Here is a 140,074-nt window from a genome sequence, read left to right as displayed (position 1 = left end):
CACCATTTTACACAGGCCTTCCAAACAGTACAGAGTATAATGATTGATTCCTTTGCTTGTATGAAAAATACTTCAGTGACGTACTCTTTGCAATTTGCTGCTATGTAGAAAATCCTGTTGCATTCTTATCTCTGAGTAGGATCACTCAGAAGAAACTCATCAACATTCAATCATCCATTAAAAATCAGATTTTATAATAGCAAAGGCAAGAGCCAAGGGTCAGAATACTTCTGAGGCAGAAGTTCAGGGTAGTCAGCAGAACTATGCCACAAAGCTCTCCCCTCTTTAGAAAAGTTACTTTATTCAGTAAGATGCTTCCCAGCATATCCAGTGGAAAAGTTGTTTTGATCATTTTCAACCAGTAGAGAAGTCATCTTTCTTGTGGCAGGCATTCAAGACTTTGGTCAGCCACAGTTCTGCAACCAAAATTATCCTATGGTTAGATGATATCAATACCAAGCTTTAAAAAAGAAAAGCAGAGACATGCTCTAGGAGCACAGCTTGCTTTCTCTATAAATATTCAGCTAAACACAGTGCAGTTATTTCTAATACACAGAAGACAGATTTCAACAAATATGTCTAGGAACTATCAGATTAGACCAAATGTTTTAAAAAATTGTTTTCTGGCAAAATTTTGTCTGTTGTTCCCTCTGGCTTTTAAAAAAATACCTCTACCTTCCCAGAGATAGTTTCTCTACCTCCTGACAGGTTCTTTCACAACACTGTTGACTTAGAGTACCACAGAAATGCCTATAAATACTCAGATGTGTTTAGCATGTATGGACAGGTTTTCATCTTTAGGGTTCAACATGCTCAGCAAAGGGAGGAAGAAACAGGTTTTCATCATCCATATGGGGAAGATTCTAATCACACAAAAGACTTCTATATCACGAAAACAGCTTTTACTGCATCTACCTCATATCTCCTCTGCTGAGCAGCACTGCTTATGACAGCAGTCCCATTTGTGTAGCAAGGCACTGTTTACCATGGGCAAGGGCACCACAGTCTAGCCAAGTGAAACTTGTCAAAGCCGACATAAGTCTGTAGCAAAGCCAAGAAGATAGATTCTGGCATCCATCTCTGGGTGGAGATTGGCAGCAAAAATGCCCAGAGTCTAAGAAACAAGAATGTGGTGAATATGCAATTGGCTGTTGAACTAAGACAGCAGTTAAATGGGATACTGAGTAGACTACAGTGAATATGAAAGGCAACTGTTTAAAAACTAAACTGAAATTATTTCCTCACATTTTTACTGCTTTTGCCTCTCTGCAGAGCCAGGTTTAATGAGTCTTTGCACCTAGTTAGATTCCTGTTGATGAGTCTTTGCACCTAGTTAGATTCCTGTTGAAGGAGTCAGGAACATAGATAAAGGCCTTTTTTAGTACAACTTCTTTACTTACAGAGGTCCTGTTTAAATGGGAAAGGAATAGTGAAAACTACCAGTATGTTTCTTCTAATAGAAATATCTTCTTAATGCCTCAGTTATTCACCCCAAGTGCACAGCTGTCTTTTGGTTTCCATCTCTGTTTAACATGTCTGTTTATTATATCATTTCCTTAGCTGCAGCAGCACCAGATTTTTCCCAGTACTGGGAAACTGTATAGGATAAAGTCCTTATCTTTAAGTCCAACCATTCTTTAGTGATTGACCTGGCTGAATTACAGCTAAGCTGGTACCAAAAAAAATACTTGGGTTATGATACAGAATTGTTCAGCCAGTGTACTTTGACAAGAAGCACGCAGTCTCTATACATCCCATTGGTTCTACTTCACATTCTTTCAGGCTTTCTTTTTCTCCTACCAATGGCAGCAACTATTACCATTTTAACTTCCCAAACTTGATATTCTTATCCATACTCCAGGAAGACACTGTCCTCCAAAGTCATCCAAAGTGAAAAAAGATAACTGCAAGAAGTATTTTTTAACTTCCATAGAATGCAAAGCATTGAGCTGCCCTAACATTGCTTTAGCTCAACAATTTGCTTATCACCAACAGGGCCCAATATTTTTTCATGGAGTATTTGGAATGCAGTTATCAAGCTCAGTCACTGCAAGATAAAGAGGGACTCTAAACAATAAGCTGTGGTGATGGAATGATTTGTTTTATTCCAATACTCTGCTAAAACAAAGTTCATTGGATAGTCTAGTTCTCAGACAGCCTGGTGCTTGCTTCCCAGTCAAAAGTCTTCAGTTGCAGATTTTTATAAGAGGAGCCTTCTTCAGATAAAGCACAATGTCCCTAATGTTTGAGAGCCACTAGCTCTGGTTAGAAGCTAGAATACAAGGCAACCACACTGTGAACTAACGCTTTAGCAACACAGAACAGAGGAGTTAGCTCAGCTCAGGCTGCAGAGCAGGCATGTGCCAAATGAGCCTGCTGGAATTAAAGTATGTCAGTTCACTATACAGACATGGGTAGGATTCAAGGCAGACCAAAGTAACGCTGAAGTGAAGGTGCCACACTAGCAACTGCTCTTTTTCTTCATTTGTAAAATCGATAGGACTAACACGCCAGTATCACCACGTCAGTGGGGTTTACCAGAATTAAAGCATTGATGTCTGTAAGGGCTCATCTGCTGCAGAAATTATGTCTGTTCTATGGCGAAATAATAGCACACAGTTAACTGCCCTGTACACTGACTAGCCAGCCAGTGCCAGATGCTGGAGAGGACAAGAGATTGGTGCTAGACAAGGAGGGGTTTTGTTTTCTTGTATAGTAATTTTTTCAGACCAATCACTTTCTGAGTCATGTCAGGCAAAGTTTAACCCAGTGATACATAGGGAGTTGAAAAGCTGTGGCCTTTGTCTCCATTTGTCTCAGGTTTGGCAGATTAATTTCACTAACCAACAGTACATATATTCATTGGCGTTGTCTGCTATTGACCATGGCAGTCAACCTGATTTCTTTATGCTCCTATTTTGGAAACTTTCAAACAGGGATGAGGAAAGGAAGTTGACTCTCAATAAGCATGTTAAAAATCATTCCCTCCACACCCCAAATAAACAGCACGAAAATTATAGTTTGCCTAAGTCCTCAAAGAGCTTTGATTTTGCTCCGATGTTATATGAAGGAACTTCGTCATAACAGAAGTAGAATTAGTTTACATTCTTTCCTTTTCTTTTTTTTTTCCTAAGCCACTGAAAATATTAACACTGGCTCTGCCTGAGTAGCATTTAATGCCAGTATTTCATCGTTTGAGCCAAGTGCAATGCTTACTTTAAAAACAGGCTACAGTCTAAAACATGGCTTAGTGAAAGTGATATTGGGGTACTTTATGTTCACTCTTGTTTACCCCTCACAGAAAAGATAACGGTAGAGGCAATTCATTCTTATTTTTTTAGCTGCTAGTGTTCTGGTATTAAAAATCCTGAAAATTCTAACAGAAGTCAACTAGAGAGATCAGCTAACAGCCTGATGAAGGCAACAAACAGGTACTAACTCATCTTCTTGTAGCAGGAGTGGCGGGATGTCACTCAGAGAAAAAAACTTCTCAGTAGCATAATTTTCTTCTCATCATATCAAAATCTGCAAACACACAAACCAAAAAATCAAATTCTCTCAGTGCTACCATCCCCAGTCATCTGATGTTTAAAAGGGTACCTTTCCATCAGCTTCAGAAGTGCTGCCTTCACTTTTACCTGTAATCTTTCTTTTCCTGACATAGGAAGTCAAGACAAGCAGCCATCATTCTGTGTGCTGTTTGTTTTGGTATGCAAAGTACCTTGATAGCCATGTTAGGATTTTATCTGACTCCACAGTTTTGCAGAGAAAAAGAGAATACGCAAGGCTTCAGATGACAGGACTGACCACTCACCGCCAAACTAAGGAGCAATTAAAAGATACGAGGCCTTTTCTCCTTTTACCACCACTACACTCCTCCCCTGCAGAAAGCACGCGAGACACAAACAGCCTCAGTGTAAGTGGGTTCAGGTAGAGGCTTTTTATGTCATTAGTTGATGAGATGAGGGCTACTTGCAAGTATTTGCAGATAGGCTGATCACCCTCAAAGATCATGGTAAAGAAGCAAAGAAAAAGGAAGTTAATCTAGAATGAAAATATTCGGTAGGGATGCTTCCTGAAATAACCTATTTACCTAAAAGAGCACTGATCGATATTTTTAAGCTAGCAGCAGCTAATTAAACAATTAAAGGCTGCAGATCTTGCCCTGAATATAGGGTCAGGTGCTGAAAGACTCTTTTGTAACTGAGGTAAACTCCTGTGGCTTAGACAGCAAGCAAACTACATGCATGATCACAAGCCCTCAAAAACCAGTCCCACGTAAAAGACTTTTAGAAAAGCAAAAATAACCTCGGGAGCCATTCAGTTTTCAAATCAAACGGGAACAAATTTTCTTGCTTTTGAACACTTTTTTCCCTGCCAATAGCAACAAGACGAAAACGAAAGGGCTCTTCAAACCAGTTATTTCAGATTTGCATAGTGCAGACCCACCATCCTAGGGGAGATCAAAAGCATGACTCCACATGATACTTCCTCCTCAAGGCAGCTGGAAAACAGAATGAGAAAAGCCAAGACCAAGTTACACAACTTGACAAAGAAAACTGAGATCTTTTAAAATGACAGTCAGAGGGAGCCTATTTTGTCACTTCGTTTGGATGCAAGAGGGAAGAGAAAGAGAAGTGAACAACACCTGAACTCCTAAATGAATCAGTGCAATTATCCATGCCTTAGCACTCTGCTTAAAATGAGGACCTTGTAGGCAGATGACAGGAAACATTCAACAAATACAAGTGTTGGGCTGGGATAACTGGGCACACTGCTGGTAAGAATGGAAAAGCAAGAAAAAGCAACTGTATTGGAAGGACTCGCCTATACACATTAGTGACAACTACAGATGCCTTAGCACCCCATGACAGCAGGAATTAAGACTGTATGGGAAGTGATATTCTTTTTGCATGAAAAGCTTCAAAGTATTTACAATCTGAATAAGGTGTCAAAGGACCAAACAGTATTCATACACTATAATTGTTACTACAACATTTTCTATCTGAATCACCAAAACATTTCATTTTGGAAGTCATTTAGTACTTTAATGAGATCTTGAGAGTGCAGTCTTAAAAAAATGGGTATCTTGCTTACCTTTTCAAAAACAAGTCATTTTGCATTTGAAAATAATATTTTTTTTAGCTTTTAAAATTGCATTTTGATTCAATTTTTCCTGTAAGTCAGGAACACTTGAAAGTGACTCTGAGTTCTTACAAAAACTTACGGGTTTTCCAGTGAGCCAGAACATTTAAACCAGGCTTGCTCTGAAGAGATGCTGTTCCCTCCCATCACCGTCATCCATACCACCCCTTTAACAAGACCATTCTCAGAGAAGAGGATATTCTCCTTTCTGTTTATGAAACATCCTACCAAAATAAGGGGTTCTAATACCAGCTGCTTCTAAAGAAGTACAGCTCTGACTATCTCCAATTTGCTTGTCTAAGCATGCTGTATGCTTTCTAGGACTATAACTAAGCCCCAGTAGGGTAGGTACAGGCCTTCCTTCTGTGCAGCTCACTGAACAGAGTTCTTTCTGCAGGGTCTTTTGTGCTGGACCTTGAAATCCTGTCCACTCTGCTCAAATGCTAATAACTCAGTGCTGCTCTTCAGAGTTATCAGGGCTGTCCTTAAACAAAATCTCACTTCATTTTCCCTTTTTAGGCAGAAAGCCCGGAGCTAATTGGATGCATTCTCTCTTTATTTCAGTGACTAAATGTAATGCTGATGTGTGCATATAATGTGGGAATCACGTTAATCACAGGCACACAGATTTCAAAGCCAAGAGTGCTGGTTGTGATGACCTAGTCTGATCCACAGTGCAACACCAGGCATAGAATTTCTGCCAGTGATTCCTGCCTCAAGCCCATGATTTTGCACCTCAGTTCCCATCTGTATAAACTGAGTTGCAGCTTCCAGACACAGGGTTTGTTATGCCTCTCTCTACTGCATGAAAGGGTTCTTTGTTCCCAGAAACCTTCTATCACACTAAAGTCTTGTGGGCTCTGAGCAATCCACCTCTTCACCTGCTCTTTGCTAAAATGAATAGATTAAGCCTCTTACATCTCTACCTCCAAGGTAAGGTTTACAGGCTTTGAATTAGTCCATAGAAAGGGCACACAGACTTACACTCAGTCTCTCACAAAAATCTTGAAGATAGGAGGCTCCTGCAGTACAGGCTCTTCAAAGGCCACACAGTTAATCATTCAGAAGTTAGTCATTCAAGCCCTCCAGTTGGACCTACAGCCTCTGACTATTCCTTGAGCATGTGTGTTTTTTCAGTTCTGTCATCACCTGATATTTCACAGTTTGTCCAATAGAATATCTCTGTGCACAAAGGAAGCTTTAAATGGATCTCAGCAGCTGCACATAAGCAGTGATGTGCTTCCATATTCAGAGCAAGAGCTCAGAAACTTCATACACTCATAACAAACAGGGTTTAAACCAAAAGCAGCAATCAGTTAAGAATGGTTTAAGCAATTAGGGTCATGTGATCTTGGCTGTTCTGGTTTATACTTGTAGTTTGGTTTGTTACTGCTGCTTGGTCCTCTAAAAAGCAAGTTCGGCTGAAAGAGCTGCTCCCAGTACTTCCTATAACCCTGCTTGACCTGCCATGCTTGTAGGCATATCAAATGCCAGCTTCCCAAATGTGCTGTTCCTGTAGTTACTAGCAGAACCACATGTACTGCATGTCAAGCTAGCCCTAATTTTCATGGCGAGATTCCCAGGTTGTGCAACGATCTGATGTTACAGAGATCTCAAGTAGTTCACAAATACTGAAAAGTACTAACACTGTCAATAGATTAATTACTGCAATTAATAAATAATGCAGAATCCCCTTTGCTCTAGTATCTTAGTATCTATCTTGAACAGATATATACAGATGTATGCACACACAACTTCACTTTTTAAAATCCTCACACATAATTACATTGTAGAAGTTACTGATTTTAAGAGAACAAGTGAGATTTGGAAAGTTTTACAGAGATGCTTAAGAGCCAAGACCTTTAACATGTCTAAGACACTAAGCAATCCACAAGAAGTGCATGATATTACAGGGAAAGCATCAACAAAACTGTTATCTAAATTGCTCTAAGAAAACTAATGAGCATAAATTACAAGCGGGTTTTTTTCAATGTTTTGGGGGTTTTTGTGTACCAATTTGAATCACGGTTTCCATATTTTTTTAATAAATTAAAAGGTTATTGATCCAAAACCTCTTTGCAATATGCAGCTGCTTTTATCTGTTTATATTTGCCATTTTTTATATATGTAAAAACAGGAGCAGGAGGCAGAGGGAAAAAGATTGACAAATGCGGCAAAAAAAGCAGTATGGAAATTTTTCACTAAAAAAATTTTTCACTAAAAAAAATTTTCAAAAATTATTTTTTCAACATTTAAAAATTGTTGTTCTTTTTTTCATTTTATCATTGAAAATCCATCAGGTATAAACACAGCAAAGCCATTCATTAAGTTGTTATTTTGAGCTATCTGCAGGCTCTGAAAATGTTTTAAGGTTATTTTCACAGACAGTAAGACTAGACATGTCTCTTTGTCTTTTATAAACCCTGGGAGTCTCAAGCCCTGTTCAGTGTTAATCAGTGGTCTAAATTTTTGACATATACTTGGCACCATTAATATTTACTCAAAGTGTAACATTACTTTTTCCTTGCAAAAGTCTGAGACACAGTCCATTGCCTGGCTCCACAGAGTGTGAGGTAATGCCTCTATCCATTGGTCAAGAAGAGACCTAGGAACCAGAGAGCTGTTTTTTCAGCAGAGTCGAGTCAGTGTTTTCATTTTCGACATGCTTTGCACTAAACATCACTAAAGCTCTTTACTAATTCTGATCTTGTGATTTCTGCCATTGACAAGTAGAAGCAGAACCCAGCAGAGCAAAGTGATGTAGCATTAGGGTATTGTTTCAAAAGCAACATCTAAATGTGACGGCTGCTCCATTGTCTGGCTCTTTAAACCCAGCCTAGGATTTTCCTTATGGGACAGTGCTCCAGCAAAATAAACAAATGGGCTGCAGTCTAAACTCCAAAGCCTTCTATAAGATGTTATTGTGTTCCAGGCTCAGCGATAATAGGAGAGACATCACTTTATGGCAAACATACACTTCTGCAGTTTTGGAAAGATCAAAGCTTGCCTTGTCTGCGATAACTTTGCAGAGATGCAAGATGGCTTGAGACAGCATGGTCTATAATAGAGCAGGGAAAAATGTCATTAACATCCCACAGGCTAATTTAAATCCCAGTTTCTGCTTATTGCCTTACTGACTGCAACGAATGAAAACAACATACTTGCATGACAGCTGGTAAGTACTTCAGTGGTGGGGAAAACTCTTAAGTGGAGGAGGAAGCATCATAGAAGGGCTTATACCTCTAGGGGACTCTGGAAAACAAAGAAAACAGAATTCGTATGTCCAGGATGAAATGTGTTAAAAAGGACTTAACTACCAAAAGCACCTTCCCCACATTTTCTACACATCAGTCTCAAAACCAAACAGTCCACCAAATCCTGACCATTGTACTTACAAAATGGCATAACTTGGGCAGAAGCAGTTCAAGCGAAGAGAAACAGCCATCACTAAGTGCCAGATGATCCCCCATGAAAATCTCTGTGTAGGTCACTGGTCCAGACCCTCCATGACCTCCGTATAATACCTACATACATTGAGGTATGGGGGCTGACATTTCTCTCATCTTCTTTACATCTTCTACCACTACCTCTGGCAGAAGTTGAACGAGATGAAGGCTTATACTAACTTTATCCTGTCCTGGAGATGAAGGTGGTGCCTGGAGGTTCTTCTCCTTACAGCAGGGAGGGCAGTGTGGTGGCAAGCAGTCAGGGATAGACCTGAGCTGCTGCATTTGCCCACAGCCTCCCAGGGATGGCACAATGTGGTTGTAACAGGATGGACACAACACTGGAGCATGCACTGTCTGAGTCTCTGTGCTGTCTAATCTGCCACAACTCAACTCTCAGAAATGTCCCTTAACTTCTGAATTGCCTCAGCTTGAGGATACTGGTTTTTTGAACATGGAGGTTTTCCCAGAACTCAGCACACACCTCCCAGCTAGGCACTGCTTCCTTGAAGGGACAATCCCTGTGCCTGCTGGGGTAGAGCTCTCCCACAGGAGCTGCAAGCCCAGGACAGCCAGTGCCCAGGACACTGGGAGGGTCATGGCCCCAGTCCAAGGAGTGGGGAGCTGCCAGTGGGCCATGGGCTGGCTGCAGGCAGAGAGCAAGGAGGTCCTGGAGGGGGTTCCTGAGGGCTGCCAACTTGCCCACAGGAAACTTTGGCTGCATTTTCTGCTGTGTTGCATGATGATGTGTGGGCTATAAATCTGGATGTCAGTGCTGGAGCAGCATGTGCTCCTCCCATACAGAGAATGGACTCAGCCCTTCTTCCTCATTAGGCACAGTAATGCCTCTGGAAAGTCAAGTGCAGGATGATCATGGCTTGCTCAAAGACAGAGTAGTAAAACAGGACACATGATATAAACTTCATTTCTGCTCCTTTTGACTCCAGCCTGTTTCAGGGTTGGGAGCTGATCTCATGCAGTCTTACAGAATGCTGGTCCTGTCTCACTGGGCAGCTAATGTAGGTTAGCTGACACACGAGGTCTGGTTGCATTATGTGTCTTTGGTCAATTCCTTTCAAAACAGCCTACACTAGTTCAAAGACACAAAACTTAAAATGTGGCAAAGTGTATTCTTCCAAACTATGAGACCTTTATGGTGACTTGATGATTTCTGGTGAATACTTATAAAATATCAGATGCGTGCCTTTGTGTAGCCTTAGATAACCAGCACGGCCACTTCAACTGAAACACACTGTATCTTCCACATTGAGGTCCTTCCCTATCTTCCTTAGATTAAAGGTAATATTTCATCCAGCTCAATGTGCCAAACATCCCAGTCTTGCTTTAATGCTTAACTGCAGCCACAGATAGAGCTGAATTATTTGTGGAAGAGCAACTATTATTATTATTATTATTATTATTATTATTATTATTATTATTATTGTGTGTACTATTTCCCCTGTAGCATCCTTTGGGGTTCTAGTGACAGAAAATAACCCTGCTATGATGGTTGCCATACAAAACCAGAGATAAATGGTGAGCTTTCCTCCTCTAGAAAAAAAAACCCAGAACAAAAAAATGTTAAAATTTGCTGTAACATAAACAGTCATATAAAACAGGATCATTTGGGTCTACAATCATCAAATGTTTTGATCTGAATGTCTCAATACGAAATGGCTCAAGAGGATGATACAGTAAAACACCCAAATTTGGGGGAGGGATAGGTGGGAGTTGGAGAAAATGAAAAGACAGATGCTTGCAAGCAGCAGAAACCAAAATTTGTATTGGTGATGATACACAGAAGTGACTGTGGAAATGCAATGAAATATTGGGATCCTGTTCCTCCAGTTTTCAGCAATCCAGCCCTCTCATGAACTCCTAAGAGCAATAATTCTACAAGTCCCTAGGCAGCCATTGCTCAACTACCCTTAAAGCCGGAAAGGGTTTTGGATTCTTATCTTCCTTTATTACAGATCTAGCAGAAGTCTTTGCTGCTGAACATAGGCTAATATCTTCTTGCCTTACCCCATCTTGACCTGTAGAACTGATCGTTGTCGTATCTGTAACACCCTTAGAAGTGCCTGAAGACTATCATATTTCCCACCTCTGCTCCTGCCATGTTCTCTTTCCTAGACTAAACAAAACCAATTCTCTCAGCCTTTATTCACAGTTCAAATTTTCTAAGCCTCTTTATCACTCTTGTGCTTCAACAGTGCCTCTTTCATGTTCATCTACATCTTACTGACAGTGCAATACATCCAATAGAGAGGTTGTGTAATAGACTTACAAAGAAGGGAGAAAACTTGTACTGTAAGAAGTACTATAAATAGCAGCAATAGAGTACTAGGAGTTATTTCATACTGCCAAAGGTTGATTAGGTGAGACTAAACAATTTTTTTTCTACCTTTGTTTTCTTCTGGAATGGAAGTAGATGGAAGAGGCTGCAGCAGTGACGGTTTCATTGACTCATGCTTTCACAAAGAAATCATTAGTGAGACAGCTCTCCCTGTCTCTGGAAAGCAGTCAGTGACCTGTCAGTGGACAAGCTGGAGTGAAGGAACCTGTGGCTTATAAGCTTTAGTGGCACTTAAATGATTTTGTCTGATGCTGCTGATGAAGCAGCATGATGATACCAGATCACTGGCACACCTGCTCCTTGTAAAGCAAAGTGCATATCAAAAAAGCATGTCCATCCTGTGCAAAGGAACATGGTGGAGAAGCTCTCCAAGCTGGTATCTGCTATGCCGACTCTGGGGCAGGAGGCAGTACTGTTGTACCGCACAACTTTGTAAGAGAAAAACAAACAGAAACCCCTCCTCTGTCTTGCCATCTTTTAGGTGCACAGAGGATGCTCCTTGTGCAGCTTTTCAGCCACATCTGGTCTAAGCCTGGTTTATGTTTACTTGCAGCTGATGGGTTTGGAGAGCAGGGTGAATCAGAAAGGCTTCTTGCAGAACAGAGCCCCTGTGGCACGTTTATCAGCCTATCATAGAATCATAGAATAGTTAGGGTTGGAAAGGACCTTAAGATCATCAAGTTCCAACCCCCCTGCCATGGGCAGGGACACCTCGCTCTAAACCATATTACCCAAGGCCTCGTCCAACCTGGCCTTGAACACTGCCAGGGATGAAGCATTCACAACCTCCCTGGGCAACCTATTCCAGTGCCTCACCACCCTAACAGGAAAGAATTTCCTCCTTATATCCAATCTAAACTTCCCCTCTTTAAGTTTTAACCCATTACCCCTTGTCCTATCACTACAGTCCCTAATGAACAGTCCATCCCCAGCATCCCTATAGGCCCCCTTCAGATACTGGAAGGCTGCTATGAGGTCTCCACGCAGCCTTCTCTTCTCCAGGCTGAACAGCCCCAACTTTCTCAGCCTATCTTCATACGGGAGGTGCTCCAGTCCCCTGATCATCCTCGTGGCCCTCCTCTGGACTTGTTCCAACAGTTCCATGTCCTTTTTATGTTGAGGACACCAGAACTGCACACAATACTCCAAGTGAGGTCTCACAAGAGCAGAGTAGAGGGGCAGGATCACCTCCTTCGACCTGCTGGTCACACTCCTTTTGATGCAGCCCAGGATACTGTTGGCTTTCTGGGCTGCAAGCACACACTGAAGCCGGCTCATGTTCATTTTCTCATTGACCAGCACCCTCAAGTCCTTCTTCGCAGGGCTGCTCTGAATCTCTTCTCTGCCCAGCCTGTGGCTGTGCCTGGGATTGCTCCGACCCAGATGTAGGGCCTTGCACTTGGCATGGTTACATTCCATAAGGCTGGCATCAGCCCACCTCACAAGCGTGTCAAGGTCCCTCTGGATGGCATTCCTTCCCTCCAGTGTATCAACCGAACCACACAGCTTGGTGTCATAGGCAAACTTGCTGAGGGTGCACTCAATCCCACTGTCCATGTCAGTGATGAAGATGTTAAACAAGACCGGTCCCAACACCAATCCCTGAGGGACACCACTCGTTACTGGTCTCCAGCTGGACATTGAGCCATTGACCACAACTCTTTGTGTGCGGCCATCCAGCCAGTCCTTTATCCACCGAGTGGTCCATTCATCAAATTGATGTCTCTCCAATTTAGAGACAAGGATGTCGTGTGGGACAGTGTCAAACGCTTTACACAAATCCAGGTAGATGACATCAACTGCTCTACTGCTGTCCATCAGTTCTGTAGCCCCATCATAGAAGGCCACCAAATTGGTCAGGCAGGATTTCCCCTTAGTGAAGCCAGGCTGGCTGTCACCAAGCACCTTGTTGATTTTCATGTGCCTTAGCATGCCTTCCAGGAGAATCTGCTCCAAGATTTTGCCAGGCACAGAGGTGAGACTGACTGGTCTGTAATTCCCCGGGTCAATCCAAAGCCCATCAAAATCCCTTTTTTTCTTCAGGGCTCCAAGCTGAGTGTTTTGTTTAGCAGTCTCAGTGGTGGACCTCAGCTACAGAATTAGCCCACTCCTCTCCCTGATATTCCCCTTCCAGAAAAATCACAGGAATGCACCCAGCTCTTCCCCATTCTCCCATGGGAATTCACTGGGTCCCTTGCTGTGTGAATATCAGCATCAGTTTCCAGGAGCAAAGCCTCGTTAGGGTTGGGGCTCTTTCACAGAAAGAATTCTTTCACAGAACAAGGTGGAAAAGCCCTGTAAACTGGGGAAGGAGGAGGGGAGAAAGGAAACAGCGTTTTTCCTCTAAGCCCTAAAGCAAAGCTTGAGACAGTCTGTTTATTACTTGATTTTATTCAGCTTTTACTGTGAGAAATAAGGAAGGGGAAAGCTAGGATTGTCTGGAATAGGCTCAGATCCAAACTATGCTGCTGAGAAGAGGAAAAATAGCCAGGACAGCCACATGCACAAACAGATAGCTAATTCCACCAATTCTTTACTTGGCCACATCACTCCTCACCTTGTACACCTCAGTTACAGCCTCACCCACTTCAAACTAGAGATTAGGCTGTGCTGCTTCCCCAATACTCCCAGGAGCTCACAGACTGATTCTCTGCTCCCTTAATTCTTTAATTATTTATACCAATGCCAAGAGTGAGTAGGAAAACACCAGGTCAAGAGCCTGAGCTTTAGCCAAAGCAAATCAGATAACCACCATCCATATTAGCAAGGGGCTCTCCCCTGTTGCACACCACTTCATGGGGTGAAATAGGGGGCAGAGAGCCCTGTGACTCTTCTCTAAGCCCACCTCAGTTTGTCTAGACATGTACTAGCACTTTCCTGAATGTCCCTTCACCTTATCTCTCAACAGCTTTTTTTCTCACTGACACTTCTGCAGCTCCTACCATCTCCAGCAGCATTTGTAAGAAGCCTTCTTGTCCCCTCAAATCTTCACCCCACAAAAGACTCCTCAGCATTTCCTCCTCTGTGCATATGTAACACTGCTTTGATCTTACTGGGTGAGAATTTCAGACCTATCATTTTGGGGGGGGAGGGGGAATTATCTGTGCAACAGAGGCTTGAATGATAAGCATCCTGTTGTGGCCCAGCCTCCACTGTTAACATAGATCCCTTATAAGACACTTTAAAAGAGAAGAGGGGCAGAGATTAATTTAAATCAGAACTAAAGTAATAATACCATCACAATATGTCTGTTCTTCTGGAACCTTGGTCTTAAGCATTTACAAATGGAAAATATGAGCATCCTTCTTGCATATTATTTTTCCCAGTGCATTTTACCTGGCAGCTCAAAACCTTCTAGCAGGAAGATAGCTGTAGATTTGCAGGGATCAGCTCAAAGGCGCCTGCTATAGCAGATCATCTGCTGTTTGACCTACAGGCAAACTGAAAACCTTGGGAAGAACACCACCCTGGGATTTGAAGCTCCTTTAAAAAGAACAAGATCTGTGTGAGCACTATGAATATACATGTTACACCTAAAATACAGACAGGAGGTCAGGTCCTAACAAGAATTGAACCCCAGCTGATACCATCCAGACACAACTGAAGTTCCAGCATGTACCCTGCTCACTGACCAAATGCAAGTCCAAGTTACAGTTCAGGTTAATGACCAGCCTTTCACTGAGGCTAGGGCTATAATACAGTAATTAACAGATTAGGCAGTCTGATGCATACACAGCTCTGGCAGTTCAGCTGGCCTGAGATAAGCAGGTGAGTGGTGGCAACGTCACCACCTGTCTGAGCCAGAAGGTGTCCCAGCCTAAAATCTAGGGATGGATTGTAAGACTAAACTGAATTTGGTCTTCCTATATCACCTAGTCCCCATGCTCCTTGCCTAGCTGGGGAACAAGTGTTTTCTTGGGCATTTTTTATGATCTGCAAGTTGAGAACATCTACATCTGCATTCATAACCTCTGAGTCAGCTTCAGGCACACATGGACCATGCACACACAGCCCACCCTTCTCTGAAGGGCTCTAAGATCACACATGCAATTCAGTCAGCCAAAACACGTTGTGTTTATCTGCCTACATGAGCCAGTGCTCTGCTCCTGCCAACAGCCATTCCTGTTTGTTCCATATCTGTCTGCCTTTCCTGGCACCCCATGTTGTAGCATCTAAGAGCCAGCAAGGCGCAAGCAGTTCAGGTGCCCAAATAGCCAGTGGGTGGGTAATGGCTTTTGGTCAAAAGCCATGCTAAGACAGTGTTTAAAGGAAGGTTTGAAACTACAGAACTGTAAGTGTCCAGTCTCTAATTACGACGAATATAAGTATACTAAAAATCTCAGAAGGCAATATCCTTGGGCATTGCCAGAGTTCAGATCACACTGGGAGTTCAGGATTCACACTGTGACATATTCTAGGTGACAGGCTTTGCTTTTACTCACTTACTTTCCTCACAAATAATCACTTGATGTTTTAGGATAAACATTTGTCAGGAAACATACCATATCCTATAGAAACAGAAGGAGGAAACTAAGCTTTGTTCATGAAATGCTAAGAATGTATTTTTAATGACAGAGGCCTGGGGCAGCTTCTCATAACTAGCAGGAGCATCTCAGGCCCTGGCAGACTGCTCAGTGCTCATAAATCTGCATGATTGGGAAGTGTTTCAGGGTCCCTTCAAAGGGACTGGACTAGAGGCAAATATAGCAGGATGCCCTCCATGTAGTAATCACAGCATCTTCATACCAGGAAGTACCAGAAATCTTAGTGAGGAATCTACTCTCTGAAGACTTTTACTTCTAATCTATACTGACAAGGAGGGAGAGGAGAGCAAATAAACAGAAGTGCTCACATTCTCTGACAGATCCAAAATGGACTTCCAGCTTCTTTAAAGTTCCCTCATTGCTGACCACCCATGACCCAGTAGAAAAAAAGAAGTCAACATATTCTTCACTAGAAATCGGGCTAAGTTCCCAGGCAAATTTAAATACATCTCCATTGGTGTCACCCCCAGTTTCTTCAAGAGAGTCCTTCCACTGCTGTATCAGGTAACATGGAAGGCAGGGTGTATTTTTCTGCCAAGGTGTAGGATAGACTCAGAACTGATATGTCCAAGATGCAGAAAGAGAGACCTGCTTCAGTAATGTAGTCACCCTCAAACAGGCTCACAGCACTTGGAAGCTGTTTGAATAGGAGAGACAGCAGCAGCTGCCTGTACACCCAGAAGGGAGAGGTGAGCTTCATTTCCAGTGAGGTACCTCTGGGAAGAATTGCAGTTGTTTGGTTTGTGGAAATGGTTTCTTCCCATGAAGATGCAAACAGCTGTACAGCAAATCTAAATTGACAGGTTTTCAGTGGTTTACTTTAATTTTTCTTTCAAACCCTGGAGATGGTGTACAGAGGCCCTGATAAAACTCACTGCTCCACTGGTAGATACCACAGCAGTAATTGAGAAACTTTTTGTTTGTTTGGGGGTTTTTTGCCCCTAGAGAAGAAGGCAGTGCCAGTCATTGTCATTCCTGGCTATCCTCATAGCCCTCCACCGTATCTCCTTTGCTTGTCTCCCACAGAGCCATGAAAACATTTATGAACCATTGTCTGATCATTAGCCACTAGCTCTGTATTGCTTTTCCATGTACATGCATTTAAGTGCACCACTTAGTACAGAGGATATCCCATTCTTTCCTGCTGCACATACTTAACTTTTTAATTCATGTTTCCTTATTCTCTGCTTGTGCTTTCTACAGATTGAAGATAAAATCTGAGCAAACCAAGAATGATGAAAGAATAAGATTGAAACAATACTACTACAAGAGACAGCAGTACTTAGTAGCTCCTTCAAACCCTGTATCCAAGCATCTTAAGGCACTCCACACAGCCCTGACATTGTATGGTGTTATTGCCCTTTTCAAAGCAAGGGCCACTAAGCCAGAGTGTGTAATGCAATCTGTTGACACCCAGATCTATGCTTTAAACCAGAAATTGATCACTGTGGGGGAAAAGATACCCCTGTCTGCATGTTAACACTGAGATAATTTAGTGTTCCAAAACAGGGATACTTCTATGAGAAGTATCATTTCCAAACTATTTAACACTTATTCACCTTAAATTGGCTTTTACATATTTCTAGTGTTAAAAGCATAAAGTGCTGGGTTTTTAACTTCCAGGTTACGTACTTTACTCCTAAATACAAATTAAAACACATTCTATTCATCAGCTGTTATCATTCATCCAGTACTGGTCATAAGACCAGATGGTTTTGCTTTCTTGTTCTTGTGAGCTAGCAAAACCTCTGTCTTTTGGGAATATGGTGCAGCACAGGGCAATCATAGTAATTTAAATACTTTCAGTGAAATTCAAGAATGAATTATTCAAAACTTCTCTTGAAATAAACAGAGCAAAGCTTGCCATTCAGCAAGGCCTTTTAGAACATATAGAAGAACACATGACTTTGACTCCATTCTAAAGTGTTTATTCAGAATACAGCCTGAGCACTACAGCACACTAAAAGTAAAAACTTTTTATCTTTCATTCCTAAGAAGTTGTCATAGTTCTGTCAGTGAAAGACCTTGGGACCATCCCATTGATTCAGCACACTAGAACAGCTTCACATGAAGATCTATGCCAGGTTAGACAATATGATCTACCTCTTTCTCCTTCCATTTCTGCTTTCACAAAATGAAAAAACTTCCACTTTGTAGAGAGCTTTAAAAGTTACAGAATTAAAAAAAACCAGACTGAAATGCAGTGAACCATCATCCAGATCATTTACCTGTACATATATTCTGATGCCAAAGGCAATGCTTACTGTAGGTACCTATCTTTCAGACAAAGGAGTTGTCTTTCAATCTTAGTTGAAGAAATTAATTGTCTAGTATATTGTGTTTATACCAGCTACAGACCTCAGAAGCTGAACCTGAGCAACCCCAGTGAATCAGTGGCTTTAATTCTCATTGTAATCATAATGGCAAGGCCCAGCTGGGAAAGGCAATCAGCTAACTTCTCACCAGCTGGCAACAATCAAGAACTAAGTGTGTGAAGTGAGTTGAGTGCTTCACTTCAGACACTTGAATGAAGTAATGTTTTACAGTGCTAATGTAAATATAGTTCAATGGAGAGGATGCTGGCAGGAAGCCACAGCAAGGACATAAATTCATGGTGCTGGAAGACCAGCTTGGCTTGGCTTCCTGAAGTAGTTCACAAAGCAATCTCACATAAATAAACTTTTTACCCAGGTAGTAAACCAACAGAAAGGCTGGATTTTCTATCAGATGGCATGATTTAACAGATGGTTCAGTTTCCCCCACAACTCACTCTTGTCCTGAAAAAGAGCAAGTAAACTAAAAGAGGTTCTCAGATATGTCTTTGTTTCAGATGGCCAGTTCAATTCAACAAAGCAAAGGAGAAGCTACTCCCTTCTTTCTCATTCTCACTTTCATCACTCAAGATGTTGATACTGTCCCAAATTAGGAGATTTGGGCTGTGAATATGTATCGTCAGCAGTTCCTTCAAAGAGAAAAAGCTCTCAAAATGTTCCTTCAAAGAGGAGCCACAGAATCGTCTTGGGTTATCAGTTATCAGCATTCTGCATCCTTCTCATTTGCCTCTTGCAATCTCTTTATAAATACGAAGCCTTATGAATGCTTGGGAATCCCTTTAGCACCTGCTTTGACTTACATAGGAAGAGCACTGAAGGTGGATGATGGCTGCAGGCACTTGTTCTCAGTGGCATCTGCAAATAGTCCAATGAAGGCAGTCTGAACCCAGTGAAAACACCACAGAGGTGTTTCACTTTTTTGCTCCTGGTAAATCAAGTAGCTGTATCTTCCATCATCAGTAACGGGTTATGCCACAGATCCAGTGCTGACTCAGTGAAGGTCCTCACTGAGTTTACCTCACTGCTTGCAGGCTACTGTCGAACTCTGCCAGTTTCAAGAGATGTAGAGCAACCCCTTGCAGGCTTTCCATTTCCTTCTTCAGTACCTGCTTCCTGCAGCTTGAACCTGTGCAGTGGCTGATCACAAGTACCTACTACATTTTTGCTCCCTCCCCTCCACAGTTCTGCTAATGTTTACAATGGGGGCATTTTTTTTTATCATTATTTTTAGCTTTGTTCTCTCCCAGGCCTTGAAATAAGCTGGAATCACATGTTCCTCAAACCATCCTGCATTTAATTAGGGAATCGCTATCTCTGAAAAGCTATCTGTGGCCACCAAAGGTGCAGATTGTAACGTAATGTACCTACAAATTCCTTCTTCCTGTTCTTATTTTCTCCTCTCTCATCTGAGACCACAGAGTTCCACAGGCATTGCCAGCACCCATCCCAGTATCTTACATATACCACAGCATTCCCTTGGGGAAAGCATTCCCTTGCACAACTGTCTGCACAATGTCCAGAAAACAAGGAAAACACAGAAAATTGTTGATGTACAGAGGACACCACCAATGCAGCACACTATGCCTGCTCTGTAGGATAACACCTGGGATGTCTGAGCTCAAGAGGACGTCTGTGGACACAGCACTTCCACTTACATCTGGAATTCACACAGTGCAGTACACAGCCCTTGTCCTCACCCCTGACTCTAATCCTCCTCTTGATCTGTATAGCCTCCATAAGCATCAATGCAGACTCCAAGGTGTGATTCAGTATGGATGCTTTTACCCCTAATATGATCCTGTATCTCTAGTATGATTTTTGAGTCTACATTTGACTGAAGAAGGAGGACTGAGTTTTAGATAAGAATGTCATGAATTACTAGCTTCCTTGGATATTTGATTAGAGGTGCCATCACAAGGGGCCTGGCTTTCCAAAAAGCACTAGATTCCCAGTTTTACCAGTCAAACATCTTTAATGTTTCCTGTACAGTAAATGAATGAATCACACATACCCAAGGCATTTCTGCAATTTGAAGACCTGGTCCAAACAAATACGAGCTCTTTCTGAAGTTAATTGCTTAGGCCAGCTCTCCAACATGCTCCTTCTCCTCTTCCACATCTCTTCTAATTTGCTAACAGCTGAGACTCAAACTCTGCACTTGGAGGGTCAGTTTTCTCATGTCTGGAACTGTTCTTCTCATATCAGACAATGTCATGCTGACAGTGGATGCTACAGGCATCCATTTAAGAAGTGACCACTGCAAAAGTGGAACTGAAATGGGCAAGAAGCAGCAATGCAGTCATTCATAAGCAAGCTTATATTCCATCCTCCCAGTTAGGAAAGGGGGAGAGAGGGAGGGAGTAGGGAGTCATATCCTAAGGAAGAAAGGGAGAACTGCCAACACATTCAGAAACAGTGGCATGTGTGGAGAGTTAGAACAATTAGAGATAATTTTAAAGCCAGAGAGAGAGGAAAACCTTCCTTGCCATGGCCAAGGTAGAAGAGAAGGTACTGAGAAGCAAAGGTTTACTGGTGAGTTGAAATTTGTATCCTCCATCCTGCTGTCAACTGCTAGTCCTTTGTATCCTCCATCCTGCCATCAACTGCCAGTCCATCAGTCAGTGTTTATGCTGTGGTAGGCAAGGCCCAGCTTTCAGTCCACTTTGACTGGGTGAGAGCCTAGAAGCTGTCATCTAGTTTTGAAGCATGATTTCTGCTCTCCCCGCTGCTTTCCTAGTATGATCTTGAATCTTCATTCTTTTGGGGTTTTCTTTTCAGTGCATAGCTGCCTGACAGGCTTATTAAACTCTAAAAACCTTCGCTGACATTAGGGCTGTGTAGTCATTGCTATCCATGCAATACACTCAGTAACTGGGAGCGGGACACTTCTGGGTTTTTCAACAGATGAAACCACAGCGAACGCTGTAGCATTTTATGGAATGGAAAAACTGCATGAATGGGAATACTCTCTCTTGTGGTTAAGGACAGGAAGGGCACAGATGAGGTGATGAGAGACCCACAAGTAGCAGCAAATAAAAAAACAAAACAAAACAAAAAAAGGGTTAAAAAATTAATCACACATTCCAGGGCTCAAAATACGCAGTGTCCTAAAAGTGGCTGCTTTTAACAGGACATCTGAACAGTATCTGAAGGGGGCCTATAAAGATGCTGGGGAGGGACTCTTCATTAGGGACTGTAGTGACAGGACAAGGGGTAATGGATTAAAACTTAAAAAGGGAAGTTTAGATTGGATATAAAGAAGAAGTTCTTTACGGTAATGGGTTGCCCAGGGAAGTTGTGAATGCTCCATCCCTGGCAGTGTTCAAGGCCAGGTTAGACAAAGTCTTGGGTGACATGAGGTAACCCTGCCCATGGCAGGGGGGTTGGAACTAGATGATATTAAGGTCCTTTCCAACCCTAACTATTCTATGATTCTGTGATTCTAATGACATTATGGGCACTTATACACCATGCATTTTACAATTAAAGTAACAGAACTTGTGTCACATCTTTAAGAAGCTTTTCAAGATAATACACAAGAGTGGATGACCATCCAAATGTTTGTTCGTGTACTTTTTCTCCTTTCTGCATCATCCATTGTTCCATGGACTAGAAGAGCTGGTAAGTGATAAATCTACTTTCAGGAGCAGTACATCTGAGTCCATGTCCTGTGCTGACAGAAAGGGAAGGGAAACTGACGTTCTTGAGGTCTATTCTCAACAGAAAAAGTGACGGATCAAGCCACTAAAATTTCCTACACCTTTGTTTCTGTATTTGCAAGCTGTGACTGACATAAAGGCTGTCATGAGGCATAGGCTGTATTTCAAAAGTGCCTTGCAGAGGTTTGCATATTGCTAAATGTCAGCTTTTGGTTCTAGGATCTCAAATAGGAAATAACAGACAGAGATGACATTATCCTCTAAGATAGATCACAATGTGTGAAACAGGATAAAAAACTCACATTGCCATAACAGCTCCTTTGTGAATGGCGCGACAGGGACTGAGACTTGTATTTATATGCGTCTGTACAGATCCACATATAAACATTGGCCTGAGATGGGTCAGTGAATGTACTAAATGAAGGGACAATGGCATTATTCTGCATTGTCCCACTTGATTCTAACAAAAACACTTAGCAATGCTTAGCCACATGTATTTCTGACCTGCTAGATAGTGTGTTATTACACTCACTTCCTGGAATAACAGGAAGGGAACTTACCTTCTACAGAAGTGGATCTGTGGTCGGAGATTTTATGACTAAAGTAGGCTTACAGCACAAACAGGGCTTCTAGTTATCTCTGCATTCAGCCTTCATGAAGCTTCTGTCCAAACTACAGACTGCCTTCTAGAGGGCACCCAGTTTTTAGCACAGGTGATGGAGAATTCCCCTGATCTGAATGCGTTCATTTCCCCACACACACACACACGGAGTGGAAAGTTTTTAAGGACCATTTTCTCCCTATGAGTAAGTTTGGCTTTTTCTGGGTGCAGCTAAGAGAAAAGCATACCCCTTAATCACACAGTCCTCCAGCTGTACAGTCAGCTAGAGAGGGGGATGAGAGAAGAGTCTGTTTCAGATTAAGGAATTGTTCCAAAACTTTCTGTTCAATGCAAAAACCACAACACCAAATGTCTGTGCTGTGAAATGGCCAGAACCCTCCAATGAATAGAATGAAATGGGAAGAATACAGTAGATGTGAAGTAACTTCTTGTTACAAACTGCCCTACAATGGTAAATGCAGGAAGAGTTAGAATGGTGATTAGAAAGGGTGAGAATTAAGTTACAAGCTTGCAGCACAATAATAAGGGCTTCACCATTCCTCAGAATTATTACATTTTTCAAACATAAGGTTTTCATTATTTTTTTAAGTAGAGGGAAATAGTATTAGTTCCAAAGCAAAAAAAAAATCCGACAAAAATTCAATACTTTCCAAAATACTGAAGTTTGAAAAAGCACAGGGGAAGAATTATTTATTACTTTCTAGACAGTTAAAGATTATAGAAGGAGGTTGTGGGCTTTTCTGTGATCTGTATCTTTCTTTTTTCCTCTCATTTGTCACAGAATTATAAATCTTGGAAGCTTGCTACATAGCAGGCTCATCAAATGGGGAACTCATCAGTGACTTCTCAGCAAGTCTCCCATTTTAACAGGCCTCTGATTAAGGGAAGGGTATTTTAATCCACTCTGAAAGAAGAGCACCAGCATAATTTACATACTACATTTACTTGGGGGCTATTTTTCCATGAAACATAAATGGAAGTGTTTTTTTTATTGATGTTGAAAGCAGAGGGACATTTGTATCCCGTGAGTCCTCACAATGAGACCTGAAGCTGGGGTAGGACTGGGAGTGACAACTCAACTTCAATACTGCCTGGGAACAGGTTATTGCCTCAGTGGACAATTTTCCTCTAGAATAAACTAACAGCTGAGATCCTATGGACTTCATGCTCCTCTCGTATCTGTTGGTGCAACTGTCGCTGCTGCTGAATGCAAACATGTACTTTCCTTGCAAAACCACTGGCTTTTCAATTCAGTGACAAAAATCAGACAAAAGCAAGAGTTCGAATGCGTTGGAGGCATCCATAAGTGTCACTAGATGGCATTGCAAAACAGTTATGGTGTAGTTTGATGGCAAATCATAAGGCTGCTGTGTTATGGAAAACCTATTATGTCCACATAGTCACTAAAACAGGCTTGGGTACCAGCTTCTATCTCTTCTAAGCTTGTTTAACTTAGATATGAACAGACTGAAAGAACCAATGCATAGAAATCATCAGTTTTCTTTTTCTACAACAGCCCTACATGCTGCTCGTGCAGCATTCATACCAAGCTAATCCACTGAAAGCAGGGACAGTGGCAAAGTTAGGGCTGTTTCCACACACAGTATGGCTCTAACTTGGAACATCTGCCAGGCACATTTCTAATGTCAAACAGATGATTTGTTCACTGCCTTCCCTTAAAGCCTGTGATGTAGCTGATTTTCTAAAACTTATACAGGGAGGTGCTATGTCTATTAATATTTAAGATCAGCCCATTGAACTTTAACAGTTTAAAAAATAAAAGCAAGGAGTTAGCTTGCCACACTGCTGGGAGCTCTGGGAATCGAGCTGGTACCTCATCTCCCACTTCAACTGGACCTGGGCTGTCAGCTGAGATTAGCTCCAAATTACAGCTGCACTGCCACTTGCCTCCTCAGTCTGCCTTCAAGTTACAGCTGCATAACTGCACTGGTGGCATTAAAATTGGCATATATGAGAGGGAAAAACAATTCAGCCATGCCTTTACCATTTAGCTCACAAGTTTGCTGATGATGTGTGAGCCCAGCAGAGCCCAGCTTCCTCATCAAGAGCTGTGCCTATTCTGCAGGGCCAGCAGACTCCTGTTTACATAGAGTCAAGTTACACCTAAAGCTCAGGTGGGTGCTTCCTAGTTTCCTTCTTTCTGCACAGGATGTGTGTATGTATCCAATTCTCTCCAGGACTGGAAAGATAGCATGAGATGGAGCAGATGCAGAAGGCCAATACAGTCATCTAGGACTTATTCCCCTGCCAACAAGATATCCTCTACTGCTCTGCCCAGCTCAGATTTAAGTGATTTGGGCACCATGAGCTCTTGCCATCTCCACTGGGGAGTTACTTGCAAAGTTTTAATACGTCTCCTCCTTAACCTCAAAAGACTCGCCCTAGACTTGCCTTTTTCCAATGATCCCATTGCTCTAGCCTTCCCAGCAAAAAAAATCTCCTGCTCTCTGATTCTTCATAAGACAGCCTGGTGGCTTCTCATTTGCCCAAGCTTAACATCTCTACTTCCTTCACTATCTCTTCATAAGTCAGTCTCTCAGTCTCTCAATCACTTGTGCTGTGCTTCTAAACAGAATTAAATCTCTCCCTCTATAAATAGTTCTGGTCGGTGTTCCAGTCGGCTGCTGATCTTTCCATTACCAAAACCTCTTGACATTTTATAGCCCACCGTCTGCTGTGCATGATGGCATGCAGCTGTTAGTCATACAGATGTCAGACATTTTTGGCTACCAGTACAGCAACAAGAAAGTATTTCTTTAGCACAAAACTTTGAGATCTTGCCTTAAATGAACTAAGTAATAATGAAAGGTTACTGCTGTACTGGGTTCCCTTTGCTTCTTGCTGCTGGTGAATAAAATCACATTTTGCCACTTACATTTGAGGAAAATATGCTCTTTATTTTCCTTCATATTGTTCCTTTAACATCTCTAAAATTTCCTCTTTGCCAAGATGCCCCCACACCACTGTCACTGAGTTAACTGACATAATTTTGGTCACTGGTGAGCTACCATAACAGCCCAGCACTCCTGCCTTCATTCTGTCATTGTCCCTTAAGCTCTTGCATCCATCTATTCACCTCCTGTCTTTAACAGAGATTATTATTTCCCTGAATAAGAGATTTTCTTTATTTCCCAGATTTTTGATTGCAGGTACAATAGCATCCTGGTCACAGCCAGGCTACTAACAGCCACCATGGACAAAATCATAAACCACTACTCCTTAAATGAATTCTTAGCATTTAACAAGAATAAGGTTTTATCAACTGTAGTAGTGTGCTTCCAAGGTGAGATTAAGGACAAATAGTCTTGGCATGTTAATCACAGTTCCAGCATCAGACAACTATTAGCAATTGATACTTGCAGACAGCTGTCAAGAGGGGGAGCATTAGCAGAGGTGTGAAACCTGTACATTTCAGTAGGTATTTTTTTTATAGATTGCAGTGTTGTTAGTCCACAATAGGATTGGGTTGCTTTCTCTGTTGGTTTGGTTTGGTTGGCTTTTTTTCCCCTCTGATTAGCAACTATAATACTAGCAATAGAAACGAAAACAGAGAATAGTCTGTGGAAAACAAATGAAAATGATGGGGTATCTGGTAATCTCCTTTGTATTCTGCAGAGATGTAACAGATCCCAAATGGTTTTGGAGAACATGGATATGAGGCTTCATGTTTCTGGTGATTAGAAAATCACTCAGTATGGGAGGCAAAGTGAGTTGGCTACTTTCTAAGTGTCTGCATTATGCAACCATTCGATATTAGTCACCTCTGTTGAAAGGACACTGATGAGAACTAGAGGTCCAAATACAGTGGCATTTCCAACAGTAAATGTGCTGTACCAGCTACTTTCACAGCTGAAGGTGTTATCAGTGTAAATTAGACTACCTCACTCCAACAATATGACCTTCTAAGATATCTGCAAGAAATAAGATATCTAAATTATGTTTCAGTCATGTCTATATCCCTGTACATTATTTGGTACTTCAGACAATCTTTTCTTGGGAGACAGTGATTTTCAGTTCCTTGCTCTCTGTTTTGAGTGCATGGACACACATATACAGTCTCAAAATCTTGTATTTGACTAAACCATATCTGTTACATCTTGATTCTCTCGGTGCTGACACACATGAGCAAAGAAGCTTTAGCAGTTCTGGTCATTTGTGTGTTAAATTTTCATTGCTACTGGAAAAATCCCAGGTCACCTCCCCTCAGTGGAAGCAGGAGCTTGCTATAGTAATTATGGAAAAAATAACAACATCCAGACATGAAAACTTGGACCAATTATTTCACCTGGGATCTCTTTCACAACATACTTGCTTTCTCGTTCCTTTCTCTCTCCTCTTGAATTTTTGGAAGGCTATGCTCTCCCTTAAGTTTTCAGCTTAATTGTATCCTATAAATATGAGCAAAATCCAGGAGTCTTCACTGAAGACAGGAACTTTGCCATTGATTTCAAGGCAGCTGGGTTCATATATCAAAACCACATGTGGCAGGTTTACATACAAAGCTGTCTTTAACATGTAGATAAGAAAGCAAATCCAGCAATGGAAATATCAGTCCTTACTGTCTACTTCTCTGAAAATAACTCTTGTACACATTTCCCTCTCTTTTTTGTTCTTTTTGAAGATCATGAATTGTCAGGGAGATTTTACCATTGATATAACTCTCTAAGGTGAGGTCACAGGGGAGTAAATACACTTTTCTTGGTCTTCCAGGGCTGCTCAGCACAGGCTTCCTGCCACTATTTCTCCTGTGACTCTGCCCATGCGTTGGACAGAAACATTGAGAACATTGGACTACTTTGTCCCATGTACTTAGACAGAAGCTGCCTGGACTGGGAAGTCATACTCTAATCATACAGCATATACAGAGGTATCAAACTCACTGTTAAGTACTGCACTATAATAATACTAGTGCCTCTAGTACATAGGCACCAGAGTGTTTCATAAACAGCCGACAGCAATTATCTGTTGGAGAAGGGCTGTTACAGTTTGTGAATGCTTAAAATTGGGAATATACACGGTCTCTGTACATTGTAAGGGAATCACATCCAAAATATAAACTTTGAAATGCTATATAATGTATAGCCTATCAGATGTACCATTTCAGATGTGAAATCTACAAGGGCATAATCCAAGAACAGCAGCAATATATTAATAAAACATGCTTCGACCACATTTTTTCTGGCAGATAGTACTTTTGCACTGTAGCCCAAAATATATAATGAAATCCAGATCTCACTAGTTGCTGGAATGTCCTTTGTCAATAACTGTGAAAAATGTTTCTCACCCTGCAGGTCAAAACTGAGCTGTGGAATTTATGTGCTTAAGTTCTTCCACCCTTAAAAAGTATTTTTTATCTTGAATGAAAATACTGACATTGATTGTGCATGGCAGAGATGACTCCCTACCTCTGCTGTACATCCTAATCCCTTCTGCACCAATTTTGTTTATGTGAATTTACTGCCTGTGAAATGGACTATCTCAGCAACCTCAAACCCCCAGATTTCCTATTCTTGTTTGAGTAAAAATTAGTATTGGTACTACTGAACAGGAAAGGGATGTACATACATATATCTCTCAATGTGAGACACTGTGTCAGGGGCCAAGATCCTTTCTTATTCTTTGCTTTTTCTGCTAGGGAATCCATTAGGATTCAACTACATTGTTCCTTTTTGGCCTGGTGGAAAGCTATCCACATGGCACCAGCAGGGTTTGGTTCCAATCTGAGCTGAGACTGGGTCACAAACCTTAAAAAAAAACACAAAACCCCTAGTTCCCAAATCCTTTGGACCAGTGCCACGGCTCAAAACTTCTCACTCCACTTTGCATCCACATGATGCATTTTAGTTGAAAGCACCAGAATAGTCAGCACTACTCTATTGCCAGCTACTGACCCCTCACCCTCATGTTGAATTGTGGTTTAAGAACCAGCAGCCCAAGTCATTCTGCACATACTTCTGCTTCACAAGTAGCACAAGGTCACTGGATGCATGTCCCTGTAGGCTGGTGGAACAATGAGACTAACCAGATTAGCTATTTCCTCCCTCTCCCAGGTGAGTAGGTTCACAGACACAGAAGGGAAACAAATATTCTGCAAGGAAACAGGAAGAACAGTTTGCCAGCCAAACAGCATATTCAGGAGGCTGGCATGAGCCTTTCCAAAGCAAATGAAACCCCTTAAAGGAGGCTGTGGATCTTCATCTCACTTTAAACAACTCCATAGATTTTGACTCAATTTTCTAAATACTTGAGTTTAAACAGATACTTTCCCATTTCTTCTCTTCCAGTGTGCTTCTCCATGGTTCGGGTAATAGACACTGGTGCTGAAAACTAGCTCAAGGAAAAGCCTCAAGAGCCCTGGGCTTCCAGTCATTTGTACATTCTTATGGCTCCACTCCAGACCCCTTGCCTGCGGAGCACTTGTCAGAGCACCCACTGCAATGGGTTCTCCCCTCCTCTGCCTTCCACAAGGAAAAGACTCCAAAAGCATCTGGCAGAGTAGATCTAGTTCAGCCCAAAGGATATGAGGGAGAGACACAGGCTGCCACTGATCAAAACACAGAAGGGCCTATTCACACAAAGGAAAAAGAGTGACTCCACTGAAGATAAAATACTGTAATACACCTGACAGTATATAAATAAAGCCAAAGGCTGTGAATGCCTGCAAGTGAGCATAAACAGCCTAACAAGAAGAGCAGCACATTATCTGCACATAATATTTCCAGCTGTCACTTTCAGACTTGAACTGTCTTCAGTCTGACCTGAAGCAAAGGGACATAAACATTGAATTCTCATTCTACTTCAGCCTTTTGCCTTGCCTTGCCTTGCTTCCACAAAGCCATGTGAGCACCAAAGTGAGCTGAAACATCAGTATATGCTTAAGTGCTTTTCTGACTTAGAACCATCCGAGGATTTGAATCTCTTCCATTGACTAGTAATGAATGTTAAGAAAAGACTGTGTGCAGCCATGTAACTCGTAATTTTTCATATTCATCCCCAAAGCATTCTGACACGTAGTCACTGAGAGTAATCACTGAGCACAGCACTAGTTTGGAAAGCTCTCTTCTTGCTGAACCGTAGCACAGTCTGGTTTTTAAACGTGATCCTCCTCCATTCCTACCCCTTCAATTTCATAATCAAAACAAGTCTTTAAATAAAAAAACCCACACATGCTTTTATTTTTTTTTAAATTACAGGGTGCAAAAAAACGCTTTGTAAGCCACAGTATTTTAGGACAGATAATGAGGCCCACAGACATGCAAGGAACAACACCATTTGAATCAGTGGGCTCTGTTTTCTAGCTGAATCTCACTGAAGTTCCTCCTCAAAGGAACTCCTCTGCAGTGCAGAGGAGAGCTGAGTCTTCCCTGGTCAGTGAATGAGCTGATTGTATTTCAGGACAATTTCTACTTGATCTTCATCCAAGTGTGCAAAGCCATAAGTGATTGCATTTGGACAAAAGAGCTACCAAAGACATCAGACCTGGAAGCTCTGCATTAAGAAAGCAAGCCCTAGTATTTGTGCAAAGAGAGAAGTTGCATAAGCACCAGCTTAAATCTTCTTTGTATCACAAAGTGGGGCTGTGAGAGCCAGGAGAGAATTCCCCCTCTGTTCAGAAGGGCTTGACATCGGCTGGCAGTCCCCCAGACAAAGGAAGGGAGAGGGACAAAGAATGCATGCCGGAGAAAGGAGGTGGCGTGGATCAGTGTTCAGACCTATGCTAGCATAAAGCCCTCTGGTGCAGAGGTGCAAAAGTGAGATGAGGATCCATGCCCTTGCAGCTGGTGAGTTCATTGCCATGGCCAAGTTGATTTAGCTGTGCAGGCATGTGATTTGTGAGAGGTAACTAACAACACTTCATGGGACAGTGTTGAACATCAGTATCATGAGATGCCAGTAGTACAGTTTCCCTGTGGGGTTATATTCCTGTAAGAGAGGCCCCAGTTATTGACTGCAGCTAATGAACTCTCTGTTCCCCAACTATTTCTGCGACTGACAGCCTGTAACTATCCCAAGACTATTTCTGAATGCAATCCATCAGCAGCTGTACCATTAAAAAATCATTTGCAGTACACGGCAATGGCTTTATCACTTCCATTAGCTTCTGACTAGGCAACACTGTTTGCAAGGCCAGCAGATGGCAATCTTTGTATTCATATGTTTGCATGTGGAACACTTTCACCTTAGTGTACATAACACCAGTTGCATCAGTCAGTTTGGGGTAGAAATTGTGTCACGCCTGGCCAGAAGATGTTTTATTCTCCCTGGCTTATGTTTCCATCCCAGATGTCAACCAGATGTAGAACAAGAAATGGATCTATGTGAGAGCCTTCCTCTCACCAGGAAACACTGTAAACCAGACAAGGAGAGGTGTTAAAATCAAGGTCACCTTGAGCACAGGCCAATAATAATACCCAGACATCAGAACTGCGTCTCAAACGTAGCCTGAACCTTTGGGTCTGCAATCCTGTCAGTATCCGGGAGACTTAGCCTCAGTTTAAAACACCTAAATTTAAAGTTTGTAATATTTTTAAAGCCTGAAGTGTCACACTGCACCACCAGGTTCTAAGCAACATTCCTGGGGACTTCTCAGAAAAACATACATTTAAAAAGTGAAGACTTAAACGAGGCCAACCTATTTATCTCTGTTTTAGGAGCTTGATCCGACTAACCAGGCATTGCTCTTTTTATCATGGGTCACTGCTTTTGCAAGCTTCTCTGTACTGACTCCTTTTCCTGCTTCCATACAGTGGGCTGCAGCACCGTTCCCCTGTTTACACTACTAGTTGTTATTTCCCCAGCTGCCGGCTGGGTTGTGACCCCAGTCATATCACTAATAATAGCCTCCTTACCCTCTCAGGAAAGCGAGGAGCCAGCAGGGTTCAAGAAACCTGTCCCTTCTCAGAGCATCAACAATGTCTGGCTTCACAGGACTCAGGCTAAGGTGCTTAATCACCCCCCACCAGCACCAGCAGGGGAACTTACACCTGCTTCTCTGGCTCCCAGCTTCCCAGCACTGTACAAAGCAGCTAATGCCAGTTTTCCTAAGCTCCTTCCCCCCTTTCACCTTCCTTTAAGCTCCCACACTCTCTGAAGGCTTGCTGGAAGTCTATTTAAAAGGAAAGATCTTCCCCCTTGCTCCTCTGGCTGTCTCCCTCTTGCTGCTACCTTGTTTCTCCAGGTTTTGCAGGACTGAGAAAGAATCCTGGTTCAGGAAGTAGCTGACTTCCCTGTTAATTCTTTAGCAGATGAAGCAGTGTAGTTGCATGCACACCCCTTCACACACTTGATACCTAGAGTCTGACAGAGTCTGATACCTAAAGCAGAATATAGACTCACAGGCTGTCATCCTTAAAGATATATGTATTTTCCCTTTGTGGGCATAGCATTAACTCCCAGTTCCTTATTAAAGCCACTCTGATGGCTACAGGCTTTGTACACTGCATTCCACCTTTCTCAAGTTGCTCATGTCAGTTCAGTGGGCTAGAGAATTCATTTCCATAAGCCTCCAGTGAGCTGCACTCTTCAGGGGTGGGTGCCTTTTTGATCTCAAATTTCCTATATAGATGTGTCCATAGGGATCTCATTCCATCCTTTTGCCATGACTTCCAGTCCAGCCAAGAAGATCTCTTAGAGCCTTGGTTTGAAGACTAAACAGCAGAAAACCACCACATGCTTGAGGAAATTATCCCAGAGGTTAACTGAGACCAACATTAAAAATTTCAAGCAATTGCAATTCCTTCAAGTCTGCATTTGTCAAGATTTAGTTCCTAATTGTTGGTTATCCTCCTGCCTTCCTCTGCTGGATTAAAAAGCAATTTAGTTTCACAACTTCTTTCCTGTGTAGGCATGAGAAGACCAATGTGTGGCTGTGCCTTCCACATAGTTATTTCCCCACCTCCATTTCAATAGGATCATATCCAGGCATCAACTAACTTTTTGAAGACTTTGCAATCCTTATGAAAAGCCTGATGTGCATGGCAGTAACCACTGTTTTGGCACTACATATGACTTCACAACTTCTCATTGGGATGCTGGCAGACTTTCTCCTTGCTGCAATATCACATCGAAATCTTGTTTCCATTGGCTTACATACTGTGACCTGTTAAGCCACTTACAGAATAGATGCCTTCTATGGTATTGCTCCTTATCTTATGCAAGATTTGTGCATTTTTTTGCTTCTTGCTTTATGACTTTGCATTGGCCTTTTAAAATATATGTTCACTCTACCAGGAGTCCCATGTTGGCTTGTATAAATTATTTACTTTCTATGAAATTCTGATGCCAAATATTTCCATCAGTCATTTCAAGTTTTTTCCTCACCTCAGATAAAGATACCAACAAAACATCAGCTTTGAAAATAATCCCTGTGGCCCCATGTCTTATTGTGTGCTATGCCCTCCCTACAGCTGCCTCACAATCTATCATCTTCACTTATCTGTCAGCCTTTAATACATTTAAGACAGGTTCTGTAGCATGCTACTTTCATTAATAAGGTTGGGAGAGGAAAGCAAAGTCTTCACAGAAATTCCTTAGTGTATCTATAATTGGATAGGATAGACAGCAGAGCTAATATGGAAAACTGGTTTCTTCCTTTGCTGTCATGCACTGAGTGCGTTTTCTTTGTCTTCATTAGACTTGTGCAGACAAGTGATGTTTCGCCTCTGTGGTTTCAAATTATCATAAAAAAAAAAAAACAGTCACTTGGTTTTGGGGGTTTTTTAAATGAATTTACCCCAAATTAAATACTTGGCTTCAGCTTTGTAGGGTCACTACTTCTTTAGATCTTTGTAATAAAGCTGGAAATTTGGAAACACTGAAATGAAAAATTAGGTCTGAATTACAGTTTCTTTAAAATGTCACAATGGAACAGTGTAATGTTTAGAGACTTTTTTTTTTTTTTTTGGTCAAGATTAATAAACCAGCAAACCTGACACTAATTTAAGTGAAAAATGTTCCCCATTTTGCTCTGCAGAACTCCAGCTTTGTGATCCTTGTGAGAGGTACAATCCTTCTACCTCCCAGTGGATGTAGGATATGATACTCTGGGAGATACTGGCCATTTTTGCACTCATGTTAATGTGAGCACAGGCACTTAGCATCCTCCCCAACCTCCAGGGCAAACCACTGTCCACAGAATGCAAACTGTGGACACACATTAGCAAAATCACTGCTAATGCTTATCAGCTTATCAGGAAACTTCACGCAAAAATGAAGCAAATAAGGAAAGAGAGAAAGAAAAGAAAGCTTTTTATCCCTGAAAAATTAATTGTAAGGGAAGTAGAAGGTACAACTTTCTTGCTCTCCTCCCCCCAACCTTGATAACTGAGGTCAAATCCAGTATGTTATCACAGATAATATCCAGTATGTTATAACAGCATCTCTGTAAATAAATGAAATACAGTACAAGTCTTATTAAAGTCTTGGATGTTTTCAAGTATTATCCATCAGCTACAATTAAGTGGTGTTTTACACTGAAGGTGCATGACACACTGAAGCCAGTGTCAGCCGGCTAAAGACCAAATGCTGGCAGCATAGCTGTGCCAGTTTACGTCAGCTCAATAGAATGGCGTCATTTACACTATGAAGAGAGAGCAAAGGACATGACCCTGTCTTTATCCATGTCTCTGTAGGTATGTTTACACCTTTTCTCATTTTTCTTCCACTGGTAGTGCACATTCACGGGAAATACGTACAACTCTAATTTTAGCACAATAATAAAAATCCTGATCTTTTCAAAACCTCAAATTAACAAAAAGCCATGCCCATATAATGTTTGCAGAAAAGACTATGCTGACACACATGAGGACCTGCAAGAGAAATTGATTGCAAAGTGAAGAGAAATTGGATTTCACTGAAGAGCTCCCAGAAAGCAAACAAGGAAAAGGGGAATAGGAGGCAGGAAAAATGGGGTTAGAAAATAATAACTCTTAAACGGCAGTGCTGTTATTGACAGTGATTCAGAAATGCACTTCTCACGGGGCTATTTTTTTATCCATACAGTGTTGGTTTAATGGGAGGAAAGAGAAAGCTGAGGCTGGGGAGCTTCAGGGAGCCGGGACACGTGAAGGAAAGAGTTAAGGCTGGAGTCACCCCCTCTGAAGTGCTCTGTGATGCTGTGCAGTGTTTCAGCTCCCAGAGCCTTCCTCCTCCCTCCCTGTGTCAGAGTGGGGAGGAGGCGGGTTCTGCTGAGCTGTTAAATCCTGAGTGAAGTTTCCCCCATTTCCAGTGGCCACTGTTGTCTGAGGCTGGTTCGGAGGAGGGCTGGGGTTACCCTGACATTTCTGGGACCGCAGCCAGACAAGAAGGGAAAAAGACGAGTCTTCTACCATTTGCTTTTGTGGAAGTGTGGAGAAAGGGGAAAGGGAAGCATTCTCTTTTTTTTTCAGCATCACATTCCTCTGTTTTTCTTCAGCCTGGAAAATATATTAATGCTGGTGATTTCCTCTCTGGAAACAAAGGAGCTAAACGAGACTGAGGAAACAAGGAGTAGGAAGCAGGCTTGGGAAGTTTAAAAGAGAGAGACTCGGAGCAGCCAGGAGTTACCATTTCTTAAATGAAATCCCTGCCTGTGTGGGTAACCAGTACAGCAAAAAGCCAGACTTGCAGGTAAATGGAGAAGCAAAGATCCCAAAGGAAATTTCCGCTAACCTCATCCCACTTCTCAAGAAGGTGAAGAAAAAAAGGAAGTTAAAAGATACACGGGGAGACTGGCAGGCTCTGAGACCTGTTGGGCTGCGCAAAGATAAATCACAGCAGCAAAGCTGTATGGCACTGGTCTCCTTTTAAAGGAAAAAGACGTGAAACCTCATCCCTGGAAGGGGAACTTCCCTGAAAATGTAAGTCTCAAGTCAAATTCTTGGCTTTCTGCTGTATGTCTCAGACCCTTTCTCTGTGCATGTTTGCATGAGTGTTATGTGAAAGCGTGAGAGAGACAGAGAGAAGGATGCAGATCACAGTGTCCTTTTGGATAGACAGAGTTATGTTACAGACAGATGATCTCATTTTTGCATAAAACAATCCATTTTTGTGCATTTTCAAAAATAACTCTAAACTGTACAAAGCCACCAAGGCAGGACTGAGGTGTAATCAGCACTTTTAAATCACAGAATCTCACTAGCCTATGCTTTGCTTTTTTCACCACTTGCGCAAGATATCATCATACTGTTAACATCTAACTTTTTCTCTTTCTCCTCCTCCCCTCAAGCAGATTGCACAATGAACTGGAGGCCAGCTCTCAGCTTAGCCCTGCTGTGGGCAGCATGGTTAGTGTGCAGCTCCGAGAAGACAGAGAGGCTAGCAGAGGGAGGGAGCCATGGAGTTAGGAAAGTGCCCCTGGCTTACAAGGCTCCAAGCAGCCTCCTGAAAAGGTCTGGAGCACCCCTGAGGGATTCGAGTGCAAATCCCCAACACCCTGTCACCAAGAGGGATTCTTCAGGACCTCCAAAGCCACCTGCCAATCTCCTGCAAGGGGAAGCACGTTCCCAGGTCAGGGGCATGGGGACCAGAATGAGATGGGTACAGAGACTCACAGCTGCATCCAAATACTCCAAGTCTGGAATGATTAAGGATGAAGGGATATCCTCTGCCTCACAGTCACGGGTGGCACGCTTCCCTTCAGGGTCAAGTTCCCCCAATATCCTGGCCAGCTTTGCTGGGAAAAATCGGGTGTGGGTCATTTCTGCTCCCCATGCCTCTGAGGGCTACTACCGGCTCATGATGAGCCTGCTGAAAAATGATGTTTACTGTGAACTGGCTGAGAGGCACATCCAGCAGATTGTGTTGTTCCATGAAGAAGGGGAAGAAGGGGGAAAAGTCAGAAGGATAACTAATGAAGGAAAAATCCTGGAGCAGCCACTAGATCCTGCCCTCATCCCTAAGCTCATGAGCTTTCTGAAACTGGAGAAGGGGAAATTTGGCATGGTGCTGTTGAAGAAAACTCTGCAGGTGGAGGAAAGGTACCCTTATCCAGTCAGGTTAGAGGCCATGTATGAAGTCATTGATCAGAGCCCCATCAGAAAAATTGAGAAGATGAGGCAGAAAGGCTTTGTTCAGACTTGCAAAGCAGCAGGGGTAGAGGGACAAGTGGTTGAGGAAAGCAATAGTGGGGGCAGCACCCAGCCTACCCCTGGTGGTGGACATGTCCAGGTGTCAGCAAGGAAGGAGGAGCCAAGGAAGAGCAATAATCAGCCAACAAGGACCAAAATGGTGAGGAAACCAATGACAACCACAGTGGCCACCCCTCTGCCTACAGTAAGAACCACTACCCTCCCTCCCACCACCACAACTACCCGTGCCACCACCCGCGCAGTGACAACAGCAAGCCGGTCTACAACAACAACTACACCCCTCCCCATGACACAGAGGACCTGGACCACAAAGTCACATTCCACCCCAGAGTATCACAGGCTTCCAGTAGCCCCAGATACCACCACACCTCAAGTCACAGCCTCTGAGGATTTCTACCCTCCTGTGTGGAAGGCAAACCGCAGGGACCGGCAGCGTGGCCACCTGGAGAAGCACCTGGCAGCCACACGGAAACCAAGCAAAGCTGGCCGCTATGACAGTTTCACTGAAGTCCCAACAGCTCCCTCAGTGCACTACACAAAGGCAAACATGGGTAGATTTAAAGATAATCGAACTGACAGAAAGGACGATAACCACAGGGACCTGAATGTCACACCAGGGCAACATAAACCAACTAAGACTAAACCACCAAAAAAGAAAGCCCAAGAAAAGATACTGAACAATGAATATGAAGATAAATATGACCCAAGCAAGCCTTCTAGTTCCCATTTAGAAGAAGAGCTTACAGCAGGAAATATTCCCCCAAAGAAAGGAAAACAATCAAAGAAGCATGAGCGAATGGATAAACCTGAGAAGAAGAAGAAGAAGGACAGACCTGACAAGCTGCAGAAGAGTGATAAGCACTCCAAGAAGGATAAAGCTGAGAAAAAGAGCAAGCAGGACAAAGACCGTAGCAAGAAGAACAAGAAGGGGAGCAGGACTGAGAATGAGGATTTCCCCAAGCCCAACAAGAAGCCTTTCCTACAGCCTCCCAGGAAATCAGTGACTGACCTCCTGGAATATTTTGAAGGCAAAAGGCGGCTCATTGTAAGTAACTCATTCATCTGAATCTTATTACCTAAATGAAATCGTATCTCCGTCCTAGCAAGGATATGTGGAACAGAACGCTTATAGTGGTTTTGTATTCTTCTGGATTTGTGCTTTCATTTAGGAGGTAAAATTTCTAGACAAACAATTATTTCCAACAGGGAATGTTTTGCAGTCTCGTGTTGGAAATCCTACATACTATATGAACCTCAGTCAATCAGGAATTTGGATAAAACCTCTTCTCAGTCACTTCCACGAGCAACCACATAGCCATCAGATTGTTTTGTTTCCAGTGGATACGTACATCTCAGGATCTATATAGTTATGATTGATAAAACAAGGGTCCAGTGTGGATTACATCCATTCATTGCTTTGGGTTACTTGCCAATGTTACCACATTTCGACGCTCCACATGTCCTGCCAGCTGGCATACCTGTTTTATATTGGTGCTGGTGTCCTAAAACTGGAAGCAAGCCAGACAGCTTGGCAGTACTAGAACATGTCTGACCGAAAATATGCACAAAAGCATATGATGAGATGCCCTGAGGTAGGATTGTTATATCTGCCATTCTTCCTGATGGGAACTTGGCATTCAAATCTCCTAGACATCTTCAAAGATCCTTTGCAAACTTCATTTTGGTTTGTTTTTTTTTCCTCCTGCTGTTTTATTAACTATAACACTATGTTAAATTTTCAAGTCTGAGAAACTCTGTATGGTCTGGAGTTACTTGTCCCAGGGTTTAATAGTGTTGTATGTTTTTCCAACAACTTACCTAAAACACCACTTCACCTGGGACAGGAAACCGCTTTAACTGAAGTACCAAAGTTTTTTCTGGCAGATGGCACATACCCTGAAGGGTACACTTTGAAGAACAGTTCTTTAAAAATATTATTGTGAGAGCTGGTTTCTTGCAATAATTCCACTGCCAGCTGGCCTGTTTCATAATTATTGTCCAACAGTCAGTGTCACAAATGTAGCTTTTACTTTTCATGCCCATATTCCAACACAAATAGCTAAGATTTCAACTACTGGGATTTAATTAATCGTTCTGATGATGATTCACAGTCCTGAGCAAAGGGCAACTCTCTTCTCCCCATCTCCACTCTTTCAGCTGTAGGGGATGTGCAGAGCTAGCAGTTATGTTGGAGAAATCTCATTGAATTTTGCACATAATGCCTGTAAGTTACTTGTTGACTAATACTTAGACAAATGAAAAGCTCAGAGAGAGAAACTGCACAGAAGTTTGGGGTCTTCGAAATGTGGTCACATATCTCAACATTGTGGTTTCCAAGAATATGTGTAGCATCAGGAAAAATAAAAACAAATTTGAAAAAGGAGCCAAAAGCAGAGTTTACAGATGTCAGGCTGCTAATTCATTGCAGCAGCACAGTCCTGGCAACTTAAAAGACAGTCTGAAATTTGAACCTTCTGGTACTGAGCTACCTCTCACCTGGATCTCCAAGAAAAGAATTGCACAATCTCAGGTTGTCAGAGCAAAACTCACCGGAGAAAAATGATTATGCTACGCTGCACTTCGTTATTCCAGTATCTAATACCATCCTCAGCCTTCTTGCTCTAAGTTTCTTGAAGAGTAAGTTTTAGTCCATTATTGGTGAAAGCAGTGATTGATCTCTACTATTGCTTCACCACGCACAGCACATGTGGAAAACAACTTCTCAAGCTTCTTTGAATACACACACGCCTATTTTCATCCCTTCCTATCAAAATGTTCAGTTCACATAAGGTCACTCCTTTTAGCAAGATGAACTCTTGTCATTCATGAGTCTTCAGACTCCCTCTCTAAAGAATTAGCCCACACTGCTGCAGAAGTGGCTCTGCCTGAATTATTCCCCATTGCTTTGCCTGTCTTTCAGACACTTCTTCAATAGACTGGCACCCAAGGACATTGTTTCAGTCCTCTCCCAAAATTCTTTTGAGAGGGACGTGGGTTTTTAAGTCCTACACATCATTAAGGATTTCAGAATGCAGACTTCAGGGTGAATTCCAAACATCCAGAATTTTGAAGGCTATTCTGGGTCAAGTTCAATTAATGACAAATATAGGACCCAGCTACAGAAACTGAGTTTTTTGAGTCCTGCAGCCCCACCTCTCTACAGTGGGGCTTTCACTGCAGTCTTGCTAGTGTTAAGAAGTCTTGGCTTAATGAATTTGGGTTCTTGGTTTATTTCTCTGTGGTGATGAAATGCTGACTGACAGTTTATATATGACTCTATTTATACCCACGTGCATATATATGCACATTCACATAAACACATGTGCATGCAAATACAAATAGAGACAGTGTATATACTGCCTGTATTGAAACAGTCCTGGCACAATGGTTTGATTTGAAGTTTGCTTTGCCTCTTAAATATTCCCTGCTTTGTTCTACAAGGTTTGATGAAACAGATCAGATTCAGACTTGACTGTATGTTCCTGCTTATGGCATCCAAAACTAGGGAGGACGAAACAAAACAGTGGTCTGGTTTTGATCTCAGTCCTCAAATCCTTCTGATGATCCTTTTTTCATTTGAAGCATTTCTATGCAATTTTAAAGCAACATGTTACATGTTATGGCCCAGAAATCAAATCCTTTTTGTTTCTGACTTTCATTCACCTTCATGTCCCAGTGCTGCAGTCACGCCAGGGGGTCTTTGCATAAATGAGAGTGAGATCTTATAAGCCCAGAAATGCCTCTTACATTTCAGTACATTGATGAACTGGATTTTAAAGGGGTATATCATAAAAACTACCCTCCAGGCCCTACAGACTTAAAGAAGGCAGCTACAAAAGTATTAAACCAGTTACAGAATAAAGCATAGGTTTGCAATTGAAGGATTCTGGTGATTATTTCTGACCTTAAATCACAAAACTTGGATTTGGATTCCAACTCCCTTTGTGTTTGGGGAATCACTGGCAGGTGCTTGATTGTCGTTCACTGCTGCCAGTTAGGATGATTATATTGCTCGAGCTGAGGCATTCCTCTCCACCTTATGCTGGATACTGCTGCAGCTGCCATGTTCCCAGCACTCTCACTGTCAGTGAGCAGGGGCAATCCTAGATTCACGGAATCACTGTGAGGCTGTGAGGGAAACCTGGTGTGATTGGCAGGGCAAGGAATAACAGGAGAGTACATGGTTTTCCATAAAATTCAGTGCCATTCTTCTACCAGTACTGTAGAGAGGCATGGGAGGAGTTTGTGCCACCAGCTGGCCACGCTTCCTAAAGCCTTCCTGTGGCTGGTTGAAGACCTTTGGGTCAGTCAGGCCTAAATGTACACTCCAGATGCAAATAAATAAAATAAGGCTACAAAGCTGTTAACAGATCTATGGTAAAGAAAGCCCAGTTTGCAGATAGCGACTAGCTTTCCTTCAGTAAAATAATAATCTGCTTCATTCCTTACACTAAACAAGCTCTTTTGTCTCTGCCACCAACCAGCTGATCACTACACCCAAGGTGGACAACACCATGTATGTACAGCAGCGAGATGAGTATCTGGAGAGCTTCTGCAAGATGGCAACAAGGAAGATTTCAGTCATCACAATTTTTGGCACCATGAACAACAGCAGCATGAAAATTGACCACTTCCAGCTAGGTTCTTTTGGTTTTTAATAATTTCTTTCCATCTGGTGGGCACAATACAGACAGCAAAGGGAGAAGTCTCCCCAGCTTGGGTCAAGATCTAAGCAAGATTATTTGCTGGGGTTCAGTTGTACTTTCATTTCACACCTATTCCTACTCCTTGCATGCTAGCTACCTCCCTTTTGTATTTACATAAGTGTCTCTGGTATTTTCCATGTTTAGGCTTCCAGTCATGTAACTTGAGCACCTTTAGCTTTCTTTGTGGGAATTGTTAAAGTCAGTAAAACAGTGAAAAGGCAGAAAAACGTGATGAGGGCATGGGACAAAAAGAAGAAATTAGGCTCAGGTCTACCGATACGTTGAATAGCATCACTAAATAGCTACCCTTTCATGATGCCCCCCTGTCCTTGCTTTCACAAGACATCAGCCATGGATGTCTAGATACTGGCTAGCACAATTTAAACACTGCTTAAAGAAACTGGCTGTTGTCATGAAGGAGACTGGGGGCAGGAAATGCAGCAGGGAACTGTTTAAGATTATATTCAAAACTTGGCCCAAATTAATTTTGGTTTGAAGTTCAGTATCATTATCACCCCACCCTGCCATGTAACATTGTCTCTTGCCTTTGCACTCCTCATGAGATCATGGTAAAACTTCATTTTTCAGGGGCATGCACTGGCTAAATCCAGTTCAGAGAGAAGCATGCCAGTTAGAACCCTTGCTGTGAGCTCCCTTCCTTCCCAGGATCAGCTTTCCTAGGCTTAAGAGCTAATTTCGCTATGTCCACAAAGTGAGCATTCTCCTCCACAGCAAGGGGAGGTCCAGGTGCATTTTCTCCTTTGTACTGGTAAATAGATATTAATTTAGGAGATTTCAACCATAGCCTTTAGGTAGGGCCAACCTTACACATGTGCACCAGTGTACCTGATATTACAAAGTTTACCATTTAAAGTCCTACTGCCTCTCTTTACCCATAAACCTAGATACCCATCAGTGTGACTGCTTATTGCTGGCTATTTTAAAGAGGCTCATGTAATTGAAGCCCAAAGTTTTGGACTATAAATCAGACTATGCAGGATTTGCAAAGCAGCTCATTCAGCCATATTTAGTATCACCTTTTTACATACAGAATTCCCATACTGGGCATCTATGTCTCTTAGGCAGCTTTGAAACAACTAGCGTCAACGTCCAGGTCCAGGGAAGCACCCATCTAAGCCAGTGAGAACCTTTTCTTTCATAACAGTAGGATTTGGGCAGACTTCAGTCCCAGTCCAGCAACCACTTACGCTTAGGTGTCTCTTGAATCATGTAAAAAGTCTCATTGCTGTCTGCATGTAAAGGTTAGCACTACCATGAATACTTCATGGGATGAAGGCATAGAAATAGTATAAAAGTTGCTACTTTTGCTTGTAAGTCCATATTTCCTCTGGAAGTTCACCTGGTTTTACCAGACCCTGGGAAGAGATGTGCACAGGAACAGAAAGCTCAGGACCATACCAGCTCCAGGGTATTTCAGGTCTGGCATACAACAGGCCAGAAAATCTGAGATTTATGTCTGGCTTCCAGCTGTACCTCTACTACACTCGGAGAGCACCTAGTGGGGATCAGGAGTCTTGTGTCCCTGAATGACAGTGAGTCACAAATCCTGCCAGACTGTGCACCTTGTTGACAAATCTGCAGTGGCACAGGATTTTCCGCTTCAAGCCAAGGTTATTTAAGGTCACTTTTTGTGTACCAAGATCCATCTGCCTGTCAGTGAACTGTTTAGGATTATATTTAGCTCCAATCTGGCTCATAAGCAGACATTCACTGACATAGACCATACTCTTTCAGCCTGTTCCAAATTTAATCTACACCCAAACTTCCCCCAAACCACACAACTGTATATAACAACTGAATTCTCACAGGAGAAATTAACTTCTTCAAGAAAAGCAGGAGACTTAGAAGAGTACAAGTTAACCCTTACATGAAGTTCACCATACCTTTTTTCAACAAAAAGCCAAATTCTGAGCTTTTAAAAAAGTTTAAATATAAACATCTTTCTATTTACCCCCCCCCCCCCCTTCCTGCTTCCGCAACCTTCCCATGGCTCACTCTCCTGCAGCACCAGAGGCATCAAAAGCTCCTAAAAACCAATTTGTTCACAGTATTTATGCTGTGAGAAGCCTGAGCACCCTTCATGATGAGGTCTATTTGTAGTGATGCATCTTTGGACTAAAATACACCTGACAATAGAAAAGTCCACAATTTCAAACACATTTAGAAGCAGTAAATAAAAGAGAGCTCACTAACACTGTTCAGCTAAGATTAGCCCATACTGAAAGCAAAGAACATTTCCCAGTTTCATATTGTAATGACACAAAAACTGAGTGTCACTGCAGAGGGCTTCTCTTCACCCCAGGTTAGCCATGTGGACTTTTCCTCAGCTCATGGGAACAGGGCTTTAGTCAGCTAAACACCAGCCCCAGGCTACATACTTTACAATCAAAGCCAATACCTAATCTATCAGGCCACTGTACTGCTATAACAAACCGATGAAGTTCTTTTTAGCCTTATCTGAATTATTTCTAAAGAGTAGCTCATCTTCCCAGCCTTTCTAGCTGCTAAGGAAGTATAAAGAAAAGTCTCTGTACTCTTTCAGTGACCTGTCTAGAAAAAGCAAAGAGAGTGAGGACTTTGCCGGTAGCAGCAGACATTCTTGACTCCTACTGTTCTTCATGCTGATCTTTATCCTCCTTCTTTTTGAAGTGGAGGTCTGGGACACCTCTTTCTTTTTCTCCCTAGAAATCATTTCCAAGTTTGAAAGGCAGGCCAGCATTTGTGGCTTTCTTCTCTCCCCTGAAACATTTTTCAGGACTTGGACATGATGCACCCTGGTTCCAGGGGAAGTAAGGTACCTCAGTACCTCTACAGGCTTGTCTTATACAGGCTTCAAGTCTTTGTCTTCAGATGTCTGTTTCTCCTCAGGTATTACTGAATGTTTTCTTAGCGTAGAGCAGTAAGTACATACAAGTCACTCTCAAAAGTAAGTTTTTTCCTGTCAAGAGTGCTAGAATAGGCAATGAACACCAGCAGGCTGATGTAGAAGGAATGCCACAGCAAGGTATACAGAGAAAGCTGAAGAGCTAGGACTGTAGTATTCAAGACACACTAAACAGGTTCTTGTTTCTTGTAGTTACTAAACTTCCCGTGTTAAGTTTTTAAGACTGCCCAGGTTAATTCTAGTATCCTGGCCAACAAGCTGTTCTAGCTATATTTTACTGGCCCAAATTCTCCATGCTGTTTCATTTGGATATGGTGCTTTCCAGCCCCTGTCCTACATTGTTTCTATTTTCTGTTCCAGAAATGGCTGCATTTCAGGAGCTGGTGAAATGATCAGTACATGCATATACATACATAAGAATATTGAAAACAAACAAGGAAATCTAAAAGATCTTTCCAGGAAAGAGCAGGCAACCAAGATTCTCTAAATCAAGTAGAAATATTGAATACTGAAGTGCACATGCCCCAGGATAGACCATTTCAGAAACTACTGGGACTGAAAACTGGACATTTAAAAGCTGTAGCGCCATATTGATGTTTTTTTAAATATCTTGCCTGTGCAGCTGGAAGAAGGCTTTTGGGAAATGAATTTTCCCCTTTCTTTCAAGGTGAAATTAAAGGCAGAGTGCTGTGTGATTCCATAATTACTTCAATTTCTCCTTTGTCTCACATTAAGATAATGAAAAGCCCATGAAAGTGATAGAGGATGAAGATCTTGTGGACCAGCAGCTCATCAATGAGTTGAGGAAAGAGTATGGGATGACCTACAATGACTTCTTCATGGTGCTGACAGACACTGATATGAAGGTCAAGGTGAGGTTTTTAACTTTTTGGAAGAAAAGGCATTGGACATACAGGAAAAAAAAAAAAAGAAAAAAAAAAGTAGGAAATTATACACTACAGGCTTGCACGTGGGGACACATAAGCGACTGATACAGGACTTGGTTATTGCTGGAGGACAAGAAAAAGGACAGTAAGAGAATTTTTCAGGAATTAGGTAGTTATCTTTGGTTTCTGCAATTAGGGGATTTCAGGAATTGTGGGTTTCTGCTAGTGTCTGATCTGACACCATAGAAACAAGAGCTCCCACAGGCAGGGGTTTTATTGTAGTACCTGGTATTCTAAAATACAGTTTGACTGCTCAGCAGGATGACAGTATAATGCATATGGGCAATGCTCTTGTTAAATGGGCTTACAAAAGGGCATAATGACAATTTGTTGCCTGCAATGGCTTGGCCTTATCACATTGGGAAAACACCGAAAATATGTCATTTCCAAAGAGCACTCTGACTGCAAAACTAATACTGTTTTCCATGGTTTCTAATCTTCTTTAGGCCTTGTTACCTGTGTGTAAACAGGAATACTTGGATCTCTATATATCCCATGGTGCTGTGATACATGCAGAAAGACTCCCAATATGTGCATCTTTTCACCTATCTGTTCTTTTTTATAACAGCAATATTATGAAGTACCTATAGCAATGAAATCTGTGTTTGATTTGATCGACACCTTCCAGTCACGAATTAAAGACATGGAAAGACAGAAAAAAGAGGGCATTGTCTGCAAAGAAGATAAGAAGCAATCTCTTGAGAGCTTCTTATCCAGGTATTACCTTCTGTTCTTATCTGCTGCTATTTCTAATGATTATTGCCTTATTGAAAAAATACCCATTCAACTATTTCTGTGATTTTTTAATATAGATTTCTCAGTACTTAGAGTGCTTAGCAAATGCAGCGATGTAGCCACAGCCTGAATGCAGTCTTGTATAAAGCACTAGAAGTCAGGATGGATGCTGTGTTTCCTGACTGCACATTCTTTGGGCACTAATTTTCTGTACCTCAGTTCCCCCATAATGACATGGAGATAATAACACTGATTTGCATTAGAAGAGCAAACAAGGATTAATTCACAGATGTTAGCTCAGTGTTTTAAATGCATGAAACACAGTGTATATGTGTTTCAATGATCAACCATCACAATCTCATTAATCCCATTCTAATCCGTTCCATGTAGCTCGAATCAGTAATTAATTCTCTGTAACTTCCTTCTTATCCTACTTGAGATAACAGTTGGTCTTTGCCAGTATTAGTCATGCATATTACTAAAGGTCTTGCACAAGTCTTGCAAAATGTTTGAGAGACCTTCTGCAGAAAGACAGTTTTTCTTATGCAACTGCTATATGCTAGGTTACTGCTCTACCTGCAAGACCTGAATTCCAGGTAATAAACATATCTGGACTGTAGGAATTCAGATCCACAGAAGGCCTACACAGCTATAGATCCCTCTATCACAGGATAATTTATGTGAAATTAGGGCTACTCATAACTCTAGGTTTTACCTACTGCATCCTCCTCAGCTACTATCAGAATCCATGGGAATACACTGTTAATGTCAAATAGCAATAAATAACTGAAGCAGTGTGGATTATAACTTAAGGAGGAAAGAAGCAACAGGAAAATGAATAGGCTCTTGGTTCATAAACATTTTAAAATTCACTGGTCATTTCAACAGAAGAAACCTTTAAATAGATCCACCCAGCCCACCTCACCACCTCCTCTTTAGGTCTCAGTGATTCATCCTCAAGACCATCAAGAAGAACCACAGGTTAGGAACAGCTGACTAACATAAGAAAGAGCTTGTATACTGGAAAGTGTCAGGACCCAAATCCTTCTTTTCCTGGAATCAGCCCTAGTAATAAACACACATTAGAAAAAAAGGCAGGAAAAATGCAGAATGTTGCATCTCTAAACACATCTCCAGCTGCACAGAATGCATTTGTCATCTGAGCAAGGAGCATCAGGCTTTAAATACTGAGTGGGCTTCACTAGCCATGTTAACTGGTCAGATTCCCAGCAAGATTCATTCCAAATTTGTCCAAGATTATGTTCCCAGCTGAAAAAGAGTCTTGGCATCATCTCCCAGTGCTGCACATTGGGGAAGTCAGTTACAATAATGCAAATACTGTTCTTAACCAGCCTGGCTGGAGTAAAAGGAGACCATGAGAGCCAGAGGTGGCTTGAGTACTGCTTAAAAGCTACATGTATCAGAAGAAGATCCTTGAGTTTGAGAGGGGAAGTCCCCCCATAACACCAAGGCACTACTCTCTGGGCTCACAAACAAGAATGGGATGCAAAATAGGTAGAAGAGAAAGAAAGAATGCACACAGAGAAGGGTCTGGCAGATCTGTGGCTTCTGATACCAGAAATAAGGCACAAATGTGTACATTAGTGTTGCTGAAATAACAGCTGTGAAAGACCAACTGAATAATTTTTCAGTAAGATGTAGCCCCTGACAAGCACACCAATTCCAGGGATTGCCTGGTGCAGGAGGGTAAACAGCTTGAGTGGCTTTCAACCCTTCTCAGCTCTCTGCATCTCTGAAGAAGATACTTAAAAATCCATAAAGTGATTAAGAGTATCTTAAAACAGCTCACAGATATGATTCCATCCTGATTTATGCCCTGGAAAAAATATGATCCACTGTTTACATTCTCAGTTATTATTTCATAGAATCACAGAATGGTTTGGGTTGGATAGGACCTTAAAGATCCAACCCCCCTGCCATGGGCAGGGACATCTTCCACTAGACAAGTAGCCAGGTGCTTTTGCTATACAAAATACCACAAGATGATTTTTTCCTTATTTTCAGAATAACAACATGAAATTTCCCCCATTTCCTCATGCCATGCATATGATTCTTAATGCTTCTCACTCCTATTCACGTAACTGTATACATACACCTATGCCTCTTTGCTTTTCCTCCGGGGTAAGATTAAAATGTGGGAGCTTTGCTTTTCAAGGATTTACTTTTTAAATTATAAAAATACATGCAGTATCAGTAAGTCAACAAGACAAAGACATCAGCATCCCCCATTCTTTCAGTAACTTCTGTGATTTTGGGCAGGTCCACCATATTTTCTTCTTCTCTCAAATAGAGTAGAATTGACCCTTTGCATTAGCCTTTGAGATCTTCAATTGGTTCTGCAGAAAGGCAGGCTATTATTGTAACAAAGTAACATCTGCATCCATTTAAAACATCATTTCCTGATATGAAAATACCCCCGCAGCTTTGCAAATTCCTATAAGTCTGATTTATTTAGGTTTAGTGGAGAAGTACTTTCATTCAAAAAAGGAGTTGCTTGGAGAGTATAAAAAAACCTTGTACTTAGAACTGTGTAAGGTTTCAAATGTCCTTACGCCAGTGACTTTCCTTGAGAGGACAAGGGAAAGCACTCCTTGTGCAAAAGTCTGGTTAGATGTGGTGTTCCATATTAAAGAAATAGCCAAGATTTATCTTACTGCCCCATGCATGCCTCATATGGCCACAGGTTCACACAACCACACTCTTAAAAACAAGCTCAGATTTAAAACCATGTTAGAGGTATTTTGAGCGAGTGTGGTGTAGAAGAAAAAGAGGTCAGTGAGTATTTACACAGAAGGATGAGTTATGTCTGCAATGAAGATACACCCTAATTCTCAGACAGGCCTTGGACTGCAAAGTAACTGTGCAGTTCCAGCAGTGCTGAATGACATAAAAGCTCAATGTTTAGTGAGGAATTCTACAGGAATGTTTCTTTCTCTTGAATATACACTTCTCAGCATTATTGTAACTACTGAAGAGGTCTTTCAGCAAAGATCATAAGCTTTGCAGTGTTTGTTTGGTGAAGCAGCAGATGTTTGAGAGTTGTAAAATTCAAAATAGGCTTTATCCTCTCCCAGTGATGGACAGAACTGGGAAGATCTCCCATACGGCTGTTACTCAGAAGTTGTGACAGGAATGACATACTTCAGCCTACAAAGAACAAAAATGCTGACAGGACTTGGGTCATGTATTTTCACTGTACACTGTCACACTCTCTCCTCCTTCCAGGTTCCGATGGAGAAGGAGGCTGGTGGTGATCTCTGCTCCCAGTGATGAGGACTGGGCTTACTCCCAGCAGCTTGCTGCTCTCAGTGGACAAGCCTGCAATTTTGGTGAGTCAAAATAAATTACATTCTTGCTCCCCAAACCCACATCCTTCCTGGTGATGCAATAGGTTCCTTTGCTCAAGTCTGAACCTAGACAGTCTGAGGAGTCTGACAACTGAATAGTTTGCTGTAGGTACTCCACATCCAAATAGACAAGACTGTGCTAAGCAGGTAGTACAGCAAACCCCCTGAGACAGCTAAGACAGCTAAATTGTTCCCTGGAATTATTTGTGTGAGGCAGAAAAGGTTAGCACTCCAAAGCTTCCCTCCAGGCTTGTGCTTCAGGAGCTCAATGGTGTTTTCTTTTTCTTACTGCACAAATTAACACATAAGTACAATGCTTTGGGAAGGTCAGACTCTCTATACCCAGCTCAGAACCAGGTCAGGTATCAGGGAGATGATGGCAATTTGGTTTTGGTTTGGATTTTTTTTTCTCCTTCCTGCTTCATTGCCAAAACCTGTAAGAACATTATCCAACAAGGACACTCCCAGCCCCCTAACTAAGTACTTAAGAGCCAACTACATAGTCAGTGGAGAGAGATGGAATCTTCCAGGAGGCAATTAAAAGCAAGACCCAGAAACACTCTTCTGCCTTTCCATTAGAAAGCCCAGACAGACTTACTCCTTAACCTAAGTTCCTGGCAATGCAAATCCCATACAGGGCGTAGACTTGACTCCTACAACAGAATGAAACAGCTGCTGTTTCAATACATTTCAGTTATGTCTGGAGATCTGCACAGTATCACTGTTTATTCATAACCACCCCGCTTTCATTCAGAGCATCAGCATCATCTCACTTGGTAACTACCTGTGACATGGACTACCGCAAAATGCTTCCTGAAGAACGGAACGTAATTAAAACAGTTAATTCTCCCCACCTTTTGTTAGGGACAGCTTGAAGGAGACCCAGTAAGTTCCTAAAGCATTTGGCGTCAATGGGTGTTTTAACTAAGTGATATGTTTCCAAGCATCTATCCTCCAAGTTGTAAAAACAGTTACATCAAAGATTTTGCAGATACAGACTCACATTACACAAACAGTTTCTACAGCCCCTAAGGCCTTTCTTCAAAGCAGAGGCAACAGTCCAAGCCTCTGCCCCAAACAAATGAAAGAAGTGAATGCCTGTCATAAGCCCCGCAGTCATTTGGAGTTTAGTTGTGATAGGTTACATTGCCCCTAAATACTTTGTTGCTGTGTAGATGAAAAGGAAGAGCTTTGAACAAAACAGTGCAGAAATATTCTGAATTTGGAAAATGGCCTTTACAAATTTCAGTGTGCCTGATGCTTGCATCCTTATCCCTATCCCTGTTCTAGAACCACTCCAAATGCTGTTGCCCTTGGAACACTAGCAACAGCTTTTATGCAACAGATACCATATTTACTTGACACACTAGCTTATCCCTGTGTTTGAGACAGGTGATGTGACTGACAGAGATTTCACATAAATCACTAACTCTTCCTCCTAGAGAGCTGGCTGAGACATGCTCCTAACAGCATACAGAGACCTGGCTGATTAAAATGAAATCTGCCACAGAGCAGAAAAACCTGGTCTGACCCCAAATCTCCTTCACTTCCTCCACAGGTCTGCGCCATATAACTATACTCAAATTGCTAGGACTTGGAGAAGATATTGGGGGTGTATTAGAGTTGTATCCAATCAACGGTAAGTAACTGTTTCCAGTACTACGCACAAAGGACATTACATAGAGTTTCTTTGCTGTAATTTCTTTAGAGGGATTGGTATGAATATGTTTTTCTCTTTTGTTTCTTTCAAGAAACAAGACAATACAAAAGCAAACAAAAAGCTTTCTTGGTGTTCCTGTGCTAAACATTATATAACTTCTTCAGGACACAAAAGCCCAAATATCATTTGGAAGACATCTCACGTCTTTATCTCCCACTTCTCTGCCTGCCTTGCTGTCAGAGATGAAGAGATGTCTGTGCCTTTTATATGTGCAAGGGTTTACAGGGCTAACAGAATACCAACTCAGCAGATCCTCTTATATGGGTCCCTCAGTCATCTTCATAGAATGGTTTGGACTGTAAAGGACCTTTTAAAGATGATATAGTTCAACTCTACTGCCATATAGTGACATCTTACACTAGAAGAGGTTGCTCTAAGCCATGTCCAACCTGGCCTTGCAACACTTCCAGGGATGGGGCATACACTGCTTCTCTGGGCAACCTGTTCACATGTTGCACCCACCCCAACCTGAAAAACCTCTTCCTCATATCTAAAGCTACTCTCTTTCAGTTTAAAACCATTACCCCATGTCCTGTCTCTATTGGCCCTGGTAAAAAGTCTTTCTCCATTTTGTTTTACAAGCCCCCTCTAAGTATTCCATTTGCTCTCTGTGGGTTACTTCAGGTAGCTATTCTTAGGAAATCTCACTGTCAGGGTACATTTCAAATGCTACTACTTAAGCCCAACTGTCTCCATCAGTGAAAGAACAAAGTCGGCTGATTTATACCATCCCCATTCTGACTGCTCTGTAATATGAAAGCGTGCTAGTCCTTCTAGCTTGCTGGCCTCCTTCAGAGAGCTTCCAGGGGTTTGTAAGGCATGTGCCACTTTGTAAAAGTCCTGCTGCCAAGACAACTCTGTTTGTTGCCATTAAATGACCCAGCAAATTCATCCTGTAGCTCTTCACGCTATCACACTTATTTCTCGCGATTTCTTTCACTGAGACTGTTTTTCACATATGCCCTGTGCATTATGAGAACCAGTGACACAAACTGCATAGAAACCAAGGAGGTGCATGTGTGATGGGTGACAAAAAGGTGTGCTACACTCCAGCAGCTTCAGCATACATAATAAAGACAAGTTTACTAAACCTAATAAAGCTGTTTAAAATACACCTTTAGTTTACAGTGAGGCTGTTTAATTTTGGAAGCACGAAATCCTGAACTTGTAAATGACAAAAATTTTACATTCCAACTATTGGCCTTTATCCTATCACATGTTGCTAACAAACATCATCACTGCCTAAACAAAATATCAATGCTGGTTTTGTGATTACTTTCTAGGAAGCTCTACTGTAGACCGAGAAGATATCCCAGCTAATTTGGTGAAAGACATAAGAAATTATTTCCAAATTAGCCCAGAATATTTCTCCATGCTTCTAGTTGGGAAAGATGGAAACGTCAAATCCTGGTATCCTTCTCCAATGTGGTCTATGGCAATTGTGTATGATCTGATTGATTCCATGCAGCTTCGTCGACAGGAAATGACAATTCAGCAATCACTTGGCATGCAGTGCCCAGATGATGAATATGGTGGGTATGGTTACCATAGCTATCACCAGGGATACCAGGAAGGTTACCAAGATGATTACCGTCACCACGGAAGTTACCATCATGGATATCCATACTGAAAAGTGGAACTTAGCCCCCGACTGCCCGTGTCTGTTTTCTAACAGCTATTCAAGCAATAGGTGGCCAGCTACAGAAAGTCTTCCCAGGCCACCTAGATATCCCTGCCTCTGTTCAATCAAGGCACTTTGGTCACTTGTCTTCTCAAAAATGCAGAAGCCTTTACAGTGAAACAATTCAAACCAGTAGTATTGAAGCTTTAAACAGTAAAGACTTATATTTTTAAACCTTTAAACAAAGGGCATCAGCAGGTGCTGTTTATATTAAAAACAAACAAAAACCCACCACAACTCCAGTCCATGGACACTACTGTAGGGCAGAACATGAACTGTCCAACAGATTTTGCAATGCTTTTGTTAGTATTTTTTCTAAGGAGAAAAAGAAAAAAAGTATATTTATTGGAAAGTAAGATTGCATTGTGCTCATGAAGAGAAGCAAAGAATCACGCTCCAGGACTTTCCCAGAAAAGGAAAATATAAGAAAGAAGCATGTGGCAGGCTCTTTAATAATAGCAATAATAATAACAATAATAAAATCCTTTTGAAGTACCTTATCTAAAAAGACAGCATCCCTCCTGTGGTGCATTAGCATTGTAATTAGCCGACTTTATCAATGAAAATGTGAATTTACAGCTATGGCAGGATTTGTTCTAATACAATTCAATGTAAAGTTCTTAACTACAAAGCTTGCTTTATGGCCATTTATTCTTTTAATTGGGATCCATATTCTCTTAGGTCCTGCCCACTTGACAGTTAAATCGAAGTTAATGAGAGCTAAGTCAAAACACCAACTATAGTTAGCACTGTCTGAAATACAGAAAACTGAAAAGCAGTATTTTCATCAGAAAAATAAGAAAAAAATCTTATTCATGTATATTTTAAATGAGTTGTAACAAGCTGTCTATAATAATGTTCTTAATTAAACTATTGCTCTAAATTTAAAATTTCCTTCTAACTCTTCTTCTCATACCTTCCCCATGGAAAAAATATCTGGACTAAACATTTATAAAGCTATCTGGGAATAATTTAATCTGCTACTAAACCAGCACTATTTCTGCCACACTTGCTGAAACAGTTTTCTTTTGCCTTCTCATTGGAGAAGTGCCCTTTGGGAATCTGATCTGTTGCACCACCCTACTCCTACTGAAATCAGTGGTGGGAACAGCATGCATAGCCATGCTTTCAACACCATTTGGATTAGGTTTCTAAACATTTAAGATCCGCATAAAGATTCAACCTTCATAGTAGCACAGTGGTCACTTCTGACGCTGAAGGCATGCCTGACCGGACGCATTTCTTTGTATAATCTGTGACATGAGAGCACATGCTGCATACATACATGCGGCAGGGCATTCTTACTAGGTTTTGTCACCACATTAAGCAGCACAGGAATAGGGAGAAGCTACTGCTCTAAGCTGTTCAGACCATGCCTCACAGTTGGCATTTTAGCATTTCCCTGATTTCCTCCACCACCACCCCACCACCCCCCAGACAAAAACAGAACTGAGCAAAGAAACAAGCTCACTCAAACCCAGCTATTTCTCTAGAAACTTGGTCACAGAATGTCAGAAAAGCAGACAGATATGAGGAGATCACAGGGCCTGACCAGTTGTTCCTTAGCTTTACAAACCTGGTCATCATACGGGCAGGCTGCCCTCTCACCACAAGGTCTACTCAGCACAGGGTACAGCTCCCATTGCTTTCCTCAGGTGACTGTAGCTAAGTGGTAAGCATTTGACAGAATCATTTTGATAAGGCTGCTGCCTGCAGAGAGCTTCCAAGCTGCCATTAACTACAGCTCTTCCACGGCTGAAAGCAGTGGACAGAGAAATTTAAAGAAAAACAAAAACAACCCCAACACCAAAGAACCCCACAACAAAGAGGACCTAAAAAAAGAATTACAGAACTGAAAAGATTTACAGAAGAAAATGGGAGGTCCCACAGCTCACTTTGAGAAAACAAGTGCTTATTTCATCAGTGTATTAAGGTCAACTGCCTAACTTTCTTTGCCTAAAGCAAAGCAGAGGAAAGTAAACCAGGTGTTTAACAGCCACTCCTGTAGACAGAAAGAGAAACACCTTTAGGGTGTCTTCTTTCAGGTGTTCATTTCAACTTTTCTGTAATCTTGTTTTTACTGTAAAGTCTTTAAATGAAAGAAAGCCCTTTTAACTCACACTATGGATCATGGAAACTAAATGTCCTGTGCTGAACAGGAGGAAGAGACAGTTAACTTACAAAAGGATGCAACACCTGATCCAAACTGCCTTTTATCCCCCAACCCTCCAGAAATCAAACTTAAGTTACGCAAGTACCAAACCCAGTCTAGGCATTCAGTGGGAGTTGCATTAAAAAGACAGCTCCAAACAAGTTGTCCACTTATAAGGGAGGTTGGGATGGGCTCTTAAAGCAGAACACGCATTCAAATACTCACAGAATTTGGAGAAGACTCTTCTATATTCTGGTGCTGATTCCTGCTGTCATTATAAACTGGCTCAAAATTATCAAAAGTTTTCAGCTATGATTCTGATTTTGATACAGCTATGATCCTGACTTTGCAACCTACTTTTCCTTATGGAAAACAAAAAAACCAAAACCTAAAGGAACACCAAGCCAAAAAATCCTTTCAGCAGCAACATATAGTTTTCTAGAAGACTAAGGGCATTCAGGAGCTACAATACTCCAAATTCAGACTTCGTTTTGCAGAACACCAATCAAATCCAAAGCACTGGCTCTGTCCCTGCAGCATCACTCTGAGGACAGACCCCCAGAGATTAATGTCCTATTTCTACAGCTTTTAGTAAAGGCTGTAGAAATTATATTTAATTATACTGAAAAAAGATATAAAATTATAATTTTTTCTTATACAATTATATAGAAATTATAAAGAAAAATTATAATAGAAAACTTCCTTATGCATATTTATGAGATTTCATTCAGCTCCAAGATGTCTGTTTTCATCCACAGGCTGTCTTTCAAGCACCATGGCTCGCTTATAATAGTCACAGAGTAGCTGAAATTAACCAAAATAAATATTGCTTTAATTAGCTTGTTATAAACAAGAGAAACATGAACACATCTCTCTTCCTGAGAGGCTTTGAGAACCACTTCCTCAAACCTGGGGGGATGCACAAAACATCCTCAGCAGAAATTAAGTTCAAATGTTTGTGAATCTGGGGCTCTAAATCACATCTTAGAAAGAGCTCTCTGTCCAATGTGTTCACTAAAGATTGCGTGCCAAGCAAATGCTGCTCTCAAAAAGTCTTCTTGTAAACTTCCCTGTTGTAAGTTGAGAAGAAAAATAGTAAGCTTTCCAACATGGAGTAGGTCAACAATCATACAGTAGAAATACTTAAGTGGGATTCACATGATCTATTTGAAACATGTAACTCTATAGAACAGCTCCCCTTGCTAACTAGGGCTCCTACCCAGCTGACAGATGTTTACAGCCACCTCCTAACAAATCTCCTGTACACATAAAATTCAACTATTGCCATGTATAGTACAGCTGCACAGAACTGCAGGGTTATACGTTTGGGTTACTTTACACACTTTTATTATTGCTAAATTGATGCAAATCCTCACCCATGTTTAGACAGCAGTTAACATTCCTTTTGCTTCGAAGGGGATATACAGTTCTCCATTATTAAAAGAAACCTGCCTGGCCAATCCAATAGAATTTATCTGAGATCTCCAACCTGAAGACAACAGAAAGATTTCTACATGTTAGACAGGACCAACTCTACAGTGCAAATAAATGTTTGGATCAACAGTGCAATCTTTGGGCAATCTAAGACTTCGGCAAGTAAGTCAAGCATGACAGCATTGGTGAAACTTATAGAGGGAAAAATCATTAAGCAGGACAAGAGTGGAAAGAACTAGGTGCACATTATAAAATCTGCAGATCAGTCATTTCCATATCTCGTTTCTCTTAAAGCAGGTATTTCAGGCAGGAAGAACAAACATACAATTTTTAAGACATTTACCTCTGTTCTGATGCTGTCACTGGAGGTATGAGGCTGATTTCTATGTTTTGACTTAACACAAAGCTCTCTGGAAAAGTTCTTATAGCAAGATACTGTTCACGTAAATCCGAAGCAATATAAAGCTAACAGTACTTTCACTCTTCTTAGATATACCTTCTTAAGTTGGTAGCTATGATTGAAGAAGACAATGAACTTAGGGAGGTGCATATAGCGAAGCTGTATGTAATGGGAAAAAGAGAATGTCTTACTGCAACTAAGCCATTAACAGTTTGAGTATTTGTGTGTGTGTGTGTGTGTGTGTGTGTGTGTGTCTTAGAGGTTTCATAAACAAATGAAAACCATGTTTCTGGAATGTACATAGAAATATGCTTTCTTGTTCATTCTGTACAGACGTAAACAACTAGGATTCCTTTTGTTGAAAAGGCCCACCCACTGTAAAATCACAACGAGATTAGCTGTAAAAAAAAAATTTCAACTACAACAATAATTTCACTTTGTACAGTTATTCTTAATATATACTAGAAAAAGTCAATACTCCCAGAAAAAAAAGTAGAAATAAGAATAATAACTTTGGATTTTATAACTTGAGAGTCATTTCCCACATATAGAAACAGGCTGCACCTCTTGATGGATCAATAAGAGGAGGTATGTTAATATAGCTATGAGTCATCAATACAATTTACAGAAGTAAGATGTTATAGACGGAGCCTGGAAATAGGATGGCAGAGGGGAACAAAGGCAGGACTGTCTCCGGTCCACAGAGAAATGCATCACTAAGTGATTACTATACACTGTGGTATGAGGCTTTGACACTGAACTCATTGCTTATCTTCTGAAGAATTCTTCTCACAGTATCTTTCAACTATGAAATATGTATTTTTGAAGGGAGAAAATTATAAACCAGCATCTTTTTCACTGTTCTGAGAAAAGAGTCTTTAGGAACATACCAAGAATCTCTTATCTGTGTCCCTGTTCGCTTCCCCCTTTTAAAGTTCTCAATTATTTGGAACCTATTTTTCATCTCACTCAAAATGCAATCCAGCAGACACACCTCAACAGTGATTCTGAGACCACTGTGCCTGACACTCTGCAGAATGACTTCTCTCTCTGCAAAATAAATGCAGTTTGACAGAGTAGTGCAACACTAAATGATACTATCACATGCACCCTCTTGCTTACTGTTCCAGATGTTGAAACGCATCACTGTAGCTGCATAATATTAAGTTTTCAGACAGCAGGCTCTGTGCAAACTAATGCCTCTACACATAGCCTTTCTAAACACAAAAAAAGAGACCCCATGATGCTTTTATACTGTATAACACACTTTTGTTTTAGTCAAGCTCTTTCAAAGTTAGGCCACATAAGCTGCATGTAAAACTTCTACAAAGGCATTACAGATTTCCATTTCCCCAGACACTGGGAGACAGGCACACAAGAATCTCACGCTGAAATGTGAGAACTAGTGGCTGAAGTCAGTGAAATCTATTCTGCTCTCAGTTACATCATTCTGCTTTCAGTCACATCAGAGAAAATCAGAAAGAAAGGACTCCACAGGAGTCAGTACAGTTACACTGATGTAAAGACAGAATTAAGACCATTCAAACTCAAACCACACTCTAGAGATCTGCATTTTTGACAGATCAACATACACTTAACCCAAATTATTTATTATATATTCTCAAGTGAAAGTTTGATGAGACTGGTTCAGAGGGGGCTCTTTTACTCAACTAGGGATATCAATCTGAACTGCAAAAATACAATAAATCAGTCAATATGCCTCAGTATTTATGAGGTTACTAGTAACATCTTCGGTCCTGAAAAGAAAACTTACTGGAGAATTTGTATACTGAAAGATACAGCAGAAACATTAATCAATGCTTGTATCATTGCTGCAAGGTGGAGAACCGTTTTATCTCTGTTTTGCTAACCAAGGAATTCATACAGGAAGTTGCAGTGACTCAGGACAGTCAACCAAAGTTGTGAAAGAGATACAGTTAAGAGTCCAGGACTGCCTTCCATAATATAGTACGTCACCCAGACCACCGAGTCCAGGATGTAGGCCTCTTCTTGTTTGCATCAGTTACAAATTTTGTTTCTTTCAGCAGATTTTGAACTTCTGATTTACAAGCATAGGAAGAGACAATACAATGCTCCATATATACGGCTTGAATGTTTTCCTCATTCATCTCTGATATCGAGCCACAAAATAGTTTCAATTGCAAGTGGGGAAAAATGACCCTTCTCTGTGTTAATAAGATGCTAAAATTCTTTCACTATGAGTAATAGAATTCCTCTGAGCCAGCCTAACGCTAGAGAGAATCTTCATCTGTATCGATGTCACTGCTTGGTTTGTTCAACCTCTCAAATTCTTCTCCATCCTACAGGAACCAGAAGCAAAGGAAAAAAAAAAAAAAGAGCAAAAGTTATCTTACTATTAACATCAACAAAAAAACCCAAACAAACAAAAAAAGAACACCCCACAAAAAAATCTAACCAACCAAACCCCCCCCCCCCGCCACAAAAACAAAGTTTATTTTGAAGGCATCACTTATATAATATCAAAACCCTGTAACTTAAATCTCTTACCAGTGTGTTATAATCTTGCTCTGGGATACACATGTTTATAAAAAACATCCCTGTATATTTAACACTAAAGCAGCTTGTGGCCCATTCCTTTAACAGGAAGCCTGCTCACACAGTACTGTTTTTTTCCCACCACAGCTGCTCAGTTTTAAGTGCTCAAAAGATAACTTCAGGTATACCAAAAACATATGACAGTGTTATTTACTACTTGTTATACAACAACCTAAAAAGGGACTATGTGGAACATCTGGAAAACACCTCTTTCAAGTTTAATATTTCTTAAGAGTTAAACGGAGACAGCACTCCCTGCTGGTTTCAACGTGTATTACAGAACACATCTGTACAAGCAAACTAAAAAGAGTACAGAGACATTAACCTTTCCCCTTTAGACTGACTGCTCACCTTAGCTGAATGGTCTACCTAAGAGCATGCCCTTCCTGCCATGTTCTAGTTAACTACATGACTATTCAAATTTGGACAAAAGCTACTAATGGGCCTGGAGAAAATCCCCCCCTCCCCAATGAAACAAGTGTTAAAACTCTATTTATAGATTACCTTTTTGTCTTCAGCTACCTTTGACTGTTCGGGTAGAAAGAATCTTAACAGCAAATATACTAACTTCTTCATTATTTGTGCTCAGCTGCCAAGACTTACCAGTTCTACTTAAGTACAATTATTTCCCAGGCATCAATTTCAATTTCTGAATGCCCAAGGCCAGTGAAATATTTGTTTATAAAGGTTTCAAGAGAGTATTTGTACAAAGCTAAAGTTGATCACAGGACAAAGCAGGAAGGCTATGCTTACCTAGGGTTCATGCACTGAAAAAGATGAATACACAAAGCAAAACCCAGTCAATTTAAAAGACTTTAAGAAATACTGAGGAGTTTTGGTGTTTGACTTGAGGGATGAGTCCGGTAACATGAAAAATGAATCTTCCAAACATACCATAGCATAAATTGAGGTGAAATAGAAGAGGAACCAGGGAAAACTGAAAAGCCTTACCCCGCTAGACCTCTCCCATGTGTCTCCTTTGATGTGTTTGCCCCTTTCCCGCAGAGTAGCATATTCTAGGCCTCTTGGTTTACTGGCATTATAGATGAATATGGAGAGAAGTACTACAGGAGCTTCCAGAAAGAACTCCAGAGAAGGCCTGAAGTCAAAGATGATAAAAGAGACGGTGGTAATGATGACAGTGGTGATCTGAGCAGTCATAACATGGAACATGTTGTCTCGGAACTTCAAGATGAAGGCTACAGACAGTCCCAGGAAAGCTGTGACAAATATGAGAGCCACTGAGAAGATGTTGTGCCCATAAAAGAAGCCACAATTCCCTATCTGCTTCCTGTCTTTATTCTGCAGTCCCAGCATAAGCCCATTGAACAGCACTCCAAAGGCATACAGTTTGCTGTTCTGTGTGAAAATGCTTTCAGCAAGCTGATCCCCATCTTTCAAGATCTTTTCATTGTAGATGTTAGCCAGGGCAGAAATGAAACACTGCACCAGAATAAGCAGATGGCCCAAACTGAGACGAAGAGGTTTCAATGCTCCTGCCATGGTACTGGTGACATTCCAATGGAAGCTGGGAAGGAAACTTGGTGTTACGCAGTTGCCCTTTTCCAGGCATGCTTCCTCAGGTCCAGCATAGAGGAGGCAGTGGTTAGATGGACTAAAAAACATACTATGATGGAATCCATGTGCGGCCAAGCTTTGCTGATGGCCTCCAGTTCCTAGAGTCAGGGCAACGATGGACAGGAATAAAATCACCAGAGACGCCCATTGTACCCAAGAGATTTTTCGCCTAGGAGTAGACAAAAAAAGCCACCAACTTTAGAAAAACACTGGCATAAATTAAGTGACAGGAGAACAAACTCTATAAAACACATAAAAGACATCATGCCACAGATAAGGAGACAGAGACACGAGCAAAGATAAATCTTGGCTTTTCAGACTTCACAGTTAAATGCCAAAAGGCAGCACGCTTTATTACAGCAAGAGGGGCCCAGCCTGGCAATCACAGAAATACAAATGGACTGTTCTGTAGAGATAATTTAAGGAAAGTATTTCAAGATCGTGTTAGTTCCAGATACTGACTGCCTGACAACTTAAAACCAACTGTGTCTCTGTGGGAAAACAGATCTGATAGAAAAAAAAGTAATCACAAACATTCAAATAATTATCCACTTTCTCTGGCGAACTTTTACTACATTTCACTTTTCCCACATGATTTTGTGCCCTTTCCTATTATTTTATGATGATACATCATATAAATCTATGAACATAATTTATAAGACTGTAGGACTATTTATATTATTTTTCACTCAAGCAATGACTTTATCTTGGGGAAAATCGGGAATTTTGAAAATTAAGTAAACTGTGGTATCACAAGACATATCAAAATAAACAACTGAGGAAAAAGCATTTCAAGTCAGACTGTCAGACACTGTTTTGGTATATTAACACTTGTGGAAAAGGCATCTTTCCTCCACATCCAACACAAATGAGTTTTTGAGTGTTATTATCCATTTCCCTGTATTTTCTGAACCTAAATCACACCATAAAGTACCCAAATCAGGCGAAGTGGCACACATAGGACAGTCTGGCTTTTGTCGGATGAACAAATGAAGAAAGAATATATAAATACTTCTAAAACATACTAAGCTAATGTATAAATGAAAGTACCCAAACCTTAATTCTGACCATCCAACAACTACATAATCAATGGTTCAGTTGTCTCTTATTACAGTTGACCAAATGCGCAGAGATATGTAGGGACTCCTAATAAGCCACCATTTCCTACACCTTCAGAAAAGCACCTTTGTAGAAAACAAAGAAAACTCTCTAAGTTGCTATAGCCACAAGAAATCGAATAACTGTTCCCCATTAGATAAAAAGAAAGAATGTAGCTTAACTTCTTCATGAAGGCTGGGAAGATATAAAATTTCTTTCACTTGCATAAATACTACTTACTTTAGCACTATCCTGAAGAGAAGAGCTGTTGTTATAATGACAAAATTTGAAAAGAGTACAGCCATTGCCTAGAAAGAGAAGAAAGGGAACAAATTTATACTCCAGACATAGTGTGGACATCAAAAGTCCACCAACTTCAAGTGTTCAACTTTCTGCAAGGTGAAAAGCATCATCCTGGTACTGACCTTACATCTTTACTCAAGTGGCAGAATAACACTTCCCTGAAATGACATTCAAGCACCATTTTAAAATCTCAAGCAAACCACAGAGACCAAGTTCCACTGTAAGTGGGGAAAGCTGTACTGAAACAAATGTATGAGGAAACCAATCCAGCAGAAAACTTACTTAACAAAACGGTTTAGTTTTCAGCCAGATCAGTTCTCCAGCCAGGCTGACCAGTCAAGTGCAAAACCAGCTATGCCAGCAGAAAGGAGGAAGTTCCTCCAAAAAGAAAGTAAGAAAAGAACAGGGGAAGACAAGGCTGCTGCTGGCTGCAGTGCCAGCTTGCAGCATTCATGAAATCCCAGACTTGGACAAGGCACTTACAGGAAATAAACTTCTTGTATGTCAAGTGCATTTGTTGCATTGTTTATCAAAGGTAAGGAGGTTCAGCTTGAATTTTCAAGACTGCAACTGTACTAAAGAAATCACCTGTTTCAAACTAGAACTGAAAGCAACTCTAAAGCTCTTCATTTGGGAATAGCTGTATAATTATGACAGTGCCTTATTCCATAGCTATAATCCCAACCTGCAATCTTCTTGTGGCAAGGACTGTCGTTTTAGTCTCTGTATTAGACACTCTGCACTGGGACACTGGAACAAGAAGAGGCTCTTTTAGGCAGTGCAGTTACCATTAAAGATCAGAATCTACCAAGACCAGTAGGGAAAAAAAGTTCTTTTTGGGGGTGAAGGCGTTTCCCGAATTGTGTTATTCGGGACTGCCCTGTGAAGTCAGTACACACGCAAAATAATCTAGGCATCTGAACTAATTCCTCCAATTCAGCCTTAGAATGAGATCACTTTTTAAGACAGTTTTACACAAAACCATATATGGTATCAGAAGTGCAAGACACAGACACTGTCTTGAACTTCCTCATCTGCATTTCCACATTCCTGATTCCACAATAACAGAGCCTTTTTCACTTATTAGAGGAAAACCACAGATCCTTTTCCTGTTACCTTAGTTCCAGTCTGTTCCAAGGTACTCTCTGCTGAATAAAAAATCTCATAAAACAACAACACAGGGTCACAAGTAAGCTGAAGCTCACATGAGACATCTGCCTAAGACACAGCAGCTTAATTTTCCATTTTGCAAGATTACAACACAATAAATATTATGGAACAAGTAAAATACTGAATAAAGAAGTGAATCTGGCAGAAACAACTCTGGAAAAAAAAAGAGGCCTGATGCAAAATGTACAAGTGTTCTACAGTACTCTGGTTTTGCTTTACAGTCAAACCCCTACATGCAACAGCTTTGGTAACACAATATGATCAAAATCTATAGCAGGATAGTTACAAGGAATTAATTTTGAGCTGCTTTGTTCTTTGAGGCCTCAAGGGACCTTTGGCCTAGATGAGAAGAAGCAAGAAAAAATTTACCAAATCACAGTATCACAGTATGTTAGAGATTGGAAGGGACCTCAAAAGATCATCTAGTCCAATCCCCCTGCCGGAGCAGGAACACCTAGATAAGGTTACACAGGAACGTGTCCAGGTGGGTCTTGAATGTCTCCAAAAGGAGATTCCACAACCTCCTTGGGCAGCCTGTTCCAGTGTTCCGTCACCCTCACTGAGAAGAAGTTTCTTCTCAGGTTTAAGTGGAAACTCTTGTGTTCCAATTTGTACCCATTTCCCCTTGTCCTTTCATTGTTTGCCACTGAGAAGACCCTGGCTCCATCCTTGTGACACTCCCCCTTTATATATTTATATACACTAATAAGGTCACCCCTCAATCTCCTCTTCTCCAAACTATAGAGACCCAGCTCCCTCAGTCTTTCCTCATAAGGGAGATGCTCCACTCCCTTAATCATCTTAGTTGCCCTGCGCTGGACTCTCTCCAGCAGGTCCCTGTCCTTCTTAAACTGAGGGGCCCAGAACTGGACACAATATTCCAGATGAGGTCTCACCAGGGCTGAGTAGAGGGGAAGGAGGACCTCTCTCGACCTACTAACCACCCCCCTTCTAATACACCCCAGGATGCCATTGGCCTTCTTGGCCACAAGGGCACAGTGTCGGCTCATGGTCACCCTGTCGCCCACCAGGACCCCCAGGTCCCTCTCCCCTACACTGCTCTCTAACAGGTCGTTCCCCAATCTATACTGGAACCTGGGGTTGTTCCTGCCCAGATGCAGGACTCTACACTTTCCCTTGTTATATTTCATCAAGTTATTCCCCGCCCAACCCTCCAGCCTGTCCAGGTCTCTCTGGATGGCAGCACAGCCTTCTGGCATGTCGGCCACTCCTCCCAGCTTAGTGTCATCAGCAAACTTGCTGATAGTACACTCAATTCCCTCATCTAAATCGTTGATGAATATATTAAATAATACTGGTCCCAGAACCGACCCTTGAGGCACTCCACTAGTTACAGGCCTCCAACTAGACTCCGCCCCATAGACTACAACTCTCTGGCTTCTCTCCTTCAGCCAGTTCACAGTCCACCTCACTACCCAATCATCCAGACCACAAACTTACATGCCACAGACAGAATCTCTGAAAAACTCCTCTTATCACTAGGAAATGTTAACTGCTAAAGAGTATCCACAGTTACAGCTGAAGCTTAAAAAAAAAAAATAAAAAATTGCCCGAAAGCAACTCCATACTTCAAGCAACTGTCACCCAGGTGCTAATTAGTCCCAAGCCTAGTAAGTTTCTAAAGTCACATGAAACCAAGTTCAGTGCAGTCTGGACTCCTTTCAAGCACCATGCCTCTACCTTTTCACTTTGACAGTCTTGTACACTGCCAAGGTGTTCTATCTTATCTATGATCTTACAGGTATTTAGTTGGTCTTTTAATACTTGTTTACCATGATTATGCACAATCTCAGCTAACCCTCATAAAACATACCAATTTAAAAGACGTAAGATGCTAAGAGTTCTAGAAAAGAGAAATCTTGGAGCACACGTTTTGAGGGGAGAGAGACAAGGTGTGTGCATCAGGGGAGGAGTGGGGGTGTAAAATCTAAAAGCTGCAAAAAATACTGCAAAAAATGTATGACCTTTGCATAAAAAAGCAGTAGTGTTCATGTAACCTTCTGAACATCACGCTTTGTTATTACTAACATTATAACTGAATTTCCTTCCTAAAATAAAAAAACAAAACACACAAAATGACAAACCAAAAACCAACACCAAAACCACATCACCAACAAAAAAAAAACAAACACTGCCAAAACCCATACACAACAAACCACAGAACCAAGCACTAGGCATGTTATTTTAAGATATCTAACTCTTGATTTAAATTACGTTTTTGCAGCCGAGTCTTATTGTGGACTCTGCTCTGTTCATGACAGAAATGTACACCTAAAAGAACAATATTTTAAAGAAAAATTCTGACAGAAAAGGAGAAGAAATATTTATACGTATTTTTAATGTTAAACAGAGGCTGCCATAATACCTTATAGCAAGCACTAACATCTGTTTCTATCTAACTTCAAACATAGATATGGAATGAAAATAAAGAAAAGCACAAAACCTGTACTATTTCCTGAGCATATGTAGATTTATCCAAAAGGATGAATGTAGCTTGAAGAAAGGACCAATTAAGTTTTGTGTTTAAACATAATTTTTGCATTTGTTTGTTAGCTAAGAGTCAGTTTGCCTCCTCCACTCCTCACTTCCTGTTACAGTTATTCTATTTGTGGGATTTACATTTACTCACTTTTCTTTGGAGTCATTGAGGAAAGAAAACAAGTAATTATGTGAAGTCATATACATAAAGTAGTAGAAGCTGCACAGAAAAGTTCAGCTCAAATATGAGCAAGATGAGCAAACTTGAAAGAAAAACATTGAAAGAAAAATAGAGTTGAAGAAACCAAATGAGTGAAAGCACAGAAAACTTGCCTAGTACTTAAGCAATTCAGCCTATTTCTAAATCATTTCAGATGGAGAAAATACACAGAGACTCCTCCACTGAGATACCAGGCAAAGTAGACAGGCGTTTAATTTCCTCTGTCTCCAAGACAGCTATACCAAAAGCCTACCAGTGCACTTTTGGGTCCTTGAAGTACCCCCTCCTGCCATAGTCTGTGTCAGGGATGCACAGAGCCTCTGGGCCAGTCAGAATGGAGTGGTTCTGTCACTCGTTCCCATTCAGGCTGATGTCAGCCTTCAGTACAGTCAGCTGCTGGGATCCCCCTGTCACTCCAGAAACACAAATGGGTTCTTCCCCTTCATAGCTTGGTAACATTAGGGTACACTGTGCATCAGTGTTAACTAGAACATTGTATTTCTGTGGGTCCAACATGCCAGGCGATCTGATCCACACAGTCCAGTAAACCCAGTCATCCCTCTTCTAGTCCTGGTCATAGTATTCCCCACTTTCTTCTTAAAAAAATTGATTATAATTCTTTTCAACAGGACCAGGAGTAAGATCAGCCTTTCCACTTTCTCTGGAGAACTGCTCACTGGAGACTGGAGCAGCATCTTTCCTGGACCAACTCCCACTTGTTATGGTTTTCCCTTGCAATTCATATACCTGTGCCTCTAGAGTCAATGCAAATTTTCCATCCCAATTCCTCATGTCCTTTCTGTGGCACAACAGGTAAAACCACAGGGTACCCGTGGGTGTGTACCTTCTATATTCTCCCTCTCGAGCAAAAGAATGCTTGCTGTTAATAGATGAAATACTGGTCCATACAGATAAAGAATAGGACATATCTTCTTTGACTCACTGGAACTCCCAGGACGCCTTTTCCACAGCTGAGAAACAGTCCTTTGGGAGGATGAAAGATTTTCTTCGTATTGCCAGAGATGGTGAACCATTTCATCCACCACTGTGGCGTCTCATTTCTCTAGGTCATTACTATCAAGTTGGCATACAACGATGGTGCACTCCATACATATTTGCACCACATGAGTCATGTGCATTGAACTTTGGATCTGTGGGTAACTGTGCATTGTTCAGGTCCTAATAAATCATCTCTTGCACAACCAATTCTCTCAGACACTGGATACTTCTCTACATTGCCTTCCAATTGCCTGGGTGACATCTAACATCTTCCTTGAAGAGTTACCATTCCTTCACACTTCACAGGAATCGCCTCCAGAGGCTGAGAACTTGTGACCCTCTCCCAGTCGCCTTCTCAATTCTCCCTTCCCTAGAAAGTGATCCCAGATGACTGGCTTATCTATCCCCTAGTTCCAGGCTACTAGCCATTATCCCAGCATTGGAACAGCAAGGTGATAATGTGCTCACCTGGATGACAGATGAACTCTTTTTGCAAATTGCACAGCTCAATCTAGGATAGTGATCAAGTGGTTACTTCTTGTTCCGCTCACTCCTCCTGTAATTGTGGTGGCCCTGCTTCATCCTCCTTTACTGAACGAGCTGACTTCCTTGTCCATTTCTTCTTGTGTATTAGGGACAACTGATGCCAGGACACATTGGTCCTCTGGTTCAGCTGCATCACCCGTTGCCAGGATTGGAGTAGCACAAATAGTTGCTTAACCCTAAACAAGACCTGAACCCCATTCATGGTTCCTAGCAATAGGGCCATACCGATCTGAGCATACCAAGTATAATAAAAATTTTCAGAATTCTCAAATGTTATTGTAAATGCCCTGGAGGAGAAGGTGAAGATGTGGAAAGATGTCTTCTCCATAGGTTGGCTCTCCAGAGAGAAAAGGTAGAAGGTGTAATTATTAATAGTTTCCAACAGATTACTCCCAAAGTACAGAGGTGATAACAATGCTGGGTACACATACCAGCTCAGTTTCACAGCCAGGAATTCTATCATATCGTAAACCAATATTACAAAGTACAGCAAAATGATAACTTTAGCCCGGCCCCCAAAGGTGATAAACAGCACAACAGGGAACACATACAGCAAGCGAGGAGTTACATAACACAACCCATCAGAACAAGCACAACAACCCTGAGAGCAAATAAACCAACACTGTGACTAGTGACTACTAAATCAATACAATGAATCTTTTAACAAATTTCTTGTAACATGCTCTGGTCAGATCTGTCATTATCTCAACACTTTGGTGCCACACTGGGCACTAAAAAGGACTGTCATGGTTTAAACCCAGCGGGCTGCTAAGTACTACATAGCCACCTGCTCACTCCCTACCTCTGGTGGGATGGGGAGGAGAACTGGAAAAATGTAAAAGCTGTGGGTTGAGATAAGAACAGTTTAATAACTGAAATAAAGTTGACAATAATAATAACAATAACAATCATCATCATCATCCAAAAAAAAAAAAGAGAGAAATAAAACCAAAGAAAGAAATAAAACCTGAGAAAGACAAGTGATGCACAGTATAATTGCTCACCACCGATGCCCATTCCATACCTCCCAGCTAACTCCCCCCAGTTTATATACATGGCATGACGTGCCATGGTATGGAATACCCCTGTGGCTAGTTTGGGTCAGGTGTCCTGTCTCTGCTTCCTCCTGGTTTCTTGTGCTCCTCCTCACTGGCAGACCATGGGAAACTGAAAAGTCCTTGACTTAGGGTAAGCACTACTTAGCAACAACTAAACCATCTGTATGTTACCAACGCAGTTATCAACACTGTCCTCAGACTAAAGCCAAAATACAGCAGCACTGTACCAGCTACTAGGAAAAATTAACTCTATCCCAGGCGAAATCAGGACAAAGCTGTACAACACTGACCAGTGAGGCAAGAGAACAAGAAGGTCTCACTGGTAAGGGAACAAGATCATTCTTCTACCTGCCAATCTTGCCTTGCCAGTATTACAACTGTTGATAGTCTAAAGGCAATGTTACCTACCACTAAGACATCAGAAGATATTTTATTCATTATATGTATACTTACTGGTTGGAGGTAGGACAGTACGTAGAAAACAATCAAGTTATCCAAAAAGTAGAGAAAGGCAGGAATTGACCATTTCATGGAATTACAAAAATTCTTCCAGGAAAGACATTCAAAGGGATGATCCAAACAACCCTCTGAAAGGAAATCAGCAAGAAAATCATCTTATTATCAAAAAGTCCATTCCCATGTAACAGAATAGGTACCACTGTTCTGTTTTCAGGAACGCTGCTGGACTGAAAAAAAAAAAACCTAAGGTACTACAGCCCTCTGGCACCACAGAGGACAGATTCAGGGCACAACACACAGCCAGAGCAGCAATCTTGTGCCTACAGATTTCCTGGCTTCAACATAGAGAACATCAAGAAACCTGTTACCCCCATCAGAGTGTCTGTCTACTGGGAGAAAAAAAATCCAATTACCAACCATTCTTTGAGGCTCAAAAAGCAACCCAAAGTCCCCACACAACAGTGACATCATCACTGGGTATGATTTCCTGATGATCATCCATCAAATCTAGAAATGAAACAATGATACAGACAGTGAATCTGTTTGTATAGCACCAAAAAGGCAGCCAGTAATGTCAGAAATACAAAATAAACCAGAATTCAGAATCTGTAGCACACAGGACGTGATCTGGCTAAAAAGAAAACATATAAGAAAAAGGAAGAAAGGACAAGGCACAAAGAATGACATTTACTTAGGTATTCAGAACACACACTTTAGGATGAAGATTGTGATAAACCTAAGAGCTGGTGACAGGAGTACTTTGTTAGCACAGATTTAAGACTACACAATGTTATTTAATCCTCCTCTGAACCACCACCACATTGAGTTCAGAAAAACTCGGGCATCTGGAAGGAAAAAAACCCAAACAAACAGAAAATGTATAATCAACAGTAGCCAATGATGGCAAACAGACTGAACGCATTTACTTTCTTAGGTATGTCTGTACTAAATGGTGGAAGTAAAAATTGCCTCAGCTTGCCAGAGCCATGACCATTAGATGGAGAAGTCGATAAAAATAACAGTTCAATTTAACAGGAGTCTCCAGTACTTGACACCTTCTTTCAATTTAAACATGTGTTCCTTACCATTTTGAAATGCTACAAGCTTAAGCTCTTGTTCTTTTTACATCAGGACAGAAAAGCCAAGAAAGAAAAAAGAAAAATAGCCTGCAATGTCAAACCAGTAGCTACTGAGGCCCAATACTGATTTTTCTGAAGAGCAGCCCCAAGATTTGTCTTCACAGCAAAGCCACCTTGAATTATAACATTGGGACTCAAACACCACTACACACACAAAGCCTCTTCAGTGAAAGAGTCATTTAAATAAAAGTGGTCAGAAGAACAGAATAAAGGCCAATTCTTGGGATAGTGCAATTTTTAAGATTCTCTTCAGTCTATTATGTGAACAGTGACTATTATCCTAGCATATACTGTGTTAAAATTCAGAGAATGTGAAGACCCTGTCAATACACTTTCTAATTCAACTTATCTGCCCCCATTTCAGCCACCATACATACAACTGAAGAACACCTGAGTTTACAGCACAAAGTAGAAGTTATAGAAGTTTTGTTGGAACTCTGCATGGAAGACACAATTCCAGAGAACCTTACTAACAGGACCTACTCCATACTACATGTGAATATATGATTAAAAAGAAAAAGAAAAAGAAAAAAAGAGAGAAAGTAGTACAGCAAATCTCAGAAAGTCAACACATTTGAGTTATTTCAGACACAGGTACTTACCTTTTTTCTTAACCCATAATGCCAATACCAAACACAGGATCAATTTTACTACTTCAGAACATATGTTCACTGTTGTAGGAAGATAATCATATTTGTTATCTGTGGGATTCAGCAAATCAGAGAGTACACAATCAGATTCTGTCTCCTGTGTTTGTAATTAGAGCAAGAAACTATTTCAGTCCCTCAGGTCAGAATTTTAGCCACTTTCAATAAATGCAAAACGCTCTATCAGCACTTTCATTACAAATATTACAATTTTTATGATATACAGCTTCCTGAACTGCCTCCTTTCTGGGTTGAAATCTTTCCTCATTTGGTCCTACTTTACAGAACTTTTAGGGAGAACTCAAGAACATCTTTTTTTTTTTTTTTTTAAATTAGGAATGTTTTCCGCAAATGGCAATATGCTATCATTTTCTCCTGGCAAAAAATTGCCTTCCAGGAGGACACAACTTTTTTCTAGGACTGTATCTTTTCTTTGTTAGCATATTTTGCTAATACTTGGCGGAAGGAGCACCAGTAATTCTAGGCAGTTACAGCACACCCACTCTGATATCACTTTTCTCCAAAGCCGGTTGCGAAACAAATATTTCACTCAAGACACGTACCATTAATACTGCTTATACAACAATTTACTCTTTGAAAATCAGCTATAAAATAATTCACTGCCTCATCTTTTAAGGGTGAATCACCACATGGATCATACACTTTGCAGCGCAAGTTATCACTACATGCTAGACCAGAGATTTTCCAGTACAGAAATACATGTCACTACTTGAATGTTTATCCCACTATTGAATGTTTATCCCAAGAACTCTTTAGGTGGAGAAGTAGGCTTCTGGGTATTTCTTTTACCCCAAATGTCAACTCCTTCTTATTTGAGGTACATCGTGTTTATTGCCCAACAGCACCTTCATTGGCAGAATACTTCATCAGGAGGATTCGACTTGAGCCCAATGCAATAAACACGCCTCCAAGCAGGAAAGTATAGATGGTTGTCTTGGAGCAAAACACAACTCGATTACAGCACTTGGCCTTCATTCTGCTGTCTCGCTGTCAATACCCTTTGGATGACAAAATGAAAATACACTGTAAATAGTACTTCCAGAAACTGATTAAACCAGGTGAAATGTATTTTGCTGCTTTGTGTTATTTTACACAAAGATGCTTACATCACAAGATATTATCTCATTCTGCAGTTATCTTTTTCCTTTTTATAAAAAAAAAGAAATTAAGAGAGAGAGAAAGATACGCTGTGAGAAGCAGCAAAAGGGGGATAAGCAATGAACACAGAATGACTCAGGTGGCACAGGAGGCCAGTCTGTCAGAAGATTGCATCTATGGAATACTGGTTAGCTATGAGGAATAAATAGGTGACATGTTTATTTTCCTTTAATATTTTTTAAAAATTGTTCCAAATTCCAGCAAGGGAGTGTTTTACAGCTATTCGGCGAGAGCAACACCTCAGAGAAGATCTGGCACTTACTCAGCACCGACTTGTACCCGGGAGGAGGGGAGGGATATGGATGGCTGCAGACAGAGCCTCAGCTGTGCCTGCCGGTGGTTCCCCGTCTCTAGCGTTACCGTTACCCGGCCGACCCGTTAGCGGATCTCCAGGTCTGACAAACCGGCTCGCAGACGGCCAGCATCGGGCCCTCTGCCGAGTGAAGAGGGCTGAGGGGAGCCCCTTCGGGCCGGCTGCGGCCAGGATGTCCGTTAACAGCAGCCATGGCTCGCGCAGTTTCACCTCAGGGAGCAAGGGCCAGGGGCTGCAGGGAGAGCGGCTTCAAAGCAGACTCCCGAGTGTCAGCGCCGCAGGCCGCCGGGGACATACGGGGGAATACTCACCTCGTAACGGCGGCGAGAACGCGGCCAGCAAGCGCCGCCGAGCGCACTCCCCCCGCCGAAGGACCACTCGCCTGGCTTTGCGGACCGGACCTCAGATCGGCGCACGGCTGCAGCCAGGAGTGGGGCCGGAGCCGTGTGGGACGAGCCGGGTTCTGAGGCAGTGGCAGCGACGGCGGCAACAGCGGCCGGTACTCAGCCACCGCGGCCGCAGCACACACCGGCTCCCCTTCACGCGCTCTGCACGCCTACAGCGCCCATCGCCAGCTGCCTCAGAGCCGCACCTCACGGCCAGCAAGCATCTCAGCGGCCCACACCAAGCTCTCCCGCAACCCAGAGCGCTCCCCGGCTCCCGCCCTGCTCCACCGGCCTCACCTGGCAAGGCGGGGCTGAGCCGGTGTCCTCCCTCTCGCGCTGGCAGCGCACACCCTTTGCCCACCCGCCCCGCGCGGGAACGCGCACCTCATTCTGTTCGACAATCGGCCCTCCCGGCTGCGTGACTGCGGGGAACCGCGCTCCTCCCCTCGGCCTGTCCCACCGCTTCCCATGGATTGCGGGGCACGCGTGCGCGACAAGAGCCATCGCCCCTCTCCTCCCTCCAGACCTTCCCGCCTTGCGCACGCACGCGCCGAGGGGCGGGGTTGTTGCGGCTGACCAGGGCCCGCTACTGCGCAGGCCCATCACCGCCGGGCCGGGCCGGGCCGGGTCAGGTGCTACGAGGTGTTGAGCGCCGGTGTCGTCAACGTGTGTGCGACGTGGGGAGAGTGCCGCCGCCAAGAAGCTCGTTGACCGAGGGGTGGGGGAGGTGGTTGTCCTCCTCCTGCTCTCGGGGCCCGTCGGCAGCATGCAGAACGTCATCAACACGGTGAAAGGGAAGGCCTTGGAGGTGGCCGAGTACCTCACCCCTGTGCTCAAGGTGCCGGTCCGTGCGGGAGTGGGGTGAAGTGAGGGGAGGTTTGGAGCTGTTAAGGGTGGAGGATGCGCCCGCTTTTTTAAAGCAGGGTGACCCGCGGAGCCGCGAGCCTCTTCGGTCGCGGGTGGCTGTAGAGCTGTCCTGCTTCCCTCACCTCCATAGGGTGTCACCCGCAGTGCGGCCGCTCGCGGGTTCTTATGGCGCAGGCATTGCCTTACCGCCTTAGTAGGACGCGAGGAGCGCGCGACCGCCCCGGGAGTCGCTCCGCCTTCCCGGAAGCCGCTCGGCGGCTGTGGTTTCGCTCCTCCGGGCCTGAAGAACTCTGGTTGCAGCGGCTTTACGCAACCGGCGGAGCGTCTCCGCGGGCGCCGTGCGCCCTCAGGCCTCGGGGGAAGTTGTGCAGGGGCAGCCTTGCGGCGGCAGAGCCGCAGGCCCTCGTCTTGCGTTGTGGCATACGGGATGGAGGGAACCGGAGTGGGAGCTCCCATTCCATTAGGGGTTGGAGCATTCACTGGAGAGGTGCGGACCTTCGAAGGCCAGGTATTGCTGGTCCTGTTCCTGGAGAAATAACATTGCTGTTCTCTATTAAATTGGCTAAGCTTTCATAGAACCATAGAGTGGTTTGGGTTCAGAGGACCTTAAGATCATCTAGTTCTAACCTCCCTGCCATGGGCAGGGACACCTTCCACTAGATCAGGTTGCTCAAGGTCCCCTCCAGCGTGGCCTTGAGCACTGCCAGGGTTGGGGCATTCACTTTGGGCAGCCTGTGCCAGTAGCTCACCACCCGCATAGTAAATAACTACTGCCTTGTGTCTGACCTGATCTTCCCCTGTTTAAACCCATTATCTCTTGTCCTGTTGCTACAGTCCCTGATGAAGAGTCCCTCTCCAGCATCCATATAAGCCCTCTTCAGATACTGGAAGGCTGCTATGCAGTCTCCATGCAGCTTCTCTTCTCCAGGCTGAACAGTCCCTATTTTCTCAGCCTGTCTTCGTGTGGGAGGTGCTCCAGCCTGCTTGTCATCCTCGTGTCCCTCCTCTGGACTTGCTCCAACAGCTCCATGTCCTTCTTATGCTGAGGACACCAGAACTGCACACAGTACTCCAGGTGGGGTCTCACAAGAGCAGAGTAGAGGGGCAGGATCACCTCCTTTCACCTACTGGTCATGATTCTTTTGATAAAGGATAGAACCATAGAATCATAGAATAGCTAGGGTTGGAAAGGACCCTAAGATCGTCGAGTTCCAACCCCCCTGCCATGGGCAGGGACACCTCGCTCTAAACCATATCACCCAAGGCCTCATCCAACCTGGCCTTGAACACTGCCAGGGATGGAGCATTCACAACCTCCCTGGACAACCTATTCCAGTGCCTCACCACCCTAACAGGAAAGAATTTCCTCTTTATATCCAAACTAAACTTCCCCTGTTTAAGTTTTAACCCATTACCCCTTGTCCTACCACTACAGTCCCTGATGAAGAGTCCATCCCCAGCATCCCTATATGCCCCCTTCAGATACTGGAAGGCTGCTATGAGGTCTCCACACAGCCTTCTCTTCTCCAGGCTGAACAGCCCTAAGTTTCTCAGCCGATCTTCATATGGAAGGTGCTCCAGTCCCCTGATCATTCTCGTGGCCCTCCTCTGGACTTGTTCCAACAGATCCATGTCCTTTTTATGTTGAGGACACCAGAACTGTACACAATACTCCAAGTGAGGTCTCACGAGAGCAGAATAAAGGGGCAGGATCACCCTGCCTGTCAAGGTCCTTCTGGATGGCATTCCTTCTCTCCAGCATATCAGCCGAACCACACGTTTCTTAGACTACATCCCATCTTCTGTCTTGTATTTACAAATACGTTTTTACATAAAACTCAACTTTGTGAATGCCTAACTTGTCAGCAGTTCCTTCACCACTGATTTTCACATTTTCCCATGTTTTTTGAAAAACTACTTCTGCTGTATTTGTTTATAGCAGCTTTTACCTGTGGTTTTATGGAATGATCTTCTAGGTGCTTTGTGCTCTGCATCTTAGATCTTTGGGCAGAAGACATGATATTTAATTATTAATTGAACTTGCCCCTCTGTGGTATGTAGTGTGCTCTTGCCTGCATAGTGGACCTTTCTACAGTTGCCCACCAATGTGACGTATATGGGCTGCAGTTCTGGCATCAAAAAGTGAAGCGACTTGTTTACTATGGTACAGTTGCTGTTGCACAGCTGGTGTAATGGTAGAGGAATTCTTGTGCCCAGGTGTACTACTGGGAGGAGGCAGCAGTAAAACCTCCTACAAATGGAAGGTTATAACAGTGTACATGTTCCATTTACAAGGGGTTGAGATAAAATACTCTAACTTGGTAACTTTGAAAGGAACTATACCTGTGTCTCTCACTAAGCTTACATACCACAGAATGTACAGAGATGAAAAAGTGAACTGTTTACCCTCAGGGCATAGAGGATGGATATTTTACATATTTCCCATAGTAATTCGAGAAACCAAGCTTATGCATGTTGCCTCCTGCTTATAGTGTATTTTGAGATTAAACAGTAAGTTGTCTCCACTGTGTTTTTGCATAATGTGTTATTGAGATTTCTCAGTTTTATAGCAATCCAAATTACTAAATTAGGGCTGTTTGAGTTTATTTGGTTTCTGTTAACTAGTGCATAGCGGTGTTTGTATAACTGCTCTTTTGCTTATCTTAATCCTGTTCTTAAAGGTGTCATCTTTAGAAATGAGGGAGAAAGGAAACAAGTTTGTTGTGTGCTCATTTCTTTTTACATAGTGCAGGTGATAGTACGCAGTGGGGTGAAGCATAAAGAAATTAAGCAGCGGTTGGCGTTAAAATGATTTTCCAATGATTAAATAAGGTAAAGTTGTAGTGAAAAGTGAGGTGTTTTTCAGTTGCTGCTTTTAGTTAAAAAAAAATAAAAAAAATCACAAGTTCTTTAAGGCAAAATGTTATTCAGCAATTGATGATGGAAGAACATGAAAAGTCAACTACGCTATGCTTGAAATTACTTCTTTTTCAAAAGCCGTTCTTAGATAGCTCTAATGCTGGGGAGCACTAAGTTTCTTTGATGCTTGTGACTCTTCTGAAGAAAAAAAAAAAACAAAACAGAAGTCTGAAACAAAATATTCTACATTTGAATATACTAAAAAAAGCCTTATCCTTAAGCTTCATAAATATCACCTTTAATGCAAAGGTATTTCATTTCTCCATGTAGAGCTAAATTATATTGCTCATTGCTGTTTATTCCTCATCCATAAAAAAAATCATGGCAATGTGAGAAAATCTGAACTGTTTCCATAGAGTGCATAATGAAGGCACAAAAATGGATATATATAAAAAAGTTAGTAACTAAGTCTTTCTACGCAACTTTTCCTACCACAGATAGAAGTTGGTTTGGTCATTCATTTACCAACCTTTCTTAACTGCAAAGCCTCATACTGGTGCATTGTAGTGCTGTTCAGAGCCCAGAACAGTCCCAAAGTCCTGATTCTGAGAATTACCGATTCTGGCTGGTTTTCTGTCTCTCACTGGCAAATGTAGTACTGAGTTCTGGGGGATATTTTCTCTAGCTTTGATATATTAATTGGTTGCAGCAAAAAAAAAGTTATTTAATGTGTGTGATCTTTTTTCATAATACCCCACATTCTGTAAAAAGTAATTTTGTTGGGCCGTACATCAGAGATATGGTAGTAGGCTGCCTGTCAGCCCTGACAGAGAGCTGCTTGGTCTCCAAGCTGATTAACAGATATCCATGGACAGTGCTAGTTCCAAAGGCAGGACTTGATGATCTTAAAGGTCTCTTCCAACCTGGTTGATTCTATGATTCTGTGTTTGTCTTACAGTAAAGTTGGGTACTTCGATTTGTCAGCAGTTCTCAAAATTTCTAAACTTTTTTTATTGCAGGAGTCAAAGTTCAAAGAAACTGGAGTAATCACACCTGAAGAAGTAAGTATTTAGAAACTTTGAAATATATTTGGGAAGCAATGATAAATTTTAGTCACAAGGACTGTATTTATCTCAAAAGTCCATGGCTTTACCAATTAATTATTGCTTCTTGAAACAGTTTCCACAAAGTGAAAGTTCTAAATGGCCTTTTTACTGTCCATATGAAAGAGAGCAACAGAATTCCTCTTAGATGACATTTTACATCTGAATGTGGAATGCTTTTTTCCTGTACTATGTCACAAGAAGCTTGTAAAGAAGCTTGTGCTGGGTCAACAGCTCCATTTGTCACAGGAATTCTGGACTCAAGCAGGAGTATATTGATTTTAGAAGTCTTTCCCATAAGCAGCTCAAAAGGGAGCTTGTATCTTGAAATCTGTCTTTTACCTCACTTTTGTTTCCTTCCAAGGCTCTGGCTAAATCATTACAAATACTTGTCCACACCAAGTATCCAATGATTACTATTTTTTCCCTCCTTTTCTCTATAGCTTACTCCAGGCTGGTTGTATTTTGGATTGCTGCCAAGCAGTAGTAGTTTTTTAAGCAGTCTGCTGTGAAGATAAAAAACAGGCTGTTTCTCTTTTTTTCTAGAATAGTAAGAACACTGATTGTGCAGTGCTATTTTGACTTCCCCATTCTACTTTTTCTCATACTAAAGTGTTACTGTTCTGAAAATACATTGTCTTCAAGGAGGTTCAAGAAAATTATGTTAGAACCGTTAGGTAGAATAAAAGAGAAATGAGGTAAAATGTACAAATGTGAAGATGAGATGGGAAAAGATGGAACAAATGATGACTGATGCAGGTAGATAATGTGAACAGAAGTATTTTTCCTAACTTTGTTACCTATAGCATATTTCTGCTGTGTTGCATGGCAGTCAAGCAAGCTCAGAGAAACAGGCTTAGCAACATGATGTTCTGCTGTTTGGATAACCATATCTGTGTGTTAGTGCATATAGATATTTATATATTGTATATTACACAAAAATAGATTTACAATTTATATTATCTGTAAACCAAATAGAGAAAGTCTAGACAAATACTCTACTAATGCTTAATCCCTTCTTGATCATGGGAGAGAACTTTGTAGTAGTGCTGAAAGAAAAGGGTCTTTTTGTAGAACTTAGCAAGAACCACAGTATGTTAAGTTAAACAGTTCTCAGCATTTAAACATCCTTAAGAATATGAATAGTGTGTATTCTCTGTATAAAGTTAGATTCTGATAGGAAGAAGAATCCTTCAAAGAAGTAGTCAAGGGAAACAGTTCTACAGCAGGATTAATTTTTTGATAAATTTAGGTGAGACTGAAGCATGAATCTGCTGATTGTCCTTTTGACAGTCTTTCTTCTTTTCTGATGATTTTGGTCTTTATATAGTAATAATTGCTAAAGAAGGATTCAAAGCATTGGTGTTGCTAGGATATTGTCTTCAAATGACTTTGAATTTCTTGGGTAATGAATCTCAGTTCAATTGTATTTTAGTCTGAGATGCTGTTTTATAGACTTTTTGGGGTTCCTGTGGCTTGCCTCAGAAGATGAGGCTAAAAGATGACTCATTATTCAAACTCGACAACTGCTCCCTCTTTTTATATACTTTTGTGCTTAATTGCAATGAATTTTTGCCTGTTCTTACAGGCACCTCAGAAGGATAACATCTGCTTTAATTTTATATGTAAGTACAGGCAAATCTTAAAAATTATTCTTTCCAGGAGTAGAAATAAGATATTGTCCTGAAATTGATGTCTTTTGCAATATTGGTTCAGGTATAAGATAGCATTAGTGCTTGAGAAATAGAAACCAGCTAGGTAATTTTGCTGCCTAAGCTGAAGAAAATGCAAATGACGTTTCAATTATTGTTCTAGGGTTTTGCATCTATTAGAACCACAAAGAATACTTTGCCGTTTTTTTTTCATCTTGAAGAGTATTTTGTAACATTGCTGCCAGTTGGTTCCAGTTCCTTGAACAGAGAATTCTAAATAAGCCTGGGATTTCATATGTTGTATATTACTATGTAAAGGCTAATGAGTTTTAAAATTTTGATGTGTATTGGGAGGGGTTGCTGTTTTCTTAGGAGATTTCACTTACGCTGGAGACTTCTGTTGGAAAATGGATGAAAGGAAGCACTTTTGTAGAGATTGAGTCTGCTAATCCGTATGCAGTGTGTGTTGCAGTGTTTTCTACTATGCTGATATGCCTCGCTTTGGAGGACATGGTGAGAAAATGGCTGACACACCACTACAACAGCTCCTAGTTAACTAAAAGTGTGTTGTTATAAACTGGCATTTTAAGACAAGAAAGCAACTGTAGCAATGGGTGTTCCTCTTCTTTTCAAAAGTAACTGGTGCAAAAGACCACACAAGTAGCTTTTCTTAGGTGCAGGCCTGCCTTTCTCAATTTATGCATACAAAAAGAAGTCAGTGCGTTAGACTTTGCTGGGTGAATTTGAGTTCGTATGCAAGCCTATCATGAGTTTTGCAATATCACTTCGAAGTAATGATGGAGACCAGTAACGAGTGGTGTCCCTCAGGGATCAGTGTTGGGACCGGTCTTGTTTGACATCTTTGTCAGTGACATGGACAGTGGGATTGAGTGCACCCTCAGCAAGTTTGCTGATGACACCAAGCTGTGTGGTTTGGTCGATATGCTGGAGGGAAGGAATGCCATCCAGAGGGACCTTGACACACTTGTGAGGTGGGCTGATGCCAACCTGATGAAGTTTAACCATGCCAAGTGCAAGGTCCTACACCTGGGTCGGAGCAATCAAGGCACAGCTACAGGTTGGGCAGAGAAGAGATTCAGAGCATCCCTGCGGAGGAGGACTTGGGGGTGCTGGTCGATGAGAAAATGAACATGAGCCAGCTTCAGTGTGTGCTCAGAGCCCAGAAAGCCAACCATATCCTGGGCTGCATCAGAAGGAGCGTGACCAGCAGGTCGAAGGAGGTGATCCTGCCCCTCTACTCTGCTCTTGTGAGACCTCACCTGGAGTATTGTGTGCAGTTCTGGTGTCCTCAACATAAAAAGGACATGGATCTGTTGGAACAAGTCCAGAGGAGGGCCACGAGGATGATCAGGGGACTGGAGCACCTCCCGTATGAATATAGGCTGAGAAAGTTGTGTCTGTTCAGCCTGGAGAAGAGAAGGCTGTGTGGAGACCTCATAGCAGCCTTCCAGGATCTGAAAGGGACCTGTAGGGATGCTGGAGAGGGGCTCATCATCAGGGACTGTAGTGGTAGGACAAGGGGTAATGGGTTAAAACTTAAAGAGGGAAAGTTTAGCTTGGATATAAGGAGGAAAATCTTTCCTGTTAGGGTGGTGAGGCACTGGAATAGGTTGCCCAAGGAGGCTGTGAATGCTCCATCCCTGGCCGTGTTCAAGGCCAGGTTGAATGAAGCCTTGGGTGAGATGGTTTAGTGTGAGGTGTCCTTGCCCATGGCAGGGGGGTTGGAACTTGATGATCTTAAGGTCCTTTCCAACCCTAACTATTCTATGATTCCATGTAATTTTATAAAATCCTTTTCTGTGACATTGAGCACAAGTAGATTGAAGACTTTTTAAAAGCTATTTCTTCAGAACAAAGTTATATGTAAGGTTTTTCAAGGTACGGTTATCCTTATTTAGTTAAGGCCAGTGGTGAACTGTTACAGTGATGGTCATTACTTAAAATGTATACTGTTTATTCCTCTGTTGCAGTTCTTTCAGCAATACAATGAATTAATGTCAGTCTCACTTTCCTTCTTGCTGCAAAATTATTTTAAACAATTTTAAACAATTTAAAAAAAAAAGATTTTTTTTTTACATTAAGCTCTTCACTGTCTTTGCAAAACTTTGAAGAGTGGCAAATAAAAACATATTCTTCATTACAAAGTAAACAATGTTACTGGGTCTAGAAACTTTTTTGCTTGTTTCAAGAGTGGTAGGTTATGCCACAGCTTTTTAAACTATTTGAATTTGCTGTTGTGCTTAGTACATGTTTCCTTCTGCTAAAGTCAATTTAGTCTTTGGGTTTTCATGGTTAGCTGAGAAATTGAGTTAAAATAAAGCATCAAACTGATCTAAACAATTGCTAGTTACACAGTTAATCTGTCAAAGGAATGTGCAACTGGAATACTAATACTGAGGAAAATTGGAGGTTGTTTCCTTAGGCTCTATTTAAGAGTTTGTTTTTTTTCTGGCCTTAACAGTTTGTCGCAGCTGGAGATCACTTAGTTCACCACTGTCCTACTTGGCAATGGTAAGTAAAATTAAAAGAATTATAGAAAGTTAGCATCCGTGCTATGCTTTCTTGTGCTTCCATTGAATGCAATTATACAGTTGTCTCATTTCATAACAATATGTGGACTCTTTCAGTAGAACTTATGCTAGTTTTATGATAAAGCTGTCTTAAAAGTCAGCAGGACTTACTTATTGCTGTGTGTAGGAGTAGTTGAGATGAGGATTTGTTTGGGGATTTTTTGTTTTCCTAAGCTTTTAGAGGAAATAAGCCGATACATACCGTGAATGTTTTCAGTGCTTAGCTGCAGTGGCAGCATGTCTCCCTGAGCTTGTCTTGGTGATTAGTGATTCAAAAAGCAAAGGCCACGTGCAGCTAAGAAGTAGTTATAATTAGTATATTTTAACAAGTGTTTATTAATTGATTATGTTCAAGTTGGCCCACGTCAGATCACTTTGAGCAGTGCTTGCCCTTGGAAATTCCTTATCCTTCATACACGATAAGGGTGCAAATAGGGTGATTCCTTATGTTCTACTGATGTCTTGCATCATAAAACTGAATCAGCCAGTGCCTAGAGAAGCATTGTCTGTGCAGTTGGTATCATCAAGCTTCTTGGCTCTGTACCGGGCCATGAATTGCTGAAGGAGGAATTATTATGCTTTAATCATGGTTTCTTGACCTTTTACCATCTCCTTCAGAGAAAACGTGATATTGAGTCTATGTGCCAGCAGTTTAGAACGGGCTATTTTGAATGTTGGTCTTAGTTTAAACCAAAAACCACTGAAAGTGAAAGCAAATGTTTCAGTAATGTGAACTTGGCAAAGATTACTTGAGCTCTAATGACTGTGGGCAGGTTTTATATTTATAGAGGTCTATTTCTTGCTTTTTCTGAAGTTGCTTTCTTCAGACATTTGGATCTCTATTGTTGATGATCTTAGCAAATTTTATGTATACTAGATTGTTCCTTCAACTCATCATTCCTTGGCCATCTTAAAGTGAAATTAGTTTTTGAAGCGGAAAATAATTTTGATCCAAGGTTCCATAGTTTAGAGGTGGCCAACTTTTTTGATCCCTCACTTACATCAAAGTCTCTGTGTAGGGAAGAGTAAAGACATAGCAAACAGATTCGGAGAACAGGTGAAGAAGAGTATATAAAATGTTCCTGATATGCAGTGAAAATAGAAGGGTTCTTTTGTTTGCAGATCATCAAATTCTCAACCTTTTATGGTGCACTTCATTTTACAGGGCTTCAGGAGAAGAACTAAAAGTCAAGGCTTATCTGCCAACAGACAAACAGTTTTTGGTAACTAAAAATGGTAAGGCTGAAGTTTAAATGTAAGTGTTCTTAGGATTGATAGCATGGTTGACTGTGCTATCAACTTTACTGATTGTATTGACAGGGGAAGCAAATAATCTTGCATTTTGAATGCTTTGACTTTACAATATTAAAACAGCTTTTCCTGCACATCTAAAGTCTTGTCTAGACCAGTTGTTAGCAGGGTTTATACTAGTAATACAGCTTGCCTTGATGAAGTAGAAATGTAGTTTAAGCACAGTAAAACTCCTTGTGTGTCTTTCTCCTGTCCTTCAACTCATATTCCATGTCTAAAAGAAAGTTGTGTTTAATTTCCTCTTTCAGAAAACTCAGACTATTGAAGTGTTCTCAAAATGTTTTTCACAGTGATACTGATGCTTCTTGTTCAGATACATAATTATTGTCACTATCCCTGTCAATAACAATAAAATACAATTTTAAATAAAATTTTGATCGGCTTCAATGCTATGTATATAGAATACTTGTGGTGACTTCCTCTTTAATGGAAAAGACAGCTAACAAGCATGTGGAAATAATTTTCTCAAAAGATCTCATGTCAGAATGTGTCAAAGATAATTCCGTTGGATGAACCTGAAGAACAGCCTGAGGAGACTTTTACCCGCAACGGGTTGTATTTTGTGCTTGGATTTCACTTGCTGGCTTTTGGAGTCTTGCAGTGTGCTGTTATGTGAAAATGCTTACAGTGGTGTTGGATGCTTTCCTAAGGTGGTCCTGATGGCTGGATGACCAAGTGATCAACTTTGTTTCTCCACCCCCTGCCACTTCCAGGACCCTTATTGATCTGACCCTTCTGTTTTGAAACACATTTCAAAATCATGTGTTTCCTGCTGATGTTGACACATTGGCCTAACACTCAAGTAAAAGTGGTAGGCTATGGGTTGAGGCAGGGAGCCATCCTACAGATCTCATTTTGAAAGTCTTTGGGGTACTTCATTGTGACTTTCACATGCCTGTCCTCCCTTTCTGAAAGGTCTAAGAACAATTTACAAGTTCCACACTTCATGCAGCAGTGGAGTTTCCCCCCCCCCCCCCATTAGTATAATGGGAGCATTTTTTATATTGTCTTTGTTTATGATGATGGAAAATGTCTGTTTCCCCTTTATCAGATCTGCATTTTCTCTTTGACCTGTATTCTGAAAACTTTGTATAAATCTGAACTCATATGGCTCTGTAATGTATATAACTGAAGTTATTTAGAATAACACATGAATTCTAACCTTTTCTAAACTTGTATGTGTTAAGTTATAATTAAACGTACCTAATATATAAATAGGTTTTGCAGACGTTTAGCAGAATTGTAAAGACAAATCAGTTCAGTAAACTGATGCTAATCCAGGCAAAATTATACTTAAGATAGAAGTTGCTTAGCAATATGAAGACTAATAGGTTGTCTCTAGTTGTTAGCAAATGAGAAGTTAATTATTTTCTAGTTCGTAAGAATTTAGATGAATTTGCTCTAATGGGTTGAAGAGGAATGCACTTCTAAGTGTTGTACTGTATATGAAATAAAATGTGGTACAGCACATCAGTATAATTTTTAAGTTCATGCTTTTGCATTTGAAATACAACTTTAGGATTCCTTAAATAAGGATATATGAGAGACATTTCAGAAGTCCCTGTAGGATAATTTCTACTCCAGTCTGGTTTTGTATAGGAATGACTGCATTCATTTTGTTTTGCAATTCTTTTGCAGTGCCATGTTACAAAAGGTGTAAGCAGATGGAGTACTCAGATGAGCAGGAAGCAATTATAGAAGAAGATGATGGTGATGGGGGATGGGTAGACACTTTTCACAATGCAGGTATTCAGCCTTGATTCAGGCTTTGCATTTGGTAATCTGAAGGATTTTCAGTTTCCATTACTAGAAAGTAAAGTCTTTCTTGAATATGTTACACTGCCAGCCACCCACTTGATTGGTACATGACTGCTCAATATTCTCTTATAAATAACCTGTGTAGTGGCACATTCCTTCGTAAGATCTGTGAAGAGAATGCTGGTTTGAACTATTAGTCTGAACAATATGCAAATTGATATTTTTTATTATTTTTTTTTAGTAAGATTGCTTGTGAAACACATCAAAATTTTTATCTTAATGATGACCTCAACTGACTTAATTATTTCAGTGTTTCACATTCTGTGTCAGAGCAGAATCCTATTATGCATCCCAAACAGTGAAAGCAGCAGTAAAATTAGAAGGCTAATGGGAAGGAACTGAAGAGTTGATATTATGATTTGGGATGGTTTTTAACCCCAGTTCCTTGCTTTCAGGATGTTCAGAAATACTCATAAATGCATGCCTTGCTCATGAAGCTGAGTTCTGTAATTGTGATATGAATCCCTATCCTGAACTCACTTCTATAAAAGTTCATTAAAATGAAAATTACTTTGCAGTGTTCCATCAACAGAATCTGTATGATGTGTGAGAGCTGTGCTGTTGTGCTCTGTGTTACTGGTACGGTTTATGCATGTCCAGCACCAAGCATGCTACCAATACCAAATAAACAGCCTTTGAAGTATCAGAATTGTTGTGAGATATAATTTGGAAAATCATACACTGCTTTCTGAAATCTTGGCAACCTTTTTCTATACTACAACAAAGAAAAAAGCTTTTTTAATACAAACCTCTTGTTCAATTAACAGGTATAGTGGGTGCAACAGAAGCAGTTAAGGAGATCACACTAGACAGTAAGGTACTTGGTTCTAAATTTTCCTCTTGCTTTATTACAGGTAATAGAAGTCTTACGTGCAGCAATCTAATGCTGCCCATGAAAGATTAAATTATACTTTGTCGCTAGATGTGTTACAGATACACAGTAACTTTCAGAGCCCATGATTTTAGTCAAAGCATGTGCATCTCCTTCTGAGAGATGTTTACTGAGGCAGTGTTCTTCTTGGAATTCCTTTAGCCAGCATGCTCTTGTGCCAAGCATCTGCTCATTGAAAATGAAAGTACTGCTTTTTCACAAGTCAGTAACATCTGGCTGGAAGGAATACCTAAAGGTGATCACTATTTCTGCAAAACACAGTACTTGCAGGATGTCATTGTGATTCGTAACTGCTGTTGTGTGTTATTAATTGAATTTCACTTCTGATATATTGTATGTCAAAAAACTTCCTTATTGTACAGCTTGGATCACAAGTCCAGTCCAGAAAGACAACTCTCTGCTTATGTTCTATTTGCTAAAGCACTTCACAACTTAGTTTCTTACTGGTTTTGGTGTTTTGGTTTTCTAATGAGGAAATCTGCTACCTGATACTTAGCAATTGGAGCAGCTTTCATGAAACCCATGTAAATTGAGACCCCCTTCTGAATTTAATTAGGGTTGTCTCGGGTTCAAATGTTGTGCATAGGCCCACACTCCCCAAAAGAAGAAGTTGGCTGAGGGCTTGGGTTAGGACATACAAAATCTTAACCTGTAGATTAGTCATAGCTGTTCAGTCATTGCCTTTCATTTAAGATGGGTGGGTTTTGAAAAGCAGTTACAGGCTGTTTAATCTCATGTTTATTTTTCTTTGCTTAGCAATTAAATCATTCCAGATTACAAAGTCAAATGAGAACTTTTAAAGTGGATTTTTAATGTCATATTAGGACTTTGAAACAGATTGGTTAATAAGCAAATATTTGAATTCAGTATAGTCCTTAATATTGCAGAAATGATTTTTCTGTTTCACTGTATGTGCTGGGGCTGTAAGGCTGTGTAAATGCAGTGTCATCAAAGCAGTGTTTTCAATTTAAATTATAAAGGAAATTATAGATACACCAGATCGTTCAGCATCTTGTGAAGATGATGATGATGAAGATGAAGGAGAAGCTGCAGACATGGAAGGTATTTCCTTAAATTGGGTGGGACATGATTTATTTCAGGCCTTTGACTAAAGCAGTACACTCTAAGAAAACACTGTTTCTTTTCATAGAATACATGCTGAAAAATTCAGCAGAAACACGCTCTTAATCATCTTTTGTATGGTCTTATTGATGCATGTTTATTCTTCACTTGTGTGCGAAAACATGCGTGAATGTTTCTGACTGCGAAATTAATTTGAGTAGCAGAACAAAGCCAAGCAAGTGTAAATTACGAATTTAGTACAGCTTCCTTCCCGCTTCATACCCACACTTAACTGCAATCTGCCTACTTAAAACCACTTGAGGATTGCTCATCATGTGCTTACTATTGTCTTCAGCAAATTTGTATTAAAAAAGGTATAGTCTGGTTTGGGGTTTCAGAAGGTTGCCTGAATTAAACATCCTTAGATACATGTAGAATGTTTTAAAGGAGTTGTTTATGAATGAGAAATATGATGACTAGCTACAAGCTGAACACAGAATTTTATGGGTCTTCTTTTCAGAGTATGAAGAGAGTGGGCTATTGGAGACAGATGATGTGAGTGAACAGTTCTCTATCTTGTCTGTTGCAATGCTTATTACCAATATGAGCACAAGCAAAGTAAAAATAATGGTAACGCAAATGGATTATATAACAAGCTTGTTATGAGCAGTGGGATTACTGAGCTTGGTTTCCTATGGATTTGTCTCCTGCCATCCTAGTGCAGTAACCTTAACTCTTAAGTCCTCAAAGATTTAGATCACAGTCATTTTGTGGGTTTTTGCTGATCCTTTTCACTCTACTTACACACAATGCTGTACTCGCAAGAGGTAAAAATACGCAATAATTCTTGAGGCTTACGTGTGGAAGATGAGTGGCTTACAGGTTCAATAGATTATGCAGATACATCAGACTGTCATGAGAGGAAAAAAAGGGCACTGTTATTCCTGGTGTTCCACTAAGGTCTTCATAAATGCATAAACTGAGACCTCTGGCTTCTGAATTTCATTGGAATTGTCCCTTGGTTTCAAAAGTTATTGGTGAAAAAACGGAGGGGGATGTGACAATGTAATTGCGTTTTTAGTTGCAAATTAGACCTTTTTTAAAAAAACAAAAAAATCCCCACCAAAACCAAAAAGTACTTGGTGGGAGACAAACTGATACAACTAATTTGAAGATAAAAACAAAACCCAAAAGCCTATGGATTTTTTTAATGCTTGCTCAAGAACATTAATTTCTGTTTTAGAGCTTTACATAACTACTTAGTATGAGAAAGGAGGAAATCCAAGCAAGACTATACTAATGTTGTCATTTTTACCTTGAACCAGGCAACACTTGACACAAGACAGATTGTAGAAGCTAACAAGGCTAAAGTTGATGTTGGAGGGGAAGATGCTATTCTACAAACTAGAACTTACGATCTCTACATCACTTACGACAAATATTACCAAACTCCAAGACTCTGGTTATTTGGATATGATGAGGTATAGATCTGTCGGGTATTTTCCACTTCTGTAAAATTAGACTCATGGTGTCAAATAGCAAGCCTTTTTTTTTTTTTCTTATTCACAGTAAAAATTGAAAGGAAAAAATGGTGACAAAATCATTTTGTAGTCAGGGTTGCAGACAGGAATTAGGATACTTGCTGGAAGTAGGAATAATTTCACTGGAAATTGTACTTGGTGATGGAGCATTTGGAAGGAAGCAAATCATGCTCTGTCACTTGACTGAATTAGCTCTGTAGAGGTAGTAATAGCCCTGGTAAACTCAGTCAAATAAGCAGGTATGTATTTTCATGATCTTCAGAGGGAGGGGATTAGATAAATCACTCTCCCTTTCATGACTAAGCTTCTTGAGTTAAAGTTGGTTAGGGCTTACAGCTCAAATATCTAGATGGGAACCTAAGTGGAAACCTTTGAGATAGTTCTCAGAATGTATTGACTTTACCATTCATACAGTTTATTAAAAACTAAATTTGTTTAGTACTATTCTGCCAATACCATATGGATCTTAAGACACTTGGTTCTTTCCTTCAGACCTGTTTTATATTAGATGCTTATAATTTGTGATGCTTGATCTGTTAATGATGTTAAAATTGCTACGAAGGAGCAAAAGATTCTTTGTTAGTAATGGTTTTATTCTGTTCCATTTTCCTATATAGCAGCGGCAGCCTTTAACAGTAGAGCATATGTATGAAGATATTAGTCAAGATCATGTCAAGAAAACTGTAACCATTGAAAACCATCCTCATCTTCCTCCACCTCCCATGTGCTCAGTTCACCCATGCAGGTAAGTCTTTGTTTCAGGTCTGATACAATATGTAGATACAAGGCACTTCACTGGTCTTGTTACAGATTTGGTTCAGGTTTTCTGGATGCTGCCACAGTTGGCTGCTGCAGTGGTGTGTCAGCTTCTGAGGCAGTGTGAAAAGAAGATCTTGGTGATTCCAGTGCTTACTGCTGCAAGCATATTCTGCAGTTACAACTGTCTCCTCTCGCTCCACTTCCCTATGGACTCCAGAAGATGGCAGACTACTAGAACTCTATAAAAGGAAGTTCTTCTATACTTTATTTGATGCTATTTTAGGGAGGGTAAAATTATAATGTATACTTTGGGAGCAGAAAAAGCTATTTGAACATGAAATACCTCTTTATTTTGTAATATCTGCCTCCTGCTTCCTCAGAAGTCCCTGAAATTTTATACAGATAGAGGTCCTCTAATTGCTGTGCTGGAATGCTTGTTGAACACAAGTGCAAAACTCACATGTGCTTTTAGGGCTTTTTCTGTTGCATTTGCCACATTTCTCACCCAAGTCTGTAGTCCGACTACCTGCAGCGGTATTTTTTTTCCTAGGTCTTTGAAAAGTGCCTGTCATCTTATGTAAAATCCTTTTAGGTGTCTTAATGATACAGAGCCAATATCTTAAATGATGTAACTCCTCAGCTTCTTGATAGCATGAAGCTCTTAAAAGATAAGACTTTTGGCTTCTATCTCTTTTTAAGAAGAGAGACACTCTTTGTAGTCTTACGTAGGTTAATAATAATAAAAAAAGGTCCAAATTGCCACTTTAAGTCTTGTAATTTCTTTTGACTTAAAGAAACACCTTTGGGACTCATGTCACTAGCTGAGGTGTCAAATAATCAGCTTGTTCACAAGTTTGTGGTAGTTTTTGCAGACTCAAGACATTCTTGTTTCTGGTTTAGGAATTACTTGATCGTAGGATTAGTCTTGGGAAGGCTATACTATTCTTTAGAGAGAGAGCAATGGAACTTTGCACCAAGGAGTTTATGGCTACCTTTGGTGGTCTTATGAGGATGTATATTTATGGGCTTTGTCATTGTGTATCTCTTGATTCTTCCAGTTCATAGTTCTTTACTGCTTTACCACAGTCTGCTTTCACCAAGTAGTCAGGCTTGTATCTGGACAATCTGAGTAGAGAAGCCATTGTACAACTGGGAAATAGCTTTTTTTCACAGTTAGTGGACTTACAGAAAATCTTAAAGTGGTAAATTTTATTGTTGTCTTTAAATCATCAAGTTTAAGTCTACACTAATACAATACAATTTCCACACCCATGGAAATGTCAGTCTCGGAGCTCAAGAGTAGTTCAGGGAGCAGAACTTAGAAAACTGCTAGAAAAAAACCCAAAAGAATAGAACAGATAACAGCATAATGCCTCTGCTAATATGTGGGACCACCCGCATATTGAATACTGCAGTACAGCTCTGGTCATCTGTTCTGTAATCTGTGAGGTGAAGGAAGACTAAAACTGAGGTTATCCTTCTTTCCCATAAGAAATGATTCAATAACCTGGGACCCTTCAGCTTTAGAAAAGGTAGCTGAGGAGGTTGTTACAATTTCAGTGGCCATCATTATGAATGCCGCAGTAAGTGAAGTAATGAGTGTTCTTTTGGTTGTTTTTTTCTCTTTAGTAGTAAACTAGTGACATTGAATGCTACTCTCTGGTGGCATGTTCAAAGCCAGAAAAAGGATTAAATTCTGCACACAGCACGTATTTAAAGTATTTATTTAAGCAATATGGTGTTAATGAAAGAAAAGTTTGTCAAGAGTTGTCACAAGGGAAGTTACTAGAATGCCTCAGAATTAGTCCCTAGGTTGTACACTGCTGGAAACTAGTACTTTGAAGGAGGCATTACTAGGTGATTGCTCTGGTCTCTTTCTTGTGTACGTACTCTAAGACAATAAGCAGGATAACGTTTGGTCTAGAAGGTATTATTGTACCTTATATTAATATACCAGTCTTAATATGTAAACCTGTTAGTGACTTTGAGTGTTTTATTGTTTGCTGTCTGCATGGTTCTGGGCAGAAAAATGGATGCAGCATTTTGTGCATTTAGTGGTTTTGAATGAGTGTCAGGATGTATCTAGGGAGACTTAACAGACTGACTAGGAAGATGATTTATAGAAGAAAAGGAGGGAAAAAAAGCCTGAAGCCAAGGCTTAATTTAGTGATTGCTGGAAGTCCTGCTAATAAATCAGTTGGAAGAAGCTCATGTAGTGGATGCAGGCTCGGAAGAGGTTCAGAAGAAACAGAACCTGTTCGACTAGCAACTGCTTAACATTGGAAAGGTTTGAAAAGGTCATCTTGATAGTGTGAAGAAAGAAGCTAACAGTATATGTAAAATGAAGGATTTAAGTATGTTCTCTTACTCTCTAAGGTGAGCTATTCGATTTTGTTAAATTGTTAAGGCTAACAGCTAAGAAGGTCTGGGCTTCTGAGGTGAAAAATAGTAACCAGACATGTTGGTTTGTTCTTAATTTAGCTAGGAAATACCACTGCTTAGCTCTGCTACTATTGCTTCCATGCATGTCACAAGAATTGTGTAATGTTGGATATTTAGATGGTCCTAAACTTGGTTGTTTCTTGTGACGTGTACATCATGGTGTCATGCGTCAGAGAAAGGAAACAAACAGTGGTTGTTTCCACCATCAGCTGCTCGAGATCGCTCCTATTTTGAGTAGTTGAAACTGTTCATCTTGCAGCTCTGCTGTAAGTTGTAGTTCATGTCAGCACTTTTATGGTACTGGGAGGAACAGAGTGAACTTCCTCATTAATTCATGCAAACTGGTTTAATTATCATTCTCAACTTTTTTTTCATGTGGGTATTATGAAGAGACTATCAAACTAGTTAACTACTAAACACATTTACATTTAAATCTGAATTACTTGGGCTAATTCCAAGCACTTATTTTCCTCTCTTTCAGAATAAATGGCAATGGGTTTCTGGACTCTTTTTAGTTCTTATGTACTCTCAATATCTGCAGGGAAATGACTAGAAGCAGCTGCAAGGATCAGCAAATTGTAGATCTTGAGGTTAACTGATTGTTATGGATTCTGAATGTCTTGCCTGATGATAACTTTTGTGGGTTATCCATACCTGTTTTAGTGTGTTTGAGCAGTTACAGACACTTAATTGAAGTAATAGGGAACTTTTTTTGCTTGAAAATATGCTGTCCTAAAACATCTTACACTTTACTCTCTTTAATGGAAGCTTGATAGTTGTTATTTGCTGCACTGAAAGTCCTCTCGAAGGCCTTTTATCTCTATGAATTGCAGGGAGTTGAGAGGGGCAGGAAGACTGATTGATTTCTGGTGGTGGTTTTTTTTCCTCATATGTCAGGAAGGCTTCTATTTTTTTACTTTTCTGGTGTCAGAATGTCAGGTGTGCTGAACTCCAGTGTGAAGTTGTTAAATATTTTAACTGACAGCGTTGGTCTGTTGCAGAGCAGGAAAGGGGTTCTTCATCAGGAAAGTGGACATTCTTGATGAGAGCATAAAAGGTCATCTACTCAGTCTAAGAAATCAGTTTCTTTCTGTTAAAGAAACTTATTGTTAAACCCTTAATATATGGTTTTAATTCTGTGTGTCTCAATTTATTTTCAGTAGTAACAGCAATATTTCTGACTTAGAACATGAATAAGTCCATTACATTACTTGAACCACATCAAGAGTTAGTTGATTAGTTGGTTATGCCAGAAAGTAAATTAGGTGGGTTTTAATAGATGTTTAAAATGTCTGATCTATTTGATAGCTCAAGCAATCTACAGACAGGTCCTGGAACAAGCATTTTAGTCATCTGAAGTTAAGAGTTATTTCTGGGGGATTTTTTTTTTTTTTTTAATTATTACTTTTTTACTTCTGAATAAAAGAGAGATTTCTGGACAGCAGGATAATTTAGGTAACATTTCTTCCAAAGTAATCTCATTTCTTTCCATTGGGAGGTGTACATACTTTATATTAATTCCTCAAAATATTCTTATAGAAGGAAATTGAAACAGGAAACAAACTTTTGCAAGTTTATAAAGCACCTGCAAATCTTTTCATGAGTAACTGTATGACAGTAAGAATGACCAATACTGTGGCCATTATGGAATTCCAGATATCTAGTCCTTAAAAAGCTGAAAAGAGCTAATGTCATGCAAATGTATGAATGCGAACCAGTATCCTGTTAAAGACTTCTAATAGCTTGTAGGGTGGCCTGTGCCAGTACAAAAAATAGTCCACTGTTATGAGTAAGGTCAAAGCTTGACAGTCCAGGTTCCTATATAGAAGCAGCTGGCCTTGGCACCCAATACATGGCATGTGTGCTGCAGGTTCATTATGAAGATCCAGAATTGGAATCAACTGTGGGGGTCAGAGACCAACAGCACAGCAAATGACAGATGCTGACCTTTAGTATTTCCCCAGACTTGCATGTTCCCGTTCACAGCGTATCCTGGTAACTTTGCAACAGCTTCCTTCCTTGTGTTTGCTGCCACTGGCAAGATGATTAACTTTGGAGGTAACTACTAAATGCCAGTTACTGATCAGCTATTTAGATTTGCATAATGGTATCAAAGCATGGTCAGAAAGTTATGCAACCTTGTCCTCAGTAGAATCATAGATTGTTTTGGGGTTGGTATTATAACTACTGCTGTTAACTAGCTTGCAGTGTTGCATAGGTGGATATCCATAGCCCTGTACGATGTCACTGATAAAGATTGCTACAGAATTGTGAAATTAAAACCAAGTTGAAGTGTAGAGAAAAGTAAGATGAGTTGTACAACTTGCGATCTTGTGTTAAATATATAAATAAAACATCAATTAACCACACAGTAGTTCTTCCTTCTGATTTGATACGATGTTCATCCTTTGGTTTATGGGACATAATAAATACCCTGAACACCAGCCCATTACTTCTGAATTGTAATTGGTCATTAAAAGATTTAAAGTCTTCATCACTGGAGATATTCAAGACCAGACAAAGTTCTGAGCAGCGTGTTCTAATTTACTGCTCATTGAGCAAGGAGAATTGGACTAGATGATGACCAGTCTCTTCCAACCTTAGCTGTTCTGTGATTCTGTGTTATATTCCCAGGATCAGCTTTGTACAAAAATGTCAATGTGGTTCAGTTTTACAATATCATTTTTGTATGTTTTACTGTAATGGAGTTGTGAGAGAGAAGCTGACTTAGAAACTGCTGATCTGCCCTAGAACCCAAGTTACCACCAGAGAAAGTTTCCATACCCTGTCAGTCTCAGAGCAACAATTCTGAATTTATGCAGATTTAGCTTAGCCTGCCTCTCCTAGGAAACTACAAATTGTTTAAATGTTCGACACCACCTAAGCTCTACAAATTTAAGAGTACAGCAGAGCCAGCTAAATAAGTTGCAGCCGTTTCTAGGCATCTTCTTCAGAGGTCACTTGGGAACTTCTGGTGACTTGCTGCTGGTGGGGATTACTTGCTAGGGACATACCTGGTGGCTTCTTTGGCATTTAGCAATTAAAATGGCACTAGTGACAAGCAACATGTATTTGTTATTGTGGCACTCCATCTACATTGTAGCATAGAACGTTTTTCATTTTCCTTGTGAAGAGTTGGCGAATAACTTTACACTCATCATGTAATACTACCTTGCAGTTACTGTTGGGATTTTTTCATCAGCAAACGGAAAGGTTCCTCTTGCTGCTTCTGAAGCTAACAGTCCAAAACTATTTAACTTACAAAACCTAATCTTACTGAGAGGAAGAGAAGCTTAATTTTTCCTTAAATATTTCCACTGTTTCTGATCTGTTTTTCAGGCATGCAGAAGTCATGAAGAAAATCATTGAGACTGTTGCAGAAGGTGGGGGAGAACTTGGCGTCCACATGTATCCTTTTTCATTACTACATGGTATAAGGAGCTGTTATCTCAAGGTTCCTAAACTGGAATGCAGCTGCTTGTGAAAGCAGTAAACAACTGCTTGTGGTAGCACTTACTAGAGTTCTGGGATGAATTCCTTTGTGCAAACAAGTTCTATAAATCAGTTCTCAGAAAGTAGGTGGAATTGAAGGGACAGGAATGAGCCCTTGTTTTTAGGGGTATGAAGCTGTGAGTATAAAACTGAGTATGAAACTAAGATCCCAGTGGAGGATGAAGCTAGAGGTTCACAGACTCCAGCTAGAGTATAATCACTCCTCTTACTACAGCAGCTTCTGTGTTAGATTTAAATCTGAAATTAATTTGTGAAAGATGTTGAGGTCCCATTGTTCTCTCTCTACATGTGAGCAATATGTTGGTAACAACATTCAGCTGACAAAAAAGCAATGGAAATCTACTGAACTTATTCTTGATATTGAATGCCTCACAATTAAGACTTTCTTTTGCAAGTTGACTTTTTTCTTTGTAGCAATTGATCCCACGCTTTCTGACTAAAGAAACCTCCATGTTAGGAGAAAATGAAGTGCGTCCTTTCAAAATAATGCTGCTGCTGTAAGGCAGGCAAGGTGGTATTACTGAGCAGCTGTGGGCCCCGAACCAGTAATACTCTCTTTAGCTGTATGAGTTGAGACTTCCTCAATTTGTGCAGCAAGCAGATGAAACTGAACTGGAATATAACTTTTCTATCAAGGTAGTTCAAGTCTTCTAATCCTCAGTAGTTACAAATAACTTATTTTCAAGATTTTTTTGTTACTTTTTCTGCTATTGCTTAACAAATTGAGATTTATTTTTTTATAACAACCAATTCTTCCCTGGTTTGTGTTTGTCAAGAAATGGGTCCATGAGACTGACATGCAAAAATAGTAGGATTTACTTATGTCCAACACTTAACTGTCAGCTGAAAGTAGTGATTTATTTTAATTTTTACTTTGCTGTCTGCCTCAGTCCCAGGTGGACAGACACTCCATTTTGTAATTATTGCATATACTCCACACTGCAGATTCAGGGCCAACGTACATTTGAAGGTGATATACACAAGGGAGATTAGGAAAGTCTCCTCTACAAAGGCAGACTTCTTAGCTTAGCAAAGCTAATCTCTCCACTTTTCCCTCATTGACAGGAAAGAGTTATTTCAAAAGATAATTCCAGAACAGGAACCTATTTCTTTTTCAGAGACATTGAGATGCTGAGGAGGAGCTTCCTTTCCCTACAACTACACAAAGGTAGCTAGGGATTAGCCTTCCTAGATTTAATTCACCTTGATGTTTGTTAATAACAAACATGAAGTATGCAAGTGGGATTGTAATTGTTTCTGTACTGTTTTCTAAGGTCTACTGAATATAACTCCCGGTTCTCTGCTTCAACTTAAAACAGGAAAGTCTGTATGTTTGGGCAAGCATCAGATGTCATTACCAGAGTTCTTCTGTATTAATTTCCCAGTCTTTTAACATTGTAATTGCTAGGTGTTGATTTTCCTACCAGCAAGAAATAGTGTTGAGCAGACCACTGAATGTGACTTTTTCTTTCTTTTACAGGATTTCTATCTATTGCATGTTTTCCTTAACAAGAAACTCAGGTACCTTCTTATTTTCTTGAAGTTTGTACAGGCAGTCATTCCAACGATAGAATATGACTACACAAGGCACTTTACAATGTAACTAAAATAAGAAGTGTCTCCTCTAATTGTCAGATCCTTTTTTAAATAACCCATCCATGTGACTTATACAACATTATACGTAATTTCTGTAACTAACCTTTTATCAAGTTGATGCATTAAAATAAAATGTTCCATTACCAGCCTTTTTAATAAAAATCTTTGTGTGTAATATAAATAAATCGCTTTCATTCCTGTACAGACACTGCACTAAGTGGTGGGATTTTTTTTCTCCATAATTCCTTCAATTTGCTTTCAACAGAAGACTATTTTTGTCTATATTAGAAGCTGAAATCTGCTTTCCTAGTAGAAGCCTAATGCTTTTGGCTTTATTGTTGATTCCTGAAAATGTAAAGATTTTATTATTATTTTTCATCCCAATTAAATTAACTTGAGAATAACGTGGGGTTTTCCCTAGTTATGAATGGTTATGTTTCCTCTAGCTGGAGGAGGACTTAGAAAGCTGAAAGAAAATATGTGATCATCTTGTAGGAAAGTTTAACTAATATAGCTGTAACTAACCAGTCTCTAAAGTGATTTAGATTTACACTTCAATAAGACTAGTGTTTTGGGTTGGAATTTTTGCAGAGACAAAGGAGTAATATTAGTAGTATGTAGTCTGTTCATCTTGTAATAAAGGCAAAAACAGTCTTATTGACAAAATTACAGCTTTTGGGTAAAGAGAGAAGATTGCTATGGTAAAGCAAGGTTCAGTCTTGATTACTGTTCTGCCTCAGCTATACCAGCTGGTAGTCCAATAGCATGATTTCCTTTTTGGAGTAAATATACATGGAGTTGTTTATGAATTCAGGTATTGCAGATGCATCCAGGCTTTAGCAGCTGCTTTCTGCCCTATAAAAAAGTTTTTCATTGATGAAAATGTGAGGAAAGGACCATCATACATATATATATGTGTGTGTGTGTGTATTTATTTATTAGGTTCACTTAAACTCTCTTTAGCTTCCAGGTCTCCCAAACATCCATCTTGCATTCTGCAAGGTAATCCAAAGTTGAGAGTCTGCAAGTGACTGAATTTACTGTTGGGTGGGAAGGTTGGTTCCTGTCCTGACACAACTGGTCCCCATCTTGACTGTCCTCTGTATCATGCTCTTACATGACACCCTGTAATCAATTTCTGTGTACTATGCTTAAATTGGCTTTCCTCTCTTGATATCTATCTTCACTTCCTCTTTCCTAGACAATATCTTAAGCAATGTCTATGTAAGTGAAGACTAATGCAGCTGAAACCTGTTAAAGCTTAACCACACCCACTGAGTCATGCCATAGGATTTTCTCTATCAGACTAATCTCCAGGATGTTTTGGTCTTTTGGTAACAAAGGAAGTAGCTGTACTCCACCCAACAAACAGGGGAGTTGGAGGGGCGCAAAAACAGATTATGGCTTAAAATAACCTGCACTGATGCATATTTTTTTCCTTTGCTCTTTCAGAATCTTTTGAAACATCATTCTTCCTAAAAGTTGTCTGTCCTCTTTTAGGAAGATTAATTAGTCCTTCACTGGTATCTGGTATGTTAACAAATACATTTTAGTTTGCCAGGCTGTTGATGGAAGTATGTGGCATGATATGTGTATTTTTTTTTTTTTTTAACCACAAACTGATGAAGGCCTTTTTCTCTGACCCTAGCAGAAAAACAGGAGCAGCAGAGCTGAAGAGAACTTGCTAGCAGCTTCCATCAGCACCGTGATATTTAATGTCTTATGGCATTTGTAACACAGAAATATCTAGTATTACAAAACCTGATGCTTGGGGACTAATATGTGGAGCTCTGCTTGGCTGGATATCAAAGTGGCTTTACCGTGGCAAGGAAATTTGACCTGGGTACACTTGCAGCAGTTGTAACGTATGCTAATCCTATTCTGTATTAAAAATTCCTGTTAGAAGTGAAGATTGCTGCTGTAGGAACTGCTATAAACATACGCATTGTCTCAATTTTGCCACTACGTCAGAATAGCTCTTGAGAATATCTACTCTGCTGGAGTCCCTTTCGTGCTGTGCATCTTACAGTTCTTGTGGCTCTTTATTTGCTTTCTACATCTCTATCTCTGGGTCTTGGGCATTGAGCAGATTCTAATTTACAGGTGCTGCATGCAGTGAAGACATGGGTGAAATTATTATTCTGCTGAATCTGAACCAAAGTTACAGGGAATGGGTTACAATGCAAAGGGAGTAACCTTACAGAGATTTTAAAATGATGATCATGTCAAACTTAAGATATCTAGTCACTTTTAAAATACAAAAAAAAAAGACCCTCTTTCAATAAAAATAAACATAGAAGAGAAAACGGCAGCAGTTACTTCCAAGCAATATCTGTATTTGGCCTTCTAAAAGTCTAATCAAAGTCTAAATTATAAATAATGTAGGGTGGAAATAGTGTTAAAGAATGAGGGCAATTTCAACTTTGGCCTGCTGTGGCTTCATTTTTAGGTGTGGGAAAGTGGAGCTTTTTCAACCAGCTTGCAAACAAGCAGCCTGGTCCATGACTAGAGAGCTAGAATGTCATGAGTTTTTCTGGGTGTTGTAAAGGCTGTAGGGACAGATGCATTTTGGTCTTACCATGAATAAAAGCTTACTGATTTCATTTTTCTTCCTGAAACATACCTGTCTGCTGCCCTACTGGAAAATAACCTTCTCTGCTAGTAACTTGTAAAGATTATTCTAAGTCTGCTTTTTTTAAATGAAAAAAAAACATCGAACAAACATGGGTGTAGAAACCATATGAAGGAAGAAAAAGTTAATTAATCCATGGCATTATACCTAATGTTTGAAGTAGGTATCTATACAACTTGATAAGAGGCTCTCTTTTTTTGATAATCCACTTTCAGTTCCATCAAGGGTTGATGATAAAAATATGGAAATCTTCCTAGCTGCAAACTTTTGTGAACCTCTACCACCTGGTTAACATCATGTTGTGGGCACTGATAGTCTTACTACTGTTATTCTCTACAGAAAGCAAACCAAGTTGAATATACTGCTAGACTGACTTAGCACAAGGGCAGCTGGTCTGATTTAGCATGTCCATTGCAAGTCTGGGCAAATAAATATATCTCTTTATAAAGAAGACAAACTGAAACAGAGAGAATACAGGTGTGGCGTAGAGTATGAGCAAAATTCTTTGTAGACACTAACTGAAAATTTTCTGACAAAAATTAAACACACAGTGGGAGGTGAAGTGGAGAGGGGGAAGGCTTATTTTGGGTCAGTCCAAAATTTTGAGTCAGATGTTATTAATGTAGCTTTTGCAGAGAGGAAGCTGGTGTGTTCTCCTCTCTTTCTGTTCCTTAAAATGAATTCTTTTCAGACTAAAAGCCAGTGGTCTTCAGACAAATCTGTTAAAGCACTGAAATTCAGTTTTATAATATTTAGAAAATTGCTTTCTTTTTATTCCTGAAACTGTTTATTGAATTCAGCATTTCTGTGCAAATAGTTTTAGGTCCTACTAAATAATGGTTTTGGTAAATGTATTGTCAGGAGAAACACTCAGTTCGAACGGAGGACACTTGCTTTTCTCCTGAGAAAAGCCAAGAGGTTTAAAACGTGAATGTGTTTAGGTTTAAATCAACATGATTATGCATCTTCTGAAGCCTTTAGTACCAAAGCAGTCTGAAATGCTGTTCTACATTCTTACTGCCTTGTAGCGTGTGTATGACCACACAAGTTACACAGCCTGCCTTCCTTTAACAGCTTTGCAGAATGTGTTCTTGTATGAGCTGTCATCAAGTACAAAATGCATATATGTATTTCTTTTGAGTAAGTTCTTGTCTGAAAGAAAGTCTAAGTTTTCCTGCCATCTTTTCTTTTTGCCTGCTTGTGTGATTTTCAACATAGTACATCTATTTTAAACTTAAAACATGAGCTGTTTCAAATTAATCTTTCTTGGCTTTAGTGCCTTTTTGCAGAAGTGAAGATATTTATCTGATGGCTTCTGTTCCAAGTTGTGCCTGGAAGATTTGGTAAGTGGCCCTCTGTCTTTTACCTACTTCAGAACCATGTGTTCGCTGCTGATCAATAATTAACTCCTTGTTTGCCCATGAAATCCTTTTGCCCTGCACTAAGCAAAGTACACTTGTTGGACGTGGTGCATCGATCTGTGTGTTTGAGACAGATCTGTGCTAGGGCATTATTAGCAACCAATTCAATAACTGTTTTACAACTCTTCTCAATATTAGCTCCCTCTCAGTCACTATAATACAATTGTTAAACCTGATGGCAACCATCAGGATATGGATGTTTGTGATGAAATAGAACCAAATTTGTTCTGGGTCCTAATCTGTAATTTGCAGAAAGCTGCAAATCACCACTTTATAGCTCTTTTTTTAAACTGTTGTCTGGTTTTGATTGCTTAAGCTCAGCCAAAGCTATTCAGGGTAAAAAACTGGCAATGATAGATAGTTTTAAAGGTCGGCCTTGGAGCAGTAGTCTGAAATATATTCTTTTAGTATGTTCTCGCATGTAGCATGATACATGTAGGAATCAGGACCATAATTACTGGGTGTCAGGACAGGCAGTAATCTTCCCCAGTTAGAAGATGAAGACTTCGTTTTAGTGTTACGAAGTGTTGCTTATGATTCTTTTTCCATGCTTTATTTTCATTTGGCATTTTAATATCAGTAGTACATCCCGAAGATCCTGCTTTGTTTTGGGAACAGCATTGTTCATTGTGCTGCAGAGATTGTTTTGCTGTCATGGACTAGACTCATGCTCCTCCATGCATGGCTTTTGCCCACAGGAACATTTGATGTTGCCGGTGACCAGATGTAACCAAATGTACATTTGAACATGTGGGAAAACAATGAAGATAAAATACGAAATTTGCAGCATGTGCAGTGTTGTGAGGATGATGATCATAGCTAAATCTGTGAATAGACAATAAAGTTAGATAGTCTTGGAAAACTTCAGCCTGGAGAATGTATTCTCTAATCACTTGTCATGTGACTAGTAGTGATAGCTTTCAGGCAACCAATGCCAACTAAAATATTATGTATATGTATTAGACTTTCACCATGTCAGAGGATATAATTGCGGATACTAGAAATTAATGGTCAGATGGAAGGGAGCAAGGTCTTTGGATTATTAATAACATTTTTCAAAACACAGTGAAACTTCCCATAGTTTAGAGTCAATGTTGTGCAGTAGCTTAAAGAAGACAAAAAAGAAACCCCAAAATAACAACACACATGCAAAAGAAAAAAAAACCAAAACCAAACACAAAACACCAACAACAAAAAAAACCCCAACCGCAAACAAAAAAACACACCGCAGCCCACAGGTTGACCCAGATAATTTCAGGCAGCTCTATCTCATATTGTTCCTTCATTTCGGGAAGAGGACAAAATAAGGGTGTAGCCAATATTGGACTTCTTGTTCTTAAAGCATTAAGGAAGGGTGATAACATGCTAATCAGTATAGCTTAATGCAAAGTATGTCTGGTTTAAGTTGATACTCTTCTTTGAAACAGTATTATCAGCCACACTTATGACAGTAATTTCACTGATGTAATGCATTTTGAATCATTTTACCATTCGAATGGTACTGTGTGATCCACCTACTAAGAAATCTCAAAAATACAACCTTCAAATTCATCGATATGGATAAGAGAAGTAACTGATGTCAACTTTCATGATGGTCACATTGACAAAGCAAGGGGTTTCAGCAGGTATTCTGGGTATTAACTTTTATCCTGCAATATTTTATTAGCCTTTTATTACAGGGAAGAAGTAAGCATTAAAGACCTACCTCTAATGCAAAATTCAAACACCTAGTTTATTCAACAGAATCAGAGAAAAACTTTTCTAAAGTGTATTTTAGTTTCATTTCCGCAGCCAGTCACATAGGAATACAAAAAGGTCTTCAAATCCCTGTATGGGAAGGAGCTTTAGGAACAGCATTTTAAAGCCCAGTGGGTAGAGACTGGACGCAAACAAAAATCATTTCTGTTCTGATACAGATGTATGATATTTTCTGTATCCTTCTGTATGAATTTGAAGACCTGGAGATGAGACAAGCTAAGTTAAAATTGAAGATCACTTATGCTTAACAGAGTGGGCCAGGAACTTCAGCACCAGCTGCTTAACATCAGTTGTGGATCAAAGGAAGGAATTGTCTATCTGCCCAGAGATTTCTTTCATGAAATCTAGACTATAGGCATTTTCACAGCATCTGTCAAACTCTTAAGCACCAGCATTGAAATAGATCCTGAGCCAGGTTGGGACCACAGTAGAAAATGAAACAAACATAAATTTTACTTTAAAATTATTGAAGTAGTTTACTAAGGATTATGGTGAGTTCTTTAAAACAATAATTAACTAGTAATGAAATAATATTGGACTTTGTTTACCTAAGATTTTCTCTTCAGTATCAGTGCATGCATTCTGGTCCAACTTAATTGTTGCTGGATTCTTGGGTTTATGTCCATTTCATACATAATGTGTCAAAGTGGCTCATGGAAACAAGTGATTAACTCCATATACATGCAAAAGGTGGTAATTAAAGTTCAGTATGATGCCTTGAAGCTGCTCCATGATGTCTGTAGTCCTGTGCTGTCCAAGTGATCACAACCGTTTATTGAAAAAGTTGTGAACTTTTATCCCGGAAGAAATAAGTAGGAATATTTGCTTTTTCCAGTAATCCCCATATATAGGAAACACTCTCAACAATTTTCTTGCTGTTTTGACAAACTTCTCAGCACTGGCAAAACCAGGGAAACATTTTTGGTGATACAGTTGACATTGGTAATTAGCTTAACAAAAGATATTTTCCTAATAATTTCTTTTTGGATAAATGTCAACAGATCCTAATCAAGACTAGATTAGATGGATTCGCACTATGGGCAAGTCTTCAGGCTGACCTATTAGCTGCCACTGAGAAGCCTGTTCGTTATCCATTACCTGAGGTACTTAAGAGTGTAGTGGGAACCAAACAAGCTGACGCTGTGTTTGAAAGAGTTACTTACAAGTATGCAGTATAAGGTGAGCTTAACTAGATTTAGTTCTACATCCATTTCTAGTCCTCACACCTAATCCCTCAACATTTTGCTTTCTAAGTGGGAATCACTTCTTAGGAGGTGTAGCATCTAACTGGGAAATTTCCATCACTGCCATCAATGCCAGGTTTCTGTTTTCTTGGAAGATAGAAAATATGCCCCTCTTCTTCCAAACCATGCAAGTCAAACATCCTGCAATTGTAAGTAATTGCTTCTACCTCTGATATCGTGCTGCTTCAGTAGACAATGACTCAACCACAGCCTGTAGTGGGGCTGGAGCTGCTGCTTCTTGGTGCTTGTCTCTCACTGAAGATGATGTGGAGGAGGGGAAGGAAGGTAGTTTAAACAGTTTATCTCTACTGGATCCCAGTCAGTAAGGGGGAGGCAGAGGTGAAGAGCAATGACCTGAGCATAGCAAATGCTGTTACCCTGTTGCATCACAAATATTTCATTTCTAAGGGGAAGTTAGAAGCAGCAACAGCAATAAAAGCAGTGGTTTCTGCCTTGACTTCCAGACCAGCATCCACAGGCATCTGTACCATGACACTTCGCTGCATGTGCCTTTTTCTCTTCCTTCTGCTCGGTTCATGGTGGCCAGACTCAGAGAAGCATGTGGTGGGAGCAGTGAAGGTCAGGGAGCACTATATAGCTGCTCAGATCACTAGCTGGAGCTACAAACCGGAACCTGAGGAAAAGTCCAGGTAACAACGTACAGGACAATGACGATGAAACTACCCCTCTCTTGTGACTGAAAGTGTTTTCTGCCATCTCCTGAGGGATTCTAGAGCCCAGGAGGACTTTAGAGCCTTATCTGTTGACTTCAGAGAAACTTGTGTGACTTTAAACAGCATGATTTGGGCTGGAGCCAGTGAAGTATTAAAAGCTCCTTTTTATTTCTCATTAGTGGATAGAATTACGTATTCAGAGCATTTTTGTAAAGTATCTTCCAGGGCTTGCTGTGTCATCTTTTTGTATGGGTTGATGTTTGTTTTGGGTTGTTTGTTTGTGGGGTTTTTTGTGTAATTGTTTTAGGCATATAGGTTTTGACCAATGTTAAGTTGAGCCATGGTTTGGTGAGATTTCGAGAGCTTTCAGACTTTAGAATTTGCTGAAGGAATAAATACGTTCCACTGTGGATACTATCACTTTCACTTAAATCAGAGCCCAATGAACTTTGGAACTAGCTGTGTTGTTTCTGAGTTGCTCAGTAGTTTTTGTGAAATGGCTATCCTGAGTTCTGCTGGTAAAGTGTGTAGGATCAGGCATTGCTGAACTTCATTAAGTACTTTTTTTCCAGACACCACTGAAGAATGTCCAGCCTACACACATATGCCAATCAAGCATATAAATATCTTCTATTGCCACTATTATTAAGATTATAAACACTGCAAGTGCAATGCTACTGATGATGGAGCTTGATGTAATTTAGAAATCTGTTTAAATTAGGCTTCATTTTTATGCTGTGCTCACTGTAGTCACCATACACAGCTTTTATTTGTCCATGAAGTGACATGAAATGATACAAATTACTTGTTCTACTACACTGAAGAGTGTATTTGGGAACTACTGGATTTTTGTATATTAGTGGATGGCTTGTTTTCTTCATTACAGTTCAGATTGGGGGTTTTATTTATTTTTTTTAATATGTATTGCCTTTCTGGATGTTACAGAAAGGACATTTCCGATTCAGATTTAGACTTTATTCTTTTTTCAAGACTTAATTAAAATAAAGTTTCTGTGATTTCTAAAACTCCACCTGGAAGTTTAATACAGATTATAAAAGCATAATGTCAAACAGGCAAGACAGAAGAAAATATGATTTAAATGCACTAATATGAAGCCAAATGCCATTTAAGTGTTGACCTGGGCACGTGAATTTAGTAGTTAGAACTTCACTCTCGTCTGCACTGGATGCATCAATGTAAGCATCAGCTGCTGTTTCATTAAACATCACATTGTGGATAGACTGTTGAAACTCTGATTAGGGTTTTTCATACACAGTGCCTATTGAGATATCTCTCATAAGTATTGAGAGTAAGTCACATCCTAAATGGGTCTGATGAACTTTGTAGAACATACAGAGATTCTACTCAAAACCAACCACACAAAGGGAAAAAAACAAAAACAAGCAAGAACAAAATACCCAAACCCACCCCCAAACAAAAACCCCCAAGCCACAAAGCTACTCACTGTGGAGGTTGGCTGCGTAACTTGCTCTGATTTCAGTAGTAGCTGAACATCTAAATACAGTGTAGAAATCTGGTACTTTGCTGCATTGGTTCTAAATAACTGAAGAGAGGCTGAAAAGCAAATGGGTTCTTCCTGAACTATTTCCTTAATTTTCCAGTCATACAGGCTAGAAGAAGACACTTCTAGAGTCAGTCATCTTATCTTTGTAAAGATTTGCTACCACATGCAAGTGGTATTTAAAAGACACTTAAGAGCAAAATGAAAATGTATTATCTATGCTCGCAGTGTTGCTGCTGCTGTTCCCAAAAGTTATGTAATTAGACCTGCTTGCATAGCCTGAGATTTCCAAAGTGTTATCAAGCTGCACACTTTGTTCCTTAGAACATGCTATACAATTGGTGCTGATGATCAATTTCCTCTTCCACCCCATAGTCTTATGGCATATTCTGTTGAACATTGCCACATTAGGGCAACACTTGTCAGTGAAGTTTGTGGATTGGGTCCTCCTTAAAGAGTGGAACTAAATTTCATCAGTGTCTTTAAAGAGAGGGGAATGGATTGGAACATGAGCTGATTCTGCCTGACTTCTGGTGTGAGTGTCTCAGAGGGATTCACAGAAGACCTCTACAAAAAGAGATCTCCCCCTTATGGACCCTGGATGTCATTGAAGCAAGTTCACTGTGTTATTTCTGCCCAGCCTCTCTGCATGAGCAGCCCATCAGCTCCCTACTATCAAATGTGCCTAAGGGGGCATTGTAAAAAAGCAAGTGGAATTACTGTTGGATCCCGTCATCATACATACTGTAAGAAATCAACCAATAAATGAGAAAGGCTATTATCCCTCCAGCTCTCTTCTCATCATTATTTCCATTCTAGTAGTATTGTGTGCTGTTTTCCTTCTGCTTGCACTTTCTAGGAAAGTGGTGTGTGGTCTGCTTGCAGTGTTTCTCACAAAGCAATTTTCTGACTTGCTGTGAGATTTGTAGTTGTCAGGGAACAGTTTCATGCTTGCCTTCACCTCATTGCTGCAGCAGGAACTTGCTGTTAATGCTGTTGTAGAACCTTTGCGGTGATTTTTGAAGTTCAGGCATGGGGATGCGTAAATAGAAATTCAAGTTTCTTTCACTGTGTTTTGTCAGATGCTTTTTAGGTTAAGATATCATGGTCAAGACATATTCCTCTGTGTCTTAAATGGACAAAACAAAGACATGTTCAGAATCAAAAGGACCTATAGAAACCATCAGCAAAATCAAGGGTAAATTGTGCTAGGTACTGTAATCGAATGTCCAGTGTGAAGTGGCTTACCTCAGGGACATCACAGATTCAGTAGAGTAAGAAAGAAAGGGGAAGACACTACAAAGAGTTGGACTGTGTGCCTTGCCTTCAGCAAAACATGCAAGTGATTAAATTTGATTCCAGGATTTGTTTCCAGAGATAATCTATTAAACAGAATGGCATTTCTGGGAGTCCTTGTCATTTTAATTCCTTTTTTTTTTTAACTCTGGTTTCAGATTGGAACATTCAGATCCAGTGTTTAAGAAAATTTCTTACAGAGAATATGAAGTGGATTTTAAAAAAGAAAAGCCAGCAAAGAAATTTGCAGGTAAACAGGAAGGAAATGTCTGAATAAGTTTGTTGCTTGTTACAAAGCCAGTTACAAGCTTGTATTTTTGTGTTCACTGTTTTTCACCTAAACCAAGTAGGCAAAGGGGATGAGGTCACTGCAGTGCACCAGGCTTTCAAAGGCCATAGAGAGGTTGGATTTTCAGAGGCTTAGTGCTATTTGCAAATTAATTGCATGATACAAAGTTGTTCCCTTTGTTTTCAGCATCTGAGGCGAGTTCCTGTACACATTTAGACAGGTATGGCACAGTCACAGTGGTGACACTAGAAATTCCCATGGAATGAGCGTAAGGCCTGAGGCTAAATATTTTCTGATAAATCGTTGGAAAGGAAAAGAAAATCTGTAAGGTTGAGTGTGAAAGATGTCCCCTTGACTTTGCATCTGTTACTGCTTGAAGACACTTTTAAGTGGTTGGAGGCAAGTTCTTCTATTTATGCCGTACATAAATATACTACTTGTGTTCTGAAATATACTACTTGTGTTCTGGTACTTATGCAGAGTACTTACATAGTGTTTCTGTGTTTGCTATTAATAGATAATATGACTTCAGATATTAGATGTTCAGATTTAGATTTCAAAGTAAATGTGTGTGTGTGAGGCTGGTGATATGAAGTTGTTATAAGTTGCCCTGAAAGACCTAATCTATGATCTGATTCCCTCCAGTTTTGTTCTTCAGTGTTACCTGAAACTGCTTTTTTCTCTTCAGAGAAAGAAAGTTACTAAATGGTTTACAAGAAAAGAGGCAAATAAGACAAAGGTAGTTTTAGCAGATCTTTTCCATTGCTTATTCTTACAACATGGGGAGTGGGGATAAAAGACCCCCTTGAAACCTTTAGCAGGCAGTGCCTCAAGAAATTTGCAGCATGTAATTTATTATTTCTTTAGGTAACACTTGGGTTTTGAAAGATCTTTCTGTTCTGTGACCTCTGGCATTGAGACTGCTACTCAAATGTTCTTGAATGCCTTTCCCTGAACTCTTAAACTATAAAATGTCTGCCTTCCTAAAACTGTTAATTGTGTGTGAATGATTCCTAGAAATTCCCAATGAAGCTCAACATGAGCTTTTTGATAAATTTGCTGTATCTGGAAATAACTTTCTTTTTTGTTTGTTTGGGTTTTTTTGTTTGTTGTGGTGGTTTTTTTTAAGTCTACCATTTTCTTGTGATTTCTAAGTGCCCTTTGCCAGATACACAATTTATAACATTCCTGACTATAAGCCTGCAGGTTTTAAATCCCCACATGCCTTTTTAAGCATAAATCTTCATTGCGGTGGTATATTCTCTGCCTGTATTCATTTAGCAACTTGTACTTTGAGAGTTCATGTTCCCTCTCTGGGAGAAGAAAACTTTTAATTTCACTAAACACACTGTTTTGCTTACATTTTCTTTATCTTGAATAACTACAGGACTTCTGGGACCAACTCTGCATGCTGAAGTGGGAGATACTTTAGTAGTTCATCTTAAGAATATGGCTGACAAGCCAGTCAGTATTCATCCCCAAGGCATATTGTACAGCAAAAATGCAGAAGGTAAATACTAAAAAAAAAATATCTGTGTTTTGTTCATTTACTTGTGGACTACTACATGAAATTTTGAGAGGGGCCCAGACCAGTGTTTGAGGATATGTGTAACACAAGTATCTGTTGATCCTGGATTAAAACTTCACTCCTGTTGTTAGCTCCTTTCTTGTTCATCAGTGGAACACCAGAAAGATGAGTTTCATCTGACATGCAGTCTCCTGACCAACTCCCTGTGTGCAAATGCTGTTTCATAGAATCATAGAATAGTTAGGGTTGGAAAGGACCTGAAGATCATCAAGTTCCAGAAATTTCATAGAATCGCAGAGTGATTGAGGTTGGAAGGCACCCCTGGAGGTCAGCTGGTCCAATGCCCATCTAACTGCAAAATACTCTTTTTCAGGACATGAAAACTCTTAAATACAGGTCTCAAAAAAACCCCACACAACTTTTCCAAATCCCTTGCAATAGCTTACATCAGGGCATTATTGGGAAAGGCAGGTTAACAGTGCTGATCATGTTGTTCTGGTAATCCGCATTTCATTCTCAGCTTTGTGGTGTTTTGGTCCTGAAACCCTCATGAAACTAGCAGAAAGAGATCATTAACTGTGACCAAATTGACTAGCACAGAGTGAGCTTTCACATACTTCTTAGATTGCCCTGCCCTGGGTGCTGAGCCGGAATGCTGACATACAGTTCACAAATTTATTAAAGGCTTTGTTGTGTTGGTACAAAAAAAGTTTCGTAACATGGAGTTGAACAGAACATCTTATTGGAAGGGATAAGCAGTTCAGTTTGACTATTGTTATAATAAAAGGCACACTATAATGTGCCTTTTGCACCTAGGATTTTGATTCTGTCTCACCTTTGTCATATTGCAGATTTGTTGGATATGGTAGGTATAGATATGAGCCATTACTGCCACCTGGTTGCTCAGTGCACAAAAGGTCTGAGGCAGCAAGGCAATGCTAGTCTGCCCAATGGTTTTATGAACTGGTTGTCAGAGAATATTCCAGATGCTTTAATTGCTCTTTGTCTTCATGCCACTCTACTGACTCTTTTCTTGGCAGGCTCCCTCTATGATGACCGAACATCATCTGTAGAAAAACGAGATGATGCTGTGCTTCCAGGCCAGGTCTACACATATGTGTGGGATATAACAGAAGAAGTTGGTCCAAGAGAAGCTGACCTTCCTTGTCTTACTTATGCATATTATTCTCATGAGAACATGGCAATGGATTTTAACTCTGGTCTGATTGGGGCACTGCTTATCTGTAAGAAAGGTAATGAAATGCTTTAAGACTACTATAAGGTATCATAGTTTCATTTCTTAATAAGGTTGTATGATAATGGGAAAGAGATATTATTTTCCTTTCCACATCTTTACATGCAGTGTACAGTAAATGTTTTTGAACATCTTTCTTTTAGATGTTAAAGTTTTTAAATGCCAGCTTTCATGCAGATCCATCCTAGCTTTATAGGATGGACAGAGAGTGCTACTGTTAGATACATTTGCCTGAACTGGTTGCATTTTCAGTTGCTTTACTGCTAAATACATGGCCTTAAATTTCTTGCCCTGTAGCCTCTCATAAATAAGAAGGATTACATTAAAGATAACTGCTTCCACTGCCAGTGTCTCTTCCCAAGTAGAATAATCAACAAGCTCCCAAATTTTTAGTTCATGCAGTTCAGGAGGTTGTCTGTTTTAGTCCTGGACTGTGTATTGAAAGTAGCAAATGGAAGTTTTTGATGTGAGCAGTCTACAGAAAGAACCAGTAAAATGGCACTTGTTCTGTGTGGCATGTCCAGAATTAATTATAATTGTTGATAGAAATTACACCTGTATCACAAACTCGACCAGATGGTTTCTTATAACTGATCCAGTTCAGCAGTATTTGTCAAAGTTTATGTAAAGGTTGTTTGCTGAGTGGTTGACTTTATTCATTTTAAAGGAGCTGATGACCTCAGTATAGCTTGAAAAGGCAGTGTTTGCTCTGTAGGTGACTGTGCCATCATCCTTCTCCTTGCCTCACAGTCTCAAAAGAGAGGCCAGCATCTGATCGTGGACAGACAGCTGTTTAACACTCCCATTCATTAAGGCGATCCCTACAACATATTGCCAGAATAGTCTTGAGACAATTTGCTGCCTGTTGTTTAATCTCCTCTGGAATATTACAGACTTTTGATTTCATGGTTACCCAACCCAAAAGTACTTCCAGAAATAAAATGAACCTTATAAGCATCTTTAAGGTCTTGTTTTGGTCAGGTACAGTCAGTGCATACTAACAGGTGAAGCAAGCTCATTAGATACATATTGATGCAACTACATTGATATGAAAACTACTTTATTTAAGCTTCAAACCAAGATCTGTTGTTTCTTCGTCATAGGAAGCCTAAATGAGGATGGGTCACAGAAACTTTTTGATAAGGAGTATGTACTGATGTTTGGTGTGTTTGATGAAGACAAGAGCTGGCAAAAATCAGGATCACTCAAGTACACAATTAATGGCTATACTGATGGAACATTACCAGGTACTATTCAGGCTAATGTGAAAGGAAACTAACATTGATGAAGACTGAGTATTACCTTTTGCTTTTTGTGCAAGGGAACAGGAACGGGGAGGCATGGATTACAGCTTTTTTTAGAACATGTCTGTAAGCATCTAAACCCTAGAAGAGAAACTGTGCTGCTGGAAGGAAGTCACTGCTGATAACAACAAGATTACGTCTAAGAAGAGTTCTGCACAAAGAACAGGGTTATTAACTATAAAAACATAAATACCTCACTTTTTTTACTCAGCTGATGGGGAAAGAGTGATGTGTTTAAGTGAACTGCTGGTTTTACAGCATTTAGAACATACTAAGTGAAGAACTTCCTGGAAGTGGAAAGTCAGTTACCTTGTGGGAAGACTAGGAAAGTTGTAATGGGCTACACCTGGGTCGGAGCAATCCCAGGCACAGCTACAGGTTGGGCAGAGAAGAGATTCAGAGCAGCCCTGTGGAGAAGGACTTGGGCGTGCTGGCCGATGAGAAAATGAACATGAGCTGGCTTCAGTGTGTGCTTGCAGCCCAGAAAGCCAACCGTATCCTGGGCTGCATCAAAAGGAGTGTGACCAGCAGGTCGAAGGGGGTGATCCTGCCCCTCTACTCTGCTCTTGTGAGACCTCACCTGGAGTATTGTGTACAGTTCTGGTGTCCTCAACATAAAAAGGACATGGAACTGTTGGAACAAGTCCAGAGGAGGGTCACAAGAATGAGCAGGGGACTGGAGCACCTCCCTTATGAAGATAGGCTGAGAAAGTTGTGTCTGTTCAGCCTGGAGAAGAGAAGGCTGTGTGGAGACCTCATAGCAGCCTTCCAGTATCTGAAGGGGGCATATAGGGATGCTGAGAAGGGACTCTTTATTAGGGACTGTAGTGACAGGACAAGGGGTAACGGGTTCAAACTTGAACAGGGGAAGTTTAGATTGGATATAAGGAAGAAGTCCTTTCCTGTTAGGGTGGTGAAGCACTGGAATGGCTTGCCCAGGGAAGTTGTGAATGCTCCATCCCTGCCAGTGTTCAAGGCCAGGTTGGACAGAGCATGGTGGCATGGTTTAGTGTGAGGTGTTCCTGCCCATGGCAGGGGAGTTAGAACTCGATGATCTTAAGGTCCTTTCCAGCCCCAACTATTCTATGATTCTATTCTGTCACTAGTATTTTCCCCTAGTTCTCCTAAGCAGCTACTTTCATATCTCTATCCAGTCCATTGAGCAAATACAAAAGACTATTTTAAGTCCCTTTCCTTCCTCTCCCCTTTCCTTCCTCTCCCCTTTCTCCTCCTCTTTTTTGTAAATAAGGACAAATCAGCTTTCCAAAATAAGCTTCTGGTGTTTTTCCTTCTTTCCCACCTCACTATAACTCAGGTTGTCATTTGTATGTAAGATTTAAGCACCTATCTTCCCCTGACATAGAGGATTTTGGTATCTGTTCCCTTGGCAAGCTTCTGAAACTTCCTCTTGTTACGAACACTGATCACAGGAGTCAGATATTTTTTATTTAATGTTTTGAGCAAAGCCTCAGTATAGACCTAGTTCGCATAGGAAACTTGCATGATTTGACTGTATTCTGAACCCTACTCTGGTGTCTCTTTCAGATTTAGAAGCTTGTGCATATGACAACATTAGCTTGCATTTGATAGGAATGAGTTCCAAGCCAGAAATTTTCTCCATTCATATCAATGGCCAGTCCATGGAGCAAAGACAACGACGAGTTTCTACTGTTAACCTACTAGGAGGAGCATCAACCACAGTAAACATCACAGTGACTGAGGAAGGAAGGTGGCTCATATCTTCTCTTGTCCAAAAGCACTTGCAAGGCAAGGGAACATCTGTTTATTAGGCAACGTGCCCCAAAGGCTTCTGCTGTTCTGCAATGGTACAGTTACTGTATTTCAGATGGTTGTTATTTCACTCAGAAACCACTGGAGACCAGGGCATTCTGTTGGAATGAGAAGTGCATAATGAACTAAAAGGCACTTTTATCTGCTGCTTTATTGCTGTGTGCAGATCACAGAGCAACAGTGAATCAGTGTCACTCCAGTGTCTAAGTCTCTCTGAGTTGTTTAGATAAGCACCATTATAAAATGAGTAAGGAACTACCTGTTCCTGGGGAAGAGCTGAGGGCCACTCGATGGGATGAAAACATTTGCTGTTCATCATTTCAAAGTGGGTATCTCTTGGCAGTGACCAGAATTCTGTTTTAAAGCATAAGAGAAATGTCTCTTACAAGAGCTGGAAGGCATGTCTGGGGGGGGCGGGGGAACCCAAACCGGGTAGGGAGGAATAGGTTTCTCTCTGTTGAGCTGGTATTTTTAAAGAGGGCTAGTTGAGATAGCTTCTCTATTCCATTTGATTCTTATGGGATCCTTGGAAGGCTTACATAGTCTAAATGGATTCAGCCCTTTCAAGCCTGAAAAGATGGGAATCAGGTGAACAAACACATGCTGACAGCCTTACTTAGCTAAAGAAAAGAGAAGTGAGTTGAAGTGGTAAGGGTTCATAAAATGGAAAATCACTGTGGTACTGTTTCTTCCCGATCAGCTCAAATGCATGGTTACCTCACTGTAAGAGACTGTGGGGACAAAGAGGTGAAGAAGAGTCGTCTCTCCTATAAAGAACGTCGTATGGTCAACAGCTGGGAATATTTCATTGCTGCAGAAGAAATTACTTGGGATTATGCCCCAAATATTCCAGACAGCCTTGACAGGTAAAATTGTACTTTTCCAACATAATACAGAATGTTAACGTGAAATCACAGAGTAATTCAGGTTGGGCAGGGCCTCTGGGAACCCAACAGCAAAGTGGCACAGGACCCATATTGAGTCAAGTTTTCATTGTCTCCAATAATGGGGATTCCTCAATTTCTCTGGGCACCTTTGTAACCTCAGAGTGAAAAAGTTTTTGCTTTTACCTGATCAGACTTTATGATGTTGTACATTGAGTCCATTGTGTCTTATCTCTTCACTATGCAACTCTGTGAAGAATCTGGTTCTATTTTCTCTATAATTCCCTATTTGATAGTTGAAGATAAAAAGAAGATGCTCCATTAGCTGTGTCTTCATACAGCTGAATAAGCTGAGATTTTGCTCCTATGTCATCTGTTGTTGCTTCTCAATCACTTTGGTGGCCCTCCACCAGGCGCTCACCACACTGTCAATGGCTTGCTTTGCTGAAGAGCCCAAAAGTGGACACCTTCTTTTGCCCCTAATGGGGAACCCAAAAAAAGAAAATAACTTATGAAATGCCTTAAGTAGCATATAAGCCTGTTTCCTAAATTACTTTTAAATGTGAATTCTGCTGAAAGAAACAATCCTTAAGAGAAAGGCAAAGAGAGGGAGGGAATATTTCTGGAGAATTAAAGGTTTTTAAAGTTCAGTACAATAAATTGTTTAGGGAACAGAAGAGAGAGAGGTGTCTATAAATGACCTCTGCATGACAGCTGTGTAAATGTCGTAAAAGTCATAATAAATAAGCATATTGGGCTATTTTGTTTGATTTAAGGAATTCTGTAACATACATGAGGTCATAGAATGGTTGGGATTGGAAACACAATGTTGCCAGTGCACTGCAAGGTTAAATTTGCAATTTCAGTTCCCCACTGCTAGAGCACTGGTAACTTTACAAGCTGATGTTCATAAGAACCTTTAAGGATTTAAGCAGAACAAGACAAATTTCTTACCCTGTATGGAATTACAGTTTCATATATCTCCATAGAATACAGTGTTCACATAACACTTTAAGTATTCCTTCTTCTTTGGCATGATCTTCTCTTCTTACTTGCTCTTGGACTGCATAGAGCAAGCTTTTATATCCTTCCCTGCTAATTACGTGGCATTACTTAACCACCTCAGTGCTTCTTTGTTCAAAGTTAGAGTTTATCCCTGTTCAGTAACTTTTTTTTAAATGCAAGTGACCAGAACAACTATGTTACTCTGTGTTACTTCCTGGTAAATATCCTAGATTTGCTATCAGCATTAACAGTTCTAAAGTTTTTAAACCTGAGTGTAGCACTGCTTATTGTATGGTGCTTGACTGGGATTAAGATCAGCTGTTCCTGTCTCTCCTAGAGTCTTTACTCCCATAAGCAAATTGTTTATTTTTTCTATGCTCAACTATGCCATTTTAAAAGGAGAACAGTGATTTCTGCTATCTGATCTTGAAAATTTAGCTGCTGCTTCAGTTTGTTTCTTTCTTGCATGTATGCCCAATTAAATGAAATGTAAACTCTGATACTAATTGATCCTATCTGATACTAGAACAGAAATAATGTTCCAAGCTCTTTGCCTAGTTTAGGTTAGATTTTGGGGTAAAGAGCATTAGGTTAGTTTAGGGTTTGGATTTTTTTTCAAGCAATGACGTTTCTACCAGTTGCTTGAGTACTAATTCTGTATTCCAGTAGATGTCACTACTCAAGTTTTGTTGACCATTTGTCTTTTTCTTTATTTTTAAGACACTATAAAGCACAGCACTTGGACAACTTTTCAAATCTCATAGGTAAAAAGTACAAAAAGGCTATTTTTAGGCAATATACTGATGCCAGCTTCACTAAACGTCTGGAAAATCCTCGCCCCAAGGAAACTGGAATCTTGGGCCCTATTATCAGAGCTCAGCTCCATGACAATGTCAAAGTAAGTAAACAATTCAGAGTTTATTTATACTATAGCATAATTTTCTGTTGGGTAGAGATAGAAAAGGACTACTTTGATTTGTTTGGGGTTTTTTTGCCAAAAATATAGCTGATGTTACAAATATTGGCCCTGTTAAAATGTATGATCACAAGTAATGGTGTTTAGCTTAAATTTTTCAGCATTCCCTCTATAGTTTCCTAACGGTGCTTTATTTTGCAAAATAAACACATTTCATTAACACTCTTTGTAAAATATATGTATATGTTGGCACTGATCTAAATGGGAAAAATTTGAACATGAGCCCAAGCTTCATGGGCCTCTCATTCCTTATGTTGTTATTTTTTTCTGCCTGTTTTAGACAGTGGTACTCGGTTTTCCTCCTTAAATGTTCTTTCATGGAGTTATGAAATGAAACACCCTCTGTCACATCCGCTTGTCTTTCTGTTGCCACTTAATGATGCATCACAAAGTTTCATGACCTTTTATTGCTACTATGACTCTGTGACTCTGAGTTTAGCATATTTGGGGGTTTTTTTGTTTTGAGTTTTTTTACTGGTTTCGTCAGGAATAGGCAGGACATTTTGCCTTTTCCTCTCATACCCCTTTGGGTCTTTGTGGTGGTTTAAACCCAGTCAGGCAGCTCATTCACTCACTCCCCCCCTTCTTTCCCTCCCCCTGCTTCCGGAGGGACGGAGAGGAGAATCGAAAAGAATGCAACTCCCCCAGGTTGAGATAAGAACAGTTTAGTAACTAAGGTATAACACAAATCACTACTGCTACTGCCAATAATAATAATGATAAAGGAAATAACAAGGGAAGAGAATGCAACACCTCACCACCCGCCAACCGATAGCTTGCCCCCCACAGCCCAACCAAGCACCGACCAATACCTCATTCAATCCTCAGTCCTCTAGCCCTTCCAGGTAACTCTCAGTTACATCCTGGGCAAGATGTGCTGTGGTATGGAATGCCTCTTTGGTCAGTTTGGGTCAGGTGTCCCGTCTCTGCTTCCTCCCAGCTTCCCCTCCTCCCTGGCAGAGCATGAGACTCAGAAAGTCCTTGGTCAGACTAAACATTACTAAGCAGCAACTAAAAACATTGGTGTTATCAGCACTATTCCCAGGCCGAAAGTCTAAAACACAGCACTGCACCAGCTACTAAGAAGGAGAAAAAATGACTGCTACTGCTAAACCCAGACCCAGGAATCTGAGAAAAGATTTGCTTTTACATCTGTTTAAATGTTTTCTCCCATATTGAAAGTTCTTAAGAAATTTAATCAGTAACTTCATATTCCCTGAGGTAATGTGTGCCTTGTAGCTGGAAAAATGAATGTTCTTTTTAGATTGTCCAGAGACCAGGTGTAAGAAGCTGAACTTTACTCAATGGGCTCTACAAAGCCCACCATCAGGGTACCAACAGCATTTAGACTGTGGGTTTTATCTAATCAGACAATATTGAAGACATCCCTTTGCTTTTCCAGCACTTCCTGGGCCGAAACCAGGAAAATTCTGCTGTAGTTGAAGCTTTTATCATGTATTCTGGCAAGGATTTGCTGAATACTAAATTCATTTTTGCTTATCAATATAGGTTGTGTTCAAAAATAAGGCCAGTCGACCCTACAGCATTTACTTCCATGGTGTGACACTTTCAAAGGATGCAGAAGGAGCTAATTATCCTCTGGATCCTACAAGTAAGGAATTTTTGAATTACATTTTCAATACCATTAACTGTTGTGGAGGGTTTCATTGATTTGAAGATGCTGTGGCTAAGCATGTGTGTGACTGGGAGACCTCAGTTCTGTGCTCTGCCTCTGCTGACCTGTTGTGTTGCCTTATAGAGAAAACAACGTATTGTCTGCAAACTATAGACAAATACCCTTTTTTTGTGTCTTAGTTTTCTGTTCTTCTTTGTGATTTTGGAGAGAGAAACAAAAGTTCATGCTGAACAGGAGTTACCTCAGAGGTAGCTTAAAAAGGTGTGACATCACCAATTTCATTGAAAGGTGCGGCCTGATGTTATATAAAGATCTGGCTCTAATTTTGTATCATTACTGTTCTTCCTTATTTTCCTTAGGCAATGAGACCCAGAGAAGAGGAATTGAACCAGGGAATACATACACTTACAAATGGAAAATTGCTAAAACAGACCAACCCACTGCACAGGATGCACAATGTATTACAAGGCTGTATCACAGTGCTGTAGATATTGAGAGAGATATAGCCTCGGGACTGATTGGCCCACTTCTGATTTGTAAAAGTGAAGCACTGAATCAGAAGGGTGTGCAGGTAACATGTTTGGCAACCTCTTATAGATAGATTTTACTTTAGTAGTAATATTGGATCCTCAGTGAATTTGGGTTTGCTTCCCCTTAGAGAACTGTCATGTAGAGAACAATTACACCAACAGGATCCTAAAGAAATTACTTGAAGAAACAGTCCTCTAACTGTCCACAGCAGTAGAGGAATTATTTTCTGATTTTCTTAGCAAGAGCAGCATTTCAACAAAAGGCCAACCTGACTTGAAAGTCTGTTTCTAGACTTGGTTATAAACTTTTCTGCTGCTATTGTATCTTTGCACTGTAAAGATATCCAGATATGAGCTGGTGTTTATCTGTAACAGATATAACTCAGACTGACAATCTCAGTGATCACTGAACCCAGAGGAACCCAAATAGCATGGGAAAGTTCTTGGAGAGTGGTTTTCTTTGCCATCCATTGAAATCTTGTATGGCAAAGCATACAGGACCTTGAAGTCTTGACTCTCTACGCTCAGCCTTTGGATCACGCTTACCACAATTGTAGTGAAGCTTATATTGCTTATATAGTAAGTAAGAAAAATAGTAGGACTGAGTTAGTACATGCCTCTGCTCATAAAATGCATTAACTGTTGTGTCAATTTTCTTTTTCAGAAAAAGGCAGATGGGGAGCAGCAGGCAATGTTTGCTGTGTTCAATGAAAATAAGAGCTGGTACATAGAGGATAACATCAAGGACTACTGCAGCAACCCCGCCAGCGTTAAAAGGGATGATCCCAAGTTCTATAACTCAAACATAATGCACAGTGAGTGGCATGTCAAGCTGAATATTGCAAAAGTTCATGTGAACATGAGCATTCAGTGATTGCTTGTTCTCAGGTGTAGTACAATCAGGGAATTCTCCAAAGTCATTGAACTTCTAACCATGCCAGGTGGCACTGTACAGAAATATGCAATATTTCAGGGACCAGGCTGGCTCTGAACCCTGAAACAAAAGGCAAGGGTTATTTAACTTTCACATAGTACCCTGCTGCCTTAGAGATACTATTTCCAGAGCTAGAATAAACCATCAAGGCTGTTGTGGTTTCAGCCTTGTGTCAGTCTCTTTCCAGATGCAAATGTGAGTCCAGTTCAGTGGACTGACATGAAAGAACAGCAGGTTTTAGAAGTCTTACTCTGAAAATATCGAGACCATTTTTATTTCACTTTCCTTTTAGCAATAAACGGCTATGTGTCTGACAGCAGTGAAATCCTTGGATTTTGCCAAGATAGTGTGGTTCAGTGGCACTTCTCCAGTGTTGGCACTCATGATGAGCTTGTCTCTGTTCGCCTTTCCGGGCACTCTTTTTTGTATCAAGGGAAATATGAAGATGTGTTGAACCTTTTCCCAATGAGTGGAGAATCAGTCACAGTAGAAATGGACAATGTTGGTAAGTGGTAAACTACAGTGTTTGATGCCTCTTCTAAGACATTTTTTTAATCCCCTATTGGTAGGGACTTACCTAAATAGGAATGAAAGTCTTTCAAGTAAACACAGTGCTGGAAAATGTTGACTCATTCCCCAGAGCAATTGATGCGTATGGAGTTTTGTTGGCTACGCAGACTTAGCACATAGCTTAATTGTATTCTATATTGAGGTGTTTTTTGTAGAGGCTTTTTTCACTTCACAACTAGTATTGGGGCTAGCAATGATCTTTTTAAGGCAATTCTAAGATTGTTCATGGAAACAATCCAGTACTAACTCCACTGTGTGATTCCCATACTTGCCACATACTTGTCCATCCTGAATGAGGTAAAATAGGCCAAGACTGCCAAATTATGCTAGTCATGATTGAACAAATAGAGTACACCTCACCTTGTGGTCATTTAGCAGTAGCAAGGTCTGCCTGACTGAATCAGATCACTGGCCTATTGGTATACATCTCAATGTCTAACTAGGATTAATACTGCATCTTGAAAAGGTGACACTAGAACCCATGTAGTCCACACTTAAGGAATTACCTGCAAAAGGACAGAGATTCGTCCTCATTGAAGGCTGCAAGTTAAATTCCACAGGGTTGAGGTATCTTTATCCCATTTAAAGTATCCTTTTTTTCTTTTTTTTTTCTTTTGTATATTTAAATAATGAATTCTTTATGTCCTCAAAGCATGTTTTTGGTGATCACACTGCATCAAGACCTTGTAAGTTATAAACGTATGTTAAATGTTTTATATTGTTTAAGGAATCATAAACGCTCCATCTGACTTACAGAAAATTATGAGGTCTACTTTTGCTTGATTTTTGGTATGCAATCTTTTCTTTCCATCTAGGGCATGTTTTGTTTTACAAATTTGCTGTTGGAAGCTATGCGGGTCACTTCAAACCCTGATAAATACTGAAAAATCATATGGGACCTTTTTAATGGAAAAGGCTGTTTTTCTCAAGCTCTGTTAATTCTGTCTATTCAGTCATTTCTGCTAGTTCCAAAAGCAAGCTGTAATGAGCAAAGAACTTAATTTGATGCTGTTTAGGGAAACAGATTGTACTTTGTTCTCTCCAGACCCTAGTTTCAAATAGGGAACTTAATCTTTTGACTACATTTTGAAGGAATTATTAAAAACTTTAAGTTACTAAGATGGCTGGTAGTGGCATCTTAATGTTTTGTGTCCAGCTTTTAAAATACTGTGTTTGTCAACAGTGCCTCAGAACATATTCGTTCTGCTCAGAATGCTCTGTGTGGCAATGTATTCAACACTAAGGGCAGGGCAAAATGAACATTTTCACTCAAAAGACCCCAATCTTAGATCTAGGTGTAAACATAGGATCCTTTACATTGTTTCTTTTTCACATGCATCTCTTTACTGGGTTATGTTTGAACTCAGGTCCTAGGTACAGCTTAATCTGTGAAGATTTCCAGCTCTTAGATGTATGTATTTATATGTGCTATTATTTATTTACATTTATTAATTCCTTTTCATAGCAGAGCTAATGGAAATCCCAGATGAGGATTAGGACTCTGCTATAGCAGGCACTGTAGAAACAAACCCAGCAACTTGCTACTTACATGGTAGGCAATATCCTCTCATAACTACTTGTGTATTAGAAAACCACTTCTATTTCAATTGCAGGTACTTGGCTTTTAGCATCCTGGGGTAGCCCAGAGATGAGTAATGGCATGAGGCTGAGATTCAGAGATGCCAGATGTGACGAAGAGGAATATGACATGTTTGATGTTGTGGATTTCACTTACACCAAGACTGATAAAAAGGCTGTTTCCACCTCAGTTGAAGATGATGTGCAAGAAGAAGAAATCGATAAGGAAGATTTGGATTATCAGGATTACCTGGCTTCCTTTTACTCCATCCGAAGCTTAAGGAAAGCAACAGCCAATGAAGAAAACCAAAACCTTACAGCGCTGGCCTGGGAGCAGTATGAAGGCACTGATGCCATGAGTTCTGAGGTGGCAGCTGGCTCAGGTCTGACAGCTATATATAGCAGTGAAACTACAAGCACCTCTAAGTTCTCAGAAACTCATATCACTCCTCTTCCCCTAATCGAGGCTGAAACATTCCAGTCAAATCACACATCAGTCAAAGCAGAAGAGGATTTATTTTTGGCTGGCACAAGTGATGGGAAGGCTGACTTGGTATTTGAGAATAGAAGCCAAAGCAATTATGAAGTAGATCACAGTAATAACATGGCTGCAGATGAACTCTTGCTGAGCAATGGGGAAGGCCAAATGAATGTTGCAGAAGAGTTTCCAAGTGATGGGAACCACAGCAAATTTTTTTCAGAAAAAAATCAAGAAGACAGCACAGGAACAGAAAATTATAACATTAACAGTAAAAGGAAAAGGCGAAACTCGCTGGCCATCAAGTTTTACTCTGTCCAGAAGATGAATGCCCTTTTGAATCATGTACGAAATAAAAATGTCTCATTTTTTGACAAGACAAGTGCACCTCATTCTGTGTATAATGCAGAGAACACATCTGAGATAGTGGGAACTGGCCAACTTCCAAATGATTATGATGATGAACTGGAAGAAGAAGAAACCAAGATGGAAAATGCCATGCAAGATGTTAACTTGACGCTTGCTTTGGACCTCACTGTGGGAGATGGTTCTAATGCTTCCAACCTCTCTGAACCCAAGCTATCCAAAGATAAACAAGCAGACAGTTCTTTAAGCAATATAAGCCCTAATTCCAGCCCTGCTTTAGTGAAGAACTTACTAGAACCATCATTGCCCAGGTCTGGGAAATATTCGTCTAAAACGACAAATGAGGAATGGAATTTGGTGTCTGCAAAGGGAAGTCTGGGATTAGAGGCAAATTTAGATAAATCTGCGGGTGGTAAATTAAGTCGTCATGGCAGGAATGTTACAGCATTCATAAGTAAGAAGCATGTGAAGAATTTTCAAGGGTTCTTGCATCTAACAGGAGAAAATCAGAAAGGGAGCCACATGCACCCAACTCTGAAAGGAAGGGAGGAGAGCAAGAATGATACTTTGAGTACCTCTGGAACTTTTATCAAGATCCGAAGGAAAAAAAAAGAATATCCAAAAGTGAACCACTTGATGAGCCCAAGGAGTAAAAAGCCTCCCAAAATCATCAATTCTATGGCAGAGTATGGCCATACATTGTTTCTGGGTGAGAGCAACCACACAACACTGCCATGTTGCACTAACACCACAGAGGCACCCAGTGAGGCCAACCATACACATCTGAGCAAAGCCAAGCACGAAGAGTCACAAAATTACACACTCACCCCACGGCAGTCTAAGCCATCGATCACGATTGGGCTTCCCCAAGAAAATGGAGAATACGAATATGTTATGGAAGGATATTACAGCGAGGAAACATCAGGTGGTGAATATGAATATCATTATGTAACCTTTGATGACCCATACATGACAGACCCAAAAGTGAATATCAATGAACAACGTAACCCAGACAACATTGCTGAACATTACCTGCGTAGCAAAGGGAATGAGAGGAGATACTATATTGCAGCTAAAGAGGCCTGCTGGAACTATGCAGGATACAAGAAAAGGTTTGGCTGAATTATTTGCTTTTATTTTGCATGCCACCCTGATACATGCTAGCGGATTGTTGATTCACATGCTGATATACTTAAGGGTAACATGATTCCCAGTTGCAGAAACATAAGAATTTTCCATGAGAGGCTGGGGCTCCCCTAGAATGTCATAGAGAGTGGTTACTATAATCAAGAGAAACACAATTAAGAACTCTTTTATATGCTCAGAGCTCTATATAGATCTCTCCAGTGAGGTTCATCCTCAGCCAGTGTGAGTTGAATAGTTCCATCAAAATTAACAGAGCCCATGGCATATACTTTCTCAGTGTGCTGAAGGGCAGAAAAACAGCCTTTCTTCCTACTAGATTACTTTGGTTAAGTTTCTATTTTTTTTGCAGAATTGATAATAAGGTGAGGTTTATAGGAAATGATAATATGTTTTATCAGGATAACAGCATTTTGGTGCTTCTGTTTAAGATCTACAGAATGGTTAGAATGCCTAAAAGCTTACTTTTCCTTACCAGCTTTGTGTAACAAAATGCAGATATAATCAAAGGTAAAATGTGTTTCAGTTAGCTTTCCAGAGAAAGTATGTCTGTGTGACAGTAGGACACAGGTGGTGGGCTCTCTACACTCCAAGCTAAGCCCTGATTCAGATTGTTAAGGCTAGTTGTAAAAAAGGAAAACAGAGCTCAGGTGGGGTTTGAAAGATTAGAGGTTTTGGTCAGTGATAGCTGACCAAAGCTTCAAAGTATCTCCTGTACAACTGTAGAACTAGAATTGCTTAAACATTGCAAGTCGTGATTTTCAGAATCAGCTGGCATTTATTTGTGTGTTTATTTTTTATATTCTAAAATGTTCCTGCTGTATGAAATCTCAGGTTTCATCAAAGCTATTATTACTGATTCACTGTGTGGGGTTTTAATTGGGGATTTCCTTTCAGTACAATGATGAATGACAAAACCTGTAAAGATGGCACCACATATAAGGTGATTTTCCAAAGCTATACAGACAGTACCTTTACGACACTTCAGGAGGAAGACGAGTATAATGAACACCTTGGCATCCTGGGGCCAGTTATCCGGGCTGAAGTGGACGATGTTATCCTAGTAGGTCAATGTTTTGAATATGTGTGCAGGATAAGATTCTTGTGGTGATTATACAGCGTGACATAGAATGGGTCTAAAAATCACACACATTTTTAAAAGATGATGGTTGGGGAAACAGTTTTCAAAGCTAGAAACTCTAGTGTGAACACAAAAACACAGTAGTGTGTTGCTTTGAAACACATCCTTCTTCTCTCCTCTCCATGGACAGGTTTCCTAACAGTAGATACTGGCTTACGAGTCTAATGTAAAATGAGATTTAAGTTCAATGTTAAAAAAATATTATTTTTTAAACCCAGGTTGCACTGAATATATGAAAAGGGAGCTTCTTAATTTTTTTAAAGAAATTAATAAATCTGTATTAATAATTAAGGTATCTATATTTATCCAAAAGGTATATTTTTCTCTGAAAACCTTTGCTGTAGATGGGTTGGTTAGTTCTAATACAAACAACAAGGATAGAGAGGAACTGTATTTCTGGTGATAGAGTGGTATATTTGCATTAGGCAGCACCTTGCTGTAGAGCTTCCCTTCTCTTACCCTTCTTCATTCAGTCTTCCAAAACAGATGGCTTAGATGGGGAGAGTAGATCTCTCTACTTTCTGCTTATTTCAGTAGGAGTAGTGCACAACAGGAACACATTGAGCTACATTTAAAAACATTTCTCTAGAAGAAGGAGGCTATTTTAGCTTGGGAGCATCATTCTGTAAGGAGAGGTATATATGTAATCTCCTTATCATGCTTCTCTGGGACAAGTGAGATGCACTGATTTCAGTGGGAGTGATACATACAGAATTCTGGTGTTACTGTTTTGTGCTGTCCTTTAGTGAAACTGCAACAAAGCCCACAAGGTAGAAACTCCATCTCCCTGCTTGCTGTAATTAAGCATATCCACATGTAAAGGGCAACAGTGAAAGTCCTAGGAACCTAGACTCTGGAAGACAGGGAGTGAGATTCATGCTTGCTACCTTTTAATTGACTACCTCTATCAAAGAGGGTGGCTCTACATGAAGACATCAGATGCTATCCCTGCAGCTTTGCTATGCACAATGTTATCTGTAATCATTTTACAAAACTTGACCATGGTTTAAGGTCATGGGAATCTATTGTGTGGGGACTTTTCTTTAGGCCTGCATTTGCTGAATAGAATCTATTTCTTCCTTTCTTTGTTTTTTTTGTTTTTGTATGATTGTTTGTTTTTTTGGGGGGGGTTGGTTTTGTTTTTAGGTTCATTTTAAGAATTTGGCATCCAGACCATATTCTCTCCATGCTCATGGGCTCTTCTATGAAAAGTCATCTGAGGGAAGCATTTATGATGATGAATCTCCTGCTTGGTTTAAGGAAGATGACCAAGTCCAGCCAAATAACAGCTATATATATGTATGGTATGCAAACAGGCGATCAGGACCTGTGCAGTCAGGAGCAGCTTGTCGGTCCTGGATCTACTACTCTGATTTAAATATGGTAAGGAAATCAAAATAGAAGTGGTAGTGTTGCTGGGGATGATCACAGAAACATTTGTGTTGGAAAGGATCGCTGGAAAACATATAGTCCACCCACCCCCAACTCAAGCAGAGTCAGATAGAGTAGGTTGTCCAGGACACCAAGTTTTAAGTATCTCCAAATGATACTACTGTATAGCTGTAGAAATGTAAGCTGCAGAATACATTTTGGATATCTGGCCTTTCTTTTGGGCCTTATGTTCCCATCTGACATTTAATCTCTTATACTCAGTTAAAAGAGGATATAAGCTGTTGAAGAATTCAGACTGTGGAGCTTATGGGTAGATTGAGCCACCTGAAAGTAAAGACACAATGCAAAACAATTCTGACTTCTGCTTTAAATTTTTAAGGTCTGATGCATTTCTACAGAACTCTATGTTTTTTTGACATCTTTTGCGAAATCCACTCTTAGATCTTATATGAGTTCATTACCTTCTAGGAGAAAGATATTCACTCTGGTTTGATTGGGCCAATACTGGTTTGTCAAAAAGGAACCTTCAGTATGTCAAACAGCAAAACATCGACCCGAGACTTTTTCTTGCTTTTTATGGTCTTTGATGAAGAGAAAAGCTGGTACTTTGACAAACGTTCTAGAAGTCCTTGTACTGAGAAGACCCAGGAAGGGCAGCAGTGCCACAAATTCTATGGTACTTATTTAATTTTGCCAAGTATTCAGTTTGTTGTGGTAGAAGGAGAGGTGTTGGGGGAGGTATCTCAGCTCACAGTGTCTTTGAACATGCATAAATCTCACATGTTAATTATGTGTATGGGATCATTTTTTGTTAAGTTAATGCCCTGAAACCTTTTTGCAATAAATTAAAAAATACTACCCTAATTTGACAAATCACATAGTTCTACTGAGGAATTTAAAGCAGCTATAGGACAGCTCTTCATATACCTCTCTGTGGATGCAGAGTTTCAGACATGTAGACTTAAATAAGTGGCTGACTGTTCAAGGTAACCATTGCTTTACTTTGAAGGTCAGTAACAAAACTATGTTTCTGTCTTTGAAAATCTGATGTGTTTGTGTGCTGTAAGTGATCATGTCTGAAAAAGGCATGTTGAGAAGAGGAATCTGCCTTTTCCAAAATACTTTACTTAATTAAATATTTTACTAATTTTGATAACTACACTCTAGCACTTTGAGACCTGTTTTGTGAGCAGTTTTCCTTATCAACAATGTTATTTCATTTTCAGCCATTAATGGGATTACCTACAATTTGCAAGGTTTGAGGATGTATGAAGGTGAACTGGTCCGATGGCATTTGCTGAATATGGGTGGGCCAAAAGACATTCATGTTGTTAATTTTCATGGACAGACCTTCATAGAACAAGGAAAGCCACAGCATCAGCTTGGTACATACATGCTCCTTCCAGGTAAGTATCAGAGCAGAATAGGTTCTAAGGGGTGATCATTGCATCCTGTTGTCTTCATACCAGTGTAAAGGTGAACAGAAGTTGCTGTTGAGCACAGTAAGAAAGAGTTTGAGAGTGCTACTGGTTCATTTGCCTACAATGGTGAGAGGGAAAATCATCACTTTGCGCCTTGCTTAACGAGGAAATAAAGGTAACATTGTTGTCCTTTAAAACTGGAAAAATGAGTGAAGTTACAGGCAAAACTTAAGGGCTTGGACAAATGTTGTCTTTTCAGATGAGAAGGGATATATATGGAATATGAACATAAGAAAAGCGATGAGGGCACATACTGTGCTTTCTAAAAACTGCAGTAAACAGTCTAAACCGTATCTGCTTTCTGCTCAATCCTTGGCACTCCTGGGGTATGCAAAAAGTGAGGGGAGGGCCCATACATCTGATTCTCCCACATCTACTTTTGGCTTCTTTCATCCATCCTTTACATTGCCTGAAGAACACAACACACTGAGGCAGCATCCCTCCATTATGTAATAAACTTAATAGCACTCTCCATTACCTGGCTCAGCACTGAACTTAATGTGCAGGTACCTTCTGTTACATACAGGCATCCAAGATTTTCTGTTTTGCACCAGCAGCAAAGATTAGGTTTTGATCTGGTTGCTTAATTCTAAACTGTCTCCAGCTGTGACTTGCTTGCTCTTGAGATGCTGGTAGCTATTGCTCTCTGTAATGTGTAGCAGCTTATTTAATTTTTTTAAGTCATAGGATGATCTTTGCTTCAGCATCCAGCCTTGCTAACATCAACCTTATGATGCTAATGTTTCTGACGTGTTTCTCTTCCATTCTTTCCAGGCTCATTTAGAACAATCGAAATGAAACCGCAGAGACCTGGCTGGTGGCTTTTAGACACTGAAGTGGGGGAATATCAGCAAGCAGGAATGCAGGCATCCTATTTGGTTATAGAGAAAGGTACTGAACTAAGGGGGTTTTTTGCCTGGGGAGAGTCAAGCTATAAAGTCATCTCTATCCTTTCCGTATCACTAAAAATAAATTTGGGAGGTTATTCTGCAAAAAAACACAAAGATTGTGTGTGCATTCAGGAGGGTCTGAAGTGATTACTGTAGCTTTGTTGTAGATGAAAAAATGTGTTTAACCTCTACCATAGTAGCTCTGAAGTATTTAGCATACAATGTTTATTCCTTTAGCATACTAGCTTTGAATTTGAGATCTCCTCTCAATGACCAGTGGATTAATCTGTTGATAGAAATCGCAGAGATTAACTTGGCCTTCTCTGGGAAGAGTGGTGATGTTGCATTGTTACTACAAATTGTTCTGAGTGATGTTGTTCGAGAAGATTCCACTAGAATATATGTTGGAATTGCCCTCCTCTTTAACAACAAACCTACTGTGCTCTCTTTAGACTGCAAGATTCCAATGGGTCTAGCAAGTGGTGTCATACTCGATTCACAAATCGATGCTTCACATCATATAGGTGAGTTAATACTTGAAAAAGTCTGGGCATGCTCCTGAATATGCCCAGCAAAGTATTGCAGTTCCAAATCCTTCTGGCATCTCATGATAAGTCTTACAAGATCAGTTCAGCAGTTAATCCACTGTCAGGTTTAAAAGCTCTCCAGTGCTGTAAGCAGAGACTGAGAGCTGTCTGAGGTAGCCCTCATCATTGTAATTTAACAGTGTCGCAGGTCTACTGTCAGTATCAAAAGCTTAAGAGCTAGGGAGTCCCCTGTCTGTGGCCTGCTGGATGACCTGGAACAACCCCAGCTGTGTCTTTTTGTCCTTTGGTTTCCCTGCTTGAAAATGAACACCAAGTATTCAAAAAGCTTTTGAGATTTGCATGTGGTATGAGGTGTGAAAGGACAAAGTATACTTGTTATGAAAGATTTGGGAACCTGGCATCCATCCAGAGCAATGACAGTCTTTAATTTACCAAGTATTTTCCTGGTAGAGAAGTGGGATCATTTGGTAGAGAAACTGATAGAATTTTACATGGACAGTGGCAAATAAAGGTGTACAGGTTACACATACATGCAGGAACACATATCCTTTCCCCTGAAATAACAAATTATTTATTTTGGGAAATGTTTGGGGGGCGGGGGGTTGTGGGTTTTTTTTCTTTTTTCTTTTTTCTTTTTTTTTTTTTTTTATCATTTCACACAAAGTGTTGTGGTCAATGGCTCAATGTCCAGCTGCAACGAGTGGTGTCCCTCAGGGATCAGTGTTGGGACCGGTCTTGTTCAACATCTTTGTTGGTGACGTGGACAGTGGGATTGAGTGCACCCTCAGCACGTTTGCCGATGACACCAAGCTGTGTGGTTCGGTTGATACACTGGAGGGAAGGAATGCCATCCAGAGGGACCTTGACACACTTGTGAGGTGGGCTGATGCCAACCTCATGAAGTTTAACCATCCCAAGTGCAAGGTCCTACACCTGGGTCGGAGCAATCCCAAGCACAGCTACAGGCTGGGCAGAGAAGAGATTCAGAGCATCCCTGCAGAGAAGGACTTGGGGGTGCTGGTCAATGACAAAATGAACATGAGCTGGCAGTGTGTGCTTGCAGCCCAGAAAGCCAACCGTATCCTGGGCTGCATCAAAAGGAGTGTGACCAGCAGGTCGAAGGGGGTGATCCTGCCCCTCTACTCTGCTCTTGTGAGACCTCACCTGGAGTATTGTGTGCAGTTCTGGTGTCCTCAACATAAAAAGGACATGGAACTGTTGGAACAAGTCCAGAGGAGGGCCACGAGGATGATAGGGGACTGGAGCACCTCCCGTATGAAGATAGGCTGAGAAAGTTGTGTCTGTTCAGCCTGGAGAAGAGAAGGCTGCGTGGAGACCTCATAGCAGCCTTCCAGTATCTGAAGGGGGCCTATAGGGATGCTGGGGAGGGACTCTTCATTAGGGATTGTAGTGACAGGACAAGGGGTAACGGGTTAAAATTTAAAGAGGGAAAGTTTAGATTGGATATAAGGAGGAAATTCTTTCCTGTTAGGGTGGTGAGGCAGTGGAATAGGTTGCCCAGGGAGGCTGTGAATGCTCCATCCCTGGCAGTGCTCAAGGCCGGGTTGAACGAAGCCTTGGGTGTGATGGTTTAGTGTGAGGTGCCCTGCTCATGGCAGGGGGTTGGAACTAGATGATCTTAAGGTCCTTTCCAACCCTAACTATTCTATGGTTCTATGATTTGCTACCACAGTGTTATAAAGGCTTGAAAACTCTGTTGTCATATATATTCCATGTCAGTTGTTAACATGGAAACCTCATTATGCAAAGGGGAGCTGTCTTCCATGAATGTAGAGCACATTCAGTGTCTGATAGTACTGGTGGCCAGCACTTGATTAGCAGACTCTAGACCTCACTTCCAAAGCAGCAGACAGTACATTACAAAAAATACTGTTATTTTTCAATTCATTCTGCCAATTATAAAACTTCACAGCTGACTTGGTTGGTTAGTTGGTTGATGGGTTTGTCTTGCTTTCTCCCCCAGCACGTTGCAACCTTAATTTATTTACTCATCCTTTATTCCTGTTTTCTGTCTTAGACTATTGGGCACCAAAGTTAGCCCGATTAAACAATTCTGGAACGTATAATGCTTGGAGCACTATAGTGAAAAAAGAAGAACTTGCTTGGATCCAGGTATGGTTGGTTCAGCAAGTGCTTGGGCATAATTGAGTTGTGATTTTCCTACAACTTATTATAGAAGGTCAAGATGTGCTTGCTCTCTCTGAGAAGACTGCTGGGGAAAACTGAAAGATTTAGCAAGTTTGAATGGTGATGCCATGAACTACCTTCCCTGGAGTAGCACAATCTCTACTGCTGTTGAAGTCATTGACTGGACTATCATAATTTAGACTGTAACCATTTTGTAGGCAAATTGAGTCATTCTTTCTACTACTTTTTCCCCCCTCTCTCTGCCTGATAGTACATATTTATATGTACGTGTGTGTTGGGTGATCATTTAAAGTGCAATACACTCAAGCATTGCTTCAGGTAGTTTGGTGGTGGTGGGGTGTTAGGGTTTGTTGTGGTTGTTTTTTTTGTTAGTCAGTTGAGATGCTTCTATATCCAACTTGACACAGCACAGTGTGGCTTCATACGGAAATTAAACTCATAATTATGGCTTCACGCACCATATCATTGTCATGTCATTCCATAATTTTTTTCCATCACAATCACTTTTGCACCAGATAGCAAATTTGCACCCAAATTTCAGTGATTTCTTAGAAATCTCATTAAAATTGGGAGTTTGGAGAGAACAAAGACTCAAACTAGTGTTGCAGTGTAGGTTAAACAGGCAGCTGTTGTGTTTGCCTTGATAACATTTGATGTGCTAGCAAGTTAGTAGAGGTGAAGTCAGGAGACCTGATGTGTAACTGGAAATAATGCTGGAAAGAGAGAGAATTTGATAGGGGGCATCGTAGTGAGAAGCTGAGTTACTGCAGTAAAGTATGCAGAGATGTGGAAGACATACCCCAGAGAATGAGTTTCACTGCTGACAAGGCACACCCTGCTGATTTGTTGTTAAGTGCTTGGATATGGTTATCAGCAGCAATGGTAGATTTTCTGCACTTCAGAATGTCTTTTCTCAGCCTGGGTATCCAAAACTAGAGGCAGCTCATGAGAATGTGAATCTTTAATTTCTTTATACTCCTTTTGTCTATCTGTAAACTGAGGTTAAAGGAGTTCTGCCTGTCACAGATATTTTTGAGGTACCTTCATGGTGCTGTGAGGAACACTATAAACTGGCCTCCAAAATTAAATGCACACACAGATAAATACTCAAATTATATGAGAGTGAGACAGCATTGATTTGGAATTTGGCGTCTGCTTGTTATTCCTCCTGAGAGTGTTAGTGTTGTGGGTGTTAAAATGCAGGGCACAAAGCTAATGTGCAGATGACAAAGAATGAAATGGATATTGCTATGCATTATTGGCTTTGAAACACTGTTTGCTATTCCTAGGTGGACTTTCAAAGACAAGTTCTGTTAACTGGGATACAGACACAAGGAGCCAAGCAATTTTTAAAGTCCTTGTATGTCCAGAAGTTCTTCATTGTTTACAGCAAAGACAAACGGAAGTGGAGCACTTTTAAAGGAGACAGTTCACCAGCACAAAAGGTCTGTATGTGCCACAGGGGTTGTGATAACCTAGATAGCATCACTGGCTGATACAGTGAGGTGACAGTTTAATTTTATGTTAAGAGATAGGAGAAAAAAAATTATGGCTTTCAGAGATGTAATAATACAGCTTGAAGCCACAAAGGGCAGTGACCAATATAATAAAATTCAGGCCAGAAGACCTGTAAGGTGAGGAATATCATAGACTAGTGTTTATTCTGCCCCTATGACCTTGACTGTGTAGAGCCTGGCTTTTTTTACAAGTATCTCTCTGTACCTTTATTTCCTAAGGCCATGTCAGCTTTTTTGATGCAAGCAGGAAGCTGAACTAAAAATCAGGTTTTATGTCATTTGGGGTTAGATCTTCCCTGTTGTCCCTCCCTTTCTGCTGTCACAACAGTGGAATGTTAAGCTGTCTGAATTGCCTGCAGAAGACCTCTGTCGTAAGTGTCATACCTTGAAAGAGGTTCATTTTATGCCCAAATGCTCCAACCAGCTCCCTTAAGTTTCTTCTCCCTGAAGTTTCTATGGTACAGGTCTCAAACTGAAAACCTGTTCTCTCTTCTCTCTCCCTTCCCCTTTTTACTTACATCTTACTACTGACTTGTGTAGTACACAGAAGTAGGTTGCTTATTTGAACTGAGGCTTTCAGGCACTTTCAAATATGCTAAGATAGAAGAACCATGAAGTATTCCAAGTTGTCCTTCAGCACAGGGCGCTCCATCACTGTGGATGGGGCTAGCAGTGTGAAAGACTACTTTTGTATCAGGGCAGGCTTGCAGCATCCAAGCTTATGATTGCACTAAATAAACTCTGTGTGGACTTTTTTTTTTCTTTTCTTTTATTTTCTTTAACAGATTTTTGAAGGTAATTCTGATGCTTATGGCGTGAAAGAGAACATCTTTGATCCCCCTATTATTGCTAGGTACATCAGAGTCTACCCAACTGAATCCTACAACAGGCCTACCCTCCGCATGGAGCTTCTGGGCTGTGAAGTAGATGGTAAGAATGGGTCACATGCTTTCTTTCTGACATTTTTTTTACCTAATATCTTAAATGAAGCTAAAATTGTGGGTGTTCTCAGTTCCAACATTGTTGCTTAGGCAGTGGCTACTTGGATAAACCAAAGATAACATGGTGCTTCTCTTAACAGGTTGCTCTTTGCCACTTGGAATGGAAAACAGAGAGATCAAGAATACCCAGATAACAGCCTCATCTGTTAAGACATCCTGGTTTAACACATGGGACCCTTCACTTGCTCGTCTCAATCAGGAAGGAAAGATGAATGCCTGGCGAGCGAAGGTAACAGTGAAAAATAGGGATGACAGCAAGACAGCTACAGTTACTAAATTTGTACTGCCTGTGTGCTCATGTGCTTCCTGCACGTTGTGTCTAGTGCTAAGCATGTTAGGATTATTTCACAGCCATCCCTTGGGAAGAAGCCCCTTCAACAATTCCAGTGTCAAACTTCCAGCAACAGCAATGAAATAATCTTTTCAGATGGATATTGTTCTCTGGGCCACAGCCTACAGCACTTCCCTGCAGAAACAGCCCTTTTAATGTCAGGATATGAATACAACTTGAGTATTTGGCTTGAAGGGATTAAAGAAACCCTTCTGGGTTCCTTATAGGTAGTGCAGCTTAATGGATCTGGGGGCAGATGACCTCCAGTAAGGCATGTGAGCACCTGAGTCTTCAAAACGGAGCTGCATTTCCTTAGGAAGCACCTTGGATGCTTCATAAAGATTTGTTGTAAGATACCAGTTTTATAAACATTTGGTATCATGTATTACATTTTAATACTGGAGATAAATCTGTGTTATTTTTTGCTATGTATTGGAAATTAATGTGGAAATCTTAAGACACCAAGACATTACCTGCAGTGAAGAATTTAATTGTATGGGCCACAAAGAACGGTTGTGAGTTTTACCTCAACTTTACTCTTGTGCACTTCTTTGATACAGTTTTGATGCAGTTTTACCTATCTTTAAGCAGGATTTTTCACTTAGGCAAATACAGAAGTAGACATGTTTGCTAATAGACAACTCTTTTTATGAATTATAGTTGAACAACAACCAACAGTGGCTGCAAATTGATCTCCTCACAGTTAAGAAGATAACTGCAATCGCTACCCAGGGGGTCAAGTACATGTCTGCTGAAAACTTTGTGAAAACCTATATTATCCTATACAGTGACGAAGGCTCAGAGTGGAAATCCTATATGGATGGTTCAAGCTCAGTGGCAAAGGTATCATTCTCAGCTCTGGCAATTGTATTATTACTTGGATTTAGATGCTGAGCACAGTCAAGGCTCAAAGACAGAGGACACTAAAGAGGTGAAGAGAAATTCTCAGAAGCTTTTATAATGCTAGGGATCTGGGGTTACTGCAAATAATGTCATAATATCCATCTGATTTTAGTCATGGTAATTAATACTAGTAACAGGGAAGAATGCCAAATCTGTAGAGTATGAAGTCAACATTGTGATAAAAGGAACTAATATTATTTGTGAAGGAGGACATTTAATTTGAATGAACAACAAATTTCCTGGGGCCTCTTTTCAGCTGTTTTATTTCTGCCTTGATTTTATAAATTAAATTAATGTTAGTGAGCACTTTTGCTGTACAGAGCTGGATAGCTCCAGCTGTCCACAGAGCAGACACAGTACTTATGTTGTTGCCCATATCACTTTACTCACTAACCTGACCCACAAGGGCTATGGGCAGAGTAAAATAAGGGAAGATTGTTTTGTTTTAGTTTAGCCAAGTCAGAATGGAAAATGTGGTGTGGATGGAAACAGAGGCTCAGATATTGCTGGTCTGAACTATATTTCAACTAGCATTTTAGGAAGAGGCTGGATGTGGTCTCATGTAAAATCAGAAACGAGTTGGTCCATGTTCCCTGGCTGGTTAATGCAACAGCTTGGAACCATTTTAAAATGAAAAAGCAGGTTTGGGTTTTGCTTTGGTGTTTGCTTTGTTTTTTTTGGTTTTGTTTAGTTTTCTTCTAAGTGCTGCCTTTTAACTAATTGTGTGTTTGTTAATTTTCAGGTTTTCTTGGGTAATGAAAACAGCAATGGGCATGTCAAGCATTTCTTTAACCCACCCATCCTATCCAGGTTTATTCGCATTGTTCCAAGAACGTGGTATAGTAGTATTGCCCTTCGGGTAGAACTCTATGGCTGTGATTTTGGTTGGGGTCTAACTGTGAAAAGGACTGATGGTTCTGGGAGCTCTTAACCCTTCAGCAATCATCATGCAGAACGAGGCTTTTTTAAACCCTTAAAACTATCATACTGGATGTGTGATTCCTTAAAGGACATACATGTTTTGCCAGCAAGAATTATGAGAGATTTCTCTGGCAGAATTTTTGTTCTTACAAATACACACTTTGGAAAACCATTTCTTTTCTCTGGGAAGAAACAGCAGTCCCTTCTCATTTGTATTATCATTTCTTCATTCTAACGTGCTTTTTACTTAAAGTTCTGAATCCGTAGGGATGGAGACTCTTAATCCTGAGCCCTGATTATCTCCATTTTGTAATGCTTCTGCAGTAGAGAGGAGGAATAGAAAGGTTACAACAGTTGGATGTTCTCTGTACATAGGGCTGAGAGGGAAAACTAGTGCAGATACGGAGCTGTGGTGCTGCATTACAGCAAGCCTTGGTAAGAAATGATTGTAGAGGTGGCCTCGCCTCCACATCTCTTTCATCTACACTGCCCCAACAGTAGAATGCATCCCAGCATTGAGGTGTGTGCAGGTCCCTGGAGAATGTGGTTCACATTACTGATTTGGTTCTTGCATACCCAGGCACACCTGAAATGCTGTGAATTTCACGTAATTCATCTTTAGTGCCCTTGCAAGGGGAAGGGGAGACAGCGGTAGCTTTCTTTACTGGAAACAGGAGGGGAAGTGATTTAACCTGTCAGGTCTTGGAATGACAACAGTAGAACCAAAGTGAGAATCCAGAGCTCCTGACACTGTCCCATGCAAACTTTTAGACCATGGGGAGGGGGAGCTCCCTCCATTAGGATACATGGAAAACTGTAACTGTTCAATGAGAGTAAAACCTGGTGATGGCAGAGGAAGGTTGGATGAAGCTGCGTAATGACAACACCTGCACCTTCTTTACCATTTAGCTCTAACAGTGTTTTCAGTAATAAAACTACTCTTGTGCATACAGCACACGTGGATTGTTTTTCCAGGATGGCTACATCTAGTTAAAATACATACACACAGACCACAAACTCATTATTCCAGCAAGTTTTGGCTAAGCTTTCAATAGTGTTTATGGCTTCCATCCTGTAAATTTTTTAGTTGCAGAACTTCCACTTATCACACTGGGTACTATTCAGCAGGATGGATTTTTCAGAGATGTTTGTCTTTGAACCTCATGGTTTTATCCAGGTTACTTCAGCAGTTTTTTCAATTCTTGTATCTTGCAGACCATGCATTTCAAAATGAAGGCACAGAACCAGAGTGAAAAAAGTATAAAAGCTAAACAATTTTTTTTTTTTTATTATTATGTTGCAAACTGTTTCACTGGTAAATAAAGATAATATTGTAGGATGGAAAACATGGACATTGGATATTTGCCTTGACAGTGCTCTTTGGCAGTAATTAGTGAAATTCTGCATCATGAAAGTAAGATTTTCAGCTCCATGGGAATTCACTATAAAAGTTGTAAACTTTGAAGTCAGGTTTTACCCCAGAATGCAGATAAGAAATGCTTGCTAACTTCGCAGCAGAAGCAGGATTTTGTGCAATAAAACATCTATGTTTAAGAAGGCCACGATCTTAAAGGCTCTAAGTAATGAGTTCTTTATTTATGTAGGATTCTATGTGAAATTAGACAAATGCAAAATTGATTGCAGGAGCATGACTCAATACATCTGCATTGATTTTACAAGTTGGAGATTCTGCTACTTCTTGCTGTAATGGATAGGACTGTGGTTAGCTGTGGTCAGCTGTCCCAGTTGTGTCCCTTCCTCATCCTCTTGTCCAGCCCCAGCCTAATCACTGGCAGGGCAGAGAGGGAAAATGGCCTGTGCAAACCCTGTTCAGTAACAGCTAAAACACTCCTGTATTGTCAAGACTGGTTTAGTCATAAATCCAAAACACAGCACTCTGTGGGTTGCTAGAATAAAAATTAAGCCCATAACCCTGGTGTTCCAGCATGTCCAGTATAGCAACACAGGAACAGCAGCAGTGTCTGGGCCCTATGCCAGCCCAGGCATGTGGCCATTGCTATTAACAAAATGTTCCCTGGCACAGTGAAGTAAGATGATAAGTGCTACAACAAACAGCAAAAGTCCAAAGCAGCCACTAACGAGCACCAAACTCTAATTAGACAGTAAGGCAAGCAAGCATAGGACCCTGCCTGTTAACACCTTAACAGCTATAAATTCTACCTAGCATATTGTCATCACATGTTACTATCTTGACATCTTGCCCCACATTGAATACCATAAAGGACTGTGGTGGGTTGACACAGCTGGCAACTAAGGCCCCACTCGGGCATTTGCTTGCTCCTGAGGATGTAAATGCCTGAGTGCTGGCAGCCCAGGAGAGAGAACTGGAAGGGCAAAAGGAAGGAAAACCTGGGGTTGATAGAAAGGCAGTTCAGTAAGTGGAGCTGTCATGGTTTAAACTCAGTCAGCCATGCAGCTGCTCTCTCACTTCCCCCTTTCACTCCCCTCCCCTCCCAGAGGGATGCGGAGGAGAATCAAAAGAATGTAACTCCCACAGGTTGAGACAAGAGCAGTCCAGTAACTAAGGTATAACACAAATCACTACTGCTACCACCAATAATGATAATGGTAAGGGAAATAACAAGGGAAGAGAATACAGCCACTCACCATGCGCCAACCGATACCCAGCCCGACCCAAGCAGTGATCTAGCCCTTCCGGGTAACTGCCCCTAGTTTATATAGTGGGCATGATGTACTGTGGTATGGAATATCTCTTTGGTTAGTTTGGGTCAGGTGTCCTGTTTCTGCTTCCTCCTGGCTCCCCCTCCTCCCTGGCAGAGCATGAGACTCACAGAGTCCTTGGTCAGACTAAACACTGCTGAGCAACAACTAAAAACATCGGTGTTATCTGCGCTGTTCCCAGGCTGAAAGTCAAAAACACAGCATTGCACCAGCTACTGAGAAAAGTGACTGCTACTGCTGATCCCAGGACAGGAGCAAAGCAGAATAAGGAGTTCATTCACCACTTTCCACCAGGAGGCAGATGTTCAGCCACTTCCTGGTAAGCAGGGCCTAGGCACACCTAATTTTGGAAGACAAACAACATAACTTTGAACATCTGTCCTTCTTCCTCCTTTCACTCAGCTTTTTTCACTGAGCATGATCTCATGTGGTCTGGGATGTTCCTGGGCTCAGCTGTCCTGGCTGTGTCCTCTCCCACCCTCTTGTGCACCCCCAGCCTGCTCACTGGCGGGGCAGGATGGGAAAAAGACCAGACCTTGATGCTGTGCAAACACTTCTCAGCAACAGCTAAAACACTGCTGTGTTATCAACAGTTTTAGTCACAAATCCAAAGCATGGCACTATACAGGCTGCTATGAAGAAATTAACTCTATCCCAGCCAGAACAGGCACACAACATATTTCCAAATGCAACTGGAGGAGGAATTCTTGGGCCATGTTTACAGCAAGGAAGATGTGAAAACATCTCTCTGCTGGATCTGCCGGACCAAAGGCATGTCATGTTTAATGAGCCTGCAGGTGACTAGAAAACGACTTCTATCAATTTATGAACTAGGTATCTTAGATTGAATCTACCAAGGCTTGTGGAAATCTGTAGTTAAGTCAGTCCTGCACATCCTTTACACACTGTGGGATAAAATCCTGTGTATGAGAGCGCAGCAAGAATTCCTGCAGTTTTCTCAAAGTGAAGAGCAAAGGTGCATGTAACAGCATGAAGGTTAGCAAACACAAGCTCTTTTGGACTGAGGGAGAGATGTAGTGCCAAAGTTCAGGGTGTTCCTGTCTGGCCAATAATTTCTTCACTCACAAATCTGGGTGGATGCCTTCACACTGGCTTTTTGATCCAGAGGTCCAAAGTTAACTGGTTTTAGCTTCGAACAGTGTTATAAAGGAGTTGCTGCCCCCTAATGCTCATTCCAGCTTCTGGAGGCTTCAGGGTGCCCAAAGCTGACCAGCTGCAGATGACAATTAGCATATGGCTGCCTGCACATGAAGTCTTCATGCTTTACTCAAGAGGTGCCACTGTTTCCTTTGCTTTCCAGAGGTGGTGGCTGTACTCCTTCATGCAGAAGCTGTGAAACTGGTTGTGTCTGCACTTGAATTGGAAAGGAGGTGGAAGTACATGTAAAGACAGTTGAGCAGCTCTAGTTACTGAGAGCAGCACCACAGTAGTGTCTTCAGACCCTGACGTGTTAGTCCAGTATTCAGACAGGTTTGTACACACTGCCCTGTAAAGTCTAAAGGTGATTCAGGCAGGTCTACATGAATCAGTAAGCATAACTCTTACTTACAGAGGTAAAACTAACCTCTGTTTTTGCCAGGTTTTCTCTGGGAGTTCCAACCATAATGCTTGTAGCTGGAAGCTGAGCCAACTCACCTTCACTAAGGTTTTCAGAATTTGCAAACTGGGTGATACCCTCCACACCACAGGCACAGCAAAGGGTACTGGAGACATAAAGCAGCATATTACCCATGGCTTAAAGTGAATGCAGATCATGTTTCTGTGTTCACTCTATCAGCAGCCTAAGCTGTGCATCAACATAAATGTAAAGGTGAATCTGGAGTAC

The 140,074-nt window shown here is 40.7% G+C and overlaps 4 protein-coding genes across 7 annotated transcripts; 3 read left to right on the top strand and 1 right to left on the bottom strand.

Moving 5' to 3' along the window:
* The first annotated feature begins 34,159 nt into the window (after positions 1 to 34,159).
* On the top strand, positions 34,160 to 53,144 carry CCDC80 (coiled-coil domain containing 80). Its single transcript, XM_061366638.1, has 8 exons — positions 34,160 to 34,962; positions 35,331 to 37,237; positions 40,677 to 40,833; positions 44,539 to 44,675; positions 45,319 to 45,467; positions 48,732 to 48,835; positions 50,412 to 50,492; positions 51,857 to 53,144. Exons 2-8 carry the CDS (start codon positions 35,342 to 35,344, stop codon positions 52,201 to 52,203), a joined length of 2,871 nt encoding a protein of 956 aa, XP_061222622.1. The 5' UTR covers positions 34,160 to 34,962; positions 35,331 to 35,341; the 3' UTR covers positions 52,204 to 53,144.
* A 4,343-nt stretch (positions 53,145 to 57,487) lies between these two features.
* SLC35A5 (solute carrier family 35 member A5) lies at positions 57,488 to 72,962 on the bottom strand. 4 transcript variants are annotated; one of them, XM_061366633.1, is made up of 7 exons: positions 72,796 to 72,962; positions 71,400 to 71,552; positions 70,489 to 70,587; positions 68,742 to 68,875; positions 61,734 to 61,801; positions 59,769 to 60,564; positions 57,488 to 58,561 (listed from the first exon to the last, which is right to left on the bottom strand). In XM_061366633.1, the coding sequence occupies exons 2-7, from the start codon at positions 71,527 to 71,529 to the stop codon at positions 58,493 to 58,495; spliced, it is 1,296 nt and encodes a 431-aa protein (XP_061222617.1). In that variant the 5' UTR covers positions 71,530 to 71,552; positions 72,796 to 72,962; the 3' UTR covers positions 57,488 to 58,492. The 4 variants fall into 4 exon arrangements, with proteins under 4 accessions (XP_061222617.1, XP_061222619.1, XP_061222618.1 ...); XM_061366635.1 differs by lacking the exon at positions 72,796 to 72,962 and adding an exon at positions 72,337 to 72,423; XM_061366634.1 differs by lacking the exon at positions 72,796 to 72,962 and adding an exon at positions 71,975 to 72,239.
* A 161-nt stretch (positions 72,963 to 73,123) lies between these two features.
* Positions 73,124 to 96,630, top strand: ATG3 (autophagy related 3). The gene is made up of 12 exons (XM_061366637.1): positions 73,124 to 73,249; positions 77,157 to 77,198; positions 81,375 to 81,424; positions 82,649 to 82,719; positions 84,433 to 84,540; positions 85,380 to 85,429; positions 86,485 to 86,566; positions 87,087 to 87,121; positions 87,892 to 88,047; positions 88,725 to 88,852; positions 94,648 to 94,716; positions 96,343 to 96,630. Exons 1-12 carry the CDS (start codon positions 73,178 to 73,180, stop codon positions 96,422 to 96,424), a joined length of 945 nt encoding a protein of 314 aa, XP_061222621.1. The 5' UTR covers positions 73,124 to 73,177; the 3' UTR covers positions 96,425 to 96,630.
* A 6,817-nt stretch (positions 96,631 to 103,447) lies between these two features.
* Positions 103,448 to 136,873, top strand: F5 (coagulation factor V). Its single transcript, XM_061366626.1, has 25 exons — positions 103,448 to 104,122; positions 107,123 to 107,214; positions 108,641 to 108,763; positions 109,822 to 110,034; positions 111,140 to 111,283; positions 112,886 to 113,107; positions 113,832 to 113,997; positions 115,741 to 115,918; positions 117,506 to 117,608; positions 117,992 to 118,203; positions 118,827 to 118,977; positions 119,389 to 119,601; positions 121,280 to 123,200; positions 124,129 to 124,294; positions 125,519 to 125,755; positions 126,233 to 126,440; positions 126,991 to 127,170; positions 128,020 to 128,136; positions 128,588 to 128,659; positions 130,722 to 130,816; positions 132,142 to 132,297; positions 133,155 to 133,299; positions 133,451 to 133,599; positions 134,362 to 134,544; positions 135,347 to 136,873. The coding sequence occupies exons 1-25, from the start codon at positions 103,962 to 103,964 to the stop codon at positions 135,533 to 135,535; spliced, it is 5,796 nt and encodes a 1,931-aa protein (XP_061222610.1). The 5' UTR covers positions 103,448 to 103,961; the 3' UTR covers positions 135,536 to 136,873.
* The last annotated feature ends 3,201 nt before the right edge of the window (positions 136,874 to 140,074 follow it).

The sequence above is a fragment of the Neopsephotus bourkii genome, unplaced genomic scaffold (assembly GCF_033783945.1).
Source record: "Neopsephotus bourkii isolate Nb327-2 ecotype Australia unplaced genomic scaffold, CSIRO-AGI_Nbou_v1 NB_1350, whole genome shotgun sequence".
NCBI lineage: Eukaryota > Metazoa > Chordata > Aves > Psittaciformes > Psittacidae > Neopsephotus > Neopsephotus bourkii.
Note: the sequence above shows the minus strand (reverse complement) of the source record. Positions and strands in the feature narration are given on the sequence as shown.

Coding starts and splice junctions, on each gene's coding strand:
- CCDC80 (XM_061366638.1), top strand. CDS start 35,342: ATGAACTGGAGGCCAGCTCTCAGCTTAGCCCTGCTGTGGGCAGCATGG. Junction 37,238..40,676: donor AAGGCAAAAGGCGGCTCATT/GTAAGTAACTCA, acceptor GCCACCAACCAG/CTGATCACTACACCCAAGGT. Junction 40,834..44,538: donor AATTGACCACTTCCAGCTAG/GTTCTTTTGGTT, acceptor TCTCACATTAAG/ATAATGAAAAGCCCATGAAA.
- SLC35A5 (XM_061366633.1), bottom strand. CDS start 71,529: ATGAAGGCCAAGTGCTGTAATCGAGTTGTGTTTTGCTCCAAGACAACC. Junction 68,876..70,488: donor ATTATGGGTTAAGAAAAAAG/GTAAGTACCTGT, acceptor ATTTCCTTTCAG/AGGGTTGTTTGGATCATCCC. Junction 58,562..59,768: donor CATGGGAGAGGTCTAGCGGG/GTAAGGCTTTTC, acceptor TGGTTCCTGTAG/GATGGAGAAGAATTTGAGAG.
- ATG3 (XM_061366637.1), top strand. CDS start 73,178: ATGCAGAACGTCATCAACACGGTGAAAGGGAAGGCCTTGGAGGTGGCC. Junction 73,250..77,156: donor ACCTCACCCCTGTGCTCAAG/GTGCCGGTCCGT, acceptor TTTTTATTGCAG/GAGTCAAAGTTCAAAGAAAC. Junction 77,199..81,374: donor GAGTAATCACACCTGAAGAA/GTAAGTATTTAG, acceptor TGGCCTTAACAG/TTTGTCGCAGCTGGAGATCA.
- F5 (XM_061366626.1), top strand. CDS start 103,962: ATGACACTTCGCTGCATGTGCCTTTTTCTCTTCCTTCTGCTCGGTTCA. Junction 111,284..112,885: donor TACTGATGGAACATTACCAG/GTACTATTCAGG, acceptor TGTCTCTTTCAG/ATTTAGAAGCTTGTGCATAT. Junction 127,171..128,019: donor TACATACATGCTCCTTCCAG/GTAAGTATCAGA, acceptor CATTCTTTCCAG/GCTCATTTAGAACAATCGAA.